General features: G+C 41.5%; 4 protein-coding genes and 1 pseudogene across 26 annotated transcripts, besides 5 other annotated features; 2 read left to right on the top strand and 3 right to left on the bottom strand.

Annotated features, from left to right (window-relative positions):
• Positions 5497–5665: a silencer, noted in NCBI's record as "fragment chr5:68758407-68758575 (GRCh37/hg19 assembly coordinates)". NCBI's record gives its function as "represses an EF-1alpha promoter that drives an FKBP-Casp9 reporter gene in an ReSE screen in K562 erythroleukemia cells {active_cell/tissue: K562}" and the evidence as "EXISTENCE:reporter gene assay evidence [ECO:0000049][PMID:32094911]".
• On the bottom strand, positions 23915–53129 carry MARVELD2 (MARVEL domain containing 2). Of its 5 annotated transcripts, none has more exons than XM_005248445.5 (7): positions 52521–53129; positions 47714–48874; positions 43609–43644; positions 35570–35718; positions 35152–35323; positions 27745–27795; positions 23915–26713 (listed from the first exon to the last, which is right to left on the bottom strand). In XM_005248445.5, exons 2-7 carry the CDS (start codon positions 48857–48859, stop codon positions 26591–26593), a joined length of 1677 nt encoding a protein of 558 aa, XP_005248502.1. In that variant the 5' UTR covers positions 48860–48874; positions 52521–53129; the 3' UTR covers positions 23915–26590. The 5 variants fall into 5 exon arrangements, with proteins under 5 accessions (XP_005248502.1, XP_005248503.1, NP_001033692.2 ...); XM_005248446.5 differs by having other exon boundaries at positions 52892–53129; NM_001038603.3 differs by having other exon boundaries at positions 53075–53129.
• Positions 26438–26635: a silencer, noted in NCBI's record as "fragment chr5:68737437-68737634 (GRCh37/hg19 assembly coordinates)". NCBI's record gives its function as "represses an EF-1alpha promoter that drives an FKBP-Casp9 reporter gene in an ReSE screen in K562 erythroleukemia cells {active_cell/tissue: K562}" and the evidence as "EXISTENCE:reporter gene assay evidence [ECO:0000049][PMID:32094911]".
• Positions 51586–52468: an enhancer, noted in NCBI's record as "OCT4-NANOG-H3K27ac hESC enhancer chr5:68711604-68712486 (GRCh37/hg19 assembly coordinates)". NCBI's record gives its function as "activates a minimal SCP1, AML or CMV promoter by ChIP-STARR-seq in naive H9 embryonic stem cells {active_cell/tissue: H9 hESC(naive)}" and the evidence as "EXISTENCE:reporter gene assay evidence [ECO:0000049][PMID:30033119]".
• Positions 52469–53352: an enhancer, noted in NCBI's record as "H3K27ac hESC enhancer chr5:68710720-68711603 (GRCh37/hg19 assembly coordinates)". NCBI's record gives its function as "activates a minimal SCP1, AML or CMV promoter by ChIP-STARR-seq in primed H9 embryonic stem cells {active_cell/tissue: H9 hESC(primed)}" and the evidence as "EXISTENCE:reporter gene assay evidence [ECO:0000049][PMID:30033119]".
• RAD17 (RAD17 checkpoint clamp loader component) lies at positions 53444–98952 on the bottom strand. 17 transcript variants are annotated; one of them, NM_133338.3, is made up of 19 exons: positions 98312–98427; positions 97074–97210; positions 96688–96791; positions 96028–96211; positions 94158–94415; positions 93534–93617; positions 86188–86344; positions 83312–83448; positions 82150–82202; positions 81940–82065; positions 81780–81849; positions 79100–79211; positions 76232–76414; positions 75005–75090; positions 74745–74891; positions 71699–71848; positions 68076–68196; positions 57695–57752; positions 53444–54214 (listed from the first exon to the last, which is right to left on the bottom strand). In NM_133338.3, exons 4-19 carry the CDS (start codon positions 96034–96036, stop codon positions 53953–53955), a joined length of 2013 nt encoding a protein of 670 aa, NP_579916.1. In that variant the 5' UTR covers positions 96037–96211; positions 96688–96791; positions 97074–97210; positions 98312–98427; the 3' UTR covers positions 53444–53952. The 17 variants fall into 17 exon arrangements, with proteins under 17 accessions (NP_579916.1, XP_047273413.1, NP_579921.1 ...); XM_047417457.1 differs by lacking the exon at positions 98312–98427 and adding an exon at positions 97961–98185; NM_133343.2 differs by lacking the exons at positions 96688–96791; positions 98312–98427 and adding an exon at positions 98781–98952.
• Positions 97624–98173: an enhancer, noted in NCBI's record as "H3K27ac hESC enhancer chr5:68665899-68666448 (GRCh37/hg19 assembly coordinates)". NCBI's record gives its function as "activates a minimal SCP1, AML or CMV promoter by ChIP-STARR-seq in naive H9 embryonic stem cells {active_cell/tissue: H9 hESC(naive)}" and the evidence as "EXISTENCE:reporter gene assay evidence [ECO:0000049][PMID:30033119]".
• TAF9 (TATA-box binding protein associated factor 9) lies at positions 98421–103502 on the top strand. Of its 2 annotated transcripts, none has more exons than NM_001015892.2 (3): positions 98421–98588; positions 101650–101742; positions 102491–103502. In NM_001015892.2, exon 3 carries the CDS (start codon positions 102508–102510, stop codon positions 103300–103302), a length of 795 nt encoding a protein of 264 aa, NP_001015892.1. In that variant the 5' UTR covers positions 98421–98588; positions 101650–101742; positions 102491–102507; the 3' UTR covers positions 103303–103502. The 2 variants fall into 2 exon arrangements, with proteins under 2 accessions (NP_001015892.1, NP_003178.1); NM_003187.5 differs by lacking the exon at positions 98421–98588 and adding an exon at positions 98725–98782.
• Positions 98421–117261, top strand: AK6 (adenylate kinase 6). Of its 2 annotated transcripts, none has more exons than NM_001015891.2 (5): positions 98421–98588; positions 101650–101742; positions 112292–112350; positions 112451–112596; positions 115992–117261. In NM_001015891.2, the coding sequence occupies exons 1-5, from the start codon at positions 98570–98572 to the stop codon at positions 116182–116184; spliced, it is 510 nt and encodes a 169-aa protein (NP_001015891.1). In that variant the 5' UTR covers positions 98421–98569; the 3' UTR covers positions 116185–117261. The 2 variants fall into 2 exon arrangements, with proteins under 2 accessions (NP_001015891.1, NP_057367.1); NM_016283.5 differs by lacking the exon at positions 98421–98588 and adding an exon at positions 98725–98782.
• Positions 117800–118309, bottom strand: NDUFB9P1 (NADH:ubiquinone oxidoreductase subunit B9 pseudogene 1; annotated as a pseudogene).

Below are 118951 nucleotides of genomic sequence, written 5' to 3'. Positions count from 1 at the left end.
ACTCCATCTCAAAAAAAAAAAAAGAAAAAGAAAAAGAAAAAAAAACCTTATCTTTCTTCCATTCCATGAGGTCCTGACGGGATTGTGTTCTGCCCACACATTAGCGGATATGAGATCCAGGCTGCCTCATCTGATGTGGTGATAGGTTCAAAGATGGACACATAACCCAAACCAAGACCTATCAGACGCTTCCAGAGACATGATAGAAAGCTGCTGGAAGAGAGCCACTTCCCTGTAACCCACTACGTGCTTATGTACTGGAGCTGACACCAGGCATCTTCCGCAGTTACACAGAGAAAGTCTAAACATGACAGCATGAGACTAAATATGCTGTGAGAAGCAGTGAAGATGAGAGAAACAGACTGAAAGGGAACCCTGAAGCCAAGTCAGCTCCTAAACTTCTCAGTTCTCTAATTCAAAAGAGTCCCTTGTATGCATAAGCTGATTTGAGTTTCTGTTATTAGAAACCAAAGCCGTTCTGACTAATACAGTTTCAGTCCTCAAATTCATATCTTATGAAATTTGATAGTTATTTACTTAATAAGAGACCATTTAAAAAATATCAGCTAATTCTGAAACATACAAGCTCAGTTTAAGCATCTTATGATGACCTCAGCACCCTAGAAGGCCTGTTTCTAGAGAACACTACTTCTGCTCTCAATAGTGGAGATGGGTGGTTAGCAATAGTTGTGTTGTACCTAAACCTGTTATTCCCACTTGTACTTGCTACTACATGTGTGTACGTATGTGTATGATTTAATTAAATATTATTTAAATGATAAAATATGATGCGGGCCAGCTGCTGTGGCTCAGGCCTATAATCCCAGTACTTGGATAGGCCAAAGTGGGTGGATCACCTGAGGTCAGCAGTTCAAAACCAGCCTGGCCAACATGGTGAAACCCCGTCTCTACCAAAAACACAAAAATTAGTCAGGCATGATCGTATGCACCTGTAAACCCAGCTACTCAGGAGGCTGAGGCAGGAGAATCACTTGAACCTGGGAAGTGGAGGTTGCAGTGAGCTGAGATCATGCTGTGTCCGGAATTGGTTCCTTACGGTGGATTCTTGGTCTCGCTAACTTCAAGAATGAAGCTGCAGACCCTCGTGGTGAGTGTTACAGTTCTTACACGTAGTGTGTCCGGAGTTTGTTCCTTCAGATGTTCAGATATGTCCAGAGTTTCTTCCTTCCGGTGGGCTCGTGGTCTAGCTTGACTTCAGGAGTGAAGCTGCAGACCTTCGCAGTGAGTGTTACAGCTCTTAAATGTGGCGCATCCAGCGTTGTTTGTTCCTCCCGGTGGGTTCGTGGTCTCACTGATTTCAGGAGCAAAGCTGCAGACCTTCGCAGTGAGTGTTACAACTCATAAAGGTAGTGCGGACCCAGAGGGAGCAGCAGCAAGATTTATTGTGAAGAGCAAAAGAACAAACCTTCCACAGCCTGGAAGGGGACCCGAACTGGTTGCTGCTGCTGGCTCCGGTGGCCAGCTTTTATTCCCTTATTTGGCCCTGCCAACGTCCTGCTGATTGGTCCATTTTACAGAGTGCTAATTGGTCCATTTTACAGAGTGCTGATTGGTCCATTTTTACAGAGTGCTGATTGGTGTGTTTACAAACCTTTAGCTAGTCACAGAGCACTGATTGGTGCATTTTTACAGAGTGTTGATTGGTGCATTTACAAACCTTTAGCTAGACACAGAGCGCTGATTGGTGCATATTTAGAGTACTGATTGGTGTGTTTACAAACCTTTAGCTAGACACAGAGTGCTGATTGGTGTGTTTACAATCCTCTAGCTAGACAGAAAAGTTCTCCAAGTTCCCACCCAACCCAGAAGCCCAGCTGGCTTCAATTCTCAATGCCACTGCATTCCAGCCTGGGCTACAGAGTGAGACCCTGCCATAAAAACAAACAAACAAAAACCACACAAATAACATAAAATAAAATATGATGACCCCAACAGAAAGGTGTTTCTAGGCTGGGCACGGTGGCTCATGTCTGTAATCCCAGCACTTTGGGAGGTGGAGGTGGGTGCATCACGAGGTCAGGAGTTTGAGACAAGCCAGGCCAACATGATGAAATCCTGTCTCTACTAAAAATACAAAAATTAGTCAGGTGTGGTGGCATGCACCTGTAATTCCAGCTACTCAGGAAGCTGAAGCAGGAGAATCTTTTGAACCTGGGAGGGAGAGGTTACAGTGAGCTATGATCGCACCATTGCACTCCAGCCTGGGCGACGTAGTGAGACTCTGTCCCAAACAAACAAACAAACAAACAAAAAGGTATTTCTATAAAAATCAAGTTAATTGTTAAAAGACTCATAATGATGTTGCTTTAGAAAAAAAAAATGTTGGCTAGGTAGGGTGGCTCACGCCTGTAATCCCAACACTTTCGGAGGCTGAGGCTGGAGGATCCTGTGAGCCCAGGAGTTTGAGACCAGCCTGGGCAGCATGGCAAGACCCCCTCTCTATGAAAAAATTAAAAATTAGCCAGGCGTGGTGGCACACACCTGTGGTCCTAGCTACTCAGGATCCTGAGGTGGGAGGATCACTTAATCCCACAAGGTCAAGGCTGCAGTGAGCCGTGTTCACACCACTGCACTCCAACCTGGGTAACAGAGCGAGACTCTGTCTCTAAAAAAAATTAATTAATGAAAAATGAAAAATGAAAAAAAATTAAGACAAACTATGGCACCCATATGTCACTTTTTGATGTTTAGCTTTAATCTACTTTTTTGAATTGACATTCTAATTACTGATCCCAGCTGTGTCAGGTAAGAGAGCAACAATCTGTTGACTTCAAAATTATCTTACCTGAACAATAGGAGATATGAACTTACTTAGGGGTTGGAAGATTTATTTTAATTATGACCCCACAGAAAAGATTCAAGACAACAAAACTTTAAGATAAGACTTTCTAATATATTAGGTAACAGAGTAAACTTAAATGAGATATTTGTTTACCTTTATTTTTATTTATTATTATTTATTATTATTTTTTGATGGGGTCTTGCTCTGTCACCCAGGCTGGAGTGCAGCGGCAAGATCTCGGATCACTGCAGCCTCCACCTCCTGGGTTCAAGCAATTCTCCCACCTAAGCTACCTGAGTAGCTGGGATTACAGGGGCACGCCACCACACCTGGCTAATTTTTGTATTTTTAGTAGAGACAGGGTTTCACCATGTTGGGAAGGCTGGTCTTGAACTCTTGACCTCACGTGATCCACCCACCTTGGCCTCCCAAAGTGCTGAGATTACAGGCGTGAGCCACTGCACCCCGGCCTATTTTTATTTTTTAATATTTATTTATTTTTGAGACAGAGTTATGCTCTTGTTGCCCAAGCTGGAGTGCAATGGCGTGATCTCGGCTCACCGCAACCTCTGCCTCCCGGGTTCAAGCAATTCTCCTGCCTCAGCCTCCCGAGTAGCTGGGATTACAGGCATGCGTCACCACACCCAGCTAATTTTGTATTTTTAGTAGAGACAGGGTTTCTCCATGTTGGTCAGGCTGGTCTTGAACTCCCGACCTCAGATGATCCGCCCGCCTTGGCCTTATTTTTATTTTTTTAGAGACGGAGTCTGACTCTGTCACCCAGGCTAGAGGGCCGTGGTGTGATCATAGCTCACCACAGCCTTGAACTCCTGGGTTACAGTGATCCTCCCGCCTTGTTCTCCCAAAATGCTGGTATTACAGGCATGAACCACCATGCCTGGTTGCAGTCTTACCTGTTTTTTTTCAAAAATGTTCTGACTATTCCATCCTATTGTAGCCTCTTCAGAATTCTCTCTCTCCAGGATTTAAGGCGCTATCAAGGTCTGTCAATCCTGAGATGAGTTATGTGAAAGTATTTAAGAAAGGATAGGGCCGGGAGCGGTGGCTCACGCCTGTAATCCCAGCACTTTGGGAGGCCAAGCCGGGTGGACCACGAGGTCAAGAGATCGAGACCATCCTGACCAACATGGTGAAACCTCGTCTCTACTAAAAATACAAAAACTTAGCCAGGCATGGTGGTGGGCAACTGTAGTCCCAGCTACTCGGGAGGCTGAGGCAGGAGAATCACTTGAAACTGGGAGGTGGAGGTTGCAGTGAGCCGAGATTGTGCCACTGCACTCCAGCCTGGGTGACAGAGCAAGACTCCATCTTAAAAAAAAAAAAATGATAAGGACTAAGGACTATATACATGTAAAAGTATAGTACTTCCTTCTCTTTCTCATTCTGTCTCTCTCTCTCTTTCTCTCTTTCTTTCACAGGATCTTGCTCTGTTGCCCAGGCTGGAGGGCAGTGGTGAGATCATGGCTCACTGCAACCTGGAACTCCTGGGCTCAAGTGATCCTTCTGCCTCCTGCCTCAGCCTCCAGAGTAGCTGGGACTACAGGCTTGCTCCACCACATCTGGCTAATATATACATCTAATATATTATATGTATTATATACATCTAATATATTATATGTATTATATACATCTAATATATTAGATGTATTATATACATCTAATATATGTATTATATACATCTAATATATGTATTATATACATCTAATATATGTATTATATACATCTAATATATGTATTATATACATCTAATATATGTATTATATACATATAATATATGTATTATATACATATAATATATGTATTATATACATATAATATATTATATGAATATATATATAATATATTATATGAATATATAATACATATACTATAGTATATGTATTATATACATATACTATAGTATATGTATTATATATTCATATACTATAGTATATGTATTATATATTCATATACTATAGTATATGTATTATATATTCATATAATATAGTATATGTATTATATATTCATATAATATAGTATATGTATTATATATTCATATAATATAGTATATGTATTATATATTCATATAATATAGTATATGTATTATATATTCATATAATATAGTATATGTATTATATATTCATATAATATAGTATATGTATTATATATTCATATAATATAGTATATGTATTATATATTCATATAATATAGTATATGTATTATATATTCATATAGTATATGTATTATATATTCATATAATACAGTATATGTATTATATATTCATATAATACAGTATATGTATTATATATTCATATAATACAGTATATGTATTATATATTCATATAATACAGTATATGTATTATATATTCATATAATATAGTATATGTATTATATATTTCATATAATATAGTATATGTATTATATATTCATATAATATATATATTATATATTTCATATAATATATATATTATATATTCATATAATATATTATATATATTATATATTTCATATATATATATATTTTTGAGATGGAGTCTTGCTTTGTTGCCCAGGCTGGAGTGCAGTGGTGCCATCTCGGCTCACTGCAACCTCCGCCTCCCGGGTTCAAGCGATTTTTCTGTCTCAGCTTCCCAAGTAGCTGGGATTACAGGTGCACGCCACCACGCCCAGCTAATTTTTGTATTTTTAGTAGAGATGGGGTTCCACCATGTTGGTCAGGCTGGTCTTGAACTCCTGACCTTGTGATCTACCCGCCTCAGCCTCCCAAAGTGCTGGGATTACAGGCGTGAGCCACTGCGCCCGGCCTCTGGCTAATATTTTTAAAACATTTTTTGTAGAGCCAGGTCTTGCTCTGTTGTCCACACTGGTCTCAAGCTCTTGGCTCAAGCGAAACTCCTGCCTTGGCCTCCCATAAATGCAGGAATTACAGATGTGAGCCACTGTGCCCTGCCTTAGTATTTCTTGAGTTGTTATTTAAATGTAAATATTCCCTTGTCTTTAATGCAGCAGAAAATTCCTCAAGAGCCAAAAATACTTTTTAAATTTTTAAAATTTAAAAGTTTTTAAATTGTTTAATTTTAAATTTTAATAAATAAATAAATAAAAATTTAAAAAAATTAAAAATTTTAAAGGGCACTTCATAAATCTCAAACTGCCCTGGTCCTCACAGTCTTTCTAACTTGGCTGAAGATAGCTCTGCTTTTGCTGAGAAAATGTAGATCACTTTCCTCTCTCTCAAAGGATCTGTGGAGTCATCCCTCTCCTCTTACAACCTCTGCTCCCTCTCCTCACATTGTACACTCAGATTTCAAAATCTTGGAGGACGCACCTCCCTCATCCTTCTCGGGGTTAGCTTTATGTTCTCCGAGTGCACCTCCCAAGGGGCAGCCCACTGATTCCAAATTGGAAGTGCTTTCCTTGGTTCTTATGAACCAATGCAGCAGTTTTTTCTTTTCTGTAAGTAAATTTTTATATTGCACTAAGGACTCCTAGTAACTTTCTTCAGGAGTTACTAAGGATAACATGTCTTTGCTATCCAACACCTAGGGTATTAGGCCGGCTGTGGTGGCTCATGCCTGCAATCCCAGCACTTTGGGAGGCCAAGCTGGGAAGATCACTTGAGCCCAGGAGTTCAAGACCAGCCTGGACAACATAGTAAGACCCCGTTTCTAAGACAAAAACAAAAACTAAAACCCTGGGGTATTAGCACTTAAGTTGACAGAGGAATTGATTTGGCATTGTACTGAAAAGTTGAGCTGGCCGGGTGTGGTGGCTCATGCCTGAAATCCTAGCACTTTGGGAGGCCGAGGTGGGCAGATCACTTGAGGTCAGAAGTTCAAGACCAGCCTGACCAACATGGTGAAACCCTGTCTCTACTAAAAATACAAAAATTAGCCGGGTGTGGTGGCGGGCGCCTGGAATCCCAGCTACTCGGGAGGCTGAGGCAGGAGAATTGCTTGAACCTAGGAGGTGGAGGTTACAGTGAGCTGAGATCATGCCACTGCACTCCAGTCTGGGCAACAGAGTGAGACACCGTCTCAAAAAAAGGAAAGAAAAGTTGAAAAGTTGAATTGCTGGTAACTATGTGAAGCTCCCACTATGCAAATACCTACATCCTTGGGATTCCTCAATTTTCTAGTTAGATAGGTATGTTATCAGTACTTTATGTGTTGACTCAGACAGCTCGTTAGGTATTAGCTTGGCTTAGTCTTTCCTTTAAAATGTCAATTATTAGTTTAGCTTCATTATTATCAATTTGGTGTTTCCTTTAGCCAACTGTATAATTTTTGTGATGCTCATTTGCATGAGCATTTTTTTTTTGACACGGAGTCTCGCTCTGTTGCCCAGTCTGGAGTACAATAGCATGATCTCGGCTCACTGCAACCTCCGCCTCCCAGGTTTAAGCGATTCTCCCGCCTCAGCCTCCTGAGTAGCTGGGATTACAGGTGCGTGCCACCACGCCCAGTTAATTTTTGTATTTTTATAGAGATGGGGTTTCTCCATGTTGGTCAGGCTGGTCTCAAACTCCTGACCTCAGGTGATCCACCTGCCTCGGCTTCCAAAGTGCTGGGATTATAGGCGTGAGCATCAGGCCCAGCCAAGTAGGCTTTCTAGGCCATAATTTTCAAGGAATTCGACTTCAAGATGTGTTAGTTTGTTATTCTTTTTTTTTTTTTTTTTGAGACGGACTCTTGCTCTGTCTCCCAGACTGGAGTTCAGTGATGTGATCTCAGCTCACTGCAACCTCTGCCTCCTGGGTTCAAGAGATTCTCCTTCCTCAGCCTCCTGAGTAGCTAGAATGACAGGCGCCCACCACCAGGCTGGTCTCGAACTCCTGACCTCAGGTGGTCGGCCCGCCTCGGCCTCCCAAAATGTTGGGATTACGGGTGTAAGCCACCACGCCCAGCCGGTTTGATATTCTAATAGGATTCTTCTATATCCATATTGCTAAATCAGAGGTTTGTATAATTTCCTAAAAATATGCTTGCACTATGACACTTCATTGGTTATGTGCTTCTCATGAATTTGTGCTATTTATATAACATGGAAGCCAGGTAGGTGTAATGAAATGACTGCGTTCTTTTTTATTTATTTATTTATTTTTCGAGAGGGAGTCTCGCTCTGTCACCCAGGCTGGATTCAGTGGCGCGATCTTGGTTCACTGCAGCCTCTGCCTCCTGGGTTCAAGTGATTCTCCTGCCTCAGCCTCCCAAGTAGCTGGCATTACAGGCATGTGCCACCATGCCTGTCTAATTTTTGTATTTTTAGTGGAGACGGGGTTTCACCATGTTGGCCAGGCTGGTCTTGAACTCCTGACCTCAAGTGATCCATCTGCCTTAGCCGCCCAAAGTGCTGGGATTACAGGCGTGAGCCACTGCACCCGTCCGATGACTGGGTTATTTTTAAATGTATAAGGCACTTTGTACAATATAAAACCATGTGGACAAGCTCATATTCTTTTTATCAAGTAAATACCAAGTGATTGTATATTTTGTATCCAGCAACATATCCACCCCAATTTGTTTATGGGTAAAAGCCTATCAATTGTATCCCTAGTGTACATCATGGTATCATATTGTGATATGACATTGAGAACATGTTTATTGTTTTGCTAGAAATATATAGCTATTTTCAACAAGGGTACCATTCAATGGAGAAAGGACAGTTTTTTTTCAACAAATGATGTTGGGAATATTGGATATCCACATGCAAGAAAATAAAATTGGACCCTTACCTTACTTACACCATATGGTGGTTAATTTTATGTGTTAAACTTGACTGGACATAGGGATGCCCAGATAGCTGGCATCATGTCTGGATGCATCTGTGAGGGTGTTTCTAGAAGAGATTAGCATTTGAATCAAACTGAGTAGAGATCACCCTCACCTGTGTGAATGAGCATCTTCCCGTCGTTGAGGACCTGGATAGAACACAAAGGCAGAGGAAGGGCAAACTTGCTCTCTTTTCTGGAACTGGAATATCCATCTTCTCCTGCCTTTGGACATTAAAGCTCCAGGTTCTCAGGCCTTCAGACTCAGATTGAATTATACCACTGGCTTTCCTGGTTCTCCAGCTCCAGCCCACAGACACCACACTCTGGGACTTCATGACCTCTATATTTGCATGAGCCAACTGCCATAATAGATCCCCTCTTATTTGTCTATGAATATCCTATTGCTTCTGTTTCTCTGGAGAACCCTAACACACGCCATATACAAAAATTAACTCAAAATAGATCAAACACCTAAATGTAAGAGCTAGAAGTATACAATTCTTAGAAGGAAACAGAGAAAGGCTTCGTGACGTTGGGTTTGGCAATGATTTCATGGATATGATACCAAAGGACAGCCAACAAAGGGAAAAATAGGTAATTCGGACCATATCAAAATTAAAAATTTTGTGCATCAGAGGGCACTATCAACAGTGAAAAAGCAACCCACAGAATGGGAGAAAATATTTGTGAATTGTATATCTAATAAGCAGTGCTTATCCACAATACATAAAGAACTCCTGCAACTCAACAAAAAAGCAAACAACCCAATTCAAAAATAGACAAAGGACTTGAGTAGACATTTCTCCAAAGAAGATATACAATGGCCAGTAAGTGGATGAAAAGATGCTCAACATTATTAATCACTGGAGAATGCAGATCAAAACCACAATGAGATACAATTTCACACCTATTAGGATAGCTGCTATTAAATAAACAAATAAACAAAAACAGAAAATAAGTATTGGTGAGGATGTGGAAAAATTGGAACCCTCCTGCATTGCCGATAGGAATATACAGTGATGTAGCCACTGTGGAAAAAAGTATATTGACTCCTCAAAAAATTAAACATAGAATTACCATATATCAGCAATTCCACTTCTGGGTTTGTACCCAAAAGAAGTGAAAGCAGGCTATGGGCGCGGTGGCTCACACCTGTAATCCCAGCACTTTGGGAGTCTGAGGCGGGCGGATCACCTGAGGTCAGGAGTTCGAGACCAGCCTGACCAACATGGTGAAACCCCATCTCTACTAAAAATACAAAATTAGTTGGGTGTGGTGGCAGGTGCCTGTAATCCAAGCTACTTGGGAGGCTGAGGCAGGAGAATTGCTTGAACCCAGGACACGGAGGTTGCAGTGAGCCGAGATGGTGTCATTGCACTCCACACTGAGCGACAGGAGCGAAACTCCGTCTCAAAAAAAAAAAAAAAAAAATTCCACAGTATATACAACATCATCATTAGTTTTTATTTTCATTAAGGTTAAATGTGAGCATGCTTTATTTTTCTTTTTTTTCACGTCAGAGTCTTGCTTTGGCTCAAAGGCTGGAGTGCAGAGGTGCTATCACGGCTCACTACAGCCTTAAACTCCGGGGCTCAAGTGATCCTCCTGCCTCAGCCTCCTAAGTAGCTGGGACTACAGACATGAATCCCCATGCCTGGCTAATTTTTTATTGAGGCAGGGTCTCGCTATATTGCCCAGGCTGGTCTCAAACGCCTGGGCTCAAGCAATCCTCCCATCTTGGCTTCCCAAATTGTTAGGATTACAGGCACGAGCCACCATGCCCAGCCAGAAGCACTTTCAAAACTTTTGTTTGATAGTCACATATTCTAATAAGTGCTACTTCGTGGTTCTTCACAGTTATTGGCTATGAACCTCCAACTATGAAAGAAGAGAATTTAATTATCTTTCAATCATCTTGAACCCAGTAATGCATAAATATGTAACTAATGTCATTCTCAATTCTTTCTACATGTTAAGTCTTCCTTTTGAATAGAACGATAATCAATGTTTAGTTTACTATGCCTATAAAAATATTCTCAGCTAAGCCATAAGTTTTCCCCTATTTAAAACATTTTTTTTTTTCCTGGAAATACTGTGTTGCTATTCCCAAGGTTAGTTTCCTATATAATTGACACTAATTCAGGCCCAGTCTTCTCCAGAATAGTCTAACTGTCCTCTCGATATGTTCAAATACATCAGGAGTTCTGCAGTTTTCATCCCCTTGGTGATCTCTCTCCTGGAGCATCCTGACTGTCTCCAAACTGGACGGTTCCCCATATGTGACACACAGGTATCATTCTGGAATTTCTCCTTACCATCATCCTAGGCCGTTCTTCAGCCTGTTTTGAATTAGATACATATTACTAGATCCCATGTCATTCTCCTTCTCAGTTCCTTTGAATCACCTACCTCTTCCAGACCTTCCCCAGAAAAATCTCTTTTTGAGACCTTACAAGTCTGAAAATGTCTTTATTCTACCTACACTTAACTGATAGTTTGGCTGGGTATCTAAGTTGGTAACAATTTTCACTACAAACTTTGAAGGTGACTGCTCCCTCTCTGCATCCGGTGTTGCTAATGAGAAGCCAAACAATTTTAATTCCAGATCCTTTGTGTGTGACCTAGTTTTTCCTCTCTGGAAATGTTTAGGGTTAATGGTTTATTGTGTATTCTGAAATTTCACAATTATGGGGTCTGCCTTCCTTCAATACGTTAGGCACTTGGCAGTCCCTTTCTTTTATCTTCGTTGCAGAGATGAGGTCTTGCTGTGTGACCCAGGCTGGCCTGGAACTCCTGGCCTCAAGTGATCCCCCAGTCTCAGCCTCCCAAAGTGCAAGGATTAGAGCTACGAGCCACCCTTCCCAGCCAACAGGCCCTTTCAATCTAGATAGTTCTGTCCTTCAATAGAAAATTTCTTTGAACTATGTCTTTGATGATTTTTTTATCCTATGTTTTCTTTTTTTCTCATATCATTCTCATATTAGACCTTCTGGATAAATCCACCAGTATTCTTATCTTTACTCTCCTATTTGAACCTCTTTATTTTACTCCTTTTATTGTACTTTCTGGAATATTTCTTCAACTCTATCTTCTATAGTACTGGGTTTTTCATTTCTACTATATTTAACCTCAACCACAAGCAAATAAATACCAAGCTAAAACAATGAGACTTTTTTCTTTTTCTTTTGCCTGTGAGTTTTGGCCAATATAAAAAAGTTTCGTAATACCTAATGTTGGCTAAATGTGGGAAAACAATAAATGAAAGTTCTTTGAAGAACAACTTTACAATATCTATCAAAATTCACAAAACATGTAAAACTCTTGACTCAGTAATTTTACCTCTAGGAATTTACCATGCATTTATACTTGTACAAGTGTTCAAAAATATAGATATAAGCATTATTTGTTAATAGCAAAAAAAATCTTAAATATCCAACAGGAAGCAATTGGTTATATAAACCATAATTATCCCTGAAATATCCAACAATTTCAAAAACAACATTGATCTAGATATGGTGATATTGAATGACTTCCAAACGACTTAAGCGAGCCGAGATTGCGCCATTGCACTCCAGCCTGGGCAACAAGAATGAAATTCCGTCTCAAAAAAAATATATATGAAAACAGGGACTCCAAAAGATATTTGTACACCCATGTTCATAGCAGCATTACTCACAATAGCTAAAGTGGAAGTAACCCAAGTGTCCATCGGTGGATGAAAGGATGAAGAATATGTGCTCTCTATATACAATGTAGCCAGAAAGAAAACGTGGTCATTATATATAATATAGACATGATGGCTCATGGCTGTAATCCTAGCACTTTGGGAGGGCAAAGCCGGAGGATCACTTGAGCCCAAGGAGGTCAAGGCTGCAGCGAGCTGTGATTGCACCACTGCACTCCAGTCTGGGCGACAGAGCAAGACTTTGTTTTTTTTTTTTTTTTTTGAGACAGGGTCTCGCTCTGTTGCCCAGGCTGGAGTGCAGTGGTGTAATCACAGCTAGCTGCAGCCTTGACCTCCTTGGGCTCAAGCGATCCTCCCACCTCAGCCTCCTGAATAGTTGGGACTACAGGCACATGCCACCATGCCTGGCTAATTTAAAAATTTTTTTCAATTTTTGTAGAGATAAGGTCTTGCTTTGTTGCCCAGGCTGCTCTCTAACTCCTGGCCTCAAGCAATCCTCCCACTTCAGCCTTTCAAAGTGCTGGGATTATAGGCATGAGCCACTGTCCCTGGCCTTGGTATAATTTTAACTTGCATTTTACTTTATATGAGTGAGGCTGAGCACATTTTCTTATGTTTAAAAGCCATTTGAGGCCAGGCACGGTGGCTCACGCTTGTAATCCTAGCACTTCGGGAGGCTGAGGCAGGTGGATCACTTGAGCCCAGGAGTTCAAGACCAGCCTGGACAACACAGTGAGACCCTGTCTCAAAAAAAAAAAAGCCATTGGGGCCGGCAGCATGTGCCTGTGGTCCCAGCAACCAGGGAGGCTGACGTGGGAGGATCACTTGAGCCCAGGAAGTCAAGGGTGCAGTGAGCTGTGATTTTGCCACTGCACTCTAGCCTGGGTGACAGAGCAAGATCTTGTCTCAAAAAAAAAAAAACAACAAATGCTGAGAGTTAACAGCGAGCAGTGAGGAGTGCTGTGCGGGTTGGCCCAGCTGGTTTGGTTTGGTTTGATTGGGGAGGGGTTAGCCAGATGATAAACTCCCCTGGCTTTTTCACTAGGTTTGGCTTGCTGCTGTGTTCCCAATAGCTAGCACAGTGCCTGACATATAGCAGATGGGCAACAAATTTGTTGAAAAAAAATGAATGGAAGGCATCCTGGAGGTAAGTGTTTGAGAGCTGTTTAGGAAGAAAGAACCTGGTCATGAATTGGATGCTGGGGAGAGTGAAGTACATGCATAGGTTTCTGACTGCGAAGAAACCAAGAGTCTATGTTTCTGCACGAATGTTTTATTCATGTGGGTGGGGCTCTGCTGAGCTGGCTTTTACAACTTAAAACCTTTTCACTGGGAGGACAATTCCAAAGTCTAGCAGAAGCAAGCTTCAGGAAGAACAATAGCTCCAACCCCACCCCAGTTTTTCAATTTAAGCGAAAAATTAGCTTCTCTGAGACCTCTCCACCCTCCTCTTTGAATATTTGGATGGGATTAAGACAGTCATTCCGGGAAAAGGGGCATCTCAGAGCCTGGAAGAGAGGAGGCAGAGTCAGCTGCCACAAGCCAGTTGAAAATAAAACAGATTTCACGACAGAAGGAAGAGCATGGTGGCTGAATTTGTTAGGTTATGTCCTTGGAAATTCAGAGATGAAAATCAGAGCCACGGACTCTTCCCTCTTCCTTCTTCCGGGATTAAAAATAATAATAGACTGACCATCCTGGCTAACACGGTGAAAGCCCATCTCTACTTAAAATGCAAAAAATTAGCCGGGCGTAGTGGCGGGCGCCTGTAGTCCCACCTACTCAAGAGGCTGAGGCAGGAGAATGGCGTGAACCCAGGAGGCGGAGCTTGCAGTGAGCCGAGGTCGCGCCACTGCACCCCAGCCTGGGCGACAGAGTGAGACTCCGTCTCAAAAATAAATAAATAAATAAATAAATAAATAAATAAATAAATAAACAAACAAATAAATAAAAATTATAGACCGAATCTAGCACTTCCAACTTCTCTGGTCATGCCTCAAAGTTATATTAAGAGATTAAAGCCACATCTTCCTTTTATTATTGGGCACTGGTCTTAGCTTTCCACAGCTTTTAAAAATTGTTAAAAAAAAAAAAAAAAAAGGAAGGGGCTAGGCACAGTGACTCACACCTATAATCCCAACACTTTGGAAGGCAGAGGCAGGGGGTTACTTGAGCCCAGGAGTTCAAGACCAGTCTGGCTGACATAGGGAGACGGTGTCTTTACAAAAAATTTTTAAAAATTAGCCAGGCATGGTGAGGTGCACCTGTGGTCCCAGCTACTTGGGAGGCTAAGGTGAGAGGATCACTTGAGCCCAGGAGGTTGAGGCTGCAGTGAGCCGTGATTGCACCACTGCACTCCAGCCTGGGTGACAGAACGAGACTTTGTCTCAAAAAAGAAAAAAAGAAAAGAAAAGGAAGTAACATCCCTCCTGGTCTTTTGAACTTGTGGGCCACTCCTCCAATGCACACCACCCTAGCCCCTCAGAAAAGAAAGGTAAGCAACATAACAAAGTTTGGTTTCTTTCTGGTTTTTTTTTTTTTTGAGACAGGGTCTCCCTCTGTCACCCAGGGTGGAGTACAGTGGCATGAACACGGCTCACTGCACCCTGGACCTCCTGGGCTCAAGTGGTCCTCCTGCCTCAGTCTCCCCAGTAGCTGGGCTCACAGGCGTGCGCCACCACACCCAGCTTATTTTTAATGATTTTTTTTTTTTTTTTAGAGGAAGTCTTGCTCTGTCGCCCAGGCTGGAGTGCAGTGGTGCAATGTTGGCTCACTGCAAGCTCCACTTCCCGGGTTCACACCATTCTGCCACCTCAGCCTCTCAAGGAGCTGGGACTACAGGCGCCCGCCACCACGTCTGGCTAATTTTGTTTTTGTTTTTTTTAGTAGAGATGGGGTTTCACCGTGTTAGCCAGGATGGTCTCGATCTCCTGACCTCGTGATCCACCCGCCTCAGCCTCCCAAAGTGCTGGGATTACAGGTGTGAGCCACCAGGCCCGGCCTTAATGATTTTTTTTTTTTTAGAGATGGGTCTTGCCATGTTGCCCAGGCTAGTCTCAAACTTCTAGGCTCAAGTGATCCTCCCACCTCAGCCTCCGAAAGTGTTTATTATTTTATTTAAAGGGCTTATCTGGAGTTGAAATAGCCACAAACAAAAACAAACAAACAAAAACAAGGAAAGAAAGAAAAAGAAAAAAAGCTAAAAGGCTTATTAACTGATTTATTTTGGTAAAATTTTAAGTAGTTTTCCTTCCTCTTATTCGGAATATATGTTGAATTATTATAATGAGATAACTAGATAAAAATAATTTTCTATAACATTAGATATAACCAATCTTTGTGTTGCTGTTTTGAAAAGGTCAGGTTTTGTTAGCATGGTGCTTCAGTTATTTGCGATATTTATGAAACTATCTCAAAATTCAAATGCTTGTATCTTATCTTCTAAAAGCTCAGGGAAACTAGACTGCAAACAGGGCAAAGGTTGCAGCATGAAAGTAAATATTTAGATTGCCTCTTAACTCTGCCAGGTGTAATATTCCTGTAAAATAGTGATACCGAAACCAGCTCTGGAGATGGAAAGTATAATCAGGAGGTTTGTTTTATAATAATTTTAATACCGTTGTCCCAAGTATTTGTTTCTGATAACTACTTTCCTATTTTCTTACTCAATATTTATACCTGAATCCCCATTCTCCCAGTTCTCTGAATGAGCTCTCCCATCATATATTCCTAATTTCATTCACATGTCCCACAACAGTTTCACCAAGTATGTGTTCTATTTTCTTCAGAATCTTTTGACCTAGAGGATCTGTGAATGATTAACTGAAGCACTCCCTACCCACTGCTACAAACCAAAAACACGTGTGAAACCTGTCTCTTCCATTTTCTTTCTTCCTTCCTTCCTTCTTTCCCTTACCTTCCCCTTCCTTCCTTCCTTCCTTCCTTCCTTCCTTCCTTCCTTCCTTCCTTTCTTTTTTTCTCTCTCTCTCTTTCTTTTTTTTTCTTGAGATGGAGTCTCACTCTGTCTCTCAGGCTGGAGTGCAGTGGCATGATCTTGGCTCACTGCAACCTCTGCCTCCCAGGTTCAAGCGATTCTCCTATTTCAGCCTCCCGAGTAGGTGGGATTACAGGCATCTGCCACCACACCCAGCGAATTTTTGTATTTTTAGTTGAGACCAGCGTGACCAACATGGTGAAACCCATGTTGGTCACGCTGGTCTCTAACTCCTGACTTCAGGTGATCCATCCACCTCGGCCTCCCAAAGTGCTGGGATTACAGGCATGAGCCACTGCGCCCAGCTGTTTCTGCCATTTTCTACCCAATTTATGGACACCCAGGTTTGGAGTACAGAGGACAAGTACCAAGCACAAGGCTTGGGTACTGGGTACCCAGAAAACACAGCTGCAGGTCTCAAAGGAGTCTTGGCCTTGTTGCTTGACTTCTATACTTTTAATTTTTTTGTGACCTACTATACTTATCTGGCCAGCCCAACCAGCAGTCCAACAGTAACATCTGTTGACCTAAACTCCACCATCATTAAGCCCCCTATCAGATTATATTATTTTTGTATCCAAAGATAATTTAGCTGAGATTATTTTCTGGCATATATTTTTACAACTCTTCTGATGAACAAACAGATGGATTTAGCCAAGTTCAAAACTAAATCAAATTCAAAATATATAAAGAACTCCTACAACTGAACAACAAAACGACCACAACCCAATTTAAAAATGGGCAATGACCAGCCGGGCATGGTGGCTCACGCCTATAAATCACAGCACTTTGGGAGGCCGAGGCGGGTGGATCACGAGGTCAGGAGATCGAGACCATCCTGGCTAACACGGTGAAACCCCATCTCTACCAAAAATACAAAAAAATTAGCCGGGCATCGTGGCACACACCTGTAGGCCCAGCTACTCAGGAGGCTGAGGCAGGAAAATCATTTGAACCCGGGAGGCGGAGGTTGCAGTGAGCCGAGATCGTGCCACTGCACTCCAGCCTGGGTGACAGAGTGAGGCTCCACCTCAAAAAAAAAAAAAAGGGCAATGGATTTGAATGGCCATTTTTCAAGGAAGATGTACACATGGCCAGTAAGTACGTGAAAAAAATGCTGAACATCACTAATCATTAAGGAAATTCAAACCATAATGAGATACCACTTCACATCTATTAGGATGGCTATTTATTTATTTATTTATTGAGACAGTCTTGCTCTGTCGCCCAGGCTGAAGTGCTGTGGCGCAATCTAGGCTCACTGCAACCTTTGCCTCCCAGGTTCAAGTGATTCTCCTGCCTCAGCCTCCTGAGTAGCTGGGATTACAGGCATGCACCACCATGCCCAGCTAATTTAGTATTTTTAGTAGAGACGAGGTTTCACCGTGTTGGCCAGGCTGGTGTCAAACTCCTGACCTCAAGTGATCCGCGTACCTCGGCCTCCCAAAGTGTTGGGATTACAGGTGTGAGCCACTGTGCCTGGCAGTATGGCTATTTATTAAAAGAGAGAAAGAGAAAATAACAAGTGTTGGCAAGGATGTGGAGAAATTGAAACCCGCATGCATTGCTGGTGGGAATGTCACAAAGAGGAAGAGGAATTTCTACAGTACAGTCATTCAGTACCAATTTCTCCTCTTGAGAATAGGCAGAAATCAAGGAACTGTAGGGAAACAGTGACTCTCTGAAATTGACTCATGAGTTACTCATGGACATTTGGCACATTGACATCAAACACCTACCATAATGTTGTTCTTACAGTATGTAATCTCTCATATTCTCTAATTTCAAACCCTTAGCCCTGAGGGTTTCTTTCTTTTTTTTTTTTTTTTTTCTGAGATGGAGTTTTGCTCTGTCACCCAGGCTGGAGTGCAGTGGCGCGATCTCGGCTCACTGCAAGTTCCACCTCCTGGGTTCACGCCATTCTACTGCCTCAGCCTCCTGAGTAGCTGGGACTACAGGCGCCTGCCACCACGCCTGGCTAATTTTTATTTTTTTTTTTGTATTTTCAGTAGAGACGGGGTTTCACTGTGTTAGCCAGGATGGTCTCGATCTGCTGACCTTGTGATCTGCCCACCTCGGCCTCCCAAAGTGCTCGGATTGCAGGCGTGAGCTACCGCGCCCGGCCAACCCTGAGGGTTTCTAAGAAAATCCTGGATATCACTATAAACTCTAAGAACAGTGGCCGACTGTTTTCACCACATTGCTGCATCTGGGCAGCTATATCACATGGCAGGCACCTTCCAAATACTTGGGAAGCTAGTTCTGAGTAACTTTGTCTTTTAACTTGGCTTTGCCCTTCAGCAATAGCAATCCGCAGAGTACCCTTGAATATTAACACTGGCAGGCTTACTGGTCACAAACAAGATTTAAATTGGGAAGGGCTACTATTGTTCACACATTAACTAACAGCATTTTCCCCACGTGTCATACATCCTTCAGCCTCCTGCCCTATACACAAAGGGAATTCATAGGCATGAATGCAATTATGTTGAATAAAAGCATTTAAACAGGTATAAATCAGGCCCATTCACTTGCAGACTTTTTGTTTTAGAACCACTCATAGGGGAAAAGGGGACGAAATGGTTATATCTACCATCTTAGATGTGGGGTTTGGCTTCAAGTCATACACACACACACACACACACACACACACACACACACACAGGCTTGGGTTTCAAATATGGCTCATGAAGCCAATAGTTGTAAGATTTTTGTTTCTCCAGAACTTTGTAAATGTTTTCCAAAGATCACTAGAACACTACAGGCAGTTCCCAATTTATGAAAGCATTGTATTCTTAAATTTACATTTTTTTGGCCAGGCGCGGTGGCTCACGCCTGTAATCCCAGCACTTTGGGAGGCTGAGGTGAGTGGATGACCTGAGGTCAGGAGTTCGACAACAGCCTGGCCAACATGGTGAAACCTCATCTCTACTAAAAATACAAAAATTATCCAGGTGTGGTGGCTCACACCTGTAATCTCAGCTACTCAGGAGGCTGAGGCAGGAGAATCACTTGAACGCAGGAGGCAGAGGTTGCAGTGGGCCGAGATCACACTACTGCACTCCAGCCCAGGCGAGGGAGTGAGACAGTGTCTCAAAACAACAACAACAACAACAACAACATTACTTAAAAAAAAACTGTGAACATACTTTTGTTCAAACATGTATACAGTATAATTGTTAGAAATTGAGGGCCAAGCACGGTGGCTCACGCCTGTAATCCCAGCACTTGGGAGGCCAAGGCGGGCAGATCTGGAGGTCAGGACTTCGAGACCAGCCTGGCCAACATAGTGAAACCCCGTCTCTACTAAAAATACAAAAAATTAGCCGGGCATGGTGGCAGGCGCCTGTAATCCCAGCTACTCGGGAGGCTGAGGCAGGAGAATCGCTTGAACCTGGGAGGCAGAGGTTGTAGTGAACTGAGATCGTACCATTGCACTCCAGCCCTGGCAACAGTGCAAAACTCCGTCTCAAAAAAAAAAAAAAAATTTGAGATATACCAGCCTGGGCAACATGGAAACCCCATCTCTTAAAAAAAAAAATTAGCTGGGCGTGGTAGCTTGCTCCTGTGGTCCCAGCTGCCCAGCTGCTCCGGAGTCTGAGGCTGGAGGGCTGCTTGAGCCTGGAAAGCAGAGGTTGCAGTGAGTTGAGATCACATCACTGCACTCCAGCTTGGGAGACAGAGCAAGACCCTGTCCAGGCGCAGTGGTTCACACTTGTAATCCCAGCACTTTGGGAGGCCGAGGTGGGTGGATCACTTGAGGCTAGGAATTCGAGATCAGCCTGACCAACATGGTGAAACCCCGTCACTACTAAAAATACAAAAATTAGCTGGGCGTGGTGGCTCACACCTGTGATCCCACCTACTCGGGAGGCTGAGGCAGGAGAGTCACTTGAACTCTGGAGGTGGAGGTTGCAGTGAGGCGAGATTGCGCCACTGCACTCCAGCCTGGGCAACAGAGAGAGACTCCGTCTTAAAAAAGAAAAAAAATTGAGGTAAAATACATGTATAATATATGTACAGTAAAAGGCACCAATTTTAAATGCTTAGCTTGATGGATTTTTAAATATGTATATATCCTGGTAAGCAACGAACCAGATGAAGGTATAGTACCCAGAAAGCTCCCTCATGCTCCTTCCCAGCCAATAAACCTCTCTCACAGGTAACCCCTATTCTGAATTCTATCATCAGAGGTTGGAGTTTCAAAATAACTTTCTTTTTTTTTTTTTTTTTCCGAGACTGAGTCTTGCTCTGTTGCCCAGGTTGAAGTGTGGTGGCGCGATCTCGGCTCACTACAAGCTCCGCCTCCCGGGTTCACGCCATTCTCCTGCCTCAGCCTCCCGAGTAGCTGGGACTACAAGTGCCCGCAACCAAGCCCAGCTAAATTTTTTGTATTTTTAGTGGAGACGCGGTTTCACCATGTTAGCCAGAACAGTCTCGATCTCCTGACCTCTTGATCCGCCTGCCTCAGCCTCCCAAAGTACTGGGATTACAGGCGTGAGTCACCGCACCTGGCCTCTCTTCTTTCTTTCCTTCCTTCCTTCCTTTCTCTCTCTCTCTCTTCCCTTCCTTCCTTCTTTTCTTCTTTTTCTTTCTTCTTTCTTTTCTTCTTTCTCTTTCTTTTCTCTTTCCCTCCCTCCCTCCCTTCCTCTCTCTTTCTCTCCTTCCTTCTTTCTCTTTCTTCTTTCTCTTTCCCCCTCCCCTCCCCTCCCCTCCCCTCCCCTCCCTTCCCTTCCCTTCCTTCTGCAGAGTCTTACTCTGTCACCCAGGCTGCAGTGCAGTGGCATGGTCTCAGCTAACTGCAACCTCCACCTCCTGGGGTCAAGCAATTCTCATGCCTCAACCTCTCGAGTAGCTGAGATTACAGGCGTGCACCACCACACCAGGCTAATTTTTGTACTTTTTTTTTTTTTTTTCTGAGACAGAGTCTTGCTCTGTCGCCCAGGCTGGGGTGCAGTGGCACGATCTCAGCTCACTGCAACCTCCACCTCTGAGGTTCAAGCGGTTCTCGTGCCTCAGCCTCCCGGGACTACCTCCAGGGACTACAGTGTGCGACAACACGCCCAGCTAATTTTTGTATTTTCAGCAGAGAAGGGTTTTTGCCATGTTGGCCAGGCTGTTCTCAAACTCCTGGCTTCAAGTGATCCACCCACATCAGCCTCCTAAAGGGCTGGGGTTACTGGCATGAGCCACCACCCCTGACCTAATCAATTTTCTATAATAAATATATTACCTATATACTTTTTAAAAAAGCTTTTTATAACTTTTATTATTCAAAAGAAGTCATTTTGATAGTCTATAGCCACCTTATTATTTAACACAATGAAAAGTATATTTTGAGTATCTAGCCACCAGTTATTGAGCAAGTATCTTCGTGGTGTTTTACATTATTTAATTTTCACAACAATTTCGTCAGGTGGTATTATCGCCACATCACAGTTAAGGAGGCTGATGGTTGGAGATGTTAATTTGTCAAGGCCACATAGTAAGAAATGGAGTCTTGGTTGTGATGAGCTCAGAAGTTCACCTTCTTCGCCTTCTGCGGGGCTAAACCATCCCTCCTGCCTTCTGCCTATCCCCAGTTTGTCTATTATAGGACAAGTAGTCTATTACATGCTCGAGCAGGTCTGTCATACTCTCCTTTAAAAACCCATTGAAAGCAGCCGGGCATGGTGGCTCATGCCTGTAATCCCAGCACTTTGGGAGGCCAAGGCAGGTAGATCACTTGAGGTCAGGGGTTCAAGACCAGCCTGGCCAGCATGGTGAAACCCTGTCTCTACTAAAAATACAAAAATTAGCTGGGCATGGTGGTGTGCGCCTGTAATCCCAGCTACTCAGGAGGCGGAGGCAGGAGAATTGCTTGAACCCAGGAGGTGGTGGTTGTGGTGAGCGGAGGTAGCACCACTACACTCCAGCCTGGGCAACAGAGCAAGACTCCATATCAAAACAACAACAACAATCCCAAAAAAGAAACCCATTGAAAGCATTAAAGTAGACAATTTTAAAGTGATTTTACAGCCAGGTGTGGTGGCTCATGCCTGTAATCCCAGCACTTTGGGAGGCCAAGGTGGGCAGATCACTTGAGGTCAGGAGTTCAAGATCAGCCTGGCCAACACAGCAAAATCACATCTCTATTAAAAATACATAAATTAGCTGGGCGTGGTGGTATGCGTCTGTAGTCCTCATTGCTCAGGAGGCTGAGGTGGGAGGGTCACTTGAACCCAGGAGGGGGAGGTTGCAGTGAGCCAAGATCATGCCACTGCACTCCAGCCTGGGCGACAGAGCAATACTTCATCTCAAAAATAAAATGTCTAAAGCCATTTTTGTAAAAATAAATAAATAAATAAATAAATAAAGGTGATTATACACACCACAAAGGTCTGGGAGGGTATACTGCAAACAGTATATACTGCCAGGGAATAGAATTGGTACTGGTAGGACTTTTGTTTTCTAAGCTTTTATACTCATTATTTTTAAAAATTATAATAGTTAAAAAAAGATGGTCAGAAAAAATTGTAGACTTTTCCTGTGTTGTATCTTTCAAATGTCGGTGCATCTCAATATCAGAAACAATTTCTAGAAATATGTACTTCATTACCACCCCCAAAGTCTCTACCTGTTTCACTGATTTCAGTATCTTTAATGCTAACATATCTGGGACAATAAAAGCATTTGACATATAACTGGCATATACTTTTTTCAAGTTTTAGATATACTGACATATCCTCATATTAATTTTCAAATTAGAATACATGTTGAAATAATATGGAAGGGCTGGGTGCAGTGGTTCACACCTGTAATCCCAGCACTTTGGAAGGCTGAGGCAGGGGAATTGCTTTGGGAGGCCGAGGCGGGCAGATCACTTGAGGTCAGGAGTTCGAGAACAGCCTGGCCAACATAAGATGAAACCCTGTCTCTACTAAAAATATAGAATTTAGCTGGGTGTGGTGGTGAGTGCCTGTAATCCCAGCTACTTGGGAGGCTGAGGCAGGAGACTAGCTTGAACCCAGGAGGCAGAGGTTGCAGTGAGCCAATCACACTACTGCACTCCAGCCTGGGCGACAGAGTGAGTCTCCATCACAAAAAATAAAAGAAAAAATAATATGGAAGAAAGAAAATGTACAGGGAAGTACTTTTCCTTCTGAATCTTGTAACTTGCCAAATGTAGCTATTACAGGCTAAACTGTGGCCTCTCAAAAAGATAACACTGAAGTTCCTAACCTCCAGTACCTCAGAACGTGACTTTACTTGGAAATAGCGTCCTAGCAAATGTAATGAGTTCACAGGAGGTCATGCTGGAGAAGGTGGGCCTCTCATCCAATATGACTGGTATGGCCAGACAGGGAGAAGGCCATGCGAGAATGGAGGATTGGAGAGATGCATCTACAAGCCAAGGAACATCAAACATGGCCAGCAAACCACCAGAAACTAGAAGAGGACTCCCCTACAGGTTTTTGAGGGAGCATGTCCCAGCTGACACCCTGCTTCCAGACTTCTAGGCTGCAGGTCTGTGAGACAACACACTTCAGTTGTTTTGAGCCACTCAGTTTGTAGTACATTGTCATGGCAGTCCTAGGAAACTAATATAGTGGCCTGGACTTTGAATTATTGCGAATAATGGGGGAAGGAGAAACAGTGAGTCACCTGAGCATCGTGACCTACGGGTTTTCAATGACTTTCCAGTTTATTTTCTGACAAGTGAAAATATTTTCAAGAACATGCACAGTGAACACAGGAATGCTAGGAAGGCAAACATAAAAGGGCACACACACACACGGCAGGTGACTGAAACTTTAATGCACCTAGGGATTGACCACAACATTTACAAATCAGTGTTACTGCATTGGTTTTTCAAAGATTAGCTACATTTATAAACTTTATTTTAAAAGTTTCACAAAGTTAAATTTCCTTAACACTTCAACAGGAATCTAACTCTTTACAGTCTATCAAAATGGTAATATTTTACCTTTTTTTTTTTTTAAAGCACTGGTGCTCTTCTTAAGTGAAATGTTAACACAGGGCTCAATACATAAAAGAGAAAGTGAAGTTGTTCCATTTGGGGGGTCCCATAAGGGGCCTCATGTTTCCCTAGGTGTTACCCCTTCAGACACAGCACAGCCTACAAAGCCATGGAATTAAAATATTAACAATGAATGCATAAAGATTTCACTGACAAATAAAAACCAGGGAGTGCATTCAGTGACCACAACTTTCTAAGCTTCTGCTTTTCCACATGCTTTTCTTTGGTTTTATCACTTTAGAAAACTCTTTGAACATTAATTGTCTGAATGGCAGCTATATTAGTCAGAAGCTGTAATGCTACACCTGGGAATTTATCTACATGATAGATGCTGCTGAATAAAATCCAACAAGAACGATTTTGTTTAAAAAAAAACTTTGTTAAGGCAGTCTATTGTTCATACTAACAGAAATAAAACATTTATGAATAAAGTCCAAAGCCAAGATAATTCTTAGAAAGATGAAGCATCCCTGCTGGGCACAGTGGCTCACACCTGAATCCCAGCACTTCAGAAGGCCGAGGCTGGTAGATCATCTGAGGTCAGGAGCTTGAGACCAACCTGGCCAACATAGTGAAATCCTGTCTCTACTAAAAATACAAAAAATTAGCTGGGCATGGTGGTGGGTGCCTGTAATCCCAGCTACTTGGGAGGCAGAGGCAGGAGAATCGCTTGAACCCAGGAGGCAGAGGCTGCAGTGAGCCAAGATCATACCACTGTACTCCAGCCTGGGCAACAAGAGCGAAACTCCATCTCAAAAAAAAAAAAAAAGGGAGTTTCCAAGGAAATGCTACATTGTGGGACTGTAGCATGTATGTCCAAAGGGAATAGAAAAGCAATACCAGCTGGGCGCGGTGACTCACGCCTGTAATCCCAACACTTTGGGAGGCTGAGGCGGGTGGATCATGAGGTCAGGAGATCGAGATCATCCTGGCTAACACGGTGAAACCCCATCTCTACTAAAAATACAAAAAAATTAGCTGGGCGTGGTGGCAGGTGCCTGTAGTCCCAGCTACTCGGGAGGCTGAGGCAGGAAAATGACGTGAACTTGGGAGGCGGAGCTTGCAGTGAGCCGAGATCGCACCACTGCACTCCAGTCTGGGCAACAGAGTAAGACTCTGTCTCACAAAAAAAAAAAAAAAAAAGCAATACCATTCATACAATTCAATGTGTCCAGGGCAGGCTGGACTATGGGGAGATGGAGAGATGTACAGTCACACTGATGAAAGACAGGGAGGCCATGTGGAACCCCAGGGGCCACAGAGCCACAGTGAAGCACCAGGCTAAGGCCATGAGTTAACACCACAAACCAGAAAGGCACCAGACACTTGGGCTTTTGGTTAAGTAGGTTGGGCTTGCTCATTAAGGACCTTTTCTTGAGACTCATTCTTTATAATTTATTCATTTCACAAACACTTCAGTAGACTTCACAAACACTAATATAGTTCCTACCATATTAGTAACTCCTTTAATCCTAACAACTCTATGAGGAAGGAACTATTATTAGCCCCATTTTACAGAAGAGGAAACAGGCACAGAGAGATTAAGCAATTTGCCCAAGATCAGGATGTCTGAAAATGTTGATCTGGGATTCAAACACCTTTCAAGGGAATAAATGACACCTTTGAAAGATGTCACCCTTTTTCCCTTAGAAAAATCCTTTAGAAATCCCCTAGGAATTTCTCTAGGAAGAGAAATTTGTCCCAGAAAAATCCTAGGAACCTGCCTGAGTAAAAAAGGAAAAAGTAGCACCAGAATTGATGGTCCACTTGCCCATCACACTGCCAGGATACGATCTCTAAAATGATGACACATTTAAATGAGATAGATGAATATGAAATTGGTCACAGATGAAAGATGAACACAGGATTTTTTCCATTCTTAGTAAAGGCCCTTAGAACATTTGAATTCGTTTAAAAATGTCTGAGTAAAATCTTTAATGTTGCATACTGGTTAAACCAATTGGAAGCTGATTTGGGAAGCGCTTGCTTCTCTACCACAGAGGCTAGCATTAAAAAGGCAGTAAATAAATAGTAAACTTGCTATTTTTTAAAAAAAGTAGTTTCCCAGCCTGACCAACATGGTGAAACCTCGTCTCTACTAAAAATACAAAAATTAGCGGGGTGTGGCAGCGCACGCCTGTAATCCCAGCTACTGGGGAGGCTAATTGCTTGAACAGGAGAATTGCTTGAACCCGGGAGGTGGAGGTTGCAGTGAGCCGAGATTGTGCCACTGCATTCCAGCCTGGGTAACAGAGCGAGACTTCATCTCAAAAAAATAAAATAAAATAAAAAAATAAAGTGGTTTCAAATAAGCGTTAAGAATAACCTTGTACATCCCAATTCATTACTTTATCATATTCTTGAATTCTTTGCTTTATGTGAGAAAGTTTATTCTTTAGGTAATCACAGCGTTCTTTTTTTTCCAGAAATGTAGGATCCTGTAAAAGAAATATAAGTATTATTTTGGCTCCTGGCTTCCTCAGTGAAAAACACAGAAACATACATTGTCACCCAGGAAATGATCATACATAGCAAAAGTCTCTACAGCAGATTCTGAACTCAGGGTAACAGTTAAGCTCTCTACATATTTTTTAAATGTACTTTTTTTTTTAGAGCAGTTTTAGGTTCACAGCAAAATCAAGCAGAAGTACAAAGTGCTAAGACACCTTTCATTTTAATATCTGATAAAGCCAGGTACAGTGGCATGTGCCTGTAGTCCCAGCAACTCAGGAGGCTGAGGTGGAAGGATTGCTTGAGCCCAGGTATTTGAGGCCAGCTTAGGCAACATGCCAAGACCCCATCTCTTTAAAAAAAAAGAAAAAGTAATAAGTATAGAAAATACTAATAAACGGTCTCTCCAGCCTTTACTGATTTTTTTTTTCTTTTTGAGACAGGGTTTCACTTTGTTGCCCAGGCTAGAGTGCAGTGGCGTACTGTCTCCCAGTGCAACCTCTGCCTCCCAGGCACAAGTGATCCTCCCACTTCAGCCTCCCAAGTAGCTGGGGCTACAGGCGTGTGCCACCACTACCGGCTAATGCTTGTATTTTTTTGTAGAGACAAGGTTTCGCCATGTTGCCCAGGCTGGTCTCAAACTCCTGGGCTCAAGCGTTCCACTCGCCTTGGCTTCCCAAAGTGCTGGGATTACAGGCCTGAGCCAGTGTCCAGCCACCTCTACTGATTTTGAGATTAAGTTAGAGTTGGAAAGATGTAAAATCAGTTCATCTTTTTGAAGGAACAGGTGGAGAATTCCTGATCAATGCTCATTTCTCTAGGTTGCTAAATCAGGACACAGCAAAATGTATTCAGAGCAGACATGAGAAGAAATGGCATCCAGCAGCCATTTTCTCTTAAAAGGAGCATCCCATGAAATACAAAAAGGAACTATTTTAGCTAACAGAATCTAGAGTCTGTAAATTATCACATATGTACTTGGATAAGAATACAGTTTGAAGAAAACTGTTTTACTCACATTCTTTTTTTTCTTAAACTCTTCATGGATTCTTGAAATTCTCTCATGTTCCTAAAAATAATACATTGTATACTTAAGTTAAAACATTTGCATTTACTCAAATCATATCTCAAAGCACACTGAGAATTAGAACAAAAAATAATTTTTACCTAAGAAAATAATGAAAACATTCACACACAAAAATTCAATTCACAGGCAAATATTTGAAGGCTTACTGTCTGCTAGGCCCAGGCGATAAAAGAGAGAAAGGGCCCTGACCACATGCAACCAGACCCAAGCCCCAGGCCCTTAGGGAGGATACATAGCTTGCCCAGGGTCATACAGCTGGCAAGTTCAGTTTCCTTACTGGTAAAATGGAAATAAAACCATAATGATCTCAAAGGGTTGTAAGAAGGTTCACTTATTTGAAATGATCCTTATAAAGTGCTTGCCACATAATAACCACATTAGCTATGATTATGTTCATCCTTTTTGGAAAGTTCTTTTTTGAGTTATTAGGTGTTGGGATTAAGAAGTTTGAGAGTATGCAACTTTTGAAAATAGCTAATATAAGGCTCCTTGTAACTTTTTTCTAAGTTTTATAATAAATACGAACTTTGTTAAGGAGTTGAACGGCCTATCCAAAGGGAACACATTACTATAGCAATGCCCTCGTTCATCCATGCAAACCTATGCATAGAGATTGTCAGACAATGCAAACCTAATAAATAAATAAATATAATAATTTACAGCGTTTTTTTTTTCATTTTAAGACAGTCTCCCTCTGTCGCCCAGGCTGGAGTACAGTGGCGTGATCTCAGCTCACTGCAACTCCCACCTCTCTGGCTCAAGCTGTTATTGAGCCTCAGCCTCCCAAGTAGCTGGAATTATAGGTGTGCATCACCATGCCCAGCTAATTTTTGTATTTTTAGTAGAGATGGAGTTTTGCCATGTTTCCCAGGCTGGTCTCGAACTCCTGGCCTCAAGTGATCCACCCACCTTGGCCTCCCAAAGTACTGGGATTACACGCATGAGCCACTGTGCCCAGCCAGTAATTTATAGTTCTAAAAGCTTGCCCTACACCTGTAATCCCAGCATTTTGGGAGGCTGAGGCGGGTGGATCACCTGAGATCAGGAGTTCAAGACCAGCCTGGCCAACATGGCGAAACCCCATCTCTACTAAAAATACAAAAATTAGCCAGGCATGGTGGCGGGCACCTGTAATCTCAGCTACTTAGGAGTTTGAGACAGTAGAATCACTTGAACCCAGGAGGCGGAGGTTGCAGTGAGCCAAGATCACGCCACTGCACTCCAGCCTGGGCAACAGAGACTCTGTCTCAAAAATAAATAAATAAATAAAAAACTAATAAAATAAAAGCTTGGCCTGAGAACTTTTTCTATCACTGACCCATATCCTTTTCCCAGTATATTTTCTTCTTCTTTTTTTTTTTTTTTTTTTGAGACAGGGTCTTGCTCTGTTGCCCAAGCTGGAAGGCAGTGGTGTAATAGCTCACTGTAACCAAAACTTCTTGGGCTCAAGTGATCCTCCTGTCTCAGCCTCCCAAGTAGCTGGGATTATACGGCACATCACCAGGCCTGGCTAATTTTTATTTATATTTATTTTTTTTTATTTTTGAGATGGAGTCTCAATTCTGTCACCCAGGCTGGAGTGCAGTGGTGCGATCTCGGCTCACTGCAACCTTCGCCTCCTAGGTTCAAGTGATTCTCCTGCCTCAGCCTCCCGAGTAGCTGGGATTACAGGCACCTGCCACTACGCCCAGCTAATTTTTTGTATTTTCAGTAGAGATGGGGTTTCACCATGTTGGCCTGGCTGGTCTCGAACTCCTGACCTTGTGATTCACCCACCTCGGCCTCCCAAAGTGCTGGGGTTACAGGTGTGAGCCACCATGACCGGCCGCTAACTTTTACTTTTTTGTGTGTAGATGCAGTCTTGCTATGTTGCCCAAGCTCATCTTGAACTCCTGGCTTTGAGCACTCTTCCTGCCTTGTCTCTCAAAGTGTGGGGATTACAGCCATGAGCCCCCTTGCCTGAACTATTTTAATTCTTCAATCTCTTTTACATACTGAGATCATGAGTATGTTTGTGTTTTGAATGCTTGCCAGCAGTGAAGATAAACCTGGTGATTTAATTGTAATCTGTAATAACAGATCCTGGACAAGGAATAAACTTGCTATTGGGGTTAGCACTGCTGTGCTGGAGATGCAGGCAGAGATGAGCTGTAACATCCATCTAGAGTCTGTCACTGAATTTAAGGAGTGGTGAGGACCAGAGGGATTGTTTGGGGCAATATTTCTACTTTATGGGCTCAGAAAAGTCATGTGACTATTTTTCAGTGGTGCACAACCATGTCTGTGGGAGAACCTGCCTCCAAACAGGCCCACTGGGCTTTGAAATGCCTCACATGCTTCCATGGGGACATGGTGGGAAAACGAATGAGCCTGTGGACTCCTGCCCAGGACAAAGCTCAGCCTGTGGCCAAGGAGAAGCTAACTTTTGTAATATGGTTAATATTTCTACTTTAGATAAGGACTGGAGGATACACTGATAATAATAACCGTGGGCCTGCCATTGGGTTACTTACAAGCCCTGTCTTGTTAAAAATCACAGGTAATGGCTGTTGTTGATATTGTGTGGAAACATCATGGGAAGACTTGGTCTCTCAACCTGTACTGTCATCAGGACCCTCTTGATTTCCCAACTGCAGACCATGTGCTGCAGCCCTTGTCCATTCATACAAAGCACACAAACCAGATACCACTGGGTGTTGGCTCAAAGATTACAGGTCAAGGTCAAGATTTTCTTTGTTTTTTTTTTTTGAGACAGAGTCTCACTCTGTCACCCAGGCTGGAGTGCAATGGCACAATCTCGTCTCACTGCAACCTCCGCCTCCCAGGTTCAAGCCATTCTCCTGCCTCAGCCTCCCGAGTAGCAAGGATTACAGGCGCCCACCACCATGCTCGGCTAATTTTTTGTATTTTTAGTAGGGACGGGGTTTCACTATGCTGGCCAGGCTGGTCTCGATCTCCTGACCTCATGATCCGCCTGCCTCGGCCTCCCAAAGTGCTGGGATTACAGGTGTGAGCCACCGCACCCAGCTTTTTTTTTTTTTTTTTTTTTTAAGACAGAGTTTCGCTCTTGTTGCCCAGGCTGGAGTGCAATGGCGCGATCTTGGCACACCAGAGCCTCCGCCTCCTGGGTCAAGCGATTCTCCTGCCTCAGACTTCCCGAGTAGCTGGGATTACACACATGCACCACCACGTGCGGCTAATTTTGTATTTTTAGTTGGGATGGTTTCTTTTTTTTTTTTTTTTGAGATGAAGTCTTGCTCTGTCGCCCAGGCTGGAGTGTAGTGGCACGATCTCAGCTCACTGCAACCTCCGACTCCCGGGTTCAAGCAATTCTCTTGTCTCTGCCTCCTGAGTAGCTGGAATTACAGGCACACACCACCATGCCTGGCTAATTTTTGTATTTTTAGTAGAGACGCGGTTTCACCTTGGCCTCCCAAAGTGCTGGGATTACAGGCATGAGCCACTGTGCCTGGCCGAGATGGGGTTTCTCCATGTTGGTCAGGCTGGTCTGGAACTCCCAACCTCAGGTGATCTGCCCGCCTCAGCCTCCCAAACTGCTAGGATTACAGGTGTGAGCCACCACACCCGGCCTTACAGGTCAGGATTTTCTTCATTATTTCTCCCAACAAGCCTGCATTTCCCAGCCTGTGCTGATCCAGATTCCTGGGGCCTCATGCCTTCCTGCACTCCTTTGACGGCCTCTGAGAGACTAGGTCACCCTTCTTAGACCTGTGGGCCTTGCTTATTTTCCAAATGGTACTGACATTCAACCTCAATATTTGCTGAATTTCTCTTGCTTCCTGGTACTGGCGTCTCTTAGCCAACACCATTCCATTGCTCCAGGATTAGGAAAATGTTACTGTAATACACATTTGGCTTAGTTAACTCATAACGATAAGTGATTTAAATGCACACTTAACAAAGAGTCTGTGATTGAAACAAAGACACCTAACTTCTCAGGTAAAAAATTTATATATATGTGTGTGTGTGTGTGTGTGTGTGTGTGTGTGTGTGTGTGTGTGTGTGTGTTCCCATACATAAATTTGACATTTAGTTTTTTTTGTTTGTTTTTTGGTTTTTTTTGGCTCTGTCGCCCAGGCTGGAGTGCAGTGGCATGATCTTGGCTCACTGCAACCTCCGCCTCCCGGGTTCACACGACTTGCCTGCCTCAGCCTCCCAAGTAGCTGGGACTGCAGGCATGTGCCACCACAGCCAGACCGACATTTAGTTTTTACAAAGCTGTGTTTTTAAAATTTAATCATACATGTAATAGATTAATACAGCCTCTTTTAAAAAGACAGAATATTACACAAATATTTATACCAGCATTATTCGTAACAGCCAATGAGTGGAAATGACTATATAGACATTTGGAAATGACCAAATGTCTATCTCTTGATAAATGGATAAACAAAATGTGGTATATCCATATAGCAGAATATTATTCCACCACAAAAAGGAATATGTATTGACTTATGCTAAAATATGGATGAACCTTGAAAACATTATGCAAAATGAAGAAGCCAGACACAAAAGATTGATATGAAATGTTCAAACTAGGCAAATCCATTCGGACAGAAAGTAGATTAGTGGTTGTCAATGGTTGGACAGAGCTGAGAATGGGAAATAACTGCTAATTCGTAAAGGGTTTCATTTTTTTTTTTTTTTTTTTTTTTTTTGAGACAGGGTCTCACTCTGTTGCCCAGGCTGGAGTGCAGTGGCGCAATCTTGGCCCACTGCAACCTCCACCTCCTGGGTTCAAGTGATTCTCCTGCCTCAGCCTCCCAAGTAGCTGAGATTACTCAGCCTGCCAACATGCCCAACTAATTTTTGTACTTTTAGTAGAGACAGCATTTCACCATGTTGGCCAGGCTGGTCTCGAATTCCTGACCTCAAGTGATCTGCCTGCCTCAGCATCCCAAACTGCTGAGATTACAGGCATGAGCCACCACACCCAGCCAATATAGGGTTTCTTTTTGGGGTGATAAAACTGTTGTGGAATTTGAGTGGTGCTGATTGCAAAACTCTGTAACTATACTAAAATTCACTGAATTGTACACTTTAAAAGGGTGGGTTTATTATATGTGAATGAGATCTCAATTAAAAAGAGTACATCTGGGCCGGATGCAGTGGCTCATGCCTGTAATACCAGCACTTTGGGAGGCTGAGGTAGGTGGATCACCTGAGGTCAGGAGTTCGAGACCAGCCTGGCCTAAATGGGGAAACCCTGCCTCTACTAAAAATACAAAAATTAGCCGGGTGTGCACCTATAGTCCCATCTACTCAGGAAGCTGAGGCAGGAGAATCGCGTAACCTGGGAGGCAAAGGTTGCAGTGAGCCGAGATTGCACCACTGCACTCCCGTCTGGGTGACAGAGCAAGACTCCATCTCAAAAAAAAAAAAAAAAAAGAGTACATCTGATTAAAAAATGGCACAGGTGGCCAGGCACGGTGGCTCACGCCTGTAATCCCAGCACTTTGGGAGGCTAAGGCGGGTGGATCATAAGGTCAGGAGTTTGAGACCAGCCTAACCACCATGGTGAAACCCCGTCTCTACTAAAAATACAAAATTAGCTGGGCATGGTGGCGCATGCCTGAATCCCAGCTACTTGGGAGGCCGAGGTGGGAGAATCGCTTCAACCCGGGAGGCAGAGGTTGCAGTGAGCCGAGATCGCGCCATGGCACTCCAGCCTGGGCAACAAGAGCAAAACTCCATCTCAAAAAAATAAAATAAAATAAAAATTAAAAAATGGCACAGGTTATAAGGCATTCCTATTTCAATATTCCTATTTCAAAATGTGAAAAATGTGGGGGGTGCGGAAGAGCACTACGAAAAAGCTTAAGCCTCTGTAACTACCATATCTACTCCTGGTTTTCCTCTTTGTCATAATCACAGCTACCTGTCTGATGTGTGTGTCCAGCAGCTCACATTTGTAGCATATCTCATATCTGCTTGCTTTTTTTTTTTTTTTTGGAGACATGGTCTCACTCTGTCCTTCAGGCTGGAGTGTAGTGACAAAATCACAGCTCACTGCAAACTCCACCTCCTGGGTTCAGGCAATCCTTGCACCTCAGCCTCCTGCTGGGTCTACAGGTGCATGCCACCATGCCCGGCTAATTTTTATATTTTTTGTAGAGACAGGGTTTCACCATGTTGTCCAGGCTGGTCTTGCATGCCTGGGCTCAAGCGATCTGCCCACCTTGGCCTCTTAAAGTGTTGGGATTACAGGCATAAGCCACTGCGCCTGGCCATTTCTGCTCTCTACTCTTACTCAGTGGGCGCTCTGCCTTTGGGCCTGGGGTGCTAACTGCTGGGCTCTGGCTTAGCAGGGGAATGCAATGCCCCTGGTGGCTTCCCTACATTCCCTTTCTGAATAAACCTTTGTGAATTATCCTAGTTTGAATGTGCTATCTGTCTCCTTTGGGACCCTGACTGACTCAGTATCTATCTTAGGCAAATTCGTATTTTACTTAAGTAAGAAAATAAAATATGGGTAAGCACAGAGTGAAAAAAAAAAAAGAAGAAATACTGTTTAATAATTGAAGACAAAAGATATTAAGTTACATAATTTGAATTGTCATCTTGACTAGACACCTTGAGGATCTCAAATGCTTTCCTAGACACAGAAAGCAGATGTAAATGGTTATAAATTTTTTTAAAAGCCAGATTTTGGGGGCCAGGCGTGGTGGCTCCCACCTGAATCCCAGCACTTTGGGAGGCCGAGGCAGGTGGATCCCGAGGTCAGGAGATCAAGATCATCCTGGCTAACACGGTGAAACCCCATCTCTACTAAAAATACAAAAAAATTAGCTGGGCGTGGTGGCAGGCGCCTTAGTCCCAGCTACTCGGGAGGCTGAGGCAGGAGAATGGCATGAACTCGGGAGGTGGAGCTTGCAGTGAGCCAAGATCACGCCACTGCACTCCAGCCTGGGTGACAGAGTGAGATTCTAGCCTTAAAAAAAAAAAAAAGCCAGATTTTATGCCAAATGCGGTGGCTCATGACTGTAATCCCAGCACTCTGGGAGGCCAAGGCAGGTGGATCACTTGAGGCCACTCTTGGCCAACATGGCAAAACCGCGTCTCCACTAAAAATAGAAAAAAATTAGCTACGTGTGGTGGCATGTGCCTGTAATCCCAGCTACTCGGGAGGCTGAGGCAGGAGAATTGCTTGAACCCAGGAGGTGGAGGTTGCAGCAAGCCAAGATTGTGCCACTGCACTCCAGCCTGGCAACAGAACAAGACTCTGTCTCACAGAAAAAAAAAAAAAAAAAAAAAAAAGCCAGATTTTATTCATCCTCTAGATTTCAGTGCTCCTCCTAGGCAGCTGCACATACTAACCTGTCGGCTTTCCGAATGATGTGGCAATCTGCTCATCACTGCATCCAGCTCATCAAACTTCCTCAGGACAGCCTGAACTTCTGCAGACAGCTCTTTGTACTCTGAAAACTGGTCTTGGAACACAGCTTTATAGCGTTCTCGCTCATCATCTGTCTGAATCACAGGGTATTTTCTAGGGGAAAAACATAAGCCAAAGATATAATTGTTTCACTAAAAGAAGCTGAATGGGAAATCAGCTTATCTTATTCCTTACTGATCATATTGTACCTTCAATTCAATACATTACCTCTCAGATAACAACTATTTACATACACGATTTTAAGCACAGAGTATTAACTTGGAGACAAACTGGAAAATGAAAGGACCAAATGGGGCCCCTCAACTTCTACCTTGAGGAAGAATTCAGACTGACACTCACGCCACATAGTCGGGCATCACGATAGGTTTAGGAATGTGGCCTGGGGGGATGTGTCCACTCAGTAGTTCAGGTTTCATTTTTGCTGTTCTCAGTTCCTTGAAATTAACTTCTGAGTCTCTTTGTCTGTCACCACTGGTGGCCATTTCACACTGCAGTTAGGGAGAAAAAGAGGATTTGTTAATAAACATAAGTAGAAAAAAACCCTCTGAATTCATTCTTAGAAAATGAGGAAGAAGATCAGGTGGGGTGGCTCAAACCTGTAATCCTAGCACTTTGGGAGGACAAAGCCGGAGGATCACATGAGGCCAGGAGTTCAAGACCAGCCTGGCCAACATGGCAAGACCCTGTCTCTATAAAAAGTTTAAGGCCAGGCACAGTGGCTCACGCCTGTAATCCCAGCACTTTGGGAAACCGAGGTGGGCTGACCACTTGAGATCAGGAGTTTGAAACCAGCCTGGCCAACATGGTAAAACCCCATCTCTATTAAAAATACAAAAATTAGCTGGGAGTGGTGGCGGGTGCCTATAATCCCAGCTCCTCGGGAGGCTGAGGCAGGAGAATCACTTGGGCCCAGGAGGTGGAGGTTGCAGTGAACCAAGATTGTACCACTGCACTCCAGCTTGGGAGACAGACTGAGACTCTGTTTAAAAAAAAAAAAATCTGGCAGATGCAGCGGTGTGTGTCTGTAGTCCGCTAGTAGCTACTTGGGAGGCTTGGAGGCTGAGGTGGGAGGATTGCTTGAGTCCAGGAGGTAGAGGTTACAGTGAGCTGTGATTGCATTACTGCACTCCAGCCTGGGCGATAGAGTGAGACTCTGGCTCAAAAAAAAAAAAAAAAAAAAAAAAGAAGAAGAAGAAGAAAATGGGGAGGAAGACAGGAGGAAGAAAAGTGGAAATAAGAGTTAACATTTCACATCACAATTATATGTTTTATAGTCACAAAGTTGTTCTGAACGTTTCTGTAATAGCTAAGGGAATCACATTTGGGATATGGTAATACACAGTAGGTAAAACACACTCCAGCCCCAATCGTGTACATGTCAAAGGTGGATGATGCAATGCCAAACACGCAGTCTTAAGAACTTACCTATTTAGAATTTACACCCCAACTAAACGTAAAAGAATAAAAAATGTAATTCAAAATAAATTCAAGGATAAAAATGGAACAAGCCTACTTAAATGGAAAGAGAAAGTAATGATAATGGCAATTTGGGATGATTTAATTGTAAGTAACCACTGAGTGGATTAGAAAAGGAAATGAGTTGGCCGGGCACGGTGGCTCATGCCTGTAATCTCAGCACCTTGGGAGGCCGAGGTCGGTGGATCACGAGGTCAGGTGTTCGAGACCAGCCTGGCCAGCATGGTGAAACCCTGTCTCTACTAAAAATATAAAAATTAGCCGGGCATAGTGGCGGGCGCCTGTAATCCCATCTACTTGGGAGGCTGAGGCAGGACAATGGTGTGAACCCAGGAGGCGGAGCTTGCAGTGAGCCAAGATCACGCCACTGCACTCCAGCCTGGGCAACAGAGTGAGACTCTGTCTCAAAAAAAAAAAAAAAGAAAAGAAAAGAAGTGAGGTTGAGGCCAGGTGCAGGGGCTTACACGTGTAAGCCTAACACTTTGGGAGGCTGAGGTGGGAGGTGGGAGGATCACTTGAGGCCAGGAGTTCGAGGCTGCAGGGAGCTGTGAATGGTCCACTGCACTCCAGCCTGGGCATCAGAGCAAGACCCTGTCTCTTAAAAAAAAAAAATTAAAAACAGAAGTGAGGTTCAGAGAGGTCAAGTCAATTCTCCAAGGTCACATAACTATTAAGTAGAAAAGCCACAATTAAAACCCAGAACTGGGCCAGGCAAGGTGGCTCACGCCTGTAATCTCAGCACTTTGGGAGGCCGAGGGGGGTGGATCATTTAATGTCAGGAGTTCAAGACCAGCCTGGCCAACATGGTGAAACCCTGTCTCTACTAAAAATACAAAAATTAGCCGGATGTGGTGGTGTGCGCCTGTAATCCCAGCTACTCAGGAGGCTGAGGCAGGAGAATGGCTTGAGCCCGGGAGGCGGAGGTGGCAAGGAGCTGAGATTGTGCCACTGCACTCTAGCCTGGGTGACAGAGCGAGACGCCGTCTCAAAAATAAATAAATAAATAAATAAAACCCAGAACTAGGCCACGTGCAGTAGCTCATTCCTGTAATCCTAGCACTTTGGGAGGCCAAAGCAGGAGGACTGCTTGAGCCCAGATGTTTGAGACCAGCCTGGGCAACATAGGGAGATGCTGTCTCTACAAAAAAAATTAAAAAAATATATTTTTTCTTGAGACAGAGTCTCGTTCTGTGGCCCAGGCTGGAGTGCAGTGGCACGATCTCGACTCACTGCAACCTCTGCCTCCAGGTTTAAGCAATTCTCCTGCCTCAGCCTCCTGAATAGCTGGGACTACAGGTGCACACCACCATGACTGGCTAATTTTTTGTATTTTAGTAGAGATGGGGTTTCACCATATTTCCTAGTCTGGTCTCAAACTTCTGAGCTCAGGCAATCCACCCACCTCAGCCTCCCAAAGTGCTAGGATTACAGGCATGAGCCACAGTGCCTGGCCAAAAAATAAAAAATTAACTGGGTGTGGTGGCATGCACCTGTGGTCCAGGCTACTTGGGAGTCTGAGGTGGGAGGATTACTTAAACCCAGGAGGTCAAGGCTGTAGTGAATCGTGATCATGCCACTCTACTCAGCCTGGGTGACAGAGTGAAACCCTGTCTCAAAAAACAAACAAACAAATAAATAAATAAATAACCCAGAACTATTTGGTTTATTGATACTTTTTTTTTTTTTTTTTTTTGATACAGAGTCTCACTGTGCCACCCAGGCTGGAGTGCAGTGGCGAGATCATATAGCTCACTGCAGCCTCGAACTCCTGGGCTCAACCTATCCTCCCTCCTTGGCCTCCCAAAGTGCTAGGGTTACAGGTGTGAGCCACGGTGCCTGACCTGGTTCATTGATACTTTAAATGAATAACATAAAGAAACCTGTTAGCTTAAATGTATATTGTTCATATCCTAAAGTTGCATGAAGTTCTAGTAGCACACTAGAAGTGAGCTTGTGATGGACAGGGCAAGCAATGCCATACTGCTACTGGAAAGTAAGATCGTGCTTGGGAACATGATTCCTCTTTGGAGCAGTAACCTCCCTCCCCTCTACTGACCCCTTAAGCCTTCGAGAAATGCTTGCTGAACTAAACTGAGAGTGGCTTGGGAGGGCCCCTACTTCACTGCAAATAAAAAACCAAACAGGATTTTAAAACCTTAATCTTCATCTTGCCAGGAAGCTTTAAAAATCCTTTGTTTCCTGATTTCCTTACCCTGAAACTGGCTTTGGTTTAATATTAGCTCATTCTAAAAACCACTAGCACTTTAACTCACCAAATAGCACACCCTTTAGATTGGATTAGGTGTGGAGGCTGCTAACCAGCCCTAGGGGAAGGTTATGAAAAGGAAAAGCTCTCCAACCATGGCTCTAGGTGGGACAGAAGCCAGATCACCTAGATGTAGAAAGCATGCCTCGCCACTTGGTCTCCCAATCTGCAAAAACATGAGTGGCGAGCAGAGTACCCCGAGGAAATGAAATTAAGCCAGGATATTTTTAGGCAACACATTTTGAAGTTAGTATTTATTCTGCTGTATTTCTTGCTGATTAGGATGCCATTTCTTCATCCTAATGAATTCCTATATACTTAGTCTTGAAAACGAATAATGGTATTAAACATTAGGGGGAGCATTTTTGGCTTTAATAAATGAATTTCTATTTCTCTTTAACTTCTGTTTTATTTTTTTTGACCCCCATATGGACACATGGTTTAACTCCTAAATGTTTAACAATCCAGATCTCATGGTGCTGAGGAAGCTGCTATGAGCTTGTTGATCCTCTGGATCTCAGCAGCAGTCCCAGCATCAATCTCAGATCTCCTGGTCAAAGCTGCTTTGGGCAGAAGGTCCATCATTAATTTGTTTTCTACATAAAATTTTTTTAAGGAAGAACTAATCATTTTTCTTACTTGCCCATCCCTAATTGTAAGACTTACCTTTTAATATAGAAAGGGAGCCTGAAGAAATCAGAATATTTCCATGTAGACATTTCATCTGCTTTAAATTTATTTTAATTACTTAATTTATTTATTTTTGAGACAGTCTCGCACTATTGCCCAGGCTGGAGTGCAGTGGTAACAATCTGGATCTCAGCTCACTGCAACCTCCACCTTCCAGGTTCAAGTCATTCTCCCGCCTCAGTCTCCCAAGTAGCTGGGATTACAGGCTTGCGCCACCACACCCGGCTAATTTTTTGTATTTTTAGTAGAGATGGGATTTTGCCATGTTGCCCAGGCTGGTCTCAAACTCCTGACCTCTGGTGATCCACCCACCTTGGCTTCCAAAAATGCTGGGATTACAGGTGTGAGCCACCATGCCCGGCCTAAATTTTTTTTTATTTTTATGGTCTTAACTTTTTTTCTGCTCTTTTTGGATGAACCTTCCCGATCATCAGTTTGGAAAACTCTATTGGGAAAAAACTTTTTTTTTTTTGAGACATAGTCTCGCTCTGTCACCCAGGCTGGAGTGCAGTGGCACGATCTTTGCTCACTGCCACCTCTGCCTCCCAGTTCAAGCCACTCTCCTGCCTCAGCCTCCCGAGTAGCTGGGATTACAGGCATGCACCACCATGCCTGGCTAATTTTTGTATTTTTAGTAGAAATGGGGTTTCACCATGTTGGCCAAGCTGGTCCCAAACTCCTGGCCTCAAGAGATCCACCTGCTTTGGCTTCCCAAAGTGCTCGGATTACAGGCGTGAGCCACTGCACCTGTTCTCTATTGGGAAGAAATCTAAAACCACATATGAGACAAAGAATTAAATCTTCGTCAGGCTTTTGTGGGAAGACTGCATTAAGCTCCAGCACGGGAAAGGCCACTCTTAGACAGTACTCTTGATGACAGACATGTCAAAGGAAAGGGGAAAATGTCCCAGTGCCCCAGAGTAACATGACCGTTCTTTGCTTCCAGCAAAAACTAGTCTAAGTAATGTTATGAATATAATTATTAAACTTTTCAACTTAAAAATGGGCTGAATGAATATCTGTCAGGTTAGAAATAGAGAGAACTAAGGGAGGCTGAGGCAGGACAATTGCTTGAACCAGGAAGTCGGAGGTTGCGGTGAGCCGAGATCGTGCCACAGCACTCCAGCCTGGTGACAGAGTGAGACTCTGTCTCAAAAAAACAAACCAAAAAAAAAAAAGGAAAAGATATAGGGAGAACTAGCTATGTGTTTCAGTATGCATTTATTTCTCCAATTCTTGATTCTCTCTCCCTTTGAGTGTATAATATAATAATGCACAGGCCCCTGACCTCAAACCCATACCATCACGTTCCATGCCCACATTAGATTCCGGCTTTTCTAGCTTATAATATAAACCTGCACAGCACTTAAAGCACAGACTTCAGAATTTGTTGCTGTCTCTATGTGATCTTATATCTATTATTTCTTTTAAAAGTAGTCTTATTTGCTTTTAAAAATTATATTAATTAAAACACAAAATAAGAAGGCACCCCCTAGTATTAAACCAAACAACAGACAGGAAACTGAAGTTCAGAGAAAGTAAGCAATTTCCCCAGGATCGCAGAGCTAGTAAGTAGCTGACCTAGTACTCAAATTTAGATTGCCTGATTCTGAAGTTCACTTGCTGGCTGGGTGAGGTGGCTCACACCTGTAATCCCAGTGCTTTGGGAGGCTGAGGCAGGAGGATCACTTAAGACCAGCCCAGGCAACATAGTGAGACCTCTTCTCTACTAAAAATTATTTAAAAATTAACTGGCATGGTGGTGCATGCCTGTAGTCCCAGCTACTTGGGAGGTTAAGGTGGGAGGATTGTTTGAGCCCAGGAGTTTGCGGCTGCCCTCAGCCTGGGTGACAGACCCTTTTGAATTTTCAACCAAGTAAATATGCTCTCTTTTCAGAGAAACAAATCCAAAGACTGAATTCTCAACTCCTTGCTAAGAAATAATGTCCAGGCCGGGCGCGGTGACTCACGCCTGTAATCCCAGCACTTTGGGAGGCTAAGGCGGGTGGATCACGAGGTCAGGGGTTCGAGACCAGCCTGACCAACATGGTGAAACCCTGTCTCTACTAAAAATACAAAAATTGGCTGGGTGTGGTGGCGGGCGCCTGTAATCCCAGCTATTCAGGAGGCTGAGGCAGGAGAATTGCTTGAACCTGGGAGGCGAAGGTTGCAGTGAGCTGAGATCGCACCACTGCACTCCAGCCTGGGCGACAGAGCAAGACTCTGTCTAAAAATAATAATAATAATAATAATAATAATAATGTCCAGTATCTCAAAAAATGAGGGTAAAATTTTCAATGAGGGTAAAATTATGATTATTAAAATAAATTATTACATATATGTAAATAATGATAACAGCATCTCACTGAGTCCTCTCAGCAAACTTGCGAGGTATGAATTATTATTATTGCAATCTCACAGATGAAGAAATGCAGGCATAGAAAGGTTAAATAATTTGTCTGCTGCCACACAGTTGGTAAATTGTGGAATAGAAATTCCCTGACACTACAAAATTTGGCATCTTTAAAAAAAAGTATTATTGGCCGGGCATGCTGGCTCACACCCATAATCCCAGCACTTTGGGAGGCCGAGGCGGGCGGATCACGAGGTCAGGAGATCGAGAACATCCTGACCTCGTGAAACTAGCTAACATGGTGAAACCCCGTCTCCACTAAAAATACAAAAAATTAGCCGGCCGCGGTGGTGGGCACCTGTAGTCCCAGCTACTCGGGAGGCTGAGGCAGGAGAATGGTGTGAACCTGGGAGGCGGAGCTTGCAGTGAGCCGAGATAGCGCCACTGCACTCCAGCCTGGGCGACAGAGACTCCATCTCAAAAAAAAAAAAAAAGTATTATTATTATTAATTTCTTTTTTAACTGTCCTGTGAGTGTAGTAAAAAATTTGGCATCTGAAAGCAAGGTGAGAAGGATACAAAGAACAGCACAGAACTTTAAATACAAGTGAAGAAAGTTTCAGAGAATCACTTTCATTTAAAAAATAATTAAATTTCAAACATATGTTGGTTTGTTTACTTGCATAAATTTTCATCTAACAAAATTAAAAGCAGCTATAGATATGATTGTTTAATTTGGTCCTTTTAGTATCTGGAAAAAAGCTCAAAGTCCTAATATGAACTCGATGTAACAGCTACAATTTCTTTTTTTTTTTTTAATATATATATATTTTTTTATTATACTTTAAGTTTTAGGGAACATGTGCACATTGTGCAGGTTAGTCACATATGTATACATGTGCCATGCTGGTGCGCTGCACCCACTAACTCGTCATCTAGCATTAGGTATATCTCCCAATGCTATCCCTCCCCGCTCCCCCGACCCCACCACAGTCCCCAGAGTGTGATAATCCCCTTCCTGTGTCCATGTGATCTCATTGTTCAATTCCCACCTATGAGTGAGAATATGTGGTGTTTGGTTTTTTGTTCTTGCGATAGTTTACTGAGAATGATGATTTCCAATTTCATCCATGTCCCTACAAAGGACATGAATTCATCATTTTTTATGGCTGCATGTAATAGCTACACTTTCTTTTCTTTTCTTTTTTTAAACAGTCTCACTCTGTCACCCAGGCTGGAGTGCAGTGACGTGATCTTGGCTCACTGAAACCTTCACCTCCCAGATTCAAGTGGTTCTCGTGCCTCAGCCTCCAGAGTAGCTGGGATTACAGGCGTGTGCCACCACGTGCAGGTAATTTTTGTATTTTTGGTAGAGACAGGGTTTCACCATTTTGGCCAGGCTGGTCTTGAAATTCTGGTCTCAAGTGCTCCGCCCTCCTCAGCCTCCCAAAGTGCTGGGATTACAGGTGTGAGCCACCACACCTGGCCAATAGCTACATTTCACAGATGTACGATACTACTATGTAGATAAACAGACCTAAGAGAAAAGTATTAACAAATCTAAAGCATAATATGAAGTAAACTTTATTCTTACCATTTTCCTTTTCGATGACAATGATGGCTCATTTATCTGGAACAAAAAGAGTTCAAATAGTTTTTCAAAGGCATGTGAAGCTACTTTGCAAATATTTTCATCCATTTGCATTTATAGCCCAACCTCAATTTTAAGAGGTTGATCCTCTACTTGACGGGTGTTTCTCATCCTTTTTTTGCCTAGGTTTTGAAGGGCCAGTGGAGAACTGAGAAGAGGGATAACTGTAATTCCCTGTCAATCAGGGCATAGAGAGGAGTAGGGAATACGGAGATGGTGGAAACTGTTAGATAAACCACTCTGAATTACCCTCAAATTTTATTTATTCTTGCCTCCCATTACTTTGCATGATTAAAGAGTTAGGACAATTACTCTATAAAATTAATAGAAAAAAGCCCTAGGCCATTACATCTTCTAACCTTTAGGAAGTTATAGCAACGTACAGACAGGCACAACTTTCAACATCAGGTGACTGAAGTCTAATTAGGCATTATGAAAAGTCTCATAGACATAAGTTTTTGTTGAGAAAGGAAAAAGAAATAAAAGTATTATGTTGATCATTCTATTCATATAGAATTTTTAAATATTAAGATTTAATAACTTATGCAACTAGCATAAATTTATGAGGAAGTATGTGTTTCACTATCTGGATTTCATACTGATTAGAATTAACATTTTTTACTTTGTACACAGAGATGTACATTTAAGAAATAAATTGTAACTTTAAGAAACAAAAATTTAATACATGTGAAGGTTACATAAAAAAACAAAAATGTAAGAAATATGCTTAAAATGCTAAGACACATTTTTAGAAATAACTTGAATCTATGTAGAGTTCTAGCAAGATAAATTATTTTGTGACAATCAAGCTAGGCATGGTGGCTTATGCCTGTAATCCCAGCACTTTGGGAGGCTGAGGGGAGAGGATTGCTTGAGGCCAGGAGTTTGAGACCAGCCTGAGCAACATAGCAAGACCCCGTCTCTACAAAAAATTTAAAATATATAGAGAGAGAGATCACATGGACACATGTCAAAGTCCTTTGTATAACATGTAGGTACTTGTTATAAAACTATTTTTTTCCATCAAGCACAGTGGCTTATACTTATAATCCCAACACTTTGGGAGGCTGAGGCAGGAGGATTGCTTGAGCCCAGAAGTTCGAGACCAGCCTGGGTAACATAGTGATACCCTGTCTCTACAAAAAATATTGAAAAATAGCCAGGTGTGGTGGTGTATGCCTGCAGTCCCAGCTACCTGGGAGGCTGAGGTGGGAAGATTGCTTGAGCCTGGGAGGTCAAAGCTGGAGTGAGCCATGATTGTGCCACCGTATTGCAGGCTGGGTGACAGAGTTAGACCCTTCCTCAAAACAAACCATCAACAACAACAACAACGACAACAAAACGATTTGTTTCCCATTCCACTAGGTGTAAAAAGAAAATCTAAGGCTGGGTGTGGTGGCTCACGCCTGTAATCCTATCACTCTGGGAGGCCAAGGCAGATGGATCACCAGAGGTCAGGAGCTCAAGATCAGCCTGGCCAACATGGCAAAACCCTGTCTCTACTAAATACAAAAATTAGCTGGGCATGGTGGCATGTGCCTGTAATCCCAGCTACTAGGGGGGCTGAGGCAGAAGGATCACTTGAACCTGGGAAGCGGAGGTTATAGTGAGCAGAGATTGTGCCACTGCACTCCAGCCTGGTGCCAGATATTGGGGGAAATTCATCCCCGATATTTCACATAGGTTCTTTTCTATATTCCCTAAGTGTCGGCCAGTCTGAGAAATAAAGGGAAAGAGTACAAAAGAGAGAAATTTTAAAGCTGGGTGTGCAGGGGAGACATCACATGTCGGCAGGTTCCGTGATGCCCCCGAGCCGTAAAACCAGCAAGTTTTTATTAGTGATTTTCAAAAGGGGAGGGAGTGTATGAATAGGGTGTGGGTCACAGAGATCACATGCTTTACAAGGTAATAAAATATCACAAGGCAAATGGAGGCAGGGCGAGATCACAGGCCACAGGACGGGGCAAAATTAAAATTGCTAATGAAGTTTCAGGCATGCATTGTCACTGATAACATCTTATCAGGAGACAGGGTTTGAGAGCAGACAACTGGTCTGACCAAAATTTATTAGGCGGGAATTTCCTCGTCCTAATAAGCCTGGGAGCACTACAGGAGACCAGGGCTTATTTCATCCCTTATCTATGATTGTAAAAGACAGCCATCCCCAAAGCGGCCATTTCAGAGGCCTACCCTCAGGGATGCATTCTCTTTCTCAGGGATGCTCCTTGCTGAGAAAAAGAATTCAGCGATATTTCTCCTATTTGCTTTTGAAAGAAGAGAAATATGGCTCTGTTCCGCCCAGCTCACAGGCAGCCAGAGTTTAAGGTTATCTCCCTTGTTCCCTGAACATTGCTGTTATCCTGTTCTTTTTTCAAGGTGCCCAGATTTCATATTGTTCAAACACACATGCTCTACAAACAATTTGTGCAGTTAACTCAATCATCACACGGTCCTGAGGCAACATACATCCTCCTCAGTTTATGAAGATGACGGGATTAAGAGATTAAAGACAGGCATAGGAAATCACAAGGGTATTGATTGGGGAAGTGATAAGTGTCCATGAAATCTTCACAATTTATGTTCAGAGACTGCAGTAAAGACAGGCATAAGAAATTATAAAAGTATTAATTTGGGGAATTAATAAATGTCCATGAAATCTTCACAATTTATGTTCTTCTGCCATGGCTTCAGCTGGTCCCTCTGTTTGGGGTCCCTGACTTCCCGCAACAGTGCCACTGCACTCTGGCAACAGAGTGAGACTCTGTCTCAAAAAAAAAAAAAAAAAGAAAGAAAAGAAAATTAAAAAAACCAAAAAACGGGCCAGGCATGGTGGCTCACACCTGTAATCCCAGCACTTTGGGATGCCAAGGCAGGTGGATTGCTTGAGTCCAGGAGTTTGAGACCAGCCTGGACAACATGGCAAATACTCATCTCTAAAGAAAAAAAAAATTAAAAAAATTTTAAAACCAAAGCGCTATTTGTTGCTATGCATCAGATTCAAGCAAAAGATTAAAAACAAAATACATATGTCAGTGTGTGCTGTTATAAGGACAGGATTTAATTTTTATTTATAGTTTTGCCCAATATATACCATGTGCAATTGTATAGTATCTAAGAAGTCTTAGGAAAAGTGGAAAAGCAAAAATTCATAATATAGTTAACTTAAAATTACAAAAAATTTTAAGGTAAATACTGAAAATTTCAGTGGCATAGGAGAGTCTACTATACACATATCCTTGGAAGAAGGCAAAATATCAACTTACTTCAGAGAATAATGTAGCCAGTGGAACATACTCTAACATTTGCTACTGTTCAACCAAAATAATTTTAGGTAGGGCTTTTATCTCATCCTTCAGTTATTATTATTTTATTCTTCTTATTGTTCTCATTATTATTTATTCTCATTATTATCCTATTAAGTTCTAGAAATATAAAAACAATGTAGGACTTCCATTCTCATTTTGGACCATACGTCTTCCTCAAATAAAGACAAATTATCAAAACCACTGGGCAAGTTTTCAGAGTATGTTCATTACAATTCAATCTCTCAATACTTAAAAAAAATCAAACATGGTTTACCACATTCTTATTTGGCTTTATTCAACTCACTGGGAGAAAGTAAATTGTAACATTTAAATGAAAAATTAGGAGCTTTTATTAAAGAATTAAGATTGTTCTCAAACTTAATGATGAGACACTTATTTTACTGAGTACACTCTTCTTCTTTGCAAAAATTCGGTAGCTGTATCTTTCCCTTAAGCTTCAGACAGACATAATAATGCAGCCAACAAACTATATATTACACATCTGGTGTCTACTTGCAATGTTATGTAACAGCCAAACACCAGAGTGGGTTATCCCAGTCAAAGCATGTCAGATATTGCACTAGGACTTTTGAATCTCAGACCATTGAAAAAAAAAAAAAGGAAGAAAGAAAAGATTTCTATGAAAGCTTTCTGTTTTGAGCGCTATACATTTTTTAACAAGGGAGCAAATAACAGAAAAAACAAACATACACACACAAATGAGGGATTATGAAATCACTTACCTCCTGTTGTTCCATATATTCTCTATGTCTCCGAGCTGCCTCATGCCTCCATAACTTTAGGCAAACCAAAGCACTAATGAGATAAACTATCATGGTGACAAACAGGAAGATCATTGCAGCTATCTGTCCTCCTTCTACCCGGCAGAACACTGCATTCACTGGTGTATTAAATAACGGATAGTAGCAGAGGCCACCTCGGTTGGTATCATTCACATAGACTATGGCTGCGGCCATATACAAAATAAACAAGGCAACGTTAATTCCAAATTCAGTTAGGGGCCACCAATTAGAGTCCAGAAGAATGGTCCGGTAATACATGGACATGCCAAGAACCAGAATAATAATGGTGGTGATCCAAGCTAATCCAGCAACCACGAGTACAAAAGGGGTCTTAGGGCCAGTGTAGTAATAGCCCCCATACATACTGCCCAATCCACCAACGCCTCCCATGCCATACGGTTGTGAATATCCAAACAAGTTGTACCACTCACTGTCCTTGTGAATGTAAGCTGTGACACAAGCAAAGACACCGGCCCCCAAAAGCAGCTCCACCACACCCAGTATTCTCAGCAGGCCTGCCCACGACTTCATGTAGGAGTATCTCAGGTTATACTCCTCCACCTTCTCACTGTATGTTCGAACTGTTTGTGTGTGTCGGTCTAGAGATCCATAGGGATCCCGGGGAAACACTGCGTCAGCCTCTTTCCGGGAACTAAAGGTTCCTTCTGACCCTCCGTAGGGATCTTTGCAGGAGTTGAGGGGCGAACGGTGGTTTGGTCTTGCTGGAGAGGCTGGTGGTGAACACTCCACTCCATCGGAGATGTACCTGATATCAGACACCGGCTTATCCCATTCGGGGTCCTTTTTCTTCCCTCTGAAAAAGTTCTTCCAGGAGTCAGGGACAAAGCGCCTTACTGGTTTGAGATCTGGCGCTATAGCTGGTTCTTCTGTGTCACTTGAGTAGAAGTCTGGGCCGAATGGTGGCTGTAATGGGAGAGGGGGTGGTGGCAAGGGATCAGCGCTCACTGCCCGCTCACTGTCATGAAGAGTTGGGTGGGTTCTTATGGTGGTATCTTGATAGGGCAGGTCGCTTGGGACCTCATCGTAGCGCCTGTCCCGATTCCTGGATCTTCCATCATTTGACATTTGTGATTTTCACACCTGTGGCCAAATTTAAAGTTATCACTTATGATTAGTTACTTATCCTCTCAATGATGCTGATTTTATTCATGTAGTAGCAAAAAGTATTTAGGAGACCAACAGGATCATGTCTAATTATTATGATATACAAAAATGATAAATATGATACCGGGCACGGTGGCTCATGCCTGTAATCCCAGCACTTTGGGAGGCCAAGACAGACGGATCATTTCAGGTCAGGAGTTTGAGACCAGCCTGACCAACATGGTGAAACACTATCTCTACTAAAAATACAAAAACTAGCCAGGCGTTGTGGCATGCGCCTGTGATCCCAGCTACTCAGGTGGCTGAGGTATAGACCGCTTGAACCCGGGAGGCAGAGGTTGCAGTGAGTCGAGATTGCGCCACTGCACTCCAGCCTGGCTGACACAGTGAGTCTCTGTCTCTAAAAAAAAGAAAAAAAAAAAGAAATGAAAAATGATTTATAAATCTAATTTATCTGTGAGCCCTATTAAACAATAAAATAAAAAACAAAAGTGACAAAACTTTAACACAACAGAACGCGAACACACTCCCAAGTAGAGTCATTTCCTCAAACATCTAAATCAAAATACTAAGAGTTTGAGTGTAGCGAAATTTGATGGGTCAGCAAATATTCTTCATTTTCACTTGGAATAGCCTAGGAGAGGCAGTCTGTTAAAACACAGGGTATGCACAGCCCTTCCCCTTCCTAAATCAACAAAGTCATTTTAGAGGACTTGCTTCTTCCAGTCTAAAATATTAACAATTGAAACTAGATGTAAAAAAGTTGAATCTCAGAGACAACATCACCAAAGGCTAAGGCTCCCCCAAGGCACAATAGAGAATGGCAGCAATGACCATTACTATTACTCTTTCGAGGGCAATTCAGGTGATTTACTGTTCCCAAGGAGAGACTCAAGTATCTCAGAAGGTATTCAATCCACCTCAAAAATAAAGCATAGAAAATGCACTTTTACTAAGCCTGTTGATTCATGAAATCAATGCTCTGCACCCATATACAGAAAGAAGGAAACCATTTGTGAATTAACTACTAGTTTTAAGGTATGCTGAATTTCTCTCTCGAATTGTTTATAAGTATTTTGTTTGAAGACTTAAAAAAATTTTTTCATTCACACCCTGCCAAGACTCATTATTGAAGACTTAAACTGGGCACATGGTATTGTACTTGATACTATGAAGGTCTCAAAATTAAAATGGATAACCCCATCTTTTTTGTTATTGTTTTATTTATTTAATATTTTTAAGACAGGGTCTCACTCTGTTTCCCAGGCCAGAGCATAGGAGCACAATCATAGCTCACTGCAGCCTCAATCTCCCTGGCTCAAGCACTCCAGCTGCCTCAGCCTCCTGAGTAGCTGGGACTACAGGTGCATGCCACCATACCCAGCTAATTCTTTTTTTTTTTTTTTTTGAGACAGAGTCTCAATCTGTTGCCCAGGCTGGAGTGCAGTGGTGCCATCTCGGCTCACTGCAAGCTCCGCCTCCCAGGTTCATGCCATTCTCCTGCCTCAGCCTCCCAAGTAGCTGGGACTACAGGTGCTCGCCACCACGCCCGGCTAATTTTTTGTATTTTTAGTAGAGATGGGGACCATGTTAGCCGGGATGATCTTGATCTCCTGACCTCATAATCCACCCGCCTCGGCCTCCCAAAGTGCTGGGATTACAGGTGTGAGCCACCACGCTCGGCCGCTAATTCTTTAAAATTTTTAGTAGACATTAAGTATCACTATGTTGCCTAGGCTGGTCTTGAACTCCTGGGCTCAAGCGATCCTCCTGCCTTGGCCACCCAAAGTGCTGGGATTACAAGCGTTAGCCACTGCACCTGGTCTGATAACCCCATCTTTATACTGTTGAACAATTTGGAAATTCCTAAGGCTTTATTTTATTTTACTTTGGAAAACGAAGACCCTTCATTTAACCTGCCTTGCACCAGGCATGCTGAAAGTATACTGGTGGACAAACCAGACTGAAATCCTTGCCTTCATGATGCTTTAACCGGGGGAGTGCCGGGCAGATTGACAGATGATAGATAAATGAAATATACAGTATGCTAAAGAACAAAGTTGAGAAAGGGGGTAAAGACTGCAATGGGGACAGGATGTTACCATCTTAAACCGAGTGGGCAGGGAAATCTTCACAGAGAAAGGGATATCTGAGTATAGAACTGAAGGTGAAGGAGGAAGCCAGGCCATTATCAGGGACAAGTGTTCAGGCAGATGGAATAGCTAGCGCAAATGCCCTGAAGCAGGAGTGCCTGGTATGTTCAAGAAATATTTAGGCATGGAAGCTACTGTGGCAGCAGCAAAGTGGGTAAGAAGGTGAATAGTAGAACTGAGGCCATCTGAATCATGTAGGGCCTTGAAAACCACTGGAAAGAAAGGACTTTGTCTTTTGCTAGGAGTGAGATGAGAAGCCACTGGAGGATTCTGAATAGAGGAGTGACATGACTTGACTTGTTTTAACAGTATCACTATGGATGCTGTGTTGAGAGTACACTCCAGAAGGCAAGAGGTAAAACAGGAAGACTGGCTAGGCCATTGAAATAATCCAATGGATCACTGAGATCTTGAGAAGAGGTCAAATGCTAGACAGGTATTTAAAATTTTTATTATAGAATTTTTCAAACATAATAAAAAGTAGAAAGAATAGCATTATGAACCCTTGTGTACCCACATCCAGCTTCTACACTTATCGATTTATGGCCAAACTTGTTTCATTTATACTCCCCATACTATTTCCTCTGCCAATAGAGTCCTCTGAAGTAAACCCCAGACATCTGATCATTTTATCTATCTATACCTCATTCTCCACCCCTCCAGCTTAGCCTTGGGGAGCAGCAGACTGAAGAGTGTTTCAGATGCGTTAAAAATCCAGGTAGAGACGTTAAGAGGGCAAGCAAGGCACACAGGGTATGTACAGACTGGAGACAAGGGAATGCGGTGGAAACCCAGGGTCTTCTAATAGGGCACTCCGACCTTAGAGGATTAACTGTGATGGCCCCAGCAGGGTGCCCAATGCAAAGCGGCTCTGTATATTATAACAATCAGTTATTTTTGTACCTTTCTCTTTCTTTCTCTAAAAAAGTGTAAGTTCTAGAAATGCTATTACGACTCTAGTTTTTGAAACACATTCCTAAGAAATGTAGAAGCAAAAGCACAACAAATGATTTTAGCAAGTTTTACACAGCATTTACAGGATACGCTATGCTTAATTCAACTCACTGGTAAAAATACGATTCACTGTAATGGATTTAACTCTTCACCTGTGAAGTGGCTTATTTGAATCAAACCACCCTATCCATTTTTAAAGAAAAAACAAGCAATTATTAAAGAGTTGTGGAAAAGCAAGATAATGTGATTTTTAGAAGGGAATGGTTAGCTGTATTTCATTACATCTTAAATATCTGGATACCCCTAATGTCTTTCAAGATGTCACTGAGAGTTCGTTCTGGTCCCGCAGGTCGCGGCAGCGTGTGTCTTTGTCCTGCTCAGGCCCCGGACCCTTACTCCACTCTTGGACACTCATCTTGGAAAGCCGCGGCAATGGCAGGAGAAATGGCTGCCCCAGCAAAGTGTCACAGGAATCATGCCTGGTCACCTTTACACAAACAGAACCACCGGTTTACCTGGCTTAAAAGTTTTGCTGGACCCAAGAAACGGGTAGATTTCGGATACTTCTGCGCTTCCGAGGGGTCGGGAAAGGCTCTGCGGTTCTAACTAACCCACGACTGCCCGGGGGTACCGAGCATTTTAGCTGTGGGGTCTCCCCCGCGCCAGCCTCTGGGCGCCCGGTCCCACAAATCTCATTGTGTCCTCGGTTCTGCCCGCGCCGGCTAGGCGTTCGTCTTCGCGTTTCTGGCTGAAACCCACTGTCTTTGGAGATTCCGACCCAACGAGGCCGAAACTAAGCCGGGAGACCTCCCAGGTAAGGAGCACCGAGATCGCCCCGAGGTGCGCGCCCCGCCCCGCGCCCGGAAGGACGGCGGCTCGGCCGCACCTGCGTCCGCAGAGCGAAACCTGGCGGGACGCGGGCCTCCCCGGATCCCTGGCTCCGGCCTCCCCCGCGGGCTATGGCAGGCTGAGCGCCGAGCGCGGGCAGCCGTCCGTCGCAGCACACCTGGGCCGGGGGCCGCCGGGCCCTCCTCTCCCGGTCACGTGGCCCCACCCCGGTCCCACTTACCTGCGCAGCCGCCAGGAAGAGCGCGCACGCTGCCCAGGACTCTGAAACCGGTATCGGGCTCCCGGGGTGGGGGCGGGGCCGGGACGGGACGAGCCCAGCTTTCCCCGCCCGGCTTTGCCCCGCCCGGATCTGTCGGCCCGACAACCGCTCTGGGCCCAGGCTGCTCGGTGCCACCAGCCGGCACGTCGCGGCAATGACCACACACTGGGCTCTTTTGGAAAGAGTTTACAGTTCTCATCGCAACGTTGCCATCCTCTTCCCTATCTTTTGAAAAGTTTGACACTGGGGGAGGGAGATTGGTGCACTGTGCTTAAGGACCCATGGCAGCGAGTGCGTGCTAGATAATGTTAAAAGACAGGAGAAACAAAATTAAATTCAACATTTTAATTGTGATATAACTTATGTAAATACTTTCCAAAAAGTATCTAAGATATTCCACTGTACAACACATCAAAACTATCTGAGAAGCGGGAGACAATAAAGTGTAAATAAGGCACACAGTTTACACTCGTAATTGCATCCTAAACTGTTGAATAGTTGATATTTACAACCCCCCAATAACGTTTTTGCATCCTGAATTAGTCCTTCACATCTTGATATTTGGCATAATGTTCAAACACACTTTATACACACTGACCGCTCCTTAAACCACTCACAGATTTAATAAATACCGAAAAAATTAAGAGATTTGAAGGCTTGATCTTCTATTTACTTCAAGATGACAGAAGAGTAGGTTTCTTGTGATGAAATACTACAAGAATGAAGAATTAACAAACTGTTGTGTAATTCATCAGAAAAGCATATTAACTCTGCTGAAGTACCACTGAATGAAACAAAAATGAAGCTGTGAAGTAGCAATCTGATTAGCAGGCTGGCTTCTATGTCCCATCACTCTCGTAGTCTTCTATTATTATGTTTTCTTCCATGTCTCCTTGGGCTGAAAAGGGCTGGGGCTGGCTAGCAGGCAGTTCACTGGCACTATTCTGACTCAAAGGAAGAGACCAGGTTTCCGGCACAGTGGCTTGAGTGGGTTCACCCAGAGATTCCTCTGCAGAATGTCCTCCATTAAGCTGGGCTTCATCTCCGCTGTCAGGGTCTATCATTCCATGTTCCCTGTCAGTCAGGGCTTCCATTTTCAATCTGTCAGATTCACAGTGCAGGCATTAATAAGAACCAAAGGAGAAGATTTTTAAATTACACCATGAGTGTGATGATTATGAAGCCATCTTTCATTTACCTACATTGTGCTGTTTAGCTAGTCCCTTTAACTATAAAAACAAAACTACAAGGTAAATGACAAACTGAATAAGTTCCTACAACTTAAAATACAAAAAGGAGCTGAACACGATGGCTCATGCCTGTACTATCTGCACTGTGGGAGGCCAAGGCAGGCAGATCACTTGAGGCCAGGAGTTCAAGACCAGCCTGGCCAACATGGCAAAAACCCATCTCTATTGAAAATAGAAAAATTAGCCAGGCGTGGTGGCACGCATCTGTAATCCCAGCTACTCAGGAGGCTGAGGCAGGAGAATTGTTTGAACCCAGGAGGCAGAAGCTGCAGTGAGCCAAGCTCGTGCCACTGAACTCCAGCCTGTACGACAGAGCAAGACTCTGTCTCCAAACAAAAAACAAACAAACAAAAAAACCAAACCAAACCACAACAACAAAAACACCTAAAAATAAAAAGAAATAATGTCTTCAGTAAAGAATTTTTCTTTTTTCTTTTTTTTCATTGAGACTGTCTTTCTCTATCGCCCAGGCAGGAGTGCAGTGGTGCAATCTCAGTTTACTGCAACCTCTGCCTCCCAGGTTCAAGCGATTCTCCTGCCTCAGCCTCCCAAGTAGCTGGGATTACAGGCACATGCCATCATGCCCAACTAATTTGTATTTTTAGTAGAGATGGGGTTTCACCATGTTGGCCAGGGTAATCTTGAACTCCCGAACTCAGGTGATCCATCTGCCTCCGCCTCCCAAAGTGCGGGGATTACAAGTGTGAGCCACCACACCCAGCCTTCAGTAAAGAATTTTTACAAATTAAAAAGGAAAAAATGAAATAGAAAAATGGGCACAAACATGGACAACTTATAAAACAAATACAAATGGTTCCTAAATTGTTAAATCTAATTTGTAATTTTAAAAATGAAAATTAACATAATGAGCTACTACTGTCATCTTTTTTTTTTTTTGAGACAGTCTTGCTCTGTCACCCAGGCTACAGGGCAGTAGCACGATCTTGGCTCACTGCAACCTCCACTTCAGGTTCAAGCGATTCTCCTGTCTCAGCCTCTGGAGTAGCAGGGATTACACGCGGGCACCACCACACCCAGCTAGTTTTTGTATTTTTAGCAGAGATAGGGTTTCACCATGTTGGCCAGGCTGGTCTCGAACTCCTGACCTTAGATGATCCACCCACCTCAGCCTCCCAAAGTGCTGGGATTACAAGCATGAGCCACTGCGCCTGGCCTATTACTGTCATCTTCTAAACTGGCAAAGATACTTTTAAAACCCAGTGGTGGCAAGGGTTAGGAGAAAAGAACATACTGATACACTGTAAGTGGATACAAAACTGGCAAAATATTCTTGCCAACAATTTGGCAATAAAGAGGAAAAGCCCCAAAAGGTATATACCTATTGATCCAGCAATTTCATTTGTAGGAATTCACCCTAAGTAAATAGTATTTGAAGTGCATGATGACTTATCTATAAGGCTGGGATAGTAAAAGCTGAAAAAAAGCTAAATGGGCAAAAATAACGTGTAGGTTGAATTACAGGAAATTAAACACCTATTAAATATTAAGTATTAATATTTAATACTAAATACTAAACATATGAACAATGGTTTTAAATATGGTCAACATAAATAAAAGATAGTACCAGTCATTGTAATATATAGCACTGAAAATACTGCCTCTCGTGGCCAGGCGTGGTGGCTCACGCCTGTAATCCCAGCACTTTGGGAGGCCGAAGTGGGCGGATCACGAGGTCAGGAGATCAAGACCATCCTGGCTAACACAGTGAAACCCTGTCTCTACTAAAAATACAAAAAATTAGCTGGGCGTGGTGGCGGGCGCCTGTAGTCCCAGCTACTCGGCAGGCTGAGGCAGGAGAATGGTGTGAGCCCAGAAGGTGGAGCTTGCAGTGAGCCGAGATCGTGCTACTGCACTCCAGCCTGGGCGATAAAGCTAGACTCCGTCTACAAAAAAAAAAGAAAAGAAAATACTGCCTCTCAAGTCACATCAAGTAGGTAGTTGAACCAATAATAAAATAGTGAAGATTCTCATTCAATTTAGCCTTGTGTAAATTGCAGCAACTCAATACATCTCAGGAGCAAAAATACAATAGAACATACTTGTCTTTATTTTGATGCCATAATCTTAGGGGGTTGGGGAGAGAAGCCATCAAAGAGACTTGGTCCTGCTTTCATTCAGAGGGATGTGAGAAGAAAAGCAGTGTTTATGAAATGTGTAAGCCCTGATCACATCCCAGTGGGACGATGCTTCAAGATCCATCCATCATGGTCTTTCTGCGATAGGAAAGATGGGCCCCACATAGCTAAGCCAGTATACAGAAAAAAACATTAACACTACAAAGGCCTTAATGAATCTTGGAGGGTAAAGAGGGGGAAAAAGCTCACATCACAGGAGTTTTCCATTTGGGACCAGAAATAGGAGAAAAGGTAGGAGGAGTCAGAGGTGCCATTTCTATCACTTACTTTTGTCCATGCATTCAGTAAGCAAGATTTTTTTAAATCTTTTTTTTGAGATGGAGTTTTGCTTTTGTTGCCCAGGCTGGGGTGCAATGGTGTGATCTTGGCTCACTGCAACCTCCACCTCCTGGGTTGAAGCGATTCTCCTGCCTCAGCCTCCTGAGTAGCTGGGATTACAGGCATGTGCCACCACACCCAGCTAAATTTTGTATTTTTAGTAGAGACACGGTTTCACCATGTTGTCCAGGCTGGTCTTGAACTCCTTATCTCAGGTGATCCACCTGCCTCGGGCTCCCAAAGTGCTGGGATTACAAGCATAAGCCACCACGCCCGGCCATTTTTAAAATCTTTAAACAATTCCTAAGTGCTTAATTCGATCTTACAAATAAGCTAAGTCAAACTGAAATATAAGTTTTGTGTTAATCACTGATAATGGCACAGAAGCTACTTTCCAATAAAATGAACAGTATATATATATATATATATATATATATATATAGACAGACATCTATTTTTTGCTTGTTTAAATTTTCTAAAATAAGAAAATATGAAGGACTCTTCTACTTTCTGAGGCAGTTCCTAGTCACTGCAGGTCTTCAAGCATAGGCTAAGAACATCTCTCAACAGGAAAGCTGGCAAGGGGTTTCTAGATTTGTTGAGTTGGAGGATTTTAAAGATTCCTCTGCCTTTGTGATTCCATGCTTCCATTTAATCTGGTATAGTCCATTGGGAGTGGGTGAAGATATGCTGTTATATTTAAGAAAAGGAAGGGTCTACAATACAATTATGTTTATAAATTACTAGGTACAGTATGTCTTTCTTGGATGTTACAGGTAACAGTTATTGATTCATACTGAACATATTCAGTAGACATTTCATTATCAGCTTTTTGGAAATTGAGATGATCAGCTTACCTTCCAAAGTGTCGCTTCAGAGGGAGCCTTCCAATATCTTGGATAAAAGAAATCTGAGCTGAAACAGATTTTTTAAAAGTTGTAAACAATTTTCCAAAGAAAATATACAAATGGCCAATAAGCACCTGAAAAGATGCTGAACATCACTAATCTTTAGAGAAATGCAAATCCAAGCCATAGTGAGATACCAATTCACATCTATTAGGATGACTGTTACAAAAAACCAGAAAACAAGAAGTGTGGGTAAGGATGTGGAGAAGCTGGAACCCTTGTGCATTGCTCATGGGAATGTAAAATGGTGTAGCTGCTGTGGAAAACAGTATAGTGCATCCTCAAAAAATTAAAAATGGAATTATTGTATGATCTAACAATTCCACTTCTGGGTATATACCCAAAATAATTAAAAACAGAGTCTCAAAAAGATATTTGTATGCCCATGTTCATATCAGCATCAACAATAATCAATGGGTGGAAGCAACCCAAGTGTCCATCAACAGATGAATGGATAACCAAATATGGTATATACATCTCATGGAATATTACTCAGCTTTAAAAAGGACACATGCTCCAACACAAATGAACTGCGATGACATCATTCTAAGTGCAACTAGTCACAAAAGAACAAATATTGTATGATTCCACCTATATGAAGTATTTAGAGTCATAAATTCATAGAGACAGAAAGTAGAATGGTGGCTGCCAGGGGGAAGGGAAAATGGGGAATTAATGCTAATAGTTATAGAATTTCAGTTTTGCAAGAAGCAAAAGTTTCGGAAACTGGTTGCAGAACAAGGTGGATATACTTAACACTACTGCACTGTAGAATTCAAAATGGTTAAGATGATAAACTTTATGCTTTGTATACTTTATCACAATTAAAAATGCAAAAAGAAAAAGAATGACATAGTAAACTTTCAGGATGACAGCATAAGCTCTTGTGTACCCACTCCCAAAGATAAGCAAAATCGGTGAAAACTTTTAAAAATCAATCATTTGAAGTCTCTGGAAATTGTCCTAATAGCATACAGCAAATGAGAAAAGATCTATTCAAGAAAACCAAACAGGAAGAATCTGAGGCATCTGAGCCACTATCTCCTCCCTCCCATTCCCAACCCTGAGCTGAGAGGGCTCAGCTTGATGAACATTTCATTCCAGGTGGGTACAGCCAAGAACAAAGGACTCCTTCCTACTGGAGTGCAGCAGGGTGTTTGGGGCTTCCTTTCCCCACCTGGCCCTACTCATAGGATAAGAGGTTCTAACCCAAAGGCACTGTCCCCTGTCCCAGCTGCAGTCTCCCTTACCCCAGCTTGTTACATAGCAGAGGGTCCACACTGGGAGAGGCAAGCCAAAATAATCAGAGGCTACCTCTGCAGCTGGGCACCCACCCAGAATAAGTGGCTTAGAGATTTTGCCCAGAGGAGAGGCAGTCCGTAGGAAAAAGCTCCGAAGCCTTCCCCAAAGGAACTCACTTTATTTGAAACATAGTGTGGGGAAGTTCAAGCCTAAAGGGCACCCTGGAAACCAGCTCCTCTTAAATAAGAACAAGCTAAACATAAGCCAACTAGTTCATAAGAAACCAGGGAAAGAGACAACTAAGAAGGGCCCTCCTGGTTTCAGAACAACCCTCAGAAACTGGCTTGAAAGCCTACACCTGCCCAAATTAAACTGGATCAGCCTGTGGAGAAATTTTTGTCCTAGAGCACTGCTGAAAACAGAGCAATTAGATAGTAATTAGGGAGTAGTCAGGCACAGTGGCTCACGTCTGTAATCCCAGCACTTTGGGAGGCCAAGGTGGGTGGATCACTTGAGGTCAGGAGTTCAAGACCAACCTGGCTAACATGGTGAAACGCCATCTCTACTAAAAATAGAAAAATTAGCTGGGGATGGTGGCACATGCCTGTAGTCCCAGCTACTCAGGAGGCTGAAGCATAAGAATTGCTTGAGCCCAGGAGGCGGAGGTTGCAGTCAGCCATCGTACCACTGCACTCCAGTCTGGGTGACAGAGCGAGACTCTTTCCTCAAAAAAAAAAAAAAAAAAAAAAAAGTAATTAGGGTAGCCAACAGTGTGATAACAAAGGAAGCAAAGAGCTATACAGACATATCAGGGAAAGAGACAAAGTGAGCTCTGCTAAAACCACCATCATCCCAAGTAAACTGTGGGCACAGCCAAGGATGAGCTCTCTGAAGAGGGAGGAAGGCTTCATGTTGCAAAAGACAGACTTCATTACATGAGTTTAGCCAAGTCACTAAACAAATAAACAAGCACACAACAATAAAAACAAGCCCCAGAGGAGGAGAATCAATATTCTCCAAAATTGCTACAATATATTCCCTAAAACATCTAGTTTTCAACAAAAAATTATGACTGTAAAGAAACAGGAAAGTGTGACCTACACACAAGAAAAAGGTGGGTAAAAGAAACTGCCTTTGCGAGGGCTCACACATTAAATTTAACAGAAAAAGACTTCAGATAAACCATTATAAATATTTTCAAAGTAGAAAAGGAAATCATGCTCAAAGTAGTAAACAAAGCTGTAATGACAATGTCTCATGAAAAAGAGCATCAACAAAAAGACAAAAATTATAAAAAGAACCAAATGAAAATTCTGCAGTCAAAAGGTACAATAACTAAAATGAAAAATTCACTAAAGGGGCTCAACAGTAGATTTGAACCAGAAGTATCATCAAACTTGGACATAGGCCAGGCGTGGTAGCTCATGCTTGTAATCCCAGCACTTTGGGAGGCCGAGGCAGGCAGATCACCTGAGGTCAGGAGTTCAAGGCCAGCCTGGCCAACATGGCGAAACCCCGCCGGGCATAGCGGCACATGCCTGTATTCCCAGCTACTCAGGGGGTTGAGGCAGGAGAATTGCTTGAACTCAGGAGGTGGAGATTGCAGTGAGCTGAGATGGTGCTACCGCACTCCAGCCTGGACAACAGAGGGCGACTCTGTCTCCAAAAAAAAAAAAAAAAAAAAAAAAAAAAAAACTTGGACATAGATTGACATATAGAAGACAGAAGAAATATAAACAAAATCTCAGAAAAATGTGGAACACTTTCAAGTGAACATACCCTAATGAAAGACTAGAAGGACAGAAAGCAGCAGAAAAATATTTAAAGAAATAATGGCTGAAAATGACATAGTAAATAAAAGCGGAAGAAACAGTATAAAAATTGATAAGAAAAACCAAAACATCTTACTTTTACTAATTTTTATGAACCTTTTAAAGTTTGCACATCTAACACTATGAGGACCTTTGGATACTTAACCTGTTAAAAATTCTACTACACAGGCCGAAGCAGGCGGATCACCTGAGGTTAGGAGTTTGAGACCAGACTGGCCAACATAGTAAAACCCCATCTTTACTAAAAATACAAAAATTAGCTGGGTGTGGTGGTATGCGCCTGTAATTCAAGCTACTCAGGAGGCTGAGGTAGGAGAATCGCTTGAACCTGGGAATTGGAGGTTGCAGTGAGCCAAGATGGTGCCACTGCACTGCAGCCTGGGAGATACAGCAAGACTCCATCTCAAAAAAAAAAAAAAAAAAAAATCTACTACAAACAGAGTTATTTTAATTAACAAACAAAATTGTATATATTTACTGTGGGCAACATATTGTTTTAATATATATATAGTAGAATGACTATAGCTAATTAACATATATATTACCTCACAGAGTTATTATTTTTGTGGCAAAGACACTTTACATTCACTCTCAGCATTTTTCAAGAATACAATATATTGGTTCGGTGTGGTAGCTCACACCTGTAGTCCCAGCACTTTGGGAGGCTGAGGTGGGAGGATTGCTTGAACCCAGGAGTTCAAGACCAGCCTGTGCAACATGGCAAAACCCCATCCTTACAAAAAAAAAATACAAAAATTAGCCAAGTGTGGTGGTGCGCACCTGTGGTTACCAGCTACTCAGTAGGCTGAGGTAGGAGGATCACTTGGGCCAAGGAGGTTTAGGCTGCAGTGAGCCGTGATCATACCACCACAATCCAGCTTGGGTGACAAGAGTGATACTCTGACTCAAAAAAAGAAACAAAACCACACACACACACAAAATACTATTAATTATAGTCACCATGTTGTAAAATAGAATTCTTGAATTTATTCCTCCTACATAACAAAATTTTGTATTCTTTGATCAACAACTCCCCTACCACCCAAGCCCATGGTAATCCCATTCTGTGCTCTACTATTATGAGATCAACTTTTTTAGCTCCTATATAAGTGAGAATATGCAATATTTGTCTTTCTGTGCCTGGCTTATTTCATTTCAAATAAGGTCTTCCAGGTTCATCCATGTTACTGCAAATGACAAGATTTTGTTCTTTTTTATGGCTGAATAGTATTCCACTGTGTATATATACCATGTTTTCCTCATCCAATGGACAATTAGACTGACGCTATATCTTGGTTATTGTGAATAATGCTGCAATAAAACTGGGAGGGAGGGCAGATATCTCTTCAACATACTGACTTCATATTCTTTTTTTTTTTTTTTTGAGATGGAGTCTGGCTCTGTCACCTAGGCTGGAGTGCAGCAACACAATCTCAGCTCACAGTAACCTCTACCTCCTGGATTCAAGCAATTCTCCTGCCTCAGACTCCACGGTAGCTGGGATTACAGGAGTACACCACCACATCTGGCTAATTTTTTATATTTTTGGTAGAGACGGGGTTTCACCATGTTTGCCAGGCTGGTCTCAAACTCCTGGCCTCAAGTGATCCGCCTGCCTCGCCTCCCAAAGTGCTGGGATTACAGGCATGAGCCACTGCACCTGGCCTTGACTTCATATTCTTTGGATATATGTCCAGTAGTGGGACTGCTGGATCATATGGTAGTTCTATTTTTAGAGTTTTTTTTTTGTTTGTTTTTTGAGACAGAGTTTTGCTCTTGTTGCCAGGCTGGGGTGCAATGGCGTGATCGTGGCTCACTGCAACCTCTGCCTCCCAAGTTCAAGCAATTCTCCTGCCTCGGCCTCCCAAGTAGCTGGGATTACAGGCATGTGCCACCACGCCCAGCTAATTTTTGTATTTTTAGTAGAGGCAGAGTTTCATCATGTTGGTCAGGCTAGTCTCGAACTCCCGACCTCAGGTGATCCACCCACCTCGGCCTCCCAAAGTGCTGGGATTACAAGCGTGAGCCACCACGCCTGGCCTATTTTTAGTTTTTTTGGTGTTTTTTTTTTTTGTGTGTGTGTTTTTAGTAGAGATGGGTTTTCACTATGTTGCCAGGCTGCTCTCAAACTCATGACCTCGTGATCCGCCCGCCTCAGCCTCCCAGAGTGCTGGGATTACAGGCGTGAGCCACTGCGCCCGGCCTATTTTCAGTTTTTTAAGGAACCTCCATACTGTTCCTCAAAACAGCTGTACTAATTTACATTCTTACTAACTCTGTGATTCCCTTTTCTCCACACCCTAGCCAACGTTTGTTATCATTTATCTTTTGGTAACGGCCATTCTAACTGGTGTAATATGATATCTCATTGTGGTTTTAAGTGTGTTTCCCTGATCATTAGTGTTAAGCCTTAATGTTAAGCAGTTTTTCATATACCTTTTGGCCAGTCTTCTTTTAAGAAATGTCTATCTGGTCCTTTGCCTTTTGAGACAGCATCTCACTCTGTCCCCCAGGCTAGAATGTAGCAGCGTGATCTCGGCTCACTGCAACCTTCCCTTCCCAGGCTCAAACCATCCTCCCACTCAGCCTCCAAGTAGCTGGGACTACAGGTGTGTGCCACTACACCCGGCTAATTTTATCTATTTTTTTTTTTTTTGAAACAGAATTTTGCTCTTGTTGCCCAGGCTGGAGTGCAATGGTGCAAACTCGGCTCATGGCAACCTCCGCCTCCCGGGTTCAAGCAATTCTCCTGCCTTAGCCTCCCGAGTAGCTGGGATTACAGGCGCCCACCACTGCACCCAGCTAATTTTTTGTATTTTCAGTACAGGTGGGGTTTTGCCATGTTGGCCAGGCTGGTCTCGATCTCCTGACCTCAGGCGATCCACCCACCTCGGCCAACCAAAGTGCTGGGGTTACAGGCGTGAGCCACCGTGCCCGGCCAATTTTATCTATTTTTTGTAGAGACAGGGTTTCACCATGTTGCCCAGGCTGGAATTGCCTGTTTTTTAATTGGGTTGTTTTCTTACTATTGCATTCTTTGAGTTCCTTATATATTTTGATTATTAACCCCTTATCAGATGTATAATTTACAAATATTTTCTCCCATTATGTAGGTTGGCTCTTCATTCTGTTGTTTCCTTTGCTGTGCAGAGGCTTTTCAGTTTTGATGTAATCCTATTTGTTTATTTTTGCTTTTGTTGCCTATAATCAGGATCTTTAAAAAATAGCTCTTTGATATGAACAGCTTAGAGATGTGATCCCAGAATCTGAACTTTTAATTAGTGGAGAAATGATAAAAGTTAACTTCACCAGCAATTTTACCATCAGTTTCTCTTTTGTAATGTGTATTTTAAGGGCCATATTTCATTAATGATCACCTGTCTGTGGTGCTAATCTTCAAAACAGAAAACAGAATTTGTGTCATATTAAAAATGTTAGTAATCTACCATATAACTTATCAAAACATCTCAGAAATTTTATTTTATTTTTTTGGAGAGGGTCTCATCCTCACCCTGTCACCCAAGCTAGACAGGCTAGAGTGCAGTGGGGTGATCACAGCTCACTACACCCTTCACTTCCCGGGCTCAAGTGATCCCCTTACTTCAGCCTCCCGAGTAGCTGGGACTACAGGTGCAAGCCACAACACCCAGCTAATTTTTAAATTTTTTTGTAGAGACAAGGTATCACCGTGTTGCCTAGGCTGGTCTCAAACTCCTGGGCTCAAGCGATCTTCCCACCTTGGCCGCCCAAAGTTCTGGGATTATAGGCATGAGCCGCCATGCCTGGCCCAGAAATTTTAAAGATAGAGTTGACCTTATCAGTGATCAGAAGAAAGGATTAAAGACTAAATATCTACTTTGATACAATGAAGTGTTTTATCTTACAGCTTTTGTAAGTACTGATACTTAAAGTGTTTAAAATGTTGTGTATTCATAGGCAAAAATAACGTTTATGCAGTGGACATGATGAATCTGTTGGTCAGAATCCAGATATCTTTCCTCTCCTTGCCAATTTTTTTTAAGATCACTTCTGTGGTATTTCTGCCAAAAAAATACATATCCTGAATCCAATAATGAGGAATCACCAGACAAACCCAAATTGAGGGATCGTACAGTAACTGTCCTATATCCCTCTAAAATGTCATGGACAAAGAAAGACTACAAAACTGTTCCAGATCAAGGGAGACTAAAAACACACGGAAACTAAATCACTAAATGCATCAGGTTATCTTTCATTGGATTCTGGACAAGAAATGGGGAGTTATCATTTTACAAAGGAGATTATTAGGGCTGGGTGCAGTGGCCTGTGCCTATAATCCTAGCCCTTTGGGAGGCTGAGGCAAGAGGATTGCTTGAGGCCAGCAGTTCAAGACCAACCTGGCCAACAAAGCGAGATCCCATCTCTATTAATTAAAAATAATTAAAAAAGGATATTATTAGGACAATTGGAAAAATTTGAATGGGGACTATAAAATAAACGGTATTAAGTTAATTTCCTGATTTGATTGCACACTGTGGTTATGCAGGAAAATGTCCTTGTTTTTGGCAAGTGCAGACTTAAGTTTTTAAGAATAATGGGATATCATGCCTGCAATTTACTCAAGACTAGTTTAGCAAAATAATACATATATGTGCATGCTTATAAAGAGAGAGAATATAATCAGGCAAATATGGTAAAAAATGTAATAATCAGGAAACTTAGTGAAGGATATACAAGAATTTTTTGTACTATTCTTGCATCCTTACATTTAAAATAATTTTTTTTTTTTTTTGAGACAGAGTCTCACTCTGTCTCCCAGGCTGGAGTGCAGTGGCGTGATCTCAGCTCACTGCAAGCTCCGCCTCCCGGGTTCATACCATTCTCCTGCCTCAGCCCACTGAGTAGCTGGGACTACAGGCACCTGCCACCGTGCCCGGCTGATTTTTTATATTTTTAGTAGAGACGGGGTTAGCCAGGATGGTCTTGATCTCCTGACCTCGTGATCCGCCCGCCTCGGCCTCCCAAAGTGTTGGGATTACAGGCGTGAACCACTGCGCCCAGCCTGAAATAATTTCAAAATAAAGTTTAAAAACCAGTGGCCGGGCGCGGTGGCTCACGCCTGTAATTCCGCACTTTGGGAGTCCGAGGTGGGCAGATCACTTAAGGCCAGGAGTTCGAGATCAGCCTGGCCAACATGGTGACACCCCACCTCTACTAAAAATACAAAAAAAATTAGCCGGGTGTTGTGGCACATGCCTGTAATCCCAGCTACTTTGGAGGCTGAGGCAGGAGAATCGCTTGAACCTGGGAGGCAGAGGTTGCAGTAAGTCGAGATCATGCCATTGCACTCCAGCCTCAGCAACAAGAGTGAAACTCCATCTCAAAAAAAAAAACAAAAAGTTTAAAAACTAGTGTAATCTTTTTTTTTTTTTTTTTTTTTTTTGAGACAGAGTCTTGCTCTGTTGCCCAGGCTGGAGGGCAGTGGTGCAATCTCGGCTCACTGCAAGCTCCGCCTCCCAGGTTCATGCCATTCTCCCGCCTCAGCCTCCCAAGTAGCTGGGACTACAGGCACCCACCACCAGGCCTGGTTTTTTTGTTTTTTGTGGGTTTTTTTTGTATTTTTAGTAGAGATGGGGTTTCACCATGTTAGCCAGGATGGTCTCGATCTCCTGACCTTGTGATCCGCCCGTCTTGGCCTCCCAAAGTGCTGGGATTACAGGCATGAGCCACTGCACCCGGCCAAAAACTAGTGTACTCTTAAAGCAATTGGCAAGGAGAAGGGCAATCTCTGGATTCTGATCAACAGATTAATCATGACCACTGCCCAAAAGTTATCCCATTTTTGCCTATGAATGCATAACATTTTCAAAACTTGTGCAGATGTATACTGCCACAGGCATAGTAATGTTTGTAGCATTATAATTTCGTAACAGAAATATAATGAAAAATACTATTAATAGGCATTTTTGTAATACTGAAATCCACCAAAATATCCATCATAAGGTTAAATAAAATGTTTACAAATTGGAAAAAAATGAGATTGCTGCTCTGACATTAACTTATAAGATATGAAAGGCTATCCACAGTAAGTGACATAAGCAAATTAAAGCTTGCCTCATTCTGCATGTTTCTACATCCACAGAAGAGTATCTGGAAGAATTTACATTAATCTGTCAAAGCAACCTGTGGTTGTAGGGGAAGTACTTTCAATTTTTACTTTAGAAACTTTTTTCTTTTTTCTGAGACAGTCTTGCTCTGTCGCCCAGGCTGGAGTGCAATGGCCTGATCTTGGCTCACTGCAACCTCCGCCTCCGGGGTTGAAGGTTCTCCTGCCTCAGCCTCCCGAGTGGCTGGGATTACAGACGCGTGCCACCACGCCTGGCTAATTTTTTGTATTTTTAGTAGAAATGGGGTTTCCCAGCCTTGGCCTCCCAAAGTGCTGGGATTACAGGCATAAGCCACCACGTTCGGCTCTTTATATATTTCTGTATCATCTGATGCTTTTTGTTTTTTTGAGACAGACCTCACTTTGTCACCCAGCCTGGAGTGCAGGTGTGCGATCTTGGCTCACTGCAGCCTCCACCTCCTGGGTTCAAGTGATTCTCCTGCCTCAGCCTCCCGAGTAGCTGGGATTACAAGCGCATGCCACCACACCTGGCTAATTTTTTTATTTTTAGTAGAGACAGGGTTTCACCATGTTGGCCAGGCTGGTCTCGAACTCCTAACCTCCAGTGATCTCCCTGTCTTGACCTTCCAAAGTGCTGAGATTACAGGCATGAGCCACTGCACCTGGCCTGTTTGATGCGTTTTAAAAAAAAAACATAAAGGATCCAGAATTATCTGGATCAAAAAATAAAAGGAAAAAAAGTATCTCACTGCATATAGCAATAAATTGGCCCACAAAAAGATATTGCTATAAAACCCTACTTCTGGCCGTGTGCGGTGGCTCACACCTGTAATCCCAGCACTCTGGGGGGCCGAGGCAGGCAGATCACAAGGTCAGGAGATCGAGACCATCCTGGCTAATACAGTGAAACCCCATCTCTACTAAAAATACAAAAATTAGCCAGGTGTGGGGGCGCGTGCCTGTGGTCCCAGCTACTCAGAAGGCTGAGGGAACAGAATTGCTTGAACCCAGGAGGCAGAGGTTGCAGTGAGCCGAGATCGTGCCACCGCAATCCAGCCTGGACAGTAGAGACTCCCCCTAAAAAAATAAAATAAATAAATAAATAAATAAACCCTACTTCTTAAAAGAAAAGAAAAACCTATGTTATTACCTTGATTTCTCATTGGAATGGTTAGTAGAGCAAGGTATGGCAATAGCTGAGTTTGGAGGCATAAAGCTGGTAGGCAGAAGTCAGGAAAAAGTGCTTTTGCTGCCAGGCAATTTTCCCGATACTGTATAGAAAAGAAAAAAAAAAGATGAAAGGAAAAATGAAATTAAAAATATGTATTCCTAGACAAACTAAGTTTATTATATAAACTTACACAATAAGTTTATATTAACTTGTGGGTTTATATATCACAAATATACTTTTAATAGCTTATTTAAGTAGTCCTTTATAGTTTTTTTAGCATCGTTTAATAAAGTATTTTACCTACACAACTATTCCACATTTAATAAACAACAATTTTTAAAAGACATTGAATGTATAAGAAAACCAAATTTAAAACTCAAAGGAATTGTTTATGAGCACACACACATCATAAATTACACGAAAATAGTTTTCAATGAAATAATTTGTTTTCTTTAGTCAACACGTTATGCTGAGCAAGAGAAAAGCACAATCCCTGCCTTCAAGAAGCTAACAGTCTTAGATAATTTATATGCAGCAACAATGCAAAATTAATATATATGCTATAAAAGACAAAGCAAGTCAATGAGATATAAATTGCTTAAAAGTCATTAAATTCTCCAAGAAATCTGTTGGAAAAAATGTCCTAGGTAATAAATTATAGGGTAATTTTCAGCTGTATGATTTTAGAACTGGAAGACATCTCAGAGACGACCCAGTCCAGGGGTCACGAATTCAGATATTACAGAAGTCAAGCAGGCAATATAAGTGAATGAACCAGCTGGGGACAGTGGTGCCTACTACTCTCATCTCAAAGGGGCAGATGCTACATGGCGAGGTGATTGTTGCTACGCAGAAATATGAGCCAGTGTTATACTTCACTTTCATTTTTTTGAGAGATGGGGGTCTCACTCTGTTGCCCAGGCTGGAGTGCAGTGGCACAATCATTGTTCACTGCAAACTCTGCCTCCCAGGCTTATGCAATCCTCCCAATTCAGCCTCCCAAGTAGCTGGGACTAGGTAGGAAAAACAAAAAAAATTTTTCCTTTTTCCTGTAGATATGGGATCTCACTATATTGCTGGTCTCAAATTCCTGGTGTTTGCCACCACACCCAGCTAATTTTTTTATTATTTTTTTTTTTATACAGATGGGGTTTCACCATATTGCCCAGGCAGGTCTCAAACTCCTGGGCTCTAGTGATCCTTCCACCTCAGCTTTCCAAAGTGCTCGGATTACAGGTGTGAGCCACTGCACCTGGCCTCTTTTTTTTTTTTTTTTTTTTAACCAGGAGATTCCAGAAATTCTGAAGCTAGAAATTCATATCTAACTTTTTTTTTTTCTTTCTGAGACAGAGTCTTTTTCTGTCGCCTAGGCTGGAGTGCAGTGGCATGATCTCGGCTCACTGCAACTTCTGCCTCCCGGGTTCACGCGATTCTCCTGCTTCGGCCTCCTGAGTAGCTGGGATTACAGGAGCGCACCACCACACCTGGCAAACTTTTGTATTTTTAGTAGCGATGGGGTTTCACCATGTTAGTCAGGCTGGTCTCGAACTCCTGACCTTGTGTTCTGCCCGCCTCAGCCTCCCAAAAGTGCTGGGATTACAGGTGTGAGTCACAGCGCCCAGCCGAAATTCATATCTGACTTTTAATCATTAGTCTGATTTTTAAAGATTGGCAATTCATTTTGAAAACTGTTGTGTATTTTGTTTTCAACTTGTGTGCCTCCCATTTTTTACCTCTAAATAATTCAATCATCTACATTTTTAGCTGTGGAGAGTAAGAACACATTAGGTGAATACCTTGTCCATATAGAGGCAAGGCCAAGATTTCTTCTCCTTTCTTTGATTAATTTAAATTGACAAATAAGCTCTGTATGTATTTATAGGTATACAACATGATGTTCTGAAATATGTATATATGGTAGAATGGCTAAATTGAGCCAATTAACATATGCATTACCTTACATACATATATTTTTTGTGTGTGGTGAGAACACTTAAAATCTACCGTTTTAGTGATTTTCTTTTTTTTTTTTTAGATGGAGTCTCGCTCTGTCTCTCAGGCTGGAGTGCAGTGGCGCCATGTCAGCTCACTGCAAGCTCCGCCTCCTGGGTTCACGCCATTCTCCTGCCTCAGCCTCCAGAGTAGTTGGGACTACAGGCGCACGCCGCCACACCCGGCTAAGTTTTTTTATTTTTAGTACAGACAGGGTTTCATCGTGTTAGCCAGGATGGTCTCCATCTCCTGACCTCGTGATCTGCCCGCCTCAGCCTCCCAAAGTGCTGGGATTACAGGCGTGAGCCACCATGCCCGGCCATGATTTTCAAATACATGACACATTGTTGTTAATAGTCACCATGTTATACAACATATCTCTTGAACTTAAAACTTATTCCTCCTGGCCAGCGAGGCTCCGTCTCAAAAACCAAAAACAAAAAAAACTTATTCCTCCTGCCTAACTGAAATTTTATATACTAGGGATTTCTATTTTCCAATCAGCATTCTCAGGTTGAACTAGGGTTTATTTATTTACAATTTTTTTCTTTTTCTTGTAGATATGGGATCTCACTATGTTGACCAGGCTGGTCTCAAACTCCTGGGCTCAAGTGATCCTCTTGTTTTGGCCTTCCACAGTGCTGGGATTACAGGTGTGAGCCACCATGCCTGGCCCTAAAGTTTGTTTTTAATTGAAACTGAAATATAACTATGCAGCTGGGCACAGTGGCTCATGCCTGTAATCCCAGCACTTTGAGAGGCCAAGGCGGGCAGATCACTTAAGGTCAGGAGTTCAAGAACAGCCTGGCCAACATGGCAAAACCCCATCTCTACTAAAAATACAAAAATTAGCTGGGCATGGAGGTAGATGCCTGTAATCCCAGCTACTCAGGAGGCTGAGGTGGGAGAATTGCTTGAACCTAGGAGGTAGAGGTTGCAGTGAGCAGAGATGGCACCACTGCACTCCAGCCTAGGCAAGAGAACGACTCTGTCTGAATAAAAATAAAAAATAAAAAATAAAATATGGCCGAGCATGGTGTCTCACATTTGTAATCCCAGCACTTTGAGAGGCCAAGGCAAGAGGATCATGAGGTCCAAAGATCGAGACCAACCTGGCCAACATGGTGAAACCCTGTCTCTACTAAAAATACAAAAAATTAGCCAGGCGTGGTGGCTGGCGCCTGTAATCCCAGCTACCTGGGAGGCTGAGGCAGGAGAACTGCTTGAACCCGGGAGGCGGAGGTTGCAGTGAGCCGAGATCATGCCATTGCATTCCAGCCTGGGCAAAAAGAGCGAAACTCCGTCTCAAAAAATAAAAAAATAAAAAATAAAATAAAATGTAACTACGCTTTGATTCCAATAAAACTGAACTAATATTTTCAAATTGTGATGGTCTTTTTTCCCTTAAAAAATTGTACAAGCATTTAAGAGTCACCTTTTTATGTTTTATAAAAACTCAGAATCTAATTGTGGACCTTAGCAACTATTTTATTAAAAATGAAATATTTTTTCCTTTGTTATGTTTTAAAGAAAATAACTGCTTTGAGTTATAATTCACGTACCATAAAGTTCACATATTGAAAGTACAGAATTTTTTTTTTTTTTTTTACCTTTTTATTTATTAGAAACCACTGAGGTTTGTGCAAGGGTCGAAAACTTGATCCTCCTCCTTGGCAATGAGCATATCCTCGGGCTTTGTTGGAATGCATCACACCTCTCGTAGCTATAGATGTGCTATATTCCCTGAGTAAAGAGCGTGTCTAACAAATGAGACAAGATGTGAAAGAAAATAGATTTATAAAAGAGCATTACTGGTATTCCTGATATATACAAAAATACTAACCGTATTTAGTTTCTATGTGTTCACTTTCTTCAACATCACTACAGCCCTATAAATAACAGCACTATAAACTTATCTAAAGCAAATTCCACTGGGACATAGCCATCAAATTAAATGTGTAAACCCTGACTGGATCTTGGACAGGGGTGGAGGAAACAACTTTGAATACATTTTTGAGGCAAATGAGGAAATCTGAATAGGGACAATATATTGCTAGATTAGTGTGAAGTTTCTCTGGAAAGTTAACTTAATTATATAACTAATTAGTTAATGTAACTAATTAGTTAATATAACTAAAATATAATTGAAACTAAAATATGACTATGCAGCTGGGCGCAGTGGCTCACGCCTGTAATCCCAGCACTTTGAGAGGCCAGTTATATCAACTAGTTATATTTTAGTTTCAATGGGGTATGATAATGCTATGGTAGTTGTAATAGAACAATGTCCTTATGCTGCTTAAGTGTCACGATGTTCGCAATTACTAATACTTTCCAATTATTCAGCCAGAAACAAATACGTAAATATATAGAGAGATTAAGAAAAAGTGGCAAAATATGCAAACTGCTAAACAAAAGTTAAGGATATGCAGCTATTCATTGTACTATCATTTTTTTTTAATTTTTAATTTGTGTGGGTACTTAGTAGCTGTATATATTTATGAGGTACAGGGGTCATTTTGATACCAGCATACAATGTGTAATAATTACCTCAAGTTAAATGGGGTATCCATTACCTCAAGCATTTATCCTTGGTGTCACAAACAAGTCAATTATACTCTTTTCGTTATTTTGTATTATTATTTAAAATAGGGTCTCAGTCTGTTGCCCAGCCTGGAATGTGGTGGCACGATCACAGCTCACTACCACCTCAAACTCCTGGGCTCAAGTGATTCTCCCACCACAGCCTCCCAAGTAGCTACGACTACAGGTGCATGCCACCATACCCAGCTAATTTTTAAAATCTCTTCTAGAGATGGGGTCTCGCTGTGTTTCCCAGGCTGTTCTCAAACTTCTGGCCTCAAGTGATCTTCCTGCCTTGGACTCCCAAAGTGCAGAATTACTGGCAGGAACCACCACTCCTGGCTCATTGTACTATCCTTTTAATTTATTTATAGGATGGAAAATTTCAAAATAAGAAAGAAACAATTATTTTAAAAGTTAAGCAAATTCAACTGCTGAGTAATGAAGCTCTATAACATAAATGGTTTTTCTGTGTCTTTCCTAATTTTACTTATTACTGCTATTTCAATTTTTTAATTTTTTGAGACAAGGTCCAGCTCTATTGCCCAGGCTGGAGTGCAGTGGTGTGATCTCAGCTCACTGCAACCTCTGCCTCCCAGGCTCAAGCCATCCTCCCACCTCAGCCTCCTGAGTAGCTGGGACCACTACACCCAAACAATTTTCTTGGTATTTTTTTGTAGAGATGGGGTTTCATCACATTGCCCCAGCTGGTCTCATACTCATGAGCTCAAGTGATCCACCTGCCTCGGCCTCCTTAAGTGCTGGGTTTACAGGTGTGACCCACTGAGCCCGGCCTTATTTTAATATTTATAGCACACAGAAATATTAACGTATCAAAATAGTGTCGTCCAACAGAACGCCCTGCAATGATGGAAATGTTTTGTATCTGGGCTGTTCAATAAAGTAGCCATCAGCCACATGCAGTTATCAAGTACTGGAGATGTGGCTAGTATGACTGAGGAACTGAATTTTTAAATTTAAATGTAAATAGCTACATGTGGTTGGTGGCTGTTGTACTGGTAAGGGCAGTGTTAAGATGTTAAGAACAAAATACAAATTTTATGGTAAATAGTTTCAAATATGTAAAAGAAATAAATTTTAAAAACTAGCAGAAAGTGTAGCAACATGTACAGTTCTTTCTCTTGTATCTACTTCTTAATGGTTGTCATATTTTGAGTATGTATTAATTTTAAAATCAGAAAATAAGCTGGGGCTGGGCATGGTGGCTCACTCCTGTAATCCCAGCACTTTTGAGAGGCCAGGGCAGGCAGATCGCTTGAGCTCAGGAGTTGGAGACCAGCATGGGTAACATGGTGAACCCTGTCTCTAAAACAAAGAAAAAAAAATTAGCTAAGGATAGTGGTGCTTGCCTGTAGTCCCAGCTACTAGATGGGGAGTGCCTGAGGTTGGAGGATCGCTTGAGCCCAGAAGGTCAAGGTTGCAGTGAACCATGTTTGTACCACTGGACTCCAGCGTGGGCAAAAAAGTAAGACGCTGTCTCGAAAAAAAAAAAAAAATAAGCTGGGCATGGTGGTGTGTGCCTGTATTTCTAGCTACTTCGAAGGCAGAGAGGACAGGATTCCCTAAACCCAGTAGTTCAAGACCAGACTGGGTAACATAGCTGTAGATAGAGCCTCTTCTCAAAAAAAAAAAAAAAAAAAAAAACCACCATAACACAAAACACAAAATCAGAAAATTTAGAGACAGGAGTGTGGTGGCTCACGCTTGTAATCCCAGCACTTTCGGAGGCTCAGGTGAGAGGACTGTCTGAGCCCAGGAGTTTGAGACCAGCCTGAGCAACACAGTAAGACCCTGTCTCTACACACACACACAGAAAAAAAAGAAAAAAAGAAAATAACTTTAGAAACAATTGGTGCTATATTATCAGCAGAAAAATCAGATTTGCTACTGAAGCTTCATTATAAACACTGAGTTGGTTACATTAACTTTAGCATAGTTATGAAGAAAAGTCACATAAAATAATGTCAGGCAATTAGGGATAAAAGTAAACTTTCTTTTCTTAATTCTAAGGAAATACTATAAACATAAACATTTTAAGTCAAATGGTCTTACATTCCAGTCACCACTGAGGATATCTGCAAAACTCAGAAATTCACTGGCTCTCACAATATCATCAATTTCCATGAAGAAATCTATGTAGTTTTGGTGAAGATATAAATTAAATAAGTCTCCAGGCATGTGTGACATTTCTACTACCTCCTATAAAAAGAAGCATATATACATAAATTTGGTAAAAATGCAATGGTCAAATATATATGCACACGAATAATATATCCTTTGTAACCTATACTAAGTGTCATCAAAGAACTTACCTCAGGTTCAACAAGTAATGTATCCCGTTCATATTCTGATAAATGAGAGGGCAACCGAGGTGAGTCTAATTCTGTTAAAGATGCTCCTATAAAAAATTTCTGGAATTATTAAAGATAATACCTTCTTTATAATTATATAGCACCTCTCATTTGAAGAGTTTGAAAATTTTAGACATACAATACCAACATAGTAACAAACTGTTAAAAAATAATAAATAAATAAAAAACAACTGGAAGCAAGCACCTATTTTTTCCACATTAGCAAGAACTAAATTAACAATTCTGATGCTTAGATTATGGCTTCTCTAGACTTAAAATATTCCATTTCCTAATGCACTCCCATTTCACCTTTTTCAGCTTTGGGTTGCTTTCTTCCCTTGATTTCTCATCTCAATACAGTGGTCTTTACTCTTTTATTTACTATGTAGGAAGATGTTGCTCTCTACATGAAAGAATACGAATTCCATTCACTAATGCAAGAGACGATAAACGTATGTTGGGGAGGAAAAGAAAGGAGAGAAAGAAAAGAATCAGGTGGGAATAGTCACTCAGGTTCAAAGTAAGAGGATCCAGTGACAGAGGAGTGTCCTCACTGCCACCTAAGTGATGCCCATTTTCCTCAGATGGTATGAAGGTTTCCATTTAGAAATCCTAATTTCTTTCCTTTAGGGTCATCAGACTGAAAACAGGCATTTGCTATCAAAAGGAGGGATTATTTGGGACACTAAAATGGGCAATAGGGAGTGAAAGAACTGAGGGGGAGCAGTCATCAAAAAAGACAGAAAAGGCGATAAACATCTCTGGTTGGGGAGACAGAACGCTTGTAAATTAGAGAAATACAAGACGATTGAAAGAAACCTTAAACTACCTGGTAATTTGTATAAGGCTCTGTTGGCTGGAGCCCAGTGTTAAGAGGGCTTTAGGCTACCAACACTTGCCACTACAAGTCTAGATGATCTGCTCTCTTACCTTCAGCAAACTATAATTTTAAAGATTTACACACATGGATATGGCCTGCAATTGCATGTTTTTACTTTTAATCCTGCTTACGGTCAGAAAATATTCTGATTTCCTACTATGTCTTAGGCCTAGGCAAACAGTATCTGACCTAGCTCTAACTCTTAGAGCAGAACCAAAATACATGACATTTTTTTAAAAGTGACATTTTATTTCCATTTTAAGACTATGTGATATCCAACAGATTTTAAAAGTGTAAAAATTTCTTACTTTTACAATATAGAATTTTCCCCAAAGCTCTGAAGAGAAACAGAGAAACATCTTTGCCACCAATAGCTTGGACCTCTTGATTTTCAAAAACCCTATCAGGTTTTTTTCTTCGTTTTGATTTTGACAGCACAGCATCTGATTTTAAAGACATTCCTTTTTTCCTTGGCCGTAAGTTGTTTTCTCCTGAATAATATACATCCAAGTGACAATATTTAAATTAAAATATGAAAATTAAAACTAAGAACACTTCAGATATAGTTACACTAAATATTCTAATTACAATTTGTTTTCCTAATAAACAAAAATTATAAATGACATTAACTGAGTTGGAATCCTCTTTGGGTTACTAACATTAAAATGGAATAAAGTATTATCTGAAAGTTATTTCATAATGCAGATTTCAAACTTTCACATGCACAATAGCACAATCTCTAATATAGGCTGACATTCCTGATCCAAAAAATTCAAACTCCAAAATACTCCAAAATATGAAACTTGCAGTGCCAACATGATGCTCAAAGGAAATGCTCATTGGAGCACTTTGTATTTCAGATTTTCAGACAAGGGATTTTCAATTCGTATAATGCAAATATTCCAAAATCTTAAAAAAATCTGCAATCCTTCTATTCCCAAAAATTGCAAATAAAGGATATTCAACCTGTACAGTCACATCGCCTTGGTTTCTCATCGTGTTATGTGCAAGATACTGTTCTTGGCATGTAATACATAGGAATTTAATCTTCATAACAACCCTGTGAAGGGAGAATTTTTTTTTTTTTTTTTTGAGATGGAGTCTCGCTCTGTTGCCCAGGCTGGAGTGCAGTGGTGTGATCTCGGCTCACCACAACCTCTGCCTCCTGGGTTCAAGCGATTCTCCTGCCTCAGCCTCCCGAGCAGCTAGAATTACAGGTGTATGCCCGGCTAAATTTTTGTATTTTTAGCAGAGATGAGGTTTCACCATGTTGGCCAGGCTGGTCACAACCTCCCAACCACACAAATTGGCCTCCCCAAGTGCTGGGATTACAGGCATGAGCCACCATGCCCGGCCTTTTTTTTTTTTTGACACAGGGTCTGGCTCTATCACCCAGGCTGGAGTACAGTGGCACAATCATAGCTCACTGAAGCCTCAACCTCCAGGCTCAAGTGATCCTCCCACCTCAGCCTCTCAAGTAGCCGGGACTACATGCACCACCATGCTGGCTATATATATATATATTTTTAATTAGAGACGAGGCCTCGCTATGTTGCCCAGGCTGGTATCAGACTCTTGAGGTTGAAGCTTTCTTCCACCTCAGTCTCCTATAGTGTTGGGATAACAGGCGAGAGCCACTGCACCTGACCAATTATTATTAGACAGTTAATGAAATGAGATACAAAGAGGTAAAGTCATTGGCTCAAGGTCATCAGTGAGTGAATGACTGGAATCCAGGCAGCCTGGTTCTGCAATCTATGTTTAACAACCTCTCTATTGATGTTGAGAGTATCCAATTTATGAATATGCATGTGATCACATTTCTTGGGTTTTTATTTTTTTTCCTTAATTTTTTTGTAGAGACAAGGTCTTGCTATGTTGCCCAGGCTGGTTTCAAACTCCTAGGCTCAAGTGATCCACCCACCTTGGCTTCAGGCATGAGTCACCATGCCTGACCCAAGTTTCATTTTTAAGTCTAATATTTAGAACTCAAGAGTGCATGGCTTAAAAGCTACCTTGAACAGCAGAAAGAGCACAGGATCTGGATTTGAATCAAAATACTGTCTATCTCATCAGGTTGATATGAGAATTAAATGAAAAAAACATAATTGCTAACACAGTTCCTGGCCCACTCTTTGATGTCAATTATCAACGTTAAGCATTAAGTAGTCTGCTAAATGCCTTCTGAAGGAGGACTATGCAGTAAACGATGACCATTACAGTAAAAATGTAACTCACTGCCATTAGTGAAACTATCTTTTTACTACATCTTTCTACATATTAACAGGAAATTTATTAAACATATCTCATAAATTTATACTTTTTAACATTAACAGGAAATAAATTTATTAAACATATCTCATAAATTATTATAAAAATAATTTCAGGCCAGATGAGGTGGCTCACACCTATAATCCCAGCACTTTGGGAGGCCGAGGCGGGCGGATCACGAGGTCAGGAGATCGCAACCATCCTGGCTAAGACAGTGAAACCCCATCTCTATTAAAAATACAATTAGCTGGGCGTGGTGGCAGCTGCCTGTAGTCCCAGCTACTCAGAAGGCTGAGGCAGGAGAATGCTGTGAACCTGGGAGGCGGAGCTTGCAGTGAGCCAAGATCATGCCACTGCACTCCAGCCCGGGCGGCAGAGCGAGACTCCGTCTCAAAATAAATAATAATAATTCCAAAAGTAAACCTACCTCGGCACAGTATTATTAAACTGATTAATGGCTGGCCATTTATGAACACTTAATATGAATCAAGTACTGTAAGAAGCACTCTATAATAGTGTCACCTCACATATTCTTCATAGAACCCTAAGAGGTAAGTGCTCACATAAAAGGTGAGAAAACAGAGGCACAGAAAGATAAGAGTCACCTGCATAGGCCTATATAACTGGTAAGTGGCAGAGGCAGAATTTTTATCCAGGAAATCTGGTTCTAAGTTAACTTTGAAAGGTAAACTATCTCAAACAGAAACAAGGATATATACTACGACATATTCATAGAAGGGTATGTATGCATGTGTATATATTTAATTTTAAGCCACTGTCTCAGTAATAAAGAAGGATAAATAGGTATAGACCAAATGTAAGTTAAAATGTTTGATTTCATTGAATGAATTAAGAGAAAGTCAGTCACCTATATAATGCCACATGACTGTATCTTCCATAGTTACCTTTTGAAGAAGAAAACTGGAGGCTGTTTATTGCACTTCTGATATCACCAGAACATCCCTGACAGAGCAACTCTAGAGAAGTTTTGTCAGGGACAGTAATTTTTCCTCCATTCTAAAATAAGAAAATTAAATTTAAAAAAAAGTATTTTCTTAAAAATAACAACAACAAAAAACCCCAACCTATTTTCTAAACTTAATTAACGTAAATTAGATTCTTTTAAACTTAAATACTAAAAAGGGCTGGGCACGGTGGCACATTCCTATAATCTCAGCAATTTGGGAGACTGAGGCAGGAGGATCACTTGAGCTCAGGAGTCTGAGACCAGCCTAGGCAAGGTAGTAAGACCTTATCTCTACAAAAAATCAAAACAATTAGCTGGGCATGGTGGCATGCGCCTGTAGTCCCTGCTACTTGGGAGGCTGAAATGGGAGGATCACTTGAGACCTGGAGATGAAGGCTGCAGTGAGCTATGATCTTGCCACTGCACTCCAGCCTGGGCAATAGAGCCAGAAAAAAAAAATTATCTTAAAATAGTAATAAAAAACTAAAAAGCCTTCATGCTAAACACTGGTCTATGAATGATACAAGCTTCAATGACTTATTACAGTTTAAGGTATACTTTCAGGAAATATTAAATACTGTATTATTTTACTTTTTCACTTTGACCAGGTTGTATTTTGAAGTTTTTACTCTTTCTCACTACATACACACAGATATATAACAACATATATGTGTACACACAAAAAAACCCTCAAAATGCAACAGACTGTGATAAAATTAAATATACACAAAATAATCTAACTAATTTATGAAATTTACATGAAAATTCCTTTACTGGGGTTATACATTATACAGTCTGGTGAGGATGAAAAAGCCATAATTACACCAATTATTTCTTCTTCTTCTTTTTTAAACCAGAGCCACTTGAACTAATCAATTCACTAAAAAAAAAATTTTTGTTTTGACACAAGGTCTTACTATATCACACCTGGGCTGGTCTTGAGCTCCCAGGCTCAACAAATCCTCCCACCACTGTCAGCCTTTGTAGCTGGGACTACAGGCATGCACCATGGCTCAATTTGCAGTTCTCATGCTTATAGTAGAGAATGTAGATGTTTTTTTAGAGACAGGGTTTAGCTCTGTCCATGACAGACTACAGTCATTTCATCTAGATCACTGCAGCCTCAAACTCCTAGGCTCCAGCGATCATCCTGTCTCAGGCTTCTGAGTAGCTGGGAATACAGGAGCACACCACCATGCCCAGGTAATTTTTTTTCTTTTTTTTGGGATACAGAGTTTTGCTCTTGCTGCCCAGGCTGGAGTGAAGTAGCGCAATCTCGGCTCACTGCAACCTCCACCCCCTGGGTTCAAGCTATTCTCCTGCCTCAGCTTCCTGAGTAGCTGGGATTATAGGTACCCGCCACCACATCCGGCTAATTTTTGTATTTTTATTAGAGATGGGGTTTCACCTGTTGGCCAGGCTGGTCATGAACTCCTGACCTCAGGTGATACACCCACCTCGGCCTCCCAAAGTGTTAAGATTACAGGCGTGAGCCACCGCACCTGACCCATTAAATATTTTCAAAACACTAATAGCATAATAATTCATCACAGTAATTGCTTCCTGTATTATTGGACTCAGTTTGTTTCTCATTTTTCACTATTAATATCTGTTATTTATTCAGTTAGGTGCTCTACACTAACGTATTTAATCCTCAAAACAACCTCTCCCTTGGATATTTCCCTCAGTTCCTGTGGTCCTAGCAGTGCAACAAAAATTATGTTTCATGCAAGATTTGGTTGATTTATACCAATAGGATTCCCTAAAACCATGACGCTGGGAGCAGAAGGTCCATCAATTTTTTTTTAACATCATCTTGATTTGAAATACAGAAAAAATGACGTACTAAAAGTGAAAAGAAGCCGGGCACAGAGGCTCATGCCTGAAATCTCAGCACTTTCAGAGGCCGAGGAGGGAGGATCACTTGAGCCAGGAATTCGAGACCAGCCTGGGCAACACAGAGAGACCCTGTCTCTAAAAAAAATTAAAAAATTAGCCAGGCGTGGTGGTACCAGCCTGTAGTCCCAGCTGCTTGGGAGGCTGAGGTGGGAGGAACACTTGAGCCCAAGAGGTCGAGGCTGCAGTGAGCCATGATTATGCCACTGCAGTCCAGCCTGAGCAACAGAGTGAGACCCTGTCTCCAAAAAAAAAAAAAAAGTGACAACAGCTGTATATGAATGTAAATAGACTTTACAATACTGAAGTGTATCTTTGAAAATGGTTAAGATGATAAATTTTATGATACATGTTTTTCACCATAATTAAAAAAAATGTGAAAATAAAAAAGTGACAACAGGACAATAGGAAGAGTTGAATTGTTGATAACTACCATACCTACATGCCAGAAAACATTTTCTTGATGACAGACACAATTTAGAACAGTAAACCAAGCAAAGGAAAAATTTACCTCAATGTGAAAGTGAAAGTTTAATAGTAGAAAAATGTTAAAGATTTTTAAAATCAGTATTTCCTACATTTGCTAAAATGACATGCCTTATGAGTATAATAAAATGTTTTAATTCTAAAAAATTAAAATAACACTCCTTCAGTTTACATAATACTATTTAAGCTAGGCTTTCTATAGTTATCGAGTAAGGTTTAATTAATCAGAGACTTACCTTGTTAGCTTCTATAGTCACTATTCGATTAAGAAATTTCATCATAATTGTTGGTGCCACAGGGTTGAAACTAAGTTTTATAAAGAAAGATAGCAGTTAAATGATTAATTTAAAAATATAATATGTATGTGACCTTTATAAGCAGAAATTTCTTTCTTACCTAATATTTGAGATAGAACACTCTTCCTGAATTTCTTTGGGAAACAATAACCTTTGATTATTATCTCCACTGAGACTGTCCGAGATTATAAATATAAGAGGACATCGACCAATCCTCACATACTTCCTAAAATAACAAAATACAGCAATGTTGAAATTTAAGCCACTTCTCATTTAATTTGGAGTTTTAGAATACTTCACTGAAACCTACCTTAGAACTTCATGTAAAGTATGAGAATCCCGATAAAACTGGTTAGGTAAATCCTATTGAAAATAAAAAATAAATAATAGTATAGTTTTATTCCATTGCAAATTTATTTTTCAAATTTATATTTATTGAGGTAGGCAAAAATATATTTATTCAATGTATTTTAAACAGAACTTTCACAGGAAACATGAAATAGATGATATCCGAAACAGTAATATACATCAATGGGGATCCCAATTTTTAGATCAAATTTCTTTGGGTTGCTTTCCAGTTACAGTATTTTCACTAGGAAGTAATTTTCCAAACTTTTCTTTTGTTTTTCTATACTTAAACCATTAAAATTTATAACATTCCTTATCCTACAGCTATTCCATTCAAGTTTACTAGAAGAGACTTTAGGTTTCTACTATTACAAAGCCTTTGTGTTGTATTTTACCAATATCACTACTATAGAGACAAGTTAACATTATCATGTAAGATATATCTCACAATTGTTTAGTCAATAGCTACAGCAAAATTTTAAAAGTTGGCTGGGTGTGGTGGCTCACATGTGTAATCCCAGCACTCGGGAGGCCAAGGCGGGAGGATTACCTTGAGGTCAGGAGTTTGAGACCAGCCTGGCCAACGTGGCAAAACTCCATCTCTACTAAATATACAAAAATTAGGCCGGCATGGTGGCAGGTTCCTGTAATCCCCACTACTCGGGGGAGGCTGAGGCATGAGAATTGTTTCAACCCAGGAGGCGGAGGTGGCAGTGAGCCAAGACTGCACCACTGCACTCCAGCCTAGGGGTTAAAGAGAGACTCTGTCTCAAAAAAAAAAAAAAAAAAAAGATTTTAGGCCAGGCATGGTGGCTCACGCCTGTAATCCCAGCACTTTGGGAGGCCACGGTGGGCATATCATGAGGTCAGGAGATCGAGACCATCCTGGCTAACACAGTGAAACCCCGTCTCTACTAAAAAATACAAAAAATTAGCCGGGCGTGGTGGCGGGCGCCTGTAGTCCCAGCTACTCCGGAGGCTGAGGCAGGAGAATGGCGTGAACCTGGGAGGCAGAGCTTGCAATGAGCTGAGATCGCGCCACTGCACTCCAGCCTGGGTGACAGTGACACAGCAAGACTCCATTTCAAAAAAAAAAAAAAAAAGATTTTAAAAGTTGTCCTTACTTCAACCAGAATTATCTTCTTATCAGTTCTCAGATCATCTCCAAGCATTTGTAACTTGTTATACTTTGTCGCTCTTAGTAGAAACTCTTTGAAAACTGCTATCTGAGACTGATAGGGAAACATATGGAAGCTTGATTCTGAAAGGAAACACATAACCACTTTTATTTTCAACAAATGATATACATTAATATTATACATCTGTATGTACACACACACATACTTGATGCATCTCACAATACTGTAGACTATTTCCCAATTAGGAAAAATCATTTAAATTTAAAATAGGATATTCCTTTCAAAGGACAAGAGTCAACATGTAGCCAGGCACAGTGGCTCACGCCTGTAATCCCAGCACTTTGGGAGGCCGAGGCAGGTGGATCGCTTGACCTCAGGAATTCAAGAGCAACCTGGGCAACATGGTGAAACCCGGTCTCTACAAAAAAATACACAAATTAGCCAGGTGTGGAGGCTTGTGCCTGTAGTTCTGGCTACTTGCAGGGCTGAGGCAGAGGGTGGGGGTAATAGCTTGAGCCCAGGAGGTGGAGGTTGCAGTGAGCCAAGATTGTGTCACTGCACTCCAGCCTGGGTGACAGAGTGAGACCCTGTGTAATATGGAGTTAACTGACCTAAGAACACAGCTGTCGGTATAACATTCATATAATTGGTAAAAATATCTATGACTGTGGCCTACCCAATGAAGAATCTCTAAATGAGTTCAAGCCTATAAATGAATTACCTTCAGTGATAAGGGTTTGGTTTGTTTGTTTTGAGACGGAATCTTGCTCTGTCGCCCAGGCTGGAGTGCAGTGGCGCAATCTTGGCTCACTGCAACCTCCACCTCCCAGGTTCAAGCAATTCTCCTGCCTCAGCCTCCTGAGTAGCTGGGATTACAGGAACACACCACCACGCCTGGCTAATTATTGAATTTTTAGTAGAGACGGGGTTTCTCCATGTTGGTCAGGCTGGAGTGATAAAGGTTTAACAACAAAAACAGAATAACTGATTAGTGAACTTGAGAATGAGGGAAGCTCTCTGAAGGCATGTTTCATATTGAAGACTGTTTAAGTTAAAGCTTATCAGACTGTCAAAAGTAATGCTACTATTTAGAAAGCAGTAAAAGCCAGATGCAGGAACACACGTCTGTAGTCCCAGCTACCCCAGAGGTTGGGTCGTGAGAATCCCTTAAATGCTTAAGAAGTTCATTCTAGACAATATAGTGAGACTTTCTCTCTTAAAAAAATGATAATAATAATGGGCCGGGCGTGGTGGCTCACGCCTGTAATCCCAGCACTTTTGGAGGCCGAGGTGGTTGGATCACCTGAGGTCAGGGGTTCGAAAACAACCTGACCAACGTGGTGAAACCCCATCTCTACTAAAAAATACAAAAATAAGCCGGGCATGGTGGTGGACGCCTGTAATCCCAGCTACTTGGGAGGCTGAGTCAGGAGAATTGCTTGAACCCAGGAGGCGGAGCTTGCAGTGAGACAAACCACTGCACTCCAGCCTGGGTGACAGAGCAAGACTCCATCTCAAAAAAAAAATAATAATAATAGTAATAATAATAATAAAGAAAAGAAAACAGTAAAAGCCCCAGCAGGATGGGATACTAGTAGCACAAGGGAGTACATTAAAGAAGAGTCCAGAGAAGGGATTTTGAGGAACACTCCACATTAAAATTATCCTTCTACAGAACCCTTTTCCCTTCAAAATGGCCTAGGAGATTTGGCTATCCCTAGTTTCACCACCTGGAGTTGCAATATGAAAAACTATGAAAGATAAAAATGATAGTGCTAAGGTACATAAGCATATGCATGAACTTATAACGTATTACATCTTTAAATTGGTACTATTGCCACGCATGGTAGCTCACGCCTATAATCCCAGCACTTTGGGAGGCAGAGGCAGGTGGATCACTTGAGGCCAGGAGTTCGAGACCAGACTGGCTAACATGGCAAAACCCCATCTCTACTAAAAATACAAAAACTAGCTGGGTGTGGTGGCACATGCCTCTAATCCCAGCTACTCAGGAGGCTGAGGCATGAGAATAGCTTGAGTCTGGGAGGCAGAGGTTGTACTCCAGCCTGGGCGACAGAGTGAGACTCTGTCTCAAAAAAAATAAAAATAAATAAAATTGTTACTATTATCAATTTTTAAATCGTTATCTTAAGGCCTCCTTCCAAATTCCAAAGACATCTTTGTCTTTTGCTTTCATTTGATATTGTTCTAACAGGTACTTACTGATCTAAGCTATCTTGTTGGGGGGCAAGTTCTTTTTAACACATCTTAAGGCTTGATTTAACAAATAAAATATCTTAGTTAATACTGTCTAACCTCCTAGCCAGATCTTAGAAAAAAGCAGATAAATAATGCAAACAGAAGAATATGTTAACAAAACAGTTAAGACTTAATCTTCAAAAAATTCCATTGTCTTCCATTGGAGACATGCTTTCTTTCCTTCTCCTGAAATAACTTTTATTTATTTATTTTTTGAGACAATGTCTCATTCTGTTGCCCAGGCTGGAGCACGATGGTAACACTATAGCTCACTGCAACCTTGAACTCATGGGCTCAAGTGATCCTCACACCTCAGCCCTTGAGTAGTTAGAACTACAGGTACACAACACTATACCTAGCTGATTTTTTTATTTTTGTAGACAGGTTCTTTGTATGTTGCCCAGCCTGGTCTTTAACTCCTGGCCTGAAGCAATCCTCCTGCCTCAGCCTCCCATGTGACAGCCATCGCACCTGGCCTGTGAAATTCCATCCCTCTGAAAGCAAGAAGTATGGGAAAAAATGCACTCATAGAACTTTATCTGAAAGCTCCCTTAAGCACAGGTTTGCCCCACTACTTCTACTACCTTCACAGCAAATCTTACCAGTATTAAACATCCCCTTGAAATCATCTTTTTGGAAGTCTGGTAAAACTGGATTAATCCACTCTTGTACTTGAATACCATGCTCCTTTGATAGTATTTTTAAGGTCGTTGTCTTTCCACATCCAGGAGGACCTGTTATTAATAAAATAGATCCACCCTAAAATCAAATACAAATATGAATTAAAAACCAAAATCACTGGAATGCTAGAATATTATTTCTGACTTTTCATTCTAAATATATTTACTTCTATAAATATTTGCTGAATGTCTCATATAAGCACATTAAATTTCATAATAATGCTTGCTGGAATAAACCAGCTTTATTTTTTTCTTTTTTAAAAATTGCCTTTTTCCCCCCTTTTCCATACAAAAACATCTGCAAATATGGAAATAAGAGAATCTTAATTCTTCAACTCTCAATTCCGCTTCTGATAATTTCTCAATTTTTGCATTATGTCCCTCTCAAGGACTATTTAGTAGCCAAATACTAAACTTTGGCTAAATTAGGGAGGTGATGTCTGAAACAAAGATTTTTAGAGGTTACCTGAACTCATAAAATTTATTCTTTTTTTTTTTTTGAGACGAGTCTTGCTCTTTCACCCAGGCTGGAGTGCAGTGGCATAATCTCGGCTCACTGCAAGCTCCGCCTCCCGGGTTCACGCCATTCTCCTGCCTCAGCCACCCGAGTAGCTGGGACTACAGGCGCCCGCCACCACGCCCGGCTAATTTTTTTGTATTTTTAGTAGAGACAGGGTTTCACCGTGTTAGCCAGGATGGTCTCAATCTCCTGACCTCGTGATTTGCCCGCCATGGTCTCCCAAAGTGCTGGGATTACAGATGTGAGCCACCGCTCCCAGCAAAATTTATTCTTAATATAGACATCTCATTGGATGATATAAGTTACTGTTATACAAATACAATATTCTTATGGAAAGACCTCAGTTTGGTTATTAGATTCTTTAAGAAATGCATATTAAGACACATATTTGGGAAGAGCACGGCGGCTCACACCTGTAATCCCAGCATTTTGGGAGGCTGAGGCAGACGGATTCCTTGAGCCCAGGAGTCTGAGACCAGCCTAGTCAACATGGCAAAACCCTGTCTCTACAAAAAAAATACAAAAAATTAGCTGGGCATGGTGGTGTGCGCCTATAGTCCCAGCTGGTCAGGAGGCTGAGGTGGAAGAATCACTTGAGCCTGGGAGGTGGAGGCTGCAATGAGCCAAGATTGCCGCTGCACTCCATCCTGCACATTAGAGTAAGATCCTGTCTCAGAAAAAAAAAAAAGGAAAAAAAAGAAACATATTTACCAGAGATAGGACTCTAACGAGAGACTAGAGGTTGTGGATCCCAGTAACATTCCCTCATACCGTAAATTTGATTAAAAAAAAAAAAGTTGAAGCTACAGAAATATCAAAAGATTTCCTACATACAATGGTAGGCTATAATTCTTGTTTATTTTCCTTTAATAAGAACCTATGTACTTGGACAAAGAGAGCCTGCTCCACTTTTGAAAGGGGCAGTGCATGAGTTATAGCGCTGTTCACCATGAGTTCAAACTATATGGATCAACAATATACAGTCATGTGCCAGATAATCAACTTTCAGTCAATGATGAACCACATATAAACAGTAGTCTCATAAAATTATAATGGAGCTGAAAAATTCCTAGTAACAATAATGCAAAACATCACTCATGTTTGTGGTAATGCTGGTGTACACACACCTACTGTGCTGTATAAAAGTGTAACACGTATATCTCATTATGTGTAACACATAATGCTTGATAATTATAATAAACAACTATCTTACTGGTTTATGTATTTACAGTGCCCATCTTTATTATTAGAATCTACTTGTTTTTTAAAAAAAAAAGTTGGCCGGGCACAGTGGCTCACGCCTATAATCCCAGCACTTTGGGAGGCCGAAGCAGGCAGATCATCTGAGGTCAGGAGTTCAAGACCAGCCTGGCCAACATGGAGAAACCCCATCTCTACTAAAAATACAAGAACTACCCGGGCGTGGTGGTGCACTCCTGTAATCCCAGCTACTCAGGAGGCTGAGGCAAGAAAATCGCTTGAACCCGGGAGGCAGAGGTTGCAGTGAGCCAAAATTGCACCACTGCACTCCAGCCTGGGCAACAAGAGTGAAACTCTGTCAAAAAAAAAAAAAAGAAGTTAACTATAAAACAGCCTCAGGCAAGTCCTTCAGGAGGTACTGCAGAAGAAGGCACTGTTGTCATAAGAGATGACAGCTCCTTACGTGTTGTTGCCTCTGAAGACCTTCCAGTGGACAAGACATAGAGGTGGAAGACAGTGCTATTAATGATCCTAATCCTGTGTAGACCTAGGCTAATTGGTGTGTTTGTGTCTTCATTTCTAATTTTAAAAGAAGCTTAAAAATTTTTTTTTAAATACAAAAAAAATTTATAGAATAAAGATATAAAGACAAAATATTTTTGTACAGCCGTACCATTTATTTGTGTTTTAAGCTAAGTGTTATTATCAAAGAATCTAAAAGTTTATAAAGTAAAAAAGCTACATAAAGTCCTTCACATGGCCTTTACAAAAAGTTCCAGTAAGTGAAGGTTAATTTATTAAATAAAAAACTGTTTAAGTTTAGTGTAGCCTAAGTGTACAATGTTTATAAAAGTCTACAATAGTGCACAGTAATGTCCTTAGACTGTCACTAACCACTCACAGTCACTGACTTAACCATTTTCCAGTCCAAGCTCCATTCATGGTAAGTTCCCTATATAAATGTATACTAGCATTTTTTTTATCTTTTATAACCATGTTTTTACCAAAAAATATTTTTTTTTTGAGACAAAGTCTCTGTTCTGTTGCCCAGGCTGGGGCACAGTGGCACTATCTCAGCTCACTGCAACTTCCGCCACCCGCTTTCAAGTGATTCTTGTGCCTCCCATATAGCTGGGACTACAGGCACACACCACCATGCCTGGCTAATTTTTGCATTTTTAGTAGAGATGGGGTTTCACCATGTTGGCCAGGCTGGTCTCGAATTCCTGACATCAGGTAATCCACCCACCTCGACCTCCCAAAGTGCTGGGATTATAGGCCTGAGCCACCAAGCCCGGCCTTTTTACTGTACTTTTTAATGGTATGCTTTAGGTATGTTTATTTACACATATAGTTCCCACTGTGTTATAATTGCCTACAGTATTCAATACAGTAACAAGCTATACAGGTTTGTAGCATAGGAGCAAGAGGCTATACCATATAGCCTAGGTGGAGGTTTGTGTAAGTACACTCTATGATATTCTCACAACAATGAAGTCACCTAATGACACATTTCCCAGAATGTATCCCCATCATTAATTGAAGCATGACTGAACATTAAATAACTTTAAATAAAAACACATATACAACAAGGCTATATATTGATGGGTTGACAAAAATGTTGTTACCAGAGGTTTGCAAAAACCTAATTTAGTGTTTTTCTTAGAATAATGGTTCAGTATTTGCTAATTCAGCAACTTTACAGAACATAACTACCTTGAATAATGAGAACTACAATACCAGACAGATCACTTCTTTACAAAGAAAAAGAAGCCTATGCACAGGCATTATACATTTTTCTCATGTAATAATATACTTAAGTGCCTGTTTTCTGACAGAGTGGGTACAGCCACATAGCAAGTTTCCCTTCCAGTAAGAGAACTAGGAGGTAGTTTCTTATCAGGACATTATAATGTGAAGAATCTTGTTAATCCCATTTGTCTACACTGTAACAGAGTTTTACTGAATTTTGAAGGAAAGAAGCTGTCCTGAAAAATTAAACTCTGCAAATATTTGGTATATCGTATTTAAAATAAATTTTGAAAAGTAAATTTCGTTTGCCCATTGATAAATCTAGATCTTACCAATTTTTTTGAATAAAAACATTTTCTAATTACTGACATCCCTGAAACTTCTGTAAAATAAATGGTAAGTGATTTGGGCCAGGCATGGTGTGGCTCATGCCTATTGATTCTGACACTGTGGGATGCCAATGTGGGAGGTCTACTTGAGGCCAGGAATTCAAGACCAGCGTGGGCAACACCATAAGACCCCATCTCTACAAAAAAATTTTTTTTTAATTAGCCAGATGCGGTGGCACACACTTGCAGTCCCCAGCTACTCAGGAAGCTGAGGTGGGAGGACTGCTTGAGCCCAGGAGTTCAAGGCTGCAGTGAGCTATGACAGCACCTCTGCAATCCAGTGTAGGCAACCGTCTCTAGCAAGACCCTGTCTCTAAAAAATTAATAAACAAATAAACAGAGTATATGATTAAAGTCCAACTCCTTAGGGGGAAAACTTTTGAAACCATAAAGAAAATACTTTTCCCAATACATATATATATGTATACATATATATATATGCATATATATATGTATACATATATATATGCATATATATATGTATACATATATATGCATATATATGTATACATATATATATGCATATATATATGTATACATATATATGCATATATATATACATATATATGCATATATATACGTATATATACACATATATATACGTATATATACATATATATACGTATATATATGTGTGTGTGTGTATATATATATATATATATATATATATATATATATACACACACACACACACACACATATACCTAAGTTTATCCAACTGGTAGAATAATAATAGTAACACCAATGTAGGTTTATGATGTGACAATGTTTATACTGACAGAGTATTGCTAAGTGAGAAAACACAATGGACACTGAAAAATAAAAACTATTAGCTAAGCTGACCAAAAACAAATCAATGAGAAAAAGCCTGGATGTAAGAGGTGTGTCAGATAGACTGCCCAAAAATCTGTATTCGGAGACAAGAGACGAGATTTCTATGAAACATCAGAGGAATACCAATGCTGACACTGAAAATCCAACTTGAATTCATGATCTTAGCCCTAAACCAAAAGGTTTAGATCCACAGGCCAGAGAGAAAGGAGCTTGGTTCAAGAGAGGAGGATTGGCTGGGCGTGATGACTCACACCTGCAATCCCAGCACTTAGGGAAGCCGAGGCGGGTAAATCACCTGAGGTCAGGAGTTCAAGACCAGCCTGGCCAACACGGTGAAACCCTGTCTCTATTAAAAATACAAAAATTAGCTGCGTGTGGTGGCGCATGCCTGTAATTCCAGCTACTCGGGAGGCTGAGGTAGGAGAATCGCTTGAACCCAGGAGGCAGAGGTTGCAGTGAGCCAAGATCATGCCACTGCACTCTAGCCTGTGTGACAAAGCAAGACTCTCGAGAAAAAAAAAAGAGAGAAGGATCTGTTACCATCAAAGCAACTAAAACACCAACTCCTTCATCTCAAGGTTGAAAACTAAAGGAAAGACCTAATGTAAACAATGGACTCTGGGTGTTAGTGATGTGTCAATGTAGGTTTATCAGTTTTAACAAATGTACTACTCTGGTGAGGGAAGGTTAGTAACGGGAGAAGGCTATGCATGTGTTGGGGCAGGGGATATGAGGTACATCTCTGTACCTTCTACCCAATTTGGCTGTGAACCTAAAACTGCTCCAAAAATAAGTCTATTTTTTAAAAAAGGAAAAGATACAAAACTTATCCTGCCTTTCTAGTTGGAAATGTATTTCAAGGTAACTAAACAACCCTAGCTAGTGATGGCAAACTTTTCTTTGTAGAAAAATGCCAGTAATAACTGTAGAAATAACAGAACTATAAGAAAGTCACTACTGTACAACTCTAATAAAATAAGTGATTCAGGCAAGGATTGAAAAACTGAAGCTACAGCACTTAGGTGGACGACTGATGGAGAACTGGGCACTCACATGCTGCCACGGTATCTCCCCATGGATTATGTGTCAGTTGTGAGGGAAAGTTACTCTACAATGAAGATTTTTGACTTTCATCTCTTTGATCTAGTGACCAAACTTAAGACAGCAGGAGAACCACAAATACTTTCCAATTTGACGCCCTATACAACATACAACATGACCTTTATTCTTGCAAAAATGTTCAACTTGAGTCTAATCAAGCCCTTGATTCAAAATTTCAGGTTATAGGAAATGCAGGATAGACGAATAAGTTAATCATTATTAGGAGGAAACAACCTAACAAATCCAGTGTGAGACTTCTACAAGTCAACCGGCCTGGTCTCCTTCATAAGTCAGTGCCTTGGAGAAAAGAAAGGGTTAGTAAACTATTATTAGATTCAGGGAAAAAAAAAAAGGCCTAAGATATATAACAGCCAAATGCAACGTGTGATCCTATCCTGTTTGAAACAAACCAGCTACAAAAGACATTTTGGGGACAAATGCAGAAACGTGAATATGAATTCATCATTAGACAGCATTACGGCATCCTGGTTAACTTTGTTAGAGAGAATAATGGTATGCATAATTAATTAGGAAAATCATTTTTTTAAAAAAACAGACATACTGAAGTATCTAAAAGTCTAACTGAAATGTCACAATGTTTATAATTTACTTTAAAATACTTAAGGGGGAAACAATGAGTATATTCTATATATATTTTTTTATTATTCTATTTTCTTTTATGCTTGAAAAATCTCAAAATAAAAAACATTTAAAAAGGGAGACTGATGGAAGGAGAGAATATTCTACCTTGGGGGTTCAAGGTAATTGTGCAGTAAGGAAGTGAAACAAAAAATATCAGTCTAAAATAAATAATGACTGTTTTTGGCTATATTTAGTAGAGAAACTAACATGTAATTTGCCTGCTTTCCTCAGCCTGAGATAATCTGATGTGCTAAATACACTAGCACCCTAATTGGTTTACTGATTCTTTATGCTAACAATAAGACATAAAGAAAAAGAGTTACAAATAAAGGGGAAAACTCAAAGTCTCTGAGTCTTTTAGTCAAGTTGGAAGTAGTAAAGTCATGAAGCTTTCTTTTTCGCTTTTTGTTTTGTTTTGCTTTTTACGGTTTTTGGTATTGCTCTGTTGCCCAGGCTAGAGTGTACTAGTGTGATCACAGCTCACTGCAGCTTCCACCTTCTGGGCTCAGGCGATCCTCCCACCTCAGCTTCCCAAGTAGCTGAGACCAGAGGCATGCACCACAATGCCCAGCTAATTAGCTGTAGAGACAGTCTCCCTATGTTGCCCAGGCTGCTCTCGAACTCCTGGGCTCAAGTGATCCTCCTGCCTTGGCCTCCCAAAGTGCTGGGATTACAGGCATGAGTCACCATGCCCCACTAGGGAGCTTTCTACTGCAGGAGATCTAGACTTATTTTGAACAAAATCATCATAAAACTTTAACTTCTAACAACACACTGTAAGTCAGAAAAATATTTGATGTTAAATATTTAAAAACACATTTCTTAGTTACCTGTTTTGGTTGCCTTTCTAAAACTTGAGCTTTTAACCAGGTTTCGACTTCTTCAATTTTCTTTTTATGCACAGCAAGTTCATGCTACAACAAAAATTTCAAATTTAAAACAAAACTTCTTAACTGAAGATTTTTTGGTACATCAGCACATATGAACCTAAGCATTATTAACGAAAAGAAGTAGCAAATCAGTAACAATCTATATAATAAAATGATCCTTTTGATTATACTTGAATTTTTATACTATTATGGAAAAATTATATTCTTAAGTTGATACCTCTGTATGATAATTTTGGCAAGTTTGCAGTTATAACATTTTTTAAAATTCAGAAATACATTTTGAGAAGACAGTAGAGAGGAGTATTACATTTAGTACAAAAATTTTTAAAAAGATCAATTCTATGTTGGGATTAAATTAAATCTAAGACAACTAATCATACAACTTTAGAATAACTATTGAGAAAAATCTAAGCCTTGGAAAATAAAAAAATCCAGAATTTTTTCTAACACTTAGAAAGATTCTTATGAGTAAAAAATCTGAAAATGTAAATCCCTCTGCTTCCCATCTACCCTTATGCACCCTGAAATTAAATTATGTAGATATGTCTGCATGCTTTTCAGTACCTGAGTTTCTGGTTTATATTTATCCACCCATGGTTCATTTTCAGACAGATATTCTTTTGAATTTTCTAAACCATAAATCTGTTCTAAGGAAGATAGATTTCCTCTTTTTCTCGCTGGAAATCTGCTGCTTTCTAATGTAGAAGGCCCATTTTTTCTTCTATGACTTGAGTTATTCACACCTAATGATGTGGCAGTAATAGTAGAGACGCCACTACACTCTAGAAAATCATCAAATGATGGGTCAACCCAGTCTGTTACCTGAAAAAAAAAGAAATCATGTAAATATAATCACATTTTCTCCCATCTATTCCCCCAAATAACTGAACTACTCTGGAAACAACATATTCATATATTTATAACCTTTAAAACTTAAAAAAAAAAAAAAAAAAAAAAAAAAAAAATTTTTTTGAGACCGGGTCTCACTCTGTCACCCAGGCTGGACTGCAGTGGTATAATCTCAGCTCAAGCAATCCTCCAGCCTCAGCCTCTTGAGTAACTGGGACTACAGGCATGCACCACCATGCCCAACTAATTTTTTTGTATTTTTTGTAGAGATGGGTTTTTGCCATGTTGCCCAGGCTGGTCTCAAACAATTCTTGGGCTCAAGTGATCCTCTCACATCAGCCTCCCAAAGAGCTGGGATTAAAGGTATAAGCCACCATACCCGGCCTAAAAATCTTACAAATTAACTCTTTTTAAATAAAACTCTGTCTGTAATAGTTGTTTTTCTACTTTACAGTAAGTGCAAGTGCATACTTGTCTACTTGACCTTAAAGGAGTAAAGAACACAAACTTATTTTTATTAATTGTAACCTTCCCAGCATAAACACTAGAATGATTTTTTTAAACTCTCTGTAGGATTGAAACATAAATATTAAAATTACCTATTAAAAAAAGCAAAACAAAATAAACAAATGATAATATTTTAACAGAAACAGCAATAAGAGTAATATATCTGCCTTGGCCAGGTTAATACATTCACAAACTAAGAACCATTTCATACATCCAAATAATCCGTATCAGCTTGAAGACTTAGTGAAGATATAGGCCAAAGATCATAACGTAATCTGTAATTATGACTGGATTATATTTTTCTTCAGTGTATGAAGCAACTAATATTTTTATAATTGAGGCAGGCTTTCCAGAGGGGGAACTGTCACTCAGAAATGCCTGGGAATGGTTGGGTGTGGTAGCTCACACCTATAATTCCAGCACATTCAGAGGCAGAGGCAGTAGGATTGCTGAGCCCAGGAGTTTGAGAACAGCTAGCATAACATAGGGAGACCCCAACTCTACAAAAAATAAAAAATTAGCCAGGCATGGTGGCGCACGCCTGTATTCCCAGCTACTTGGGGGGCTAAGGTGGGAGAATCACTTGAGCGCGGGAGGTCAAGGTTGCAGTGAACCATGATCACCCCACTGCACTCCAGCCCGGGCAACAGAGTGAGACCCTGTCTCAAAAAAAAAATTTTGCTAATAATTAGAAATTATTAGCTAATAATTACAAATAATTAGAAATTAGAAATTTTTACTAGATTTTTTAACACTCTAATAGCATAAATCTAGAAAAATATAGCTTCAGATCTGGTTGTAGAATCTACTGCCTGGCTAACAAAAAGAAACCAAGTTATATATTTCTTTCAAGAATACTCAGCCACAGTTGAGCTATTTATTAGACAATGTTCCTCTCTTGAAGAAAATGAACCAGAAGTTGGAGCTGAAAGTAGGCTTAGGGGAGACAATTTGGGGCTTATAAATACTTTACGAATGCTAAGTCACACTTCACTCTTCTTTTAAGACAGAGTTAGGAATATTATCGGCAGTGGATTAAAAAAGGAAGACCACTGGAAAAAATTTTAGTCATAGCTACCTGATTCATTTCGTCCTCATCAAAAGATTGTGACTGGTACTATAATCTTGGCCCCTTTCCTCTATATTTTTGAGAGTATGAAAATATCTTTCATTATAGTAAAACTTTCGACAGCAATTCTGATTTGCAAATTATTTATACATTTTATAGTTTCATTTCTTACATAAATGTGGACTCCCATATACTGAAAAAAAGAGAAAGATAAACAGCAAAGTTAAGTAACTTACTTAACATCAAAGAAAATTTAGAGCTACCACTTAGGGAAATAGCTACCCTGCATGCATGAAACTGTCTGACCCCCATCCCACCTTAACCCCTATCTTGCTGAGAACTCACACACTGAATTACATTACTTCTAAGAAGCAGTGCTTTTGGTTAAGCTATAACACCAACTACCACTCATATTTCTCTCTTCTATGTTCTTTCATTCAAATGTTTTCAGCCTTTGTGACTGGGACTGTAAAACACTTTTTCAAAATTAAGGTTGTGCTTTTAGAGAACACTTGTTTCACAACTTATTACCAGACTTGCTTAAATCATTAATTACAATAGATACTCGGCTCTATTACTTTGATAGCAGTAATAAGTTATTAAGAATATATATAAAAATTTATAATTATTTTAAGGCAATTATTACATGGCCATTCCAGTGTATCATACCTTTGTGGAAGATACCTTTGGTCTAAGAAAAGTTTTTGACATTATAAACTGTAATAGTTCCCATCCGTAGTTTAGGACTTGCAGTACATTAAACTATAATTCACCTGGGGGGGGGGGGGGGAAGAAGCCCTCAAATGAAGAAAAACTGTAAATGCCCAATTATAGTAATAAATGTATACTGATATAATCAACAATACAATAAAGGCTCAAGAACTAGTGAAAAAGAACAGTAAATTTAAGTGATACAAGAAATCAAAATTCTAAAATAATTTTAATGACTATAACTGTATCAAATAATCTACTTGTGGTGTTAAGAGTTTTTCACATGAACTCAATGATGTATTAGAAAAAAAAAAACAAAAAAACCACACATACTATGTACTTACCTTTTGTCATTAAAATCAGGCAATTCTATTTGAGCAATTTTTATACTGAAAATTAAAGTTTTCCTTATTTCAAATTACAGTTGCAGGTCTTCATTTCCAGTATTTCCCAAAAAAGTAAAATACCATGAATTCACTTGCTGTGGACGAAGAATTTAAGTCTTAAACTGTAAAATTTTTGTCTTCATTTGAACATGTTATTACAAAATTTCTTGGTAACACTGTTTTTCAACCGTGTTTTCAAATTCTTAAATGTTTATGCAAACTAGTGAATTCAACGATTTTAAGTTAGCCAGAAGAAAAGTTTAAGGTCTACAAACTTATACATTGGAAAGTATACTGGACTACTTTACAGTTTGGAGGCACACATAGCCTATAAACACCTCGACACACTAGAAAACACATTGTTCAGCCCTCCGCCCCAAATCGTTCACGATTAGAGACTGTGACGTTTCAAAAGGTATACAGGTGGAAAAAAAACACCTATTTGAGTAAATATAGTTTGTAGCTCGAAATAAAAGATGCAGACCAGGGGCCGGACGCGGTGGCTCATGCCTGTAATCCCAGCACCGTGGGAGGACGAGGCGGGCGGATCATCTGAGGTCAGGAGTTTGAGACCAGCCTGGCCAAAACATGGTGAAACCCCGTCTCTATTAAAAATGCAAAAATTAGCCGGGCGTGGTGGTGGGCGCCTGTAATCCCAGCTACTCTGGAGGCTAAGGCAGGAGAATCACTTGAACCCAGGAGGCGGAGGTTGCACTCCAGCCTGGGCGACAAGAGTGAGACTCCGTCTCAAAACAAAACAAAAACAAACAAACAAACAAAAAAAGGTGCAGACTGTTGTCACGGTCAGGTCTCTATTCACTCTTGAAAACAAGATTGACAATTACCTCCTTTAAAAAGCAGATAACTGTCCCTGAAGATGCGAGGTTACTGAAATGAGATGTCAGAGGTAGACCTTCAAGACTATTCCTAGCCGACCCACCACCACCCCACACAGTGAACAGGGAATACTAAGCTCAAATATTCGTCCAACGTAATCCTGTAATCAGTGGGGTGCCGGGTTGAGCTCGCAAATCCCCGCTGCAGGACAGGGCTCTGCACCCTCAATCTTCTCATCCCCAGATGGGATGGGCGGGTCGGGAGGAGGAGCGACGAGAGCCCAGGAAAGCTTGAAGGCAGAGATAGACTCACGTCTCTAAGACATATACATAATATAGCCGCAACCGCGGCGGCCTTACTTTCCCGGAGCTGCATCCCCTTTTAGGCGAAGAGCGGAGGCGACCAGGGACTACCCTAGGTGAAAGGGCAGCCACCTGGCCCTACCCGGGCTCAACGCCGAGCCTCTCGGAGGTACGGCCTCCCGGGGACCTTCCAGACTGGTCGGCGCAAGCGAAGGGCGGGGACCACCGAAGGAGTGTGTGACTTAGGCATCCAGCGCACTGCCTGACCCGAAGTACCGACCCGAGTTATGCCCACCCTCCAACTTTGCGACGGAAATGTGTCATCGAAAGCCAGGTAACCAGTGGGCCGCGGCTGGGCCGCCGGGGCAGGCTAGGGGCGCCGCGGTGGGCTTCGGGGCCTTTGGGGCCGTGGGCTTTTGCTGCCGCCCGCCCCTTCCGGCTCCTCCCTGTAGAGCAAAGGGCACGTGAGCGAGGCGCCCGAAGCCGTCGCGGCGGGGACCATGTTGCTTCCGAACATCCTGCTCACCGGTCAGGGCGCGCGGCCGGGAGGGACTGGGCTGGGGCAGGCTGGGGGCGCAGAGTGCTCTGGGCATCGGGCGCCCAGGTGGGGGCCCCTCACTGCCCTCTTCAGAGGCCGGCCGAGGGCCACGAGGCGGTTGTCAGCGCCCCGGGAGCCGACCCTCGCGGGCGTTGCGGGAGGCGAGGGAGGGGACGCGGAACGTTAATTCCGTTGGCCTGAGGCTCCGGGGGGGGGCGGGGGGGGGTGGAGAGAGGTCGGCAGATCCAGCTCTCCAGCTTGGCAACCTGCTTAGTCTTTCTGAATCTGGTATTTCGTTTGTAAAATGGGTTGTTGATTCTTTGGCAGGGTTGGCCTTGGGATTTTTAGCGAAATAACGTAAGGCCATATCTGCTTCCCGGTAGAGTCATTAATGGTGGATGCCTCACTCCTTAGGCCTCCGTGGGCCGTATTTTATTTTTTCTTTGCTTCTGATAAACGCCTCAGATTAGATTTCGGTAAACGAGTTCAGATGTTTGTGACGTGACGAAATTGCTGTATGCTTTTGTTGAGTTACATCAAAGGATCCCCCCGCCCCTTAAAAGGAAGGCATATAGAGCATTTCGGGTCGTTTCTCGCGTAGGAGTGGGTCTTTGAAGCCATACTCAGGGTGCATGTTATCAGTGAAGGGAATTAAAATGCTGCATAACGACTTTAACGAATATTTTTGCTAGCCGTTTAGTCCTGAAAGTGTTTATCAAATTGTAGGCCATTCGTGGAAAAATCTAATGCATGTAGATTTTATTGCAAGGTACAGAAAAATTAAGACTCTTTGTGGGAACAGTAAAGTTACATCATTCACCCAAAGGTAAAATTGTTGGCAGCGCACAAGACATGTCTGTTTCTGAGAGGTGCAGATTAACCACCCCACAAATAACGTTTAGAATTTTAGATTCCTTAAGCGGAAGATTTTACATCTTTTTGCATGGATCAAACATAGTGCCCTGGTTATTAAGTCATTGTCAAAACTTTAAAGTGAACATTTTATTGAAAACATGTTGAGTCCAGGGTTCAGACTTGGTGTATTATAGTGGACTTGAGGTGACCGTTATTCTCCTGGGTATGGGAACTGGATTATCCCTGTTATCTTTATGCTTAAGTTTAATTTCAGGGATGTTAAATCTGAATAGCTGAAAATTATGAATTTGATGATCTTGAAATGTAATTTTAATAGGTATCAGAAGGGGAAGGTAAAGAACAATGTATATAGTATTGTCATTTATGTAAAAGGGAATATGTGTTGTATTTATATAACAAAGAGTATGTACATATATGTACATTTACATGCAAACATAAATAGGGTTTCTTTGGGAAAGGAAACTGGTTTACAGTGGTTATCTCTAGGGAAGGGCGCAAGGGGTCAGTAGAGGTAATTTTCAGACTGCTTAATTTTAACATGAACAGTTTTGTTTTTGTTCTTGTTTTTGTTTTTGTTTGAGACAGAGTCTCATTATGTTGGCCAGGCTGGTCTCGAACTCCTGCGCTTAAGCGATCCTCCCGCCTTCTCCTCCCAAATTGCTGGGATTACACGCGCGAGCCACCACACGTGGCCATGAACAGTTTTTAAATCTTTATAAGTTAAAGCAAATAGGCCAGGTGGGTGGCTCATGCCTGTAAATCCCAGCACTTTGGGAGGTGGAGGTGGGGAGATCGCTTGAGCTCAGGAGTTTGAGCTTAGCCTAAGCAACATAGCCAAACCCCGTCTCTACAAAAATTAACCAGGGCATGGTGGTGCATACCTGTGGTCCTAGCTACCGGACAGGCTGAGATGGGAGGATTGCTTGAGCCCAGGAGGTAAAGGCTCTAGTGAGCCAAGTTCCACTGCACTCCAGCCTAGGTAACAAAGAGATATCTTGTCTTTAAAAAAAGAAAAAGGTAAATAAATTATTGTAATTGATTCGAGGTGGCTAATTTTTTTTTTTTTTTTTTTGAGATGGAGTCTCTGTCGCCAGGCTGGAGTGCTGTGGCGCGATCTTGGCTCACTGCATCCTACAACTACCTGGTTCAAGGGATTCTCCTGCCTCAGCCTCCTGAGTAGCTGGGATTACAGGCACGCGCCACCACGCCCGGCTAATTTTTGTATTTTAATAGAGATGTAGTTTCACTATGTTGGCCAGGATTGTCTCAATCTCCTGACCTTGTGATCTGCCCGCCTCGGCCTCCCAAAGTGCGGTGATTACAGGCATGAGCCACTGCGCCCAGCACGAGATGGCTAATTTTATTCTCAGCAGTTCCCCGGTAGCAGCAGGCAGTTTGAATTGGCGTCAGAATCTGCTGAGCCCCACCCCTGGAGAATCAATACACTGGGTAATATTCTGACATTCAGTTAGCTTTGGAAAATTTTTATTAGATCGTAGTACATGCTAATTTACATATGGCCAGGCATGGTGGCTCACGCCTGTAATCCCAGCACTTTAGGAGGCCGAGGCTGGCAGATCACCTGAGGTTAGGAGTTTGAGACCAGCCTGGCCAATATGGTGAAACCCGGTCTCTACTGAAAATACAAAAATTAGCTGGGTATGGTGGTGGGCACCTGTAATTCCAGCTACTGAGGAGACTGAGGCAGGAGAATCGCTTGAACCTGGGAGGTGGAGGTTGCAGTGAGCCAAGATTGTGCCACTGCACTCCAGCCTGGGCGACAAGAGTGAAACTCTGTCTCAAAAAAAAAATTTTACATATGATTGCTAATTAGGAAATTTTTCATTTCAGTCGTCAAGAACTTTTAAGGGCAGAGGCCAGGTGAGACTCTGTCTCAAAAATAAAAGGAAAGGCAGAAGGTGGACCGCAGTGTGATAAGTAGTATTTCACAAACAGTATTTTTCTGTGGCTTGTCTTACAGGTACACCAGGGGTTGGAAAAACCACACTAGGCAAAGAACTTGCGTCAAAATCAGGACTGAAATACATTAATGTGGGTGATTTAGCTCGAGAAGGTAAGGGACACTTTGGTGTTAGATTTGTTTTGTTTTTTTTTTAAGGTCTGGTAAGTGGAGTGTTAGTGCTGGGTATTGTCATAGGGTACAAAAAACAGAGATTGCCATTAAAGAATATATACTCTGTTAGGGAATCCACAGAAATATTAAGTGTCTAATGCTATGTCCTGGTTATTTTGACCATTTTCCCTTCCGCCTTCAAAATGGCTGGCAATTCTTGTGAATAGTTGGGAAGGCTCCTATAAAGAGACTGGATTTCGGATAGGTAGAATGTGAATAAGGAGAATGTTTTTAAGTTGAACAAACAAAGGTTTGGTACTGCTAAACATATATATGAGCACAGTGAGTATATTGGTCTCACTGGAAAGAGACTGTTTTGAGCTCAGGTGTGGGACCTGACTATGCTATGGTATCTTAGATTAGTGTGAGATTTGCATGCAACTGCATATATTCTAAGATGATCATTGTTTTTATTTATTTTACCCTGTTTTCCCCTAATCTTTCATCGCTCCCTTATTTGTGTCTTCATCTTTTTATAGTCGACAATGATTTGTACATGGTAGGAACTCAATAAATTAAAGCGACCTTAAGTTGCCTCATTAAAATTAAGAAAACATATGGTTTAAATTTTAAAAATTTTTTTACAGTTTAACATAGATTTAAAATTTTTTTAAGTTCCTGACAGTTGCTACTAAAGTAACTATTTCAGATTGATCTAATGTACATATTTTTTTCAAATGATCTAAAGTCTGATCATCGGATATCATGGAGTCTGGCAAGACGGCTTCTCCCAAGAGCATGCCGAAAGATGCACAGATGATGGCACAAATCCTGAAGGATATGGGGATTACAGAATATGAGCCAAGAGTTATAAATCAGATGTTGGAGTTTGCCTTCCGATATGTGACCACAATTCTAGATGATGCAAAAATTTATTCAAGCCATGCTAAGAAAGCTACTGTTGATGCAGATGATGTGCGATTGGCAATCCAGTGCCGCGCTGATCAGTCTTTTACCTCTCCTCCCCCAAGAGATTTTTTATTAGATATTGCAAGGCAAAGAAATCAAACCCCTTTGCCATTGATCAAGCCATATTCAGGTCCTAGGTTGCCACCTGATAGATACTGCTTAACAGCTCCAAACTATAGGCTGAAATCTTTACAGAAAAAGGCATCAACTTCTGCGGGAAGAATAACAGTCCCGCGGTTAAGTGTTGGTTCAGTTACTAGCAGACCAAGTACTCCCACACTAGGCACACCAACCCCACAGACCATGTCTGTTTCAACTAAAGTAGGGACTCCCATGTCCCTCACAGGTCAAAGGTTTACAGTACAGATGCCTACTTCTCAGTCTCCAGCTGTAAAAGCTTCAATTCCTGCAACCTCAGCAGTTCAGAATGTTCTGATTAATCCATCATTAATCGGGTCCAAAAACATTCTTATTACCACTAATATGATGTCATCACAAAATACTGCCAATGAATCATCAAATGCATTGAAAAGAAAACGTGAAGATGATGATGATGACGATGATGATGATGATGACTATGATAATCTGTAATCTAGCCTTGCTGAATGTAACATGTATACTTGGTCTTGAATTCATTGTACTGATATTAAACATGCATGCTGGATGTTTTCAAGTTGTGTTTTAGAAAACTAATAATAATGAGTAAACACAGTTACCATACTTTTCAATTGAAATGAAGGTTTTTCATCAGCCTTAAAAGTGTAAGAAAAATAAAGTTGTCATTCATTCGATTGTTGGTGCTTTGGCAGTTATGTTTTTAAAAGCAATTTTCTCCTTGTTGTCACCAAGAGGAGTAACAGTTGGCAGTTGCAGCAATTTGCAGTACTGCAGTCTATTTTTGACCACTAGAGTGTCACCTTAAACGTCTTCAGATACATAGATCATAGTATGATCTCTGGTGTGTACGTCACTCTTGTGATCTGTTCTCTCAGATTGCTGAAGTATAACCATGACTCCCCTTTGGAGAGACCAGTTGGTCAGGATTTTTATTCATAGTGAATTCTTAACCTGCTTTGATTATCTTCCTCAATTGCCCAACTTCCTAGGTCCCATTTTTCTGTCCTTTTGGTTATATTAAGGACCCTTAGTGTCTCCCAGTATGTCTCCACTTTTTAAAAAAAAATTTATAAGTGTCTCTTTTTGCAGGTTAATTTTGAGCATCTTTGTTTTTCATATTCCTGATACTATAAGCCAGTATCATGTTCATTTTTGATCCAGGGCTGATAATTAGGTTATAGTGTTTATATATATATATATTTTTTTTAATTTAAAATATTTTTTTGTCCAAAAGAACGTCAATTTATCAAGGTTATAGTTTCTAAAACCTAGATTTTTATTTGCTATCATACAACTACTCATTTTCCATTTCATTTTATTTTATTTCCTGAGACAGAATTTCATTTTGTTGCCCAGGCTGCAGTGCAGTGGCACAATCTCAGCTCACTGCAACCTCTATGTCCCAGGTTCCAGCTATCTTTGCACCTCAGCCTCCCAAGTAGCTGGAATTACAGGTGTGCACCACCACACCTGGCTAATTTTTATATTTTTAGTAGAGATGGGCTTTTGCCATGTTGTCCAGGCTGGTCTTGAACTCCTGGCCTCAAGTGATCTGCCCACCTCGGCCTCCCAGAGTGCTGGGATTACAGGTGTGAGCTACCTCACCTGGCCTTTCCTTTTTTTTTTTTCTTTTGAGACGGAGTCTCCCTCTGTCGCCCAGACTGGAGTGCAGTGGTGTAATCTCGGCTCACTGCAAGCTCTGCCTCCCAGGTTCACGCCATTGTCCTGCCTCAGCCTCCCAAGTAGCTGGGACTACAGGCACCTGCCACCACGCCCAGCTAATTTTCTGTATTTTTAGTAGAGACGGGGTTTCACCGTGTTAACCAGGTTGGTCTCGATCTCCTGACCTCGTGATCCACCCACCTTGGCCTCCCTGAGTGCTGGGATTACAGGCGTGGGCCACCGCGCCCAGCCCGGCCTTTCTGTTTTATATCTATATGAAATGTGGTTTTGTTCCTCACTGTTGAACACCACCATTTTTGACAAGTGATTTCTGAGTCACATAATAGTCAATTTCATTCATGCATTCCAATGTTACTTTCACTCAATTTAACATTTCTAAACTAATTAGAGCATTAATAGCATTGAGAGCAATGGTGACACCAGACCAAGGACAATCCAGTATAAGGCACTTGTCTTCCTCTTCTTTGGGTCCTCTCCTACCAGTACTTAAACCATTTCATTTGGTTGAGACAGAGTCTTGCTCTGTTGCCCAGGCTGGAGTGTGGTGGCCTGATCATAGCTCATTGCATCCTTGAACTCCTGGGCTAAAGTGATCATCCTGCCTCAGCCTCCCTTGTAGCTGGGACTACAGGCACACACCATCCTGCCGGGCTAACTTAAAATTATTTTTGCAGAGACAGGGTCTGGCTTTGTTCCCCAGGCTGGTTTACTCCTGGGCTCAAATGATCCTTCTGCCTTAGCCTCCCAAAGTGCTGGGATTGCAGACGAGAGCCACTGTACCTCAAGTACTCAACACCATTTTAGTCAGTTGTGTATAGTCCCACCCATCCTCTTTGTTATTAGTGAGATTATTTCATGAAATGGGATCTAAGTCTTAAAGGAAAAGTATTTTTTCCCCCTCCTGTAATGCCAGATAAAAGATTTCTGGTCTGACTTGACATGGAGTTTGATGGAGGTACTTTGTGGGGTTTTTTTGTTTGTTTGTTTGAGACAGGGTCTTGCTCTGTGGCCCAGGCTGGAGTGCAGTGGCACAGTTTCCCCTCACTGCAACCCCAGCCTCCCGGGCTCAAGTGATCTCCTGCTTCAACCTCCCCAGTAGCTGGGACTACAGACACAAGGCCTCACTGTGTTGCCCAGGGTGGTCTCCAATTCCCCAGGCTCAAGTGATCCTCCCACCTTGACCTCTCAAAAGTGCTGGGATTACCGGTGTTAGCCATTGTGCCCAGCCTGATGAGGTACTTTGTAAGGTTTGACATACCAGATTTTTTAACCCAGATCCTGTTTGAATATATCTGGAAATATTCTGGGGCAACTAACCTCATTTTTATTTCAAGTGGGGATATATTTTTAAGGGAAACCAGGCAATCATCTATAATGAAGTGATTCTCAACTAGGTGATTTTTGCCCTTTGGGGGTATAGCAATGTGTGAAGACATTTTGGGTTGTCACATGGAGGGGGAGGTGATGGCCAGGGATTCTACTAAAGATCCTGTAGTTCACAGGACAGTCCCCTGTCTCCCTTAGTAACAATTACCAGACTCAAAATGTCATTAGTAATAAGGTTGAGAAATCTTGCTGTAAAGAAATAAGGCTTATTCCGATGCTCACTAAAGTCGGAAAAAAAGAAAGCTTTTAAGAAAACCCTATTTTAAACTTATTTCTAAAAGTTTAGTATCATCCTGGTGATCATGTGGAATTGCAGTAGTAGTTGAGAGAGGTCATCTTCACTCCCAAAACCAAGGCAAAAAAAAAAAAAAAAAAAAAGGGAATCAAGTTTAAGAAAACTGGCCGGGGGTGGTGGCTCATGCCTGTAAATTCCAGCACTTTGGCCCAGCATGGTGGCTCATGCCTGTAATCCTAGCACTTTTGGGAGGCCGAGGCGGGTGGATCACCTAAGGTCAGGAGTTCAAGACCAGCCTGTCCAACATGGTGAAACCCCATCTCTACTAAAAATACAAAAAAGTAGCCAGGTATGGTGGTGGGCCCCAGTAATCCCAGCTACTCGGGAGGCTGAGACAGGAGAATCACTTGAACCCGTTAGGCGGAGGCTGCGGTGACCCGAGATCACACCACTGCACTCCAGCCTGGGCAAGACAGAGCAAGACTCAGTCTCAAAAAAAAAAAAAAATCAGTCCGGCGTTGCTGAGGGTGCCTGTAATCCCAGCTACTCAGGAGGCTGAGGCAGGAGAATCACTTGAACCTGGGAGGTGGAGGTTGCAGTGAACCGAGATCATGCCACTGTACTCCAGTCTGGGTGACAGAGAGAGATTCCGTCTCAAAAAAAAAAGAAAACTATTAAAGAGTCTTACTGTGGGCCGGGCGCGGTGGCTCACGCCTGTAATCCCAGCACTGTGGGGAGCCGAGGTGGGCAGATCACGAGGTCAGGAGATTGAGACCATCCTGGCTAACACGGTGAAACCCCGTCTCTACTAAAAATACAAAAAATTAGCCGGGCGTGGTGGCAGATGCCTGTGGTCCCAGCTACTTGGGAGGCAGAGCTTGCAGCGAGCCAAGATCGCGCCACTGCACTCTAGCCTGGGCGACAGAGTGAGACTCCATCTCAAAAAAAAAGAGTCTTACTGTGGTATGACTGTAAGAGTGCTTCTCTTATTGCTATTCTTCCAGTCTCAAGACTCCTCCTCACTTGATACCCTTTCCTATATACAATCATTTTTATACTCTTACTAGCATCCTTAATTTTCCTGGCAGCAGTTTTTCGGTCTTCGGCCTCTGTTCCTAACTGCAGAATACCCATAGGTCTAGACGAAGTAATATATTGACATTGGATCCATTTCCAGTAGAAATTGTAAAGCATAGCTTGGCTTGAACACTTAGAATCTTGATATATCTCTAACCTAGGGGTTGGCAAGCTACTGTTGTTTTTGTATGACTTCTGAGCTAAAGACTAGCTTGCAAAGCGTAAGGTATTACCTGGCCCTTTACAGAAAGAAAAAATGCTGATCCCTGTTCTATCCTTTTCTGAATCCCATTTTTCTCTCCCCTTATCAACTCCCACTGGAAGCCTTGGAAACTAACTCCTCTATTGACCTCTCTGACACTGCTCTCTCCCTATCTTTGCCTCTGGTCTTTCCCCTTCCACCTGTTTCCCCCATGATTTCATTGCAGCCATATTGTAATTCTGCCCCTCCCACTAGTAATCTCACTCATTCAGGACTATTCACTCCCTTGTGCTGATGACTTAAATTTATAATTAAAACAACCCAATTTCTAGACACCTATTAGACAACCATCTGGATAGTTCCCAGATGTTTACAGCTCTAAATTAGTATGTTTAAAGCACGTGCTCTGAAAGCATCCTTGACTATACTTGCCCACTCCTCTGATTTCTACCTCCCAAGCATATAAATACACATTCACTCTCTCCACACAGATCCACTTGGCCTTTAAATCTTGACGGTTTCTCCTACACATCCCTACAGTACCCCTATTTCATCAAGACCCCTGGTGCTGTGCCTAGAATCCTACCTAGAATCTCCTGTTTGACTTCTTCAGTATCTCTTTCTTCCCTCTTCTACACTATCATTTTCTTAAAAGTGGGGAAGGAGAATGACATGATTTGAACTTTTTACTCACATAGTCCATTCTCCTTCAGGAAATATAGGAGATTCTTTATAAAATGGCCACAGTTTACCTGCAGCCGTTCTCTCCCCTATGTCCCCTTCAGTGCAGCCATCATACCCTGTTCTCACTAGGAATTTTCCACCTCGAGTATTTATGCATGCTGTTCTCTTTATAGGTTTCCTTATCTTCCTTACAACTCCTTGGAGGCCCAACTCCAATGTCATATCTTTGGCTGTCTAACTTCACTATGCAGAATTAATTGCCCTTTTCTTTTCGCATAAAAAGCCAGGTATTTTAAAGGCACCCAATCACTCTAAACCAGTTAATTTCTTGTTCTAATTGCTTTAGAGTTATCAGCTTCTTGTTGAGTTGAGGTAAATGTGGTGAATATGTTTTCAAAAGAAGAAATATGAAAATAAAAATTTTAAGTATTGGCAGCAGTGTCAAAACAACCAGCATCCCAATATGATTAAAGAACAGCTTTCACTTGAGTGTATATAAGTTCTAGGATGGCAGTTAAACATAATGTCATGATTTTACAGTTTGACAAACAGCAGCAGCTGGGAAGGTTTTTTAAGGTAAGAATGAGCTTTAAAAAATTTTGTGGGGCCTGGCGCAGTGGCTCACACCTGTAAACCCAGCACTTTGGGAGGCCAGGGCGGGTGGATCACCTGAGGTCAAAAGTTCAAGACCAGCCTGGCCAACATGGTGAAACCCCATCTCTACTAAAAATACAAAAATTAGCCAGGCATGGTGGCGGGCACCCGTAATCCCAGCTACTTGGGAGGCTGAGGCGGGAGAATTGCTTGAACCCAGGAGACGGAGGTTGCAGTGAGCCAGGATCATGCCATTGCACTCCAGCGTGGGTGACGAGAGTGAAACTCTGTCTCAAAATTTAAAAAAAAAAAATTTTTTTTTTTTTGAGACAAGGTATCACTGTCACCCTAACTGGAATACAGTGGTGCAATCCTGGCTCACTCCAGCCTCAAGCAGTCCTCCCACCTCAACCTCCAGAGTAGCTGGGACTATAGGCTGGCACCGCCATGCTGGGCTAATTTTTTTTTTTTTCTTTTGGTAGTGGTGGGGTGTTGCTATGTTATCCAGGGTGATCCCGAACTCCCAGGCTCAAGAGATCCTCCCACCTCGGCCTCTGAAAGTGCTAGGATTATAAGCGCGAACCACCATGCTCACCCTTTTAACTCTGGCCCCACAATTGATTTTTTTTCTGCAAGCAATATATCTGTACCTGGAATTTAAAAAAATAAACTGCAAAACTTTGTTTAGAAAGTTGATTTAATTTTCTAATCTCTCAGTCCTTAAACAAATCAACCTTTTTGATCTTTGCTTAAGATCCTATGTATAGGCAAGTATAAATTTGGCTTCCAATTGAAACTTTCTAAAGTAGCATAAAATTTATTCTTTTTTTGAAATTTGAAATGAAGTTTAGGATCCGTTCATTTCTCTGGTACAGGCTACAATCATCACTTACCTAAAAATCTGCAGTAGACTTGATAGCCTCTGGGACTCCGTCTCAAAAAAAATAAAGACTTCAATCCTAAAAGTTAACACATCTATTTTAGACAGCATATATTGGTTCAAGTCATCTTTCTTTTTTTTTTTTTTTTTTTTTTTTTGAGACAGAGTCTTGCTCTGTCACCCAGGCTGGAGTGCAGTGGCGCGATCTCAGCTCACTGCAGCCTCCTCCCGGGTTCAAGCGATTCTCCTGCCTCAACCTCCCAAGCAGCTGGGATTACAGGCACCCGCCACCACGCCTGGCTAACTTTTGTATTTTTGGTAGAGATGGGGTTTCACCATGTTGGCCAGGCTGGTCTCAACTCCTGACCACAGGTGATCAACCACCTCGGCCTTCCAGTGTGCTGGAATTACAGGCATGAGCCACCGCACCGGCCAGAGTCATCTTTTAAAAGTCAAAGATTTAAAGTATGAAGGAACCTCCGTGTTTATCTATTCAAGATTACCACATAGTACAGAATCAGCTATAGGTATTCTTAGATTTTGTGGTACTGTTAAAAAAATATGCAATACTGTAAAAATAGTATATGGAAAAATACTCCAAAGCTTTTGTTTTTCTTCTAATCTTTGTCCCTAGTAAGGACAACTTTGAATTCTGCTTTTTGTGTTTTACACTTGTATATGTGAGCATTTATCATGTTGCTGCCTAGTCTATACTACATAGTATTTTTAAACTATGTTAACTATAATACTATAACTCTAATACTTATTAATTTTAATTACATAATTTTTACAAAATTAATTACATAATATTTTATAAAGTTATAAAGTTGGTAAATCAAGATTTAACTTTTCTTATTGTTCAACATTTTTTATTATTTTCTAATTTTGTCCAATTAGAAATTAAATGGTAGTGTAAATATCTAAATGGATTGAACATATAACAGGCATAAATATAGACTCATTTTAATTTGCATCTCTTTAATAGCTAGGAAAATTCAGTATTTTTTCATGTGTGTTTACTGATTTTTTCCACTCTTCCATCTTGTGTGAATTCTTTTCTTGTTTATTGAGCAATTGTTATTTTGGTTTTAAGGTCTTTATATTATCTACATTTCAGTCCTTTGTTATTTCTCCCATTCTGTTACTTTTCTTAGAATTTGATTATTTCTCAAGGAACAGAGAGTCAACATTTTAAATAACTGGATCAGTCTTTTTATTTCTTCTGCTACTCAACAAACTCAAATGAATCATTCCTTTATAGCTCCATCTGGGGTTTGTGGTATAAAGTAAGGATTTAGATTGTTTTCTAAATTGTTAACCAGTTTTCTTCATACCAAGACAGTTTAATTTTTTAGGTTGGTAGAGTTCCTGGTAGGTGAGCAATAGCCCAAGGAGGCAGAGGCCACACTAGAGTGCTAGAAAGGTGGTTTATGTGCCTAGAATCAGTCCACAGACCCTCCAGGCAAGACAAGGAGTTACAACTGCTTTTGTGCCCTCCAGTGTCCATCAGACTGCCCCCGCAGTGACCATCAGACTACTCCTGTGTCCCTTCAGAATTTATGTTCATTTTAACCTCATTTCAACCCGTACCAAAATATTAAGGGGAAAGAGGTGGGAAGACTGCTATATAACATGCTCTCAGAGATGGTTAATGGATGATCTGAGCTTGCCTTAGATTAATACCTCCTAAGGGCTGGGGCTAAGGGTAAGATGGTATGTCTTACCTCCTGAAAGAATACTTCTTTTGAAAACCAGCTGTGATTTGTTGGAAAGTTCTTATGTTAAATTTAAATTTGCCTCCTTTGTAACTTTGAACGTTATTTTTGTTTTGCCTTCTGAAATGAGACTATTTAACTCTTATGAGGAACGGCAGTTTGGAATACTGGAAATCTAGAAGTAAAGATACTGTTCAGGAGCATTTGGATCCTGACCCTTCTCTATTCCCATGAGGATGTGAGCTCAGTGACAGAGGGTTCATTTCTGGAATAAAGAATCTGTTATTGCTTTTTTCTTTCTTTCTTTTTGGAGACAGGGTCCTGCTCTGTCGCCCAGCCTGGAGTACGGTGGTGTGATCTCACCTTATTGTAACCTCCACCTCCCAGGCTCAAGCAATCCTTCTGCCTCAGCCTCCCAAGTAACTGGGACTACAGGTGTGCACCACCATGCCTGCCTAATTTTTTTTTTTTTTTCTGTAGAAACAGGTTCTCAACATATTGCCCAGGCTGTCTTGAACTCCTGGGCTCAAGAGATCCTCCTACCTCGTATGGGCTGGGATTACAAGCGCAAAGCCACCATGCCTGGCCTGTTACTGCTTTTGATAAATTAATCTGCTTTTAAATGTATGTGAGTGTGTTTGTATCTGTTCAGGTGTTTCCTCTTCCCGCCAATCTGTAGTTCAACAAAAATAGTGTAGTCCTCTTCTAGTAGCCCCACAAATTCTGAAGTTGGTTATTCACTCTTTTTAGTTGGTTTCAGTTTTGATATTTAAAGCAGTTTCAGATATATTGCAATCCAAGTTTCCCTCTAAACAAAATTCCAATTTATCAGTTAGTATGGCTCCTTTATATTTGGTGTTTATGTAACATTTATTTTGTTAGTATCCACCCTTGTATCTAAAAGAATAATTGATGATACATTTCCTTTCCTGAAGTCTAGAATTAATTGAAAATTACTTAAAGTTACTTAGAAAATATTTCAACAAGCAATTCTAAATCTCTTTTAGAGCAATTGTATGATGGCTATGATGAAGAGTATGACTGTCCCATTTTAGATGAAGACAGAGTAAGTATGACTTTTTCATAAAGTATGCATTTGTTGAATTTCATAGGAAAGTTGACTTCAGTTTTCTTAAGAAGCATTTTTTTTTAAACTTTTCTTACAGGTAGTTGATGAGTTAGATAACCAAATGAGAGAAGGTGGAGTTATTGTTGATTACCATGGTTGTGATTTCTTCCCTGAACGCTGGTTTCATATAGTTTTTGTGCTGAGAACAGATACCAATGTATTGTACGAAAGACTTGAAACAAGGTAAGAAAGGAAAAACATTAGATTCTTAAAGCATAATGTTAACTTTTATTCAGATTTCTGAAATTGGCCATGATAAAAGATTGTTGTTGTTTGTTTTGTTTTGTTTTGTTTTGTTTTTTTGAGATAGAGTCTCGCTGTCACCCAGGCTGGAGGGCAGTGGTGTGATCTCGGTCCACTGCAACCTCCACCTCCCTGGTTCAAGCAATTCTTGTGCCTCAGCCTCCTGACTAACAGACCACGGGCACATGCCACCTTGCCTGGCTAATTTTTTTATTTTTTGTAGAGATGGGGTCTCCCATGTTGCCCAGACTGGTCTCGAACTCTTGGGCTCCAGCAATCTGCCCACCTCAGCCTCCCAAAGTGCTGAGGCTACAGGTGTGAGTCATAGCACCCAGCTAATAAAGGGTTTTATTTGAAAATATGACTACTTTAAAATATGGGCAGTACTTTTTGAGTAAATTAATATCTCAACTGACAATCTGATTGAGTAAAATGTACTGTGTAGAAACCCAATTTAGTCGGCCGGGCACAGTGGCTCACGCTTGTAATCCCAGCACTTTGGGAGACCAAGGTGGGAGGATCACAAGGTCAGGACATCGAGACCATGCTGGCTAACATGGTGAAATCCTGTCACTACTAAAAATGCAAAAAAAATTAGCCGGGCATGGTGGCAGGCACCTGTACAGTCCCAGCTACTCTGGAGGCTGAGGCAGGAGAACGACGTGAACCTGGGAGGTGGAGCTTGCAGTGAGCTGAGATCACACCACTGCACTCCAGCCTGGGCAACAGAGTGAGACTCCGTCTCAAACAAAAAAAAGAAACCCTATTTAGCCATGCTTTTTCTTTGATGTAAACCCTTGCTAGGAAAACAGCCAAGCCCCTAACATATTCTTTGCTTATTGACTGAACACTACTCACTCAAATTATCCCTGCATCAGGAGTGGGAAAGCTTATGAAAAACTAACAAAATAAACCAGCATTTCACAGTCTTTAATAGATACCGAGTTAAACCCACAAATAGAGCATCAGATTTAATGCGGAAGAACCAGTAAAGAGAAACTTTTAGGGAAGTCTTTTATCCCCACTGTCTTTTGATCAAAGCTGTGGGAATATGGGGATTCTAGAGAAATTAGAGAGCAATCTCAGAAAGGAAAGCTCCAGAATTTTGCTTAAGGTCGGGGTCAGAATGTGTGGTTTTCACTGATTATAGTCAACTCTGACTAACCACTATTATTTGCAATACTTGTAAATCCTTGCACAGAATAGTATGGCAGCAAATATACATATAGAAAAAGTTAAATTGGGGCTAAACCTAAAACTTTTATCTTTTTTAGGCAGTGAAAAGCCATTAAAAGTTTTGGGGCAGAGAAGTAATAGAGACTATATGGTACATATGCTTTTTTTCAATCAAGACAATTTAAAATTTTGATTAAAAAATTACTGTTTTACATATATAGCCAAGGGTAAGACTAAGGTATGAAAAAACTATGAGAGAGCTAGTTAGTATTTTTAACTATCGAAAAGGTTGTAAAAAAGTAACAGCTTTAGGCTGGGCATGGTTGGGTGGTGAGGGGGAGGCAGGACGGCTCACACCTCACACCTGTAATCCCAGCAATTTGGGAGGCTGAGGCAAGGTGATTGCTTGAGCCTAGGAGTTTGAGACCAGCCTGGGCAACATAGCAAGACCTTGGTCTCTACAAAAAATAAAAAATTTAGCCAAGTGTGGTGGCATGCACCTGTGGTCCCAGCTACTTTGGAGGCTGAGGTGGGAGGAATGCTTGAGCCTGGGAGGTTGAGGCTGCAGTGAGCTGTGATTGCACCACTGCACTCCAGCCTGGTTGACAAAGCAAGACCCTGTCTCAAAAGCAACCAAAAAACAAAAATATCCACTTTATTGAGATTTAGTTTACATTCACCCACTTAAAGTACATAATTCAGGTTTTTTTCTAGTTTTATGGGTACATAGTAGGTGTATATATCAGTTGCTCATTTGTTTTTTTGTATATCAAAAAGTTGTACAATCATTACCACAAACAATTTTAGAAAATTTTGGGGGTGGGCGCGGTGGCTCACGCCTGTAATTCCAGCACTTTGGGAGGCCAAGGTGGCTGAATCATGAGGTCAGGAGTTCGAGACCAGCCTGACCAACATGGTGAAACCCCGTCTCTACTAGGAATACAAAGATTAGCTGGGCGTGGTGGCTTGCACCTGTAATCCCAGCTACTCAGGAGGCTGAGGCAGGAGAATTGCTTGAACCCGGAAGGTGGAGGTTGCAGTGAGCCGAGATCACACCACTGCACTCCAGCCTGGGTGACAGAGCAAGACTCCGTCTCAAAAAAAGAAAATTTTTGTCACCCCAGAAAGGAACCCCATACCCAGTAGTAGTCACTCCCCATTTACCCTCAGTTCCCCAGCCCTAGGCAACCAATAATCTACTCTCTGTCTTTATGGATTTGTCTATACTAGATATTTCATATGAATGAAATCATACAGGATGTGGACTTTTATGCCTGTCTCCTGTCAAATTAGTTTGTTTTCAAGGTTCATTCATATTGTATCATAGACCAGTACTTCATTTCTTTTTATTGCCAAATAATATTCCATTGTATGGATGTATCATTTTTAAAATACATTTATCAGGTTGTGGACATTTGGGTTGTTTCACTTTTTGGCTGTTATGAATATTGTATCCATAAACATTCTTGCACATGTTTTTGTGTGGACATCATGTGTTTATTTCTCTTGTTTATATATCTAGGAATTGAATTGCTGGGTAATATGGAAACTTTGTATTTGACCCTTCCAATAACTGCCAGATTGTTTTCCATAGTGGCTGCATCATCTCATATTCACACTGTGTATGAGGGTTCTAATTTGTCCACATCCTCACCAACAGCTGTTATTGTTCATATTTTGGTTGTAGTCATCCTGCTGGATGTGAAGTAATATCTCATTGTAATTTTGATTTGCATTTCCTATACAGCTAGAGATGCTGAACATCTTTTCATGTCCTTATTAGACAGTTGTGTATCTTCCTTGGAGAAATATTTACTCAGATTCTTTGCTTAAGTTTTAATTGGGTTACAAATCTTTTTATTACTAAGTTATGAGATTTTGCTAATTTACTAATTCATTGGGAATTTATTGAGTAGCTGACAAATTGTGGGGGGGGGAAATTCAAACAAACCTAGATGCTGGTTTGGTGATCTTTAGTTTCACCCTAGTGTCAAGAAACTGTGTCATATAAACAGGTACCAGTCACTCCTCTCTAGGTGAAGAGACCATTTCTGTAATTTTTCACGTATTGAAAAGTGTCCAGTTTCTGGTATGTTTCTGAAACTCCAGTTAATGCCATTTATTTTGCTTCTTGTTTGCTTAACCTCCCTGCCTTCTAGGGGTTATAATGAGAAGAAACTAACAGACAATATTCAGTGTGAGATTTTTCAAGTTCTTTATGAAGAAGCCACAGCATCCTACAAGGAAGAAATCGTGCATCAGCTGCCCAGTAATAAACCAGAAGAGCTAGAAAATAATGTAGATCAGATCTTGAAATGGATTGAGCAGTGGATCAAAGATCATAACTCTTGACTTATAAGGCTAGCTACTTAATAATCACTCTTGTTGATATCTCTGCCGACATCATAGAAATTGTTCAAGTGTCAGTAACACTTTATTAAAATCATGTTGCAGAACCAGCAGGTGGATAGTATATAGGTTTATGCCTGTGTTTCTTTTTCTCCATGAGAAAGCTAAACATGAAATATAATGAATATAGTATTATTAAGGATTGAGACAAAAACTGTGATTTTAATACTTAAATTGCTAAAGAATAAATAAATCTGACAAAATGGGTGGATATCTTTTAAGTTTATTACAGAAAAAAATGCAGATGATCTCTTAAAATAAAACTAAAGATAAAGCAACAGAGTATTCCTTTTTTCTTTCTTTAAATTAGAAAAAAAGTTAAGTGTTGTACTCGATACAAAGTTCAAAAGGTACAAAAGAGCATGTTGAAAAGTTAGGTCTCCCTTCCAGACCACCCTATCCCCAGGCACCCCAGGTTCCTTCCCTTTAGGAAATAATGTTACTGGTTTCCTATATGTCTTTTTAGAGGTTTTATGCCTGCACAGTGTATATGTACATGTGTACATTTTTTAAAGAATATAACAGTATATTATGCACACTATTCTGTACCTTTCTTTTTTCACTTACTATATTTGAAGATTATATCATCTCAGTACAGACCTCCCTGTTCTTTTTTTTAGTTGAGATAGATATACATATCATACAATAAAATTTACCATTTTGAAGTGTATAATCAGAACCGGGTATGGTGGCTTATGCCTGTAATCCCAGCAAATGGGGAGGCTGAGGTGGAGAATCGCTTGAGGCAGGAGTTCAAGACCAGCCTGGGCAACATAGTGAGACCTTAGACTCTAAAAATAAACATAAATAAAATTTATAATCCGTTGGTTTTTAGCTTATTAACAAGGTTATGTAACTGTCACCACTGTGGAGGAAGCAGTGATGATAAAGGGAACTCCTATACCCTTTAGCAGTCACTCTCTATTCTTTCCTCCTCATCCCCTTGCAGTCACTAGTCTACTTTCTGTCTCTATGGATTTGCATATTCTGGATATTTCATATAAATGGGATTATACAGTATGTGGCCTTTTGTGTCCAGTTTCTTTCACTTAGCATAATGTTTTCAAGGTTCATCTAAGTTATAGCATGTACCAATATCTCATTCCTTTTTATGGTTGAATAATATTCCATTATATGGATTTACCACATTTTGCTTATGTTTCCATCACTTGCACAATTGGGTTGTATCCACTTTGGGTATTGTGAAGTTGAATACATAATAGTAGCATACTATGAGCATTCATGTACAAGATTCCATGTGGATGTATGTTTTCAGTTTTCTTAGGCATATACCTGGGAGGGGAATTGCTGGGTCATAGGGCAACCATGTTTAACTTTTTGAGGAAATGCCAAACTGGTTTCCAAAGTGGTTGCAGCATTTTATGTTCCCACCATCAATGTATTAGGGACTCAGTTTCTTCACATTCTTGCTAACACTTGTTACGGTCTATATTTGTTGATTTTTACCATTTCAGCGATTTTTATTAGGCTAAGTGTGTGTGTATGTTCTGTAACTTACTTCACTTGCAGGCATGACAGGGTGAGGTCTGTCTCTCTACATGGGCCACTCCCGGGGTCTGGTCACAATATACCACCACAGGGGGCAAAGCTTCAGTCCTAGACCACCAGTTGGGATTTCCTCCTGCAGCTGCTTAACCTCTCACTCCTGGCTTTGCCTCAGCAGTTTCTTCCACTGCTCTCTCTTGGCTAAGTAATCAGGGTACATTGCCTTCTCAGAAGGATTCCAGTCATCTAAGCACCACTCCAGAGACTTGTAGCATATCACTCGTATCTCTCATAGGAAGTACCCCCAGAGAGTCAGGGAAGAGAATGGCTGTGAATGCTGACGATACCAGAATTCCTCTGCCTCCCTCAGCAGTGGGGTAGCCTCCATCATACCCTTTTTTTTTTTCCTATGCTCTTCAAACCAGGCTCTCATCAAACAGGCAAAATATACCATTATTTATCTCTGGATGCACCATGGCTTGAGGTGGTACAGCGCCTGGTTACAAAGCAGCAACACCTTCTGGTGATAGGTCAAGTAGGCCCTCCAGCATCGAGAACACCATGACTGCTTGATCCCATCTTTTTTTTTTTTTGAGACGGAGTCTTGCTCTGTCGCCCAGGCTGGAGTGCAGTGGTGCAATCTCGGCTCACTGCAAGCTCCACCTCCCGAGTTCACGCCATTCTCCTGTCTCAGTCTCCCAAGTAGCTGGGACTACAGGCGCCTGCCACCACGCCCGGCTAATTTTTGTATTTTTAGTAGAGACGGGGTTTCACCATGTCAGGCAGGATGGTCTCGATCTCCTGACCTCGTGATCTGCCCACCTTGGCCTCCCAGAGTGCTGGGATTAGAGGCGTGAGCCACCGCGCCTGGCCTTTTTTTTTTTTTTTTTTTTTTTTTTTTTGAGGCAGTCTCACTCTTGTTGCCCAGGCTGGAGTGCAATGGCGTGATCTCAGCTCACTGCAGGTTCAAGGGTTCAACCTCCACCTCCCAGGTTCAAGCGATTCTCTTGCCTCAATCTCCCAAGTAGCTGGGATTACAGGCATGCACCACCATACCCGGCTGATTTTGTATTTTTAGTAAAGACAGAGTTTCTCCCTCGAACTCCCAACCTCAGGTAATCTGCCCGCCTCAGCCTCCCAAAGTGCTGGGATTGCAGGCGTGAGCCACCTTGCCTGGCAACTCCCATCTTTTTTATTATAACTA

This window comes from Homo sapiens, chromosome 5, assembly GCF_000001405.40.
Source record: "Homo sapiens chromosome 5, GRCh38.p14 Primary Assembly".
In the NCBI taxonomy this organism is placed as follows: domain Eukaryota; kingdom Metazoa; phylum Chordata; class Mammalia; order Primates; family Hominidae; genus Homo; species Homo sapiens.
Note: the sequence above shows the minus strand (reverse complement) of the source record. Positions and strands in the feature narration are given on the sequence as shown.

What these genes read in the sequence shown, in the direction of transcription:
- MARVELD2 (XM_005248445.5), bottom strand. Translation starts at nt 48,859, where the DNA reads ATGTCAAATGATGGAAGATCCAGGAATCGGGACAGGCGCTACGATGAG. An exon ending in GTGATGCCCGACTATGTGGC is followed by an intron (nt 35,324 to 35,569) that starts GTGAGTGTCAGT and finishes TTTTTCCCCTAG; the next exon opens with AAAATACCCTGTGATTCAGA. An exon ending in ATCATTCGGAAAGCCGACAG is followed by an intron (nt 27,796 to 35,151) that starts GTTAGTATGTGC and finishes TATTATTTTTAG; the next exon opens with GAACATGAGAGAATTTCAAG.
- RAD17 (NM_133339.2), bottom strand. Translation starts at nt 96,729, where the DNA reads ATGTCAAAAACTTTTCTTAGACCAAAGGTATCTTCCACAAAG. An exon ending in CAAAGGTATCTTCCACAAAG is followed by an intron (nt 94,416 to 96,687) that starts GTATGATACACT and finishes TTTTTTTTTCAG; the next exon opens with GTAACAGACTGGGTTGACCC. An exon ending in TCCTCAGTGGTGACTGGAAT is followed by an intron (nt 71,849 to 74,744) that starts GTAAGACCATTT and finishes CTCATTTGTTAG; the next exon opens with ACACGCTCTTTACTCAGGGA.
- AK6 (NM_016283.5), top strand. Translation starts at nt 98,755, where the DNA reads ATGTTGCTTCCGAACATCCTGCTCACCG. An exon ending in TCCGAACATCCTGCTCACCG is followed by an intron (nt 98,783 to 101,649) that starts GTCAGGGCGCGC and finishes CTTGTCTTACAG; the next exon opens with GTACACCAGGGGTTGGAAAA. An exon ending in GGGTGATTTAGCTCGAGAAG is followed by an intron (nt 101,743 to 112,291) that starts GTAAGGGACACT and finishes AATCTCTTTTAG; the next exon opens with AGCAATTGTATGATGGCTAT.
- TAF9 (NM_001015892.2), top strand. Translation starts at nt 102,508, where the DNA reads ATGGAGTCTGGCAAGACGGCTTCTCCCAAGAGCATGCCGAAAGATGCA.